This window comes from Salvia hispanica, chromosome 5 (genome assembly GCF_029641045.1).
Source record: "Salvia hispanica isolate PSC_SH4W2 chromosome 5, Shi_PSC_v1, whole genome shotgun sequence".
In the NCBI taxonomy this organism is placed as follows: Eukaryota; Viridiplantae; Streptophyta; class Magnoliopsida; order Lamiales; family Lamiaceae; genus Salvia; species Salvia hispanica.
The window spans coordinates 24776503-24920265 of NC_142696.1; the positions used below are offsets into that span (position 1 = coordinate 24776503).

Genomic DNA, 143763 nt, shown 5'->3' on the forward strand with positions numbered 1-143763 from the left:
AAGTTAGGCTAAACCTACATTATATATTGCCGAAATGTATATTCTTGGTCTGTCAACTGATGGCAAACTAACTAAATATTGCAAGTATCTTGGTTCTGGTTATCAACATTAAGTTTGATGATGTTTTGGTGTATAACTTGTGTAAATTAGCCGGATCGCAAACTAACTAAATATTGCAAGTATCTTGGTTCTGCTTATCAACATTAAGTTTGATGATGTTTTGGTGTATAATTTGTGTAAATTAGCCAGATCGTGCACCCATTTCATCTCACACAGGCAGATAGATGCTTTTCTGCATCTAAATGATGTGATGTTCTTGCAACAGCAGAACGCCTCATCCGGATGAAGACGAATAACACAGTCAGGAGGAGACAAGGCAACACGTTGCATTCGTTGAACACCTTAGTTTCTCGACCATCTCGATTGAGGAAGACAAAGAAGACGACCAGGAGGAGACGAGGCAACTGAAGCAATGGTTTCAAGAAATACCAAATTGCTTTAAGCTCATTATCATGTCTCCTACTATATCAGAAATTTGTAATTCAATGTAATGGTGCCATTAGCCAAACTATGCTTTTCACTTATTTTAGGATATTCTCTTCTTTGTATCTCATAATTCCCTCTCTAGTTTAAAAGCAACACTGTCCAATTAATTTGGCAAATATAAGTTTTGAAGACATTCCCATCTTATATGTTCTTGAAATATACTCTATTATAAAGTTGTTAAAGCTATGAACTTTATCAACAAAAACATAGCCAAACAAATGCCTCATTAGTACTAACATTCAATATCTAAATGAAATGCTCGTGATTTAAAGATCAAAACTGTCACATAAACTAAAACCATCAAATTTGAAAGATTTGAGCTTACTATATATAACCTCATCACATGAATATACAGATTATACAGTGAAGCAGAAGCTCCAGTTCCAATAAAATAGTTTAAAATACCAATGCAACTCCTTAGAGAAACAACAAATGCAATTCCAGAATTCAAGTACAATCAAACAAGACTGATCAAAATAAGTTTCTTATAACCTTAGTTTAATGTATGTTAACAAGAAAAGAAAATTTTGATCAAGCTGCCATCACCAAGCAATGTTCTCTAAGCTAAAAAAACCATACACTTAAAACACAACCAAACAAAGATTGATCATACACTAAAAACACAACCAAACACTAAAAACCATACCCTAAACACAACCAAAAGTAGCCCAAATGCAATTTAATAATTCAAGTAGCAATCAAACAAAGATTGATCAAAAGAAGTTCCTTATAACCTTAGTTTAATGTCTGAAACAAGAATAGAAACATTTGATTAAGCTGTCATCACCAAGCAATGATTTTTTGAGCAAAAAACTAACAATACACTAAAAAAACACACCAAAAAGTAGCCCAAAACACCTTCATATCCATATACAACAATTGATTAAAGCAATTTCATCACCAGAGGCATCATAACAACAATCCAAGAATCCACAAAAATCAAATTTGATCAAGTAATCTTATAACCTTAGCTTAATGGCAAAAAAACAAGAATAGAAACATTTGATCAAGCTGTCATCACCAAGCAATGTTCTCTTGAGCTAAAAAACTAACATCAATACACTAAAAACACAACCAAAATTAGCCCAAAACACCTCCACATCCATATACCACAACTGATCAAATCAAGTTCCATCACCAAAACCAAATCTTCATACACCCCTCTCCTCACCAAAACCTCACCTTCACTCGAGGATGGTCTGAATGACGCCGGCTCCCACAGTCTTCCCGCCTTCCCTGATCGCGAATCTCATCCCCTGCTCACAGGCAATGGGGGTGATCAGCTCCACCTCCATCTTCACCCGGTCACCCGGCATCACCATCTTCGACTCCTCATCCTTGTCGTTCATGATCGTGTTCACCTTCCCGGTCACATCCGTGGTCCTCATGTAGAACTGAGGCCGGTATCCTGCAAAGAACGGCGAATGCCTCCCACCCTCCTCCTTCTTCAGCACGTACACAACCGCAAGGAACTTCTTGTGAGGAGTAATCGTCCCCGGCTTCGCCAACACCATCCCCCTCTGGATGTCGATCTTCTGAATTCCTCTGAGGAGAAGCCCCACATTGTCTCCGGCCATGGCATCGTCGAGGGTCTTCTGGAACATTTCGACACCGGTGACGGTTGTGGACCGGGTTTCTCGCAATCCAACGAGGTCGACGGTGTCTCCGGTTTTAACCGTGCCTCTCTCGACTCTTCCCGTGGCGACGGTGCCTCGTCCGGTGATGGAGAAGACGTCTTCGACCGCCATTAGGAAGGGGAGATCGACCTGGCGCTGGGGGATTGGGATGTAATTGTCGACTTCTTCCATCAATTGGTAGATTTTGTCGACCCATTCGTTATCCCCCTTTTTGAGGCCGGGGGTGGAGGTTAGGGCTTCGAGGGCGAGGAGGGCGGAGCCGGAGACGATGGGGATGTCGTCTCCGGGGAATTCGTGGGAGGAGAGGAGGTCACGGACCTCCAATTCGACGAGCTGGAGGAGCTCCTCGTCGTCGACTTGGTCTTGTTTGTTGAGGAAAACGACGACGGAGGGGACGCCGACTTGTTTAGCTAAAAGGATGTGTTCCTTGGTCTGAGGCATGGGGCCGTCGGCGCCGGAGACGACGAGGATGGCGCCGTCCATCTGGGCGGCGCCGGTGATCATGTTCTTGACGTAGTCGGCGTGGCCGGGGCAGTCGACGTGGGCGTAGTGGCGGTTTTCGGTCTCGTATTCAACGGTGGCGGTGTTGATGGTGATGCCGCGGGCGCGCTCCTCGGGGGCGGCGTCGATTTCGTCGTATTTTTTGGGGGCGGAGCCGCCGACGGAGGCGAGAGCCATGGTGAGGGCGGCGGTGAGGGTGGTCTTGCCGTGGTCGACGTGGCCGATGGTGCCGATGTTGACGTGGGGCTTTTTGCGCTCGAATTTGCCGCGGGCGGCGCGGATGGAGGGGAGGCGGCGGCGGAGGGGGAGGGGGGAGGGGGAGGGGGAGGGGTGGAGGAAGAGGGTGGCGGAGGAGGGGGTGAAGGAGGAGGAGAGGGGGATTTTGTTGGTAGGGTTTGGGGAGGTGTGGGAGGGGAGGTAGGAGAGCTTGGAGGCGGCGGTGGAGGCGGTGGAGGCGGTGAGGGAGGCCATTTTTGGTGGTGGAGGGAGGGATTTGGGGAATTGGGGGAGAGGATAGGGATTTAGATTTGAGAGGGAGGAGGGGATATGGTGAGGGAGTGAGGGAGTGGCGAAGAAAAGAGGGCCGTTCGTCTAACTCTATCCGTCTCTACTGATAACATGACTATAAAATCGAGCTGCGTATGGGGTTTCTGTGCTACTGCCCTCACATCGTGACACGTGTACGGCTGCGATGCTGAGTTATCTTATTCATTCTAATTACTGATACGGGGTATAATCTATTATGTGTGAGATTAATTGTCTCAATTCCAGTTATGGAATATGGTGTAGGTGAGATTATGCTAACATTTTTAATTTTGTGAATTAAAGCGTTAACATGTTTTAACATGGTTATCAAACGTTGCATAACTGTAGAGTGGAGGGGATTTATTTAGGTAATTAGTGTATAGAACTATCGAAGAATAAGCGTGGATTTGAAAGAAATTATTGTGGTTTGCGTTAAGGAAAGGGATTGGATTGAAAGGAAACTGATTCAGAGTGAGGCCAAGAAAATTGAGTTTGTATTTGGGCCACGTTAACAAATTCGGTCCACTCTTTTCTTCAAAATAATTTATCGAATAAAAATTGAATTATAAATGATTCAAATTGGGAGTAATTTATTTTAAAAAGAATCGACGCCAAAAATGTGACTAAAATGAGTAAATGACAGTAAAATGAGTTGCGATTAGGATCAATTATCATTCACATGATCACATCTTAATGAAAGAAAACCATTATTAATGGCCAACATCATAGAATTCTACATTTGAAATGTTCAAATCATCATAAAAAGAATACCCACGAGTCTTTTTGCAGGCTATAATTGAAATTTTTCTAAGAACTATACGAGGTTGAAATTATACCTATGCAAAAAAATATCAAACCTAAGCCTATAAACTGACTTTTTAAAAAAAAAATTAAGGTTGTACAATTAATCAATCAAGGAAGGATGAGACTAAACTGAAAATGCCGAAAATTCAGGCTATAAGCTATGATCAACCAAGTACTTAATGGCAAAATTCTGCTTATGAGCTACTCAAAGTGAGTCAGAGACATAATTTTCTCAGAGAAACAGTCAATTAAGTACTAGTAATTATAATTAGATATGAAACACCCAGAAACAAAGCTGAGATGTTAAAAACACGTAATAATCACATACTTATTCTGTGTACAAATGATTTCATGTCTAAAATCCATCAGCAATCAAACATATTAAGGTGTACAATATACCACACTAACAGCCTCCATGCACTATGAAGCATAAACATAAACATAAACATAGCTCACAAAACCAAAAAAACACAGGCTTTCTAATATCGAAAGCCCTCGTGTTGGATATAAAAAACCATGAATCTGTACAGGTATACCTTATAGGAAAACTAGAAGGGCCTATTGACTGAAGAAAACGGGTGAAAGAGTTTCAAACATTTTACCAGATTAGACAGCTTGATCACTAGGCATTATGACATCCTCACTTTCAACGAGCTCCCTGCTGCAAGTCGAACAAGCATACATACAGTTATGATACTGTTAAATCATATATCAGAATCAATATGATGTATGATCAGATATCTTTCACTGTTGAAGTAGCATCTGGAAAAGGGAACGTGAAAATGCCCTTCAACAAGCAACTGACCTTTTGTTTCAACGCTGGTGTTAGAAGAGTAAGACTTGAAGTTGTCATCAAGGAAGATCAATCCAACAATTCAGTCTTCAAGTGGAGTCCCTCTGTAATGAAAGTTATGTTCTGATCTGTTCTGGTTGCATATTCTGAGAATTCTCATACGGATCTCCTCGGGAAGTTCATTTAGAATCTCTGTAATTGCTACTTCATGCTTCTTCTTAAGTTCTTCTAGCTCCTTCTGCTGATCATCCAGCATATGCTCAAGCTTCTCGATAATGTCCTTTATGTCATCCGACTCATTTCCAGTTGAAATTGTATTATCTCCCAAAGATGGTGACTCGTCATCTGATACATCATCATGATGACCATGGTTAACATCAACAGATCGTAAATTAGTCACATGCCTGAGAGGGGAACCTTCATATGAACTAATGTTATCCCTATGACCAACAGGAGATTGATTATTTTCATCAGACCAACTGTCTCTAGAGAGATTTGATTCTGGCAGCAACAAGTTAGAAGGGCCAGGATGTGGAGAGTTTTCAGCACTATCTTTTGGTGAGTCATGCCAATACTTGCGTCCGGATGGAAGTCTTTCCATAACAATTGCATTGGACGAATCAGTGGTTGCTGGAGAAGCAGGCCTAGAAGCACTTTCTTCTAAAGTTGCTTTATTTCTGCCAGATAATTCTCTTGGTGCCCAATCAGGAATATGGGACTGAATTTCAGAATCAATCATTGCAGCAACAACTGAGACATCATGGTCGGTCAAAGCCAGCTCTTCAACCATTTCACTAGCGACGTCAGTCGAGGTATCCACCTCAATATCAAATGGGAAGTGAATGTTCCGAATATGACCTGAGCTAATAAAGAAAATAAGATTGATTATATCCATGCCAGAACACTTTCTTGCTCTAAACAAGTATTGGACAAAGAAATGTAAGAAACAAGAACCTGATGAATCCACTATGCGAAGTTTCAAGAATATTGTGTTTTGGTCTTTTCTTTGCCCCTGCACCACGAAATCGAGACTGCCCTCAAACAGGGTGTCTTCGTGGTGATTTTCAGCATCAAAATGGTTGGCATTATCACCTGTACATATAGTCAGTATTGAAGGAAGGTGATTTAATGCAAACAATGAACAAAGAAATGCAAACTTTACTTGAAGATTGGTGTAGAGAGCGAGATATCCCAGAATCCTCATCCGATAGTAGAAATGGGTCCATCAATAGTTGTTTGGCTGACATTCGATCAGAAACTTTCGCAATGCATTTCTCTATGAACATCCGGACATCAGGATCCTTTACTTTAACAAGTGACGCTGGCTTGATTCCCTTTAACAAGCAGAAAATTGATAAAAGATCAGTTATACGAGGCTAAAACATACTATTAATCAACTAACCTCTATATACATCAGAAACTGCGATATTCAATTATAAATCTAGAAAGAGTTAATCAGCTCCTTCAATTGTCATAGTTTATGCAATAATATTATTTAAAAAAATATGTACCAGATAAAAAAAAATGATCAACTGTAAAGGATACTACTTCTAAGAGTAATCAGAATGAGATGGACAAATTATGTACATAAGTACATATTGTACACATGGGTAGATCTCACAGCCAAACAAACTCAAAGAAATCCTACCAATAATGCATCATTCCAGAGATTACAAGTACACTGGATAATTTGATACAAATGTAGGACAATATGTTATTAATTGAAGTGCATAATAATCCATCTGTTTCATCACCGTCAGCTTTACATGATTCTCATCTCTTTCTTTGTCATGGTGAGTTATCCAAAGTTGCCAGTAACTTTTTTGGGAGATAACTATGTCATTCCCAATTTCTCATTCAAAACAGTTCCTAGAGAAAGCGGATATAGAAAAGAAAGAATTAATGAATAACTTACAGAAGTCACTTTCTTATATATCTGTGCAGCATTGGTACATTCAACATATGGATACTCAAGGGTCACTAGCTCCAGCAAGCACATACCAAAGGCATATATATCAACAAGCTCGTTATAATTCTCCTCATAAAGCTCTGGTGCCATGAATTCAGGTGTACCTAGAATAATATCAAACTCCAATAAGAAAAGTGATTAACGAAAAGAGAAATAACAATATCGATACTTACCAATTACACTGTGAGCAGCACGAGCTTGCTCAAGAATAGCAGCCAACCCCAGATCGCCAATTTTCACCTCTCCTTGATTTCCATTCACAAAAATGTTATCACACTTCAGGTCACGATGAATTACAGGAGGATCATGACTATGAAGATACAGAAGCCCCTCTAGGATTTGTCTGGACCATTTCTTCAACGCCCTTACATCAACATGCTTATGTTTCTTCCTATACCTACACAAACAGCCAGGCGCATAAGCATATTCCTTTGAAAATCTCTAAATCCATAACCACAAAACAAATAAACAAACAAAACCAGTAAAGATATTGACATACTGTCGTAGATTCCCAGATGTGAAAATTTCAGTAATGAAGTTGATATGCTCGTTCACGGTATCAATCCATGAGTTGTAGAATTTGATAATGTTTTTATGCTTAAGTGTCTTAAGCAAGTGCACTTCAGAATACAGCCGCTCCAAATCCACCGAGTTTCGCAAGAGATCAGAGACCTTGACCTGATTCCATGCCACCTCAATTCCTTCCAATTCATCAAATGCTCTATAGCTATATTGCATGCATCAAATTAAGGATCAACACAGACCACTATCTGTACTCAAATACTGTAAATGCATAAAATTGTAGCCAAAACTGAAAATTTAGAACTATATTAATCAGATTAGGATACACTTTTTTGAAAGCTCCTTTACCAAGCACTTCCTTATACTGCAAAAATATGTACCACAAATGATAACCAAGGATTAGTAATCCAAACACTTGCGAAATCAAGCACATATCACAAAAACAAAACTCATTTCTGACAATAACTCAAAAAAATCAACAACAAAAAAAAAATCAGATAAAACTGTAGAATTATACGAACCCGACCGTAGCGACCGGATGGATCAACCTCAACGAATTCCGGTTCGGTGTCACATTCGTCAGGATCAGCCTCCGACGGCGAATCTACCATTCTCTCACTCAATCAAATAACACGATTCAAATAAATTCAGAAACAAAACCTACTCAGATTTCAGATCTGCAGATAAAAATAAGCGAGGTTGCGGCGAGATTCAACTAATCCTAATCGAATAAAAACAACACAGGAAGCCTTAATTGCGGCTGTGGATTATTTTTTTCCCAAAAAGAGAAACTACAGCAATAATATCGTGTATGAATTTCAATTTGACGAAAATTCAATCGAATTCATAAAAATGGCTCCACAGATTACGCAAACGTCGTCGTTGCTTTCGTCGCAAGGTTATACGATGATTTGGGAATCGGTCGGAGAGAGGTAAGCTTAATTACTGGTTCGAGCTGCAGACTGTTTCTTCTCCTTTATATATTTTTTTTATTTATTGTTCAAAGTTAACTTCTTTTTAATTTGACTAGCGAATATATTCCAAAATTAAAATTTGTAATGCCGACTCTTGGCATGCATATATCCAAGCATCAAATTAGGAGTATATCATTATTATTAAATAAATATTGGGAATGTGGAGAAAAGATTTGTTCATAAATCTTGTGATTGTATTGTTTTATCATAAAAATGAAAAGTTTGTTTATATGTGTAAGAAATGGCTAAGCAAAAAAGAAAAGTTCAATTTTTTCTCACTCATCATTTTGAAGTTTTCTTTTTTATTATTAGTATTTTGGAATTAAAATGCAAATGTCAATATCTGGATGTATGTAGAAAGTCAATGATGTTGCTTTAGGAGAGGACACTATAGAGTTTGGCATGTTGTGAATATTTAAGCCTATTTTTTTGGAGGAATCATATACAAGTTGAAAACATCCATATTTGGTGGGGTTTTAAGAGCATTGAGAAGACAGCATCGTGTTCATGATAAATGTTGGGTAACTAGCAATGCAGATAACTGTTTAAGTTAAATACTACTACTAGTACTCTTAATGTATTCAACTTGTTATGTTTTTTATAGAAAACAAATTTGAGGGAAAAAATTATGTTCAACTATATCGACAACTTGAAGGTTAATATCCTTTACTATTCTATTATCATCTGAAGCTACATAATTTAACTAATATAGTTAATTCCAATTGAACTACTAAACGGATCCTAAATAGGGGACAACGATACTGGGATAAAAAGATGGTTTTCTTGTGTGTTTTGCTAAAAAGGCAAATGGGGTGATGATATATGGCTATAAATGCATTGGCATAAATCTCTAGGTACATGGTATATAACTTTAGACAAGGCAGTCAAAAATCAACTTAACAACATCAAGAAATGCGTGTTCAAACATATCTTCAAACTCGTGAACAATCTCTTTTGTTTTTCAAGAATTCATGAAGCCATCACCAAATTCACATATTAAAGACAAATCTCCCAAAAACAAGGTTTCGGTAATTTTCATATCATCAAAGGAACAAAATCATAAACCGACAAATCTCAAAAATCATCAACAGTGTAGAACAGATTCGATTCTACTTCTAGCACTCATCAACAACGATATGGGAACATTTCCATAAATAGAACAAAAAGAAGAAAACATGACAGCTCAAGCATGATTGAAGCATATTTGATGAATGACAACTACACAAGTGTGGCACTTATGTTGTAGATGATTCCATAAGCTTCATCTTTCTGAGTCTAGAATCAGGACTGTTGAAAACATTTTGCTAGCTAAGCTTCCACTTCCTTTTTCCTCTCTCTCACTCTCTCCATAAACATTGGTTCCCCATTGTTGACTACCAGCAACCAAATGTATACATAACTTTTTATTAGTTTTAAAATCATTCTGATCAAAAGTGTGGCCACCACCAGCACATAGTCATCACTTTTCCCCTATCCACTAGCCAAAGCAGGAATTTAATGCTTCCTAAGTGGATTCATTTTATCTCTAAGATAATAAAGCTTGGCCCTCCTCACTCTCTTCTTGTCCAACACTGTTATCTCCTTTATGTTTGGAGAGTACCTGTCATTTTACAGCCCAATTAGTAACAAACTTTTTCAAGTCACAAGAAAAATTGGATTCAGTAACAATCACATATGCTTGAGGCAAAAGTCTGTTATATGCATTTGAGATGTTTCTGAGGCATTGATGCCCCACAATGAATTTCAAAGAAAGCTGCAAACTCATACAAGGGAAATGAGCAGGAAACAATGTGAAGGTGGTGCAAACAGAGAGCAGAGGTGGTTAGCTTATTTGAGTACCTAGTCCTACATATATTACAAAAGTCAAATGGCATTTGAGCCAATATGACTTCAATAATTCGAATAAATAGAGTGGCGTTCATATCATCTAGACAATGTCCTTCAAAAAAAAGGGAAACAGTCCATGACCATGTACAATTCAAGGTTTAGTGAAAATACAGTTCACTTTGGCTATAATTTATGGTCTAGTATTAGGAATGATGGGCCCATCGGGAAACACAATGACTGACAATTCAATATACCGATACTAAATTTGAGCTAAAATGCAGCACAACATGCCAAGACACACATAAAAGAGGTATGGCTTTCATAATACAGTATAGATTGCACTCATTGAAGTACTCAAGCTGGAAGGAATAGTATACTCACAGAGGGAAGAGATTTTCAATGCCAACACCTCCTACGAGCCTTCTAATCCTGAAAGTAGTATTTAAACCAGCATTGCGCATAGCTATAACGATGCCTTTTATAACTGAAACGCGCCGCTTATTCTCAGGTACTACCTGTCAAAACAAGACCATGTGAGTTCAAATAAGTAAGAATTTTGGAAATTAAGATGCAACAAAGTTGGCAACAAATAGCAACAGAAATAAAACAACCAATTTATTTTGACTTTTCCAGGAAAAGAATCAGTACCACTTTCAGCTGGATGATGTAACCAGGCTTGATCTCTGGTATCTCTCTGTTTGATTTTACTTCCTCAACTGCTTCTTTATCAATTATCTGTAGTTGGCTTGAAGTAAGTAACAAACTCAGAATTCAATGATAATACCCAACTATATGATGAAGAAAGTAGATGAAATGTGAACGGAAAAAACGTGCCTGCATTATATGCCTTGCAGTTTTGTCAAGCCTCTTAAATTTTATGCGTGGAGGCAGTTCAGATGCAGCGGGAACATTCTCAGGAGTAGATCCTGAAGTTGAAAATTTCCTAGTTGGCAAATTGAATACCGCAGAAGCTGACTGGTTTCCGAAGATGAGGCCTTTGTTAGATGGAAACATTGAAGCTATACTACAACTTTCAGAGGATGCCGGTGAGACAACTTTAGTGCCAAATTCATTATTCTGAACCAGAAAAATAGTGCCTTAGCAAGGACTAAAAAAGAAAAACCCATCCACAATGATATGAGAAGAAAATGAAACTAGTAAACTGTGTTAAGAAGAGAAAATTCTAGTAATTCTTAACTTAAACAATGAAACAAGCTAAAAGATGCAAGCAAAAAACCAATCTACACTACTAGAATTAGATAAATCATAGTGATTCGGCTGAACTTCAAATCTAACTTCATAACTGAAGGTTTCAGCTAATAAAAATTCAATAAAGATAATACCCTACAAAAAACAGTGTATGCTGCTTGAATTGCTACGAACACACATTTCAGCAAATTAACGACACTTCCAATCCAGTGAATCAGCAAACATCAGAAAAAAAAAAGAGAAACAAAATTGCTATACCAAAAGAAATGCTGCGCTTGAAGAAGCACGCTCAGAACTGAACCCCGAGCACCGATTAATCGAGCATCCCAAATATCTCGATTCAGTAGATGCGACTTTGCTCAGCTCAACATTTTTCAGCGAATTAATGGTTTGCTTCGTAACCAGCCGAAATTTGCCATACAGCGATTGCATTTCGAACCCTCCGATCAAAAAACCTGGAGTTAATGAGGAAAAGGGGGTAAATCAGAGTCCATTTCGCAATCTGTAACAACGATTGATACACAAATTGGGGGGGAATTATCGCTAAATTAGTGACCTGTGGAGTGAGAGTGAGGATGGAATCAGACGTGATTGCAAAACCCTAGTTAGGCAGCAAGGAGGTTTTGATATCAGAATAGAGATTTAGCATAATGGTCCTTGAGGTTTTCTGAACTTTCTAAACTGTCCATGCGGTCAATCGAGCCAACTCATTCCAGTTCGAGTCAACTCACTTGAGTTGTCTATTTGGATTAGTACAACTTTTTGAGGGTTCTAAATCTTCAATCATAACCCAAAAATTTTGGATTTATAAATATACTCGTTAGGCTAAAAAAGAGTAAAAGTTCTTCGTTTTAAGGAAAATGACTATTTTTTTAATGATATGAGATTTTATATAATTTTATTTTGAATGACACGAGATTTTATATAACTTTATTTTGTAGATTAAATAAAAAATAAAGTAGGTAAAATAGAACACAGCAGAGATAAATGAATGTAAAAAACAATTTTCTATCTAGTTAACTCACGTATCAAATGAATTTGGATTGGATCCTGATTTATAAAAAAGTTTTGCTTCGGTCCTTCATCAGCGTTTAATTGATGAGGCTCCAAGCTGTACTTGTGTTGGGCTGGGCTGACCCACTTGATTAGTAATATTGGAAATTGCGAGTTTGATCGGAAGTTGAACAAGCTTCAGTGATATTTGCGTCAATTCTCACTTTAAATAATAAGCTCGGTCTACAAAAATTATTCTCATTTTTTTCATTTGGTGCCAATAAAACTAGTCTCTATCCAATGTGGTGATCTAATTTACATTAAAATTCTTTAATAATTTTCTTCTATCTCTCTTATTCTCTTTAGTTTTGCTTTAAATTTTGTACAGTCTACAGTCTACTATAAGATTATTTTTTATGGATGGGTGTGTAATATAATTAGCATAGCTTGAATTTTATTTTTTGAATTTGTTGCTAACTGTCATGACCGGCCATTTTTCGGCCGAGTTGTAGTATTTAATTACCAAATTTGACCTATTAAAATCAAACTATTCTTTATATCATGAAAAAAAAATCTGTAGCTTAGTATGTGTATAATGTATTTGATGAAAATAAATAAAAAAATATGTGTCACACACAATTTTCGAACTATAAGTAGACCGTGTTAAGAAAAAAATAGAAGAAGATGTGTATAGGGTGATGCTAATCTGACAACGCAATTTAACATGACAATATACCATCAATAACATCCGTTAGATATTATGATCGAATGGCTCCATTGCCTGCCATGTGGATGGCGAATTTATTTATAAAAAATTATGTTTCCAGCGTGAAAGGGCAGATTAGGAACTACAATCTCAGCGGCTATTTTGTGTCCTCAATTCATGTTATTTTCCTATTTTTCTCACTCCTCAATTCACATAAGATCTTTACAAAATCATCATCTTCTTCGTCTCTCTTAAATCATGCATAACAATCTCCTAGTTAAAAAAACTATTATCGTCTATCCATGGCGAATTGTAGTCCGACAGTCATGGAGATGAGTACTTTTGTGGAAGGTGAGTAATTTTATTATTTTCAGCCAATTAATTGCAAGAGAAAGATTAATCATATTATACTTGTTGAAGATAGATAGTGATTTCGTTGATATGAGTAATTTAGTGGAAGGTGAGTAATTATTTAATAGTACTTTCATTCAACCAATTATAAGAGAATATTAATCAGATTATATTTTGTTGAAGATGATGAATTTCGTGGAGATGTATAATTTTGTCGAAGCAATTCGTTAATTTTCAATGTCTTCGTTCAATGAATTGTGGAAATCGTCATTCCAGCGTGAATAGGTTTCTGATTTCTAGTTTTTCGCCATTGAAGCCACTCTGTTATGCTCGTTCTACGGTTCAGTTTTAATTTAATTTTTTTTCTAGGTTTTGTTGTCTTACAAATTATAATCACAGATTGCTTGGTCGTGTAATGTATATCGCATTATATAGACGGAGTATTTGCATTGTTGTACATGAGTGATTTAATTTCATTTTACACAAAAGATGTGTTAATCATTGTAGCAATTTTATGTTGTCACCAATAAGATAGTGGAAGATTATGATGTAGTTGCAGTTCAAACAACGAAAAGTGGTGAAGATGGACAACAATGCAGTTCAAACAACAAAAGTGGTGAAGACGGACAATAGTTCTGCCTAGCCTTTAATGTCAATTAAAGAGAAGGCTATGAAGCTGCTAAGCAAACTTTTGCGTAGGTGTGCGAAATGTCGGGAACCGTGTCCTATTACTCTAGGAATTGCGACTAACAAAAAGAAAATAGAGGCACTAGTTATTCATCATAATTTATATGTTTGCTTTGTTTTAGTTGTTGTTCGTTTCGGATTGTCCAGTCACACTCACTTGACTGCAATGCTATTTATTGGATATTGCATTTTACTTCTATATGGTTTGCATATTATAGATTTCATTATATTGTCTCGTTCCAAATCAAATTGTGTTTTTTGTTTGTGGACATATATGACTCTCAGATTGCAGATTAATCCCTTGGATATTGCTTGCTACTAAATTAAGATTTGCATACTACATGACTACCACACTTCACTCAATTGTATTGTTGTAGATAATATGATTATCAGATTGCTGCAAATTAATCCCTTGGATATTGCTTGCTACTAAATTAAGATTTGCTTACTACATGACTACCACACTTCACACAATTGTATTGTCGTAGATAATGTGATTACCAGATTGCACTGCATTGCGTTTAGTATTGCTTTATCATGAGAGAATGTTTGCATGTTAATCCCTTGGATATTGCTTGCTACTAAATCAAATTGTGTTTTTTGTTTGCGGACACATATGACTCCTAGATTGCAGATTAATCCCTTGGATATTGCTTGCTACTAAATTAAGATTTGCATACTACATGACCACCACACTTTACTCAATTGTATTGTCGTAGATAATGTGATTACCAAATTGCACTGCATTGCGTTTAGTATTGCTTTATCATGAGAGAATGTTTGCATGTTAATCCCTTGGATATTGCTTGCTACTAATCAAATTGTGTTTTTTGTTTGCGGACACATATGACTCCCATATTGCAGATTAATCCCTTGGATATTGCTTGCTACTAAATTAAGATTTGCATAACTACCACACTTCACTCAATTGTATTGCATACTACATGACTACATGACTACCACACTTCACTCAATTTAATTGCATCACATTTGCATGTTAATTTATAATTTAGTGCTTAGTAGTACCAAGGATTTAAACTAATTAGTGCTTGAAGTTGTTTATACTCAAATCAGAATTCGTATCGCAATTTGCTTGCGTATGTCAGAATTTGTTACAAGAGTTTTTTTTGCTTGTCAATGTGTCAGAATTTGCTTACCATTATAAATCATTCCTTATGCGTGTTTAACATTCAATGTCTATACCAAAACAAAAAATAGTGATCCAAAAACCACTCAATGTATACACCAAAAGAAACCAACACTCATCAACCATCAAGAGTTAGTTTACTCAAAAGTTTTTTAACAAAAAATATTGACGTCCATTCTCCTAACACTATATTATTCACCATTCAAGGTCTGGGGTACTATGCAACCAAATTTTCAACATCAACAGATCCCTTCTTTGCGCTCTTCAAAGTGGCGTGTTGACGTACTCATTGCGTCATCCACAAACTTATTTTGACCATCTACAGATTTCCTTCGAGAGCCCTCCTCTTCTACGGTGATCATTTTGAGCTTCTACAAATTTCCTTCGAGAGTCCTGTCTTGCACAACGAAAACCATTACACTTATCACGTAACAAGCACATACCCAACCATTAGTAAGAAAATTATACACATGCTCGTTGACACACATTTTCAATGCTTCATTAAAGCGAAAATTAAAGGAGCAATTAATAAGCTTGAACAAGCAATTCTAACAAACTAAACAAGCAATTCTAACACTCCGATCAAGCAACTCGTTTATCAAGCAATTCTAACACTCCGAATAAGCAATTCTACCATGCTGAACAAGCAATACGTTTATCAAGCAATTCCACCGGCAGACAATTCGAAATAGCTAAATAATAATGTATTAACAAGCACATTTTAAGTCTTGGTAAACAACTTAAACACATGCCTTTTGACCCACATTTTCAATGCTTATCAAGCAGTTCTAACTCACTAAACGAGCAATACTTGATGGGGTTTGGAGCCCCTTGCACAGCGGAAGACATGTACAAAACAAATAAATCAGATAAGGATCTATTTGACCGATTATGCGATTAATCAATTCACATGTTAAACAGATAATTGCATGCTAGAACGCAAATAATTCATGCTTAATGAATATAAATCCTAAACATGAATACTACGGTTTAGGGTTACCGATTTGATTCTCCAAAGAATCGTCGATTGCTCGCGCCTTCTCCACGTGATGATCTTCAATACTAGACCACGGATCTTCTGACTGGTTCCCGAACTGTATCTCGATATCAGGGTGGGCTGATCTTATCAAAATACTAGGACTCGAATAAAGAAGACAGAAGAAATCCTTTTGGGAAAAAGAGTAGAATTCGAAAATTCCTACAGCTGGGAAGCTGAAATTTTCGAAAATTACAAAAATGAAATTGTGATAATTCTGTCTCCTTTATTCTCCTATTTATATTAAGTTCCTTTTGGGCCCAGACAGGGATCTATGGAAGGTTTTGGATATGGGCTCGCCCAATTAGCTTTTTACTAATTAAATTGAACCCACAATTTAATACAAGCTTATATTGGAATATTACGAGCAGCCACTACAGAAGTAATATTGAACTCTCCCCATCCAAATCCGAAATTATAAGTAATCCGGGTTTCCACTTTTATTATTTATTTCCCGCGCTTAAGATATAAATGTCCATTAATTAATCAATGTCTGCTATGGACTTAATTAATTAATATCTTATTAATTCCAAGAGTGGACTTAGCAAGAATCATTTATTTATTATTCATAGAGTAATAAAACTCCAACTGGCCAGTTTTCCGAATAATAAAACCTTGTTCGAGCTCCTCTTGAGGACATTATCAAACGAGACTCACCTCGTGCACGTTTCAACATAATAGCAATCCTAGCACCGCTAGATATTAATCACCACTACCCAATATATCAGGATTATTGGGTTACGAAAAACCCGCACCATTTGATAAGTCAAAGTAGTACATAATCAATACCGTATGCTCAATGCTAACATATGTAGATTAAGAAATAATATTTTATCAAGACCTAGTCTTTCAGTAGATAGCATAAAGACACGTCTTGCTGTTAGATCCGTTCAGTGCTATACCACACCAATGTCAAATTATTTCAGTAAGGCTTAGAAATATGCGGACTGACATTGCAACCTTTCACGATAGGTAGCCAAAGCCTATCTAGGTTGTGAAATTCTTCTTTTTCTTTTGCAAAGCATTGCATAGATCTGACCGTGTTACCTTAAAGTGGACGACGCCCACAACCGGTCTACTAAGCAAAAGACTTAGACTTTGTTTACTTCTTATGCATTTAAATGTTTGTAAAACATCTTATAAATGCACAAGCAAACACAATGTAATAATAATAGTGATTCTATTCGTGCGAGACTGCTCGAATAATACTGAATCAGGTTAAAAGTGGATTATAGAGTTTTACGTATACAAGCAAGATTCTATTCGAGCGAAACTTGCTCGAAACATGCTTTTCAGTATACCAAACCTAACAATCTCCCACTTATACTCAAAACATGCTTTCGAGTATACCCACTGCCAAAAACTCTCCCACTTATACACAAAGCAGGTATTGATTTTAGATATATCGAACTACCATTCATTTCACCAAGTGAAAGAAAAATCTGCTTGGTTGTTCTCTGATAATATCTTTTTCACCATAATGTCTTTGCTGCGTACTTGATCTTTAATTAATTTCATCCCCATATGTGATTGTTTAGCTTAATAAACTCGTGTGTCCCTTGAGTTAGCCTTCACTAGAGTAATCAAAAAATAATACTCATAGGCATACTCAAACTTACGATTAAAGCTATTAGGAAGATATTCCTAAGGTAAACACATATTCAGAGGATGACTTACTCGATCACTGATTAGTCATAAAACTAAGACAGTGTAACCTCAAGGACATTACATGAATGACTGGTAAACTAGAATATAGTTACTAGTCTTTCTCAAGCACTAGGGTATATTCATTACCTCAATCAAAATCCTTTGCCATGGTTATTATGATATATACTTGCTATGCAAAAGCACAACTAATATCAAACTTAGTACACACTATAGCATACATGAGACAACTATCTCCGAAACTAGTCTCATAATTCTTGATCTCACTAAGTGTCAAACGACACTTGACTAGAAACAAGACAATTCCATCTTGAGAGGTATAAACCTTTTCATGGAATTTCTAATGCTTAAATGTTCCAAGCAATGTGTAGATATAGGATTCCTAAGAGAATCTCAACATTCTTTCTAGCGATCTTAAAAGGACTTAGATGCTAAGAATGTAATTAGTTTCTCTTAAATCATTTATCTTAAACTGGGTAGACAACCAGTTTCCTACGCCAGATGCCAGTCTTAGTTGTTTGCAACTTTTGTAGATTTCATCATCGTAGAGTACCAATAATACCATACATAATGCACTTTCAACTTCCTTGTGCTTACAACACTGTTAAGGACATAAGTCAAATTCCAAATATTTGATAATTTTGATAAAACACATATACTCTGATTTAGATGCTTGCCTAAGACCACGAAGGTCTATATGAGCTTCCAATCATGCGTTTCTTGCCCTTAATTACATATCTATTAGAATGTTCTAGTAGATGATTTCCTCAAGACTTCTATTTATAGAAGGCTGTCTAGACAATCATAATACATATATTCTAATTTATGTAAGTTCTAATAGACAATAGGATCGAATAAATCCTGGCACAACGATAGCGAGAAGATAATTCTCTTTGGGCATAACCCATTGTCATTGTCTAGCCATTTAAGATCCATATTTACACTTGCAAATATACTAGCTCCCACTGACTGACACAGCCTATAGGTAGTTTTGCAAGTCTTGTAAAACATGTTGTCTATCTTAGATTGTAGTTTGAAATCTATCACCTTTTCAAAGATGAATATCCAAATGAACCAATACTACATTGTAGTTAAAGGGATTATGTTCAAGTTGATCTAAGACTGAGTCTTACGACACTCTTAGACCCATGAACTTGTTGTGTTCCAGTGGAACGCTCCCACTACGATATGGTTCTTACAATCTTAGGTACTGAAGTTGATTTTATTAGTGCAAAAGTTTCTAATGGTATGACTTCTTGGTAATGTGGAAAATCCGATATCTCTCTCTTTATTTTGAGAGTTATCACGCTGTTAGGCTTGTAGTTCATCTCTTGATCTTCATACAAGAATTATATCTTTGAAGATTACAGAACTTATAACCTTACATCATTTGGGACAAACCTTAAAACATGCCTCAGTACTCAACTCCAATTTCTTGGACACTTTTCCAACACGTGTTGGAACAACATTCCACCTTGAGATGTGCTAGACTAGAGACGCTCTAGTCCACAACTCGTGTTTTGTAGAAGGTACTGATGTTGGTAGTTTCTTTAATGTTTATCCCATCAATGATAAGATTTTAATGAGTACAACTCATCACTTAATCAAACTTGTCTTAGAAAGACTTTGATTCCTTCTTACATAACTATCCCATTCATTAGATGAATGCTTGGATTCGTTAATGGAGATTAGACTCCCACTACTGATCATAACCCTTTGCTCGTCTCCTTATGGTGTAAACCATTAAGACTTGCTAGTCTTTCTATGTTGCACTTCTATAAGTATTCTGAATCTCTTGAAAAATCAAATGATTCTAACTCAAAGTGCATTAAACAGACTTTCTCAACTGTCAAGCTATTTAACGAAATGTTAAAATCTTGATAGTCTAGATCAGTTCGAACAATTTCTAAGTATTTTCTTGGCCTTAAGACTAAGAGCAATAAATACTTTATCATTCAATGATTAAGAAGTTGATGTGTTGTTGAATACTCAACCTTGTCGCAATTATATTATTTTAATACTATGATGCCTTAAGCATCAACCATAAAACAATAGTTGAGCATTAATAGCTCCCACTGCAACAAAAACCTAACTGGATCAAGATCTCTTATTTAGAAGTTGCATTGTCATGTAAGTCATTGTCCTTCTATAAAATAGGTCAATCCAACTCACAAAGCATCTTTTCTCGCTTTAAACAAACATTGATGACAATCCAGGCTCTCCCATTTCCATATCTAGTCTTTTGTTCAAATGAACTAGGACTTAAGAAAAATGCAGCCTTTATGAATTCGTCATCTATCATGTTACTTTCCTCTAATAGTAACACAAAGACTATTATTCTGAAGATTTTCTACTTTTCAGTTAAACCTTCTTATAGTCATTTCTTGTTACTTTAGGCGATGACTTGTGTCAGAAACTATTTAAGTGATCAAAAGATCCTCAAAACATTCTGTCACTTTAGGATATTCCAATCGAATCATCTTGACAGATTCTATTGATATCCATCTTTCATTGTCATTAACCAAGACTTGTCGAGCTACTTAAAGGAAAATAGCTTGACCTTATTCCTCAAAGAGTTTGTCAAGTACATGCATAATGCATTCTTGAACATTCTTCGTGGAATTATGTCGAGGAAATGGAGGACATGAATCATTTGAGTATAAACTTCAAGCTTTCAGCTATGAGAATCTTATCCACTTTCGTTTTCGGTCTACATAATTTAGGCATTCGAGTTTACTTTCTTTAAGGATCGCAGACAAATATTAAATGATATAATGAAGATTTGGCAAATAAACTTATTATCACATACTCATGCTCAATACATAATCACAAATAACCACAAAACAATTATGTATCTTACAACTGCAAAATTAATAAATTGTATCCTCCTCTGGAGGTTAATACGCATTAAAATTTTGACAATTTTACTGGTCACAACACCAACGCATCAATAGCTTCCTCCTCTGGAGGTTGACACGCCTAATGCTGCCTAAGCGCGACCATCAGATTTAGCATTACAGAATTTTATTTCTACAACACACTCCCATAACAATGTTCATGTGTTGATAACAAAATCAAGCTATCTCATAAATTCTGATTGAACCCTGAAACTCGCAGTTCCTTAGGATTATTGTCCCCACTCTGCAGGTGGCAATAATATTGGGAACCACTTTCTAGTTCATTCTATTTATTATGTGAGAAGTCTGCCCTTATGAACTTACTGTTTTCGTAGGATTATTGTCCCTACTCTGTAGGTGGCGATAATATTAGAAAATCAGCTTCACAAAATTTTACAGTCCAACCGATGGAGACCATATACAACGCACTTGTTGTAATCATCACTTAGATATTTTTATATGGTTTTTGCATAATTATCACATAAGCAGATAAAACAGATAATCCACTTAAAATAGATAAACACCAAATAAACAGATAAATCCATTTAATGCATGGCATTTAAACACAGGATAATTATCGACAATTATTTAATCTAGTCAAGGGAAAATCAATTAAATAATTAAGTTTTATATTGGATCATAATTATCCAATTACTGATAGGATTTATCAAGATAGAGTTAACTATCTAAATCCATTTAGGATTATTCAAGATTTTATTTCGATAAAATCAAATCCTACAATTCAAGATAACGTTGATCTAAGATTATCATTATTTAAATCGTACTAGGGTATTACTAGATAGAATCAGTTCCATCATTATCCATAAGATAAAAATAAATTCCTATCAACCAAGATTTGTACAAATCTTAATTCTATTTAGAATAGACATCCAGAATATATCAAACATTACTTAGGATTTCTTAGATAAATAAATTTATCTAAATCCAATTAATTAAGGATCTCTTATATATCATCTTTATCCTAATCTATCTAGGATATACATCCAAATGATAAGGATAACTTGGATTAATTCTTATTTTAATCCATCTAAGATTTGTCTTAATAGAATTAAATCTATTCAAATCTATAGGAATAAATAAATTAATATAAATGTTTATCCTAATTCATCTAGGATTTATCTTGGAATAAATCCATACAAATCCATAGAATAAGATAATATTATATTATAATCATTCAAATCTATCCAAGATTTATCAAGGAACAAATCCATATAAATCTATAAGATAAGAATAAAATATTATATTATCATTATTCAAATCCATCTAGAATTTATCTATGAAAAAATTCATATAAACTCATAGGATAAGAATAAAATAATATTATATTTATCTAAATCCAACTAGGATTTGTCTAGGATATATCCACATTAATCCATAGGATATAAATAAAAATTAAATTGTCATTATCCAAATTTAACTAGGATTCATCTAGGAATTAAATCCCTACAAATCCATAAAATAAGGATAAAATCTATAATTAATCCATGATTTAATACAAAATCAAATCTTATATAATATATAAAGTCCACAAGATATATTCAAATCTTATTTCCAAATTAATCCGGAATACTTTCCAAAATTAATGCAAGGGTTAGGAAACCCTAATCAAATTTGGAAAGCGAAGTCACGGAACGAGGTAATGCGACGTCAAACTCGAGGCCGGGAAACTGCCCGCGAAGAGCTCCCACTCGAATCACAGCCGCTGTTATGCTTCACGCAAACTGTCAAGCTCGAGAGCTTGAGCTGCCGATGCAGCTTGGCCAGCCTGACTTCTCCGACGCCGGCTGCTCACGAAGGTCGCTGTCTTTCGAGCCCGGGAACTGCCCACGAAGGGCTCCCACTCAGACCGCCATCGCCGCCTGCATCAAGCTAGCCTTCCCTCTCCGTCTCACGCATCCACCGAGCCTGACGTCTCCGACGCTGCTGCGTCGACGTCGCTCCGCTGGAGCTGCTGTCGCGTCTCCGGCGTCAGCGGTGCTGCTGCCTCGTGAAACCACCATTGCTGCTGCTGCGACATCTCCGACGTCGCTGCCGCCGTGTCGCAGCTGCTCCGGTGTTGCTGTTCACTGTTGCGACGCCTCTGGCGCTGCTGCTGCGTCGTCGCTTGTGCGACGTCGTCTCTGCAGCCGCCGGCGCTGCTGCCCGGTGATCTCCGACGCTGCTGCGTCGACACCTCTCCGCAGCAATTCTCCGCAGCTGTCGCGAATTCCCGACAATCTATTACCGAAGGCGGTGAACACGCAGCAGTTCTTGAATTTGCCGACTTGGAAATTTAGTTCACGTAAGGCAAATAATAAACAAAACTCATCTAATCCAAGTAATCATTGCAATATTGCAATGATTGCTTTATAAATGAATTAGATTCCACCGAATTAGTTTCTTCGATGCTTCGTGTTTTACGTTTTGTCAATTAAAACTAAACAACAAACAAACAAACACGCGGCGAAGAAATCATGCATTCAAGCAATTCACATAACATGAAATTAATTCACATAATCAGAGCCAAAAATTGGCTCTGATACCAATTGATGGGGTTTGGAGCCCCTTGCACAGCGGAAGACATGTACAAAACAAATAAATCAGATAAGGATCTATTTGACCGATTATGCGATTAATCAATTCACATGTTAAACAGATAATTGCATGCTAGAACGCAAATAATTCATGCTTAATGAATATAAATCCTAAACATGAATACTACGGTTTAGGGTTACCGATTTGATTCTCCAAAGAATCGTCGATTGCTCGCGCCTTCTCCACGTGATGATCTTCAATACTAGACCACGGATCTTCTGACTGGTTCCCGAACTGTATCTCGATATCAGGGTGGGCTGATCTTATCAAAATACTAGGACTCGAATAAAGAAGACAGAAGAAATCCTTTTGGGAAAAAGAGTAGAATTCGAAAATTCCTACAGCTGGGAAGCTGAAATTTTCGAAAATTACAAAAATGAAATTGTGATAATTCTGTCTCCTTTATTCTCCTATTTATATTAAGTTCCTTTTGGGCCCAGACAGGGATCTATGGAAGGTTTTGGATATGGGCTCGCCCAATTAGCTTTTTACTAATTAAATTGAACCCACAATTTAATACAAGCTTATATTGGAATATTACGAGCAGCCACTACAGAAGTAATATTGAACTCTCCCCATCCAAATCCGAAATTATAAGTAATCCGGGTTTCCACTTTTATTATTTATTTCCCGCGCTTAAGATATAAATGTCCATTAATTAATCAATGTCTGCTATGGACTTAATTAATTAATATCTTATTAATTCCAAGAGTGGACTTAGCAAGAATCATTTATTTATTATTCATAGAGTAATAAAACTCCAACTGGCCAGTTTTCCGAATAATAAAACCTTGTTCGAGCTCCTCTTGAGGACATTATCAAACGAGACTCACCTCGTGCACGTTTCAACATAATAGCAATCCTAGCACCGCTAGATATTAATCACCACTACCCAATATATCAGGATTATTGGGTTACGAAAAACCCGCACCATTTGATAAGTCAAAGTAGTACATAATCAATACCGTATGCTCAATGCTAACATATGTAGATTAAGAAATAATATTTTATCAAGACCTAGTCTTTCAGTAGATAGCATAAAGACACGTCTTGCTGTTAGATCCGTTCAGTGCTATACCACACCAATGTCAAATTATTTCAGTAAGGCTTAGAAATATGCGGACTGACATTGCAACCTTTCACGATAGGTAGCCAAAGCCTATCTAGGTTGTGAAATTCTTCTTTTTCTTTTGCAAAGCATTGCATAGATCTGACCGTGTTACCTTAAAGTGGACGACGCCCACAACCGGTCTACTAAGCAAAAGACTTAGACTTTGTTTACTTCTTATGCATTTAAATGTTTGTAAAACATCTTATAAATGCACAAGCAAACACAATGTAATAATAATAGTGATTCTATTCGTGCGAGACTGCTCGAATAATACTGAATCAGGTTAAAAGTGGATTATAGAGTTTTACGTATACAAGCAAGATTCTATTCGAGCGAAACTTGCTCGAAACATGCTTTTCAGTATACCAAACCTAACAATACTAACGCACTAAACAAGCAATTCCGACACATTTAACAAGCAATTATCGACCTAATTAATTGAACTGAACTGTAAGCAATACTGGAACAATCACAAGCAATTGGAAATCAGTATTCAACGAACATAATCACGTTCTGCTCTGTTCAGCGATGGCAAGATGGCAACAACTTCTGTCAGCGACGACCAACGATGCCAAGAAATGACTTCTGGCGAAGGAATCCTACTCACGACCAAATTTAGGCGACGGAGGCCAATTACATCGACGGTTATACCAATTGTTGGGACTACTGCAGCGGAAGACACGAAAAACAAACCGGTCCTTAACAGATCTATTTAGGTGATTATGCATTCGATTCCAATTTCATGCAATAAACATAGATCTATAGATCACACATCAAATATTCACATAAACATGCATATTCGACGTGAATTAAATGTTACCTCATAATCCAACATCGGATTGACGTTGCTTGCTGCACCTCCGGGCGATCCATGGTTTACCGACCATGTATCTTTCGATCTATTCCCTTGTCCTTGATAATTCATCCGTGTGGGCGGATCTTGAATAATCAACAATAGCTTTGGTGAGATTTAGGAAGAACACCACACAAAACAATCTATCTCGATTCAATTCTATGGATTAGAATGAACAAGACAAGGCTAAACCAAAACCCTAGATCTCCTTGTTCTATGGCTTGAAAATCGAGGCAAGAAGGAGAGAGAGAGGGGCTGAGTGATCGGCGGCTAGGGTTAGGGTTTTTGGTTGTTAATTGTGTCAAATTGTATATAATGGTTTCCACATCTCACCACTATTTATAAAAGACTTATTGGGCTAGAATGGGGATCCATGGAGTGAAATAGATGTTGGGCTCACTCATTAGATAAATATCTAATTAAATTAAATGACTCATGATTTAATATATTATCAATGGAATATTATTTTGTCCCACTAAAGAATAATATTGCACTCCCATCTAAATCACCAAATTACAAATAACTTGGGTCCATTTTATTTTATAATATTTCCCGCGTTTAAGATTATCTTGATCCGTCAATTTAATTCTTTTATCTGCCATGTGACTAGAATTAAATTAATTCTCCAAAGAGTTTTTCTAGTTTGAAACTTTATTTATTATTCGTGGAATAAATTCCAACTGCGCAGTTTTCTGAATAATAAATTCCTTTTTCAAACACCTCTTGGGGATCACCCCTTAGGGATTTAATCTTACAACACTGGGCACGCGAATTCTATGAAATAATATTCCAATACCTTCGTGTTATTCAATTAATACCACCCAAGATATCATGAACTTGAGTTAAATACAAACTCTCACATATTGATAAGTCAAAGTGGCGTATGACTGAATAAACAATATTGATATTAATTTCATAGACTAGAAAATACTAAAATTTCTGAAATATATTCTTACAGTAGATAACAATAAAGAATACATTTCATATTAGATCCTTTCAGTGCTTTACCACACCGGTGTTACTAATCTCGTCTTAGGTAAGAGAGAATTATCACAAACACCGCAACCGTACCAATAGGTAGCCAAAGCCTATCTAGGTTGTGAATACGTTTTTCTTCTTACTAGATCTGGCCAAGTCCCCTACTGGAAAACTCATGAGGGGATTCATCGAATTTCCCTACTTGACCTTCTTAGTAAAAAGCCTTAGACTTGTTTATCATATTTCAATAATAAACCATTATATTATATTATTTATTCTCATAATTAAGTAAACAAGTGGACGTGGCGTTTCTCGTATACATGCACAAGCTGACTGTACAAAGGCATGTACGCTCGAAGCATCTTTTAGTATACAAACCCCAACATGAAAGACAATCGATGAATTGCAGAAATCATTTGATTAAGGATATCAACGCTGCTGCATTAGGTTAAAGTTTTTCCAAAATTGGTGCTCTTAATTGCAGAATGGGGGAATGAGAAATGATTATTCATTTCCAATGTAGTGGGAAAGAGTTATAGCAGCTTGGGAGAAACTATAAACATATGAAAAATTAAGAACAAGCATATGAAAATTTTTGAACAAGCAAATAGTCAGCCATTAATAAGCAAACAACAACATAGAACCAAACACATTTAACCACAATTACACAATGTTCTGAATCTGTAGCACAATAAGCAATTGGTAGGAACCATGGTATACATAGTCCTGTATTTCAAAAGTAATAACAAACAAACAATCAAGCATGTGGTCAGTCAGTAATAAGCAAAAAAGGCGCTGAATGACAACTGAGTAAAGATTAAAACAGAACCACATCTCACCAATCAAAGATTAAAACAGAATCAAGCAAAGATTAAAACAGAACCAAGCACATCTCACCAAGCAAACAACACAATTAAAACAAACAACCAATACAATTAAAACAAGCAATTACTAAATCTCACCAAACCGTAAGCAATTAGAATGGAATGAAGCAATCCAGAAACAAGAATTCTTTCTAAGTGCTAGTGCAGAATATAAGCAAGGATTCATACAAATGCAATCCAGAAACTGATAGGGTATGAATCAATTTTAACAACCCTGCAAAAACGCAAAACACTGTCTTTCTTCCTTTCTCCCTAAAAGGCTATAACTCAGGAATTTAGTATACACAAACCAGCATCAGTCAGATATGGAATGGAACAAGCTAGGGAACAATAGAAACAAGACTCAATCAACACACACACTAAGCATACTGAATTTTGTAGGGATGCTGGTGATAATAAGTTCGGAAAAAAGCAATAGCACGATAATCACTACGCAATACAACCTAAATAATCACTAAGCAGTTAGACTAAGCAACAAAGAAACAGAAATCTAACCACGTTTGGCAGAGAGTAACGAAGGGTGGAGCAGAAATCGTTGATCTTGGAGAAGTCACTGATGGAGCGGAAATCCCTGTGAGTAGCAGAAATCGATGATGAGTCGCGGAAAATCGCCGATGAGTCGCGAGCAGTAAAGATGAGCAGCAGAAAATCGCTGATGATGAAGAGATTTGGAGAGAGATAGGTCGACTGGGGAGAGAGAATGGATTCAATTTTGAAGTAGTGGGAGAGAGTAATTGTTGAGTGGAAGAGAATATGAATCAACGCCCAAATATACTGGGATTTTCCATTCCCGTATCAATTTTAATTTCAAGAAAAAGACATAATTACCCTTATGATTCACTTGGATTTTACATGACTTTAGAGGGTAGTTTTACTTGGTTTTGATCATATATTGTGTACTTTGAGACATGGTTATAGCTACTTCTCTATTATGTTGGTATTTTGACCATTTTGTGAAGAATGTGTAGAAAAATGTCCAAAATATGTGGATGTGCAACTGCTCAATGTTCGAGACAGCTTATCTGGAGTTTTTGAAGTCCGATTCGCATGTAATGCATACCATTCTCTTCGTCTTCAAAAGATCTTCGCGTGGATATCTTAAACATCTCAATCGGAGTTCGATAGAAGAAGTTATGGCCGTTTTACCAAGACTGCACAGAGAGCAGTGACATAGCTGGCGACCCGCCAGGTTCGCATGCAAACGAACCTGGCGACCCGCCAGCAATCCACGAAAAAAACGCCGTAAGCAGCTGGCGACTCGCCAGCTTCGACGCACACCCAACCTGGCGACCCGCCAGCTTCGTCGGACAGCTTATTTCGGGCTCAAAGTCAACCCTAGGTATATATATGCCTAGGAAACGCCTCCAAACACAACTTACACGCCTCCTACCCCAAAAATACTACTTTTTCACCTAGGAAGAAGAGAAGAACGAGTAGAGGACGAGTATTCATCGCAAGATTGAAGACGAGGCCTCCAATCTGCCCAATCCAATTCTAGGAGTTTCTACTTTTAGTTTTATTCTTGTTCAAACAATGTTTTTGAATATTTCTTTGAATATTTCTTTGACTTTTGTGTTGAACATGAGTAGCTAGATCCTTCGTAGAGTTCTACGGGGGAGATACAATGATTCTTATGTTTAATTGATTTCCTTTTTCTATGCCTTGGCTCATGTGGTTATTTTGATTTCTTCTGTGCTTATACGTTTATTTGGCTGATCACCTTATAAATGCATGTGGATTTTACTACAAGAATTGAGAAGTGAGTAGTTTAATTTGAAAGAGAAGAAATTGACGTCTTTGCCAATATAATCGAGAGATTTGAGCCTTTGAATGAAGCTAAGTATCTTAGGAGCTATTAGGAGTTGTTGCCTTAGTTCTAGGAAGGAGACTTCAGTTCTAGGTAGCAATCTACAAATTATATGCTTTGAGAAAAGATATAGTTTTACCTTAGTGATAGCTTAATAACCCTTGAGACCCTTTGTTGGCATAGTTAGGAAGTTAGTTGAGCATAGGATAGTTGTTATCGATCCCGTAGGATTCTACCTTCTCATCCTTGATCTACATTCGTTTTCTTATTTGCTTTTAGTTCTTTAGTTGTTTTTAATTGTTTTTACCTTGCTTTTAAATAGATTTAGAAAAACCAAAATTCCGATTCATCTAGATAGTAGTTGAGGTTGGTTCGTGGTAATTAGGTTGACACTCATTGTCTATGTGGATACGATACTCTTTGCTTACTATTTGCTACATTAGCCCCGTACACTTGCAGGTATACTTGTGTTAAAAATAAGTTGAGTCATCTTATAAGCAACAAATTTTGAACAACCAAGCAATCCGCACTCTATTCCTACAATTCAATCTCAACCATCTATATAGGAGATCGGATGGCTATAAATGGTGTTATATTGTCACTTTAAATAAGATGGCACCATAATACGCCCTGATGTGTATATACTAGTATCAAGTAAAAGGAACCGGAGCATAATTAATCTTTGTAATATGATGGAGCTAATTAATAGTTATTGATCATTATTAATATTAGGGATAGTTGTAATTTAAATCATACGAGTAGTAATTTTTAGTGGACTTCTGCTCAATTTCATAAAATTTTAAATTTGTCATTTGTCTAAAATGATGATTAAGATTAAAATTAAAATGATAAAATTAAATATGATCTGAAAACAAACCATGTATTTTAAGCCGTAATGCTCACAATATAATAACGTCGTTTCATAAAAACTAACATCATTTTGTTATCTTATTATATTTATATTTAAGTTTCTATCGTATTGGTTTTAACTTTGACTGTTGTATGATATTAAAAGTTAATAATTTTATGTTCTAGTTTAAAAAATTCTAGATTTGGGCATGCAGAAACTAATACAAAAATACGAGACAATGATACATAAACATGGCTGGCTAATTAATGTAGTATCTCATAAATCAATATTGTTGATTTTAACTGTTCATTAACTAAACCTAATTGATGGCATTTAATGTTCAATTCCTTGAATTCTCGTTAGAGAATAAAACCTAAATTATTCTATGTCGCGAACTAAAATGTCCAAGATTCTTATTTATTACTCCCTCCGTCCCAGATAATTCATTCTAGTTTTCCATTTCGGTCCGTCCCACATAATTTGTCCCATTTCACTTTTATCATTTTTGGTAGTGGACCCCATATTCCACTAATTCATCCTACTCACATTTTATTATAAAACTAATATATAAAGGTAGGGACCCACATTCCACTAACTTTTTCAACCCACTTTTCATTACAATTCTTAAAACCCATGCCCGGTCAAAGTGACCCGAATTATCCGGGAGGGAGTGAAACATTATTACCAAATATAATAGTACACATGTTATATTGTGATATACAATGCACCTAAGATTATAAATCTAACATAAAATCCAGATTATTTTTGGACAAGATTGACATTCTCTATAGACCAGATCTATATATGACAGCTCTTAGTCAAAGAATTATGCATCAAATTAGATTGCCATCCTCCATCTCCATATTCTTGAAGAGAATTTAAAGATTTTGCACAGCCAATCAACAATCTTTTGCTATTTTCAATTTCAACACTGGAATAGGTAGAAAGAAAACATACTAATAAGGAAAGAGGAACTTAACTTTCATCCTTAAAATAAAGCTATCATTTTATCCAATCAAGAAAGCTGAGACTCTTTAGATAAACTAATATGGATATAATGGTTGTAAGACTGATTATTTGCACTAAACAATAAGTAGTGACCCTACAATTGATCTTATCTTATATCAATACAATCAAGTGGTAAGAAAAAAAAAAAGGGTAAAACCCCACATATTGAAAAGCCAACTCTCAGATAAAAGAATTGACTGTCCTTTTTCTTCTCTCTCATTCATGTGGTGTGATTTTTTTCTAGGAGTCAAATCAGTAAAATTGATGAAAACAATGCCTCAAATCTGGTGAGGAAGATGAGATTTTCACTTCTTTTTAACTATCAACAGAATCAAGCCACCTTGGATTCAGTAAAGTTGGTCAGGTTCAAAATCACCATAAAATTTTGCCATGAAACCAGAGCAACATTAATAACAGTAGCATGGCTTATCCCACTGCAAAAATGGAGTATTCTATTTTTTAGACTATCAATAATTTCGTTTATTAGGTTTTTTTTCCATTTTATCCTTTCTATGCCAAAAAGAAAACACCCAGCTTACTATGCCACGTAGATAGATATTAAAAAAAACAAAAACAAGAAACAAAAAAGATTATAAATATGAGTAAATGCCAGGTAACAAAAGCATACCAATTATTGCATTATATTATAAGGATTGATTGAATCTTGATTCTTGACTCTATGCTCTGCCACTTCAAAACTCAATACCATTATTTCTCAAGTTTTTCATCAATGCTGCCAAGAAAAACTTCTGGCAACTCCTTTCCCATTCAATTTCTCTCCCTCCCCTCCCTCTATCTCTCATCATCTCATGTATCCATTCCACTCTAATTCACACTCCCACCAACAAACTGATTCTCACGCAAGAAACCACTAAAAATCCAATCTTTTTCTGTGTGTGTAAACACTTCACATTTCATCCCAAAAGACCACTAAAAATCCAATCTTTTTTTCCTGGGTGTGTGAGATTTGGACACACACTTCACATTTCATCCCCAAAAACCAATAAAAATCCAATCTTTTTTTTTTCTGGGTCTTTGACAAACAATGCATGATCAAATCGGAATCCCAGCTTGCTTCTCATCAATGGAGAAAACCAGCAACCTCTCTCCATCCATCACGAGATCAGGCCAGAACGTCTTCATGTCGGTTTACCGCACCAAATTGGCCGACCAATGCCGCCTGATCACCGTCACATGGTGCAAGAATCTCCTCCTCCACGGCCTCTCCATCTCCGTCGAAGGCGGCGGCGGAGACGGCGACGCAGACGCCTGCAAAATCGAGCTCAAGCCATGGTATTTCTGGCGAAAGCACGGCTCCAAACGCTTCGCCGTCGACGGCAAACCCGTCGACGTCTTCTGGGACCTCAAGGCCGCCCGGTTCAACGGCGAAACAGAGCCTATCTCCGACTACTACGTCGCCGTCGTCTGCGGCGGCGAAGTCGCTCTCCTGGTCGGGGATTTGAGGAATGACGCTTTCCGGAAGACCGGCTGCAGGCCCTCCCTGATCGACCCGGTTTTGGTTTCGAGGAAAGAACACATTTTTGGGAAGAGGAAGTTCGCAACAAGGCTCAAATTTCATGAAAAGGGGAGTCTTCACGAGGTTTCAATCGAGTGCAAAAACAGAGCATCTTGCAGCGGCGGAGGAGTGGCGCCGGAGCCGGAGATGGAGATTGGGATTGATGGGCATTTGGTGATGCAAGTGAAGCATCTTCAGTGGAAGTTTCGAGGGAATGAATCCATTCATTTCAATAAAGGAAGGATTGAGGTTTATTGGGATGTTCATGATTGGTTGTTTTGTCCTGGCTTAAGGCATGCTCTGTTTATATTCAAGCCCACTTTCTTGTCTCCTTCTTCGTCCTCGTCGTCATCGCCGTTGTCGTCTGATCCGGCGAGTGGGTCGCCGGATTTTTGCCTGTTTCTTTATGCATGGAAAGTGGAGTGAGAAAAGGAGATGTCAAAAGGAAAAAAGGGTCAAGATTTGTGTGACAATGATGTTGATGTGCCATATTGTTTGGAGCAAGATTGGGTGAAGTGAGCACATGGGGGAGAAGGGGGGCCTCTTCCACCTATTGAGATTGGAGTTTGGAAGATAGTTTTACAGCTGGTTTCTTGAAAATTTGTGGCATGATTGAAGTAGACAGATTGGATAACAGACATACCCCATAAACTCCCATCTAGAGGCATCCCATGTTTGATTTTTTTTTTTCATAAATATTTTTGAAGACTGTGTCTTGATCTGGTCTTGATAAGTGAGCAAAAAAGTATACATTCAATTTAAAGAAATGGATATATATTAAGGAATTTCCAAGTAATTGTATATTTTCTTCTTGTATGTTTGAAATTGATACTTTGGAATATATAGTCTCTACCAAAACAAATTATGCTTGTGCAACAGTTGACCGGCATATGGCCTGTTTATAGAAATGATTATTTAGTTGGATTGAGCTAATAATTAGACTATTGTGATGTAATTAAACATACTAACTTGATGTTATCTAAAGATTTGCAATGAACTTATAACAGTACATTTGGAACACTCATTTCTTAGGTTATTGTCTGATTCCAAAACAAAAAAAATATTCAAGAAAAAACTTAGAACACTAAAAGTAAGTATGGAGGGTCCAATTATAGAGCCTCAATGCACTAGAAAAAATCCAAATTCTTGGACTACTTTGAACCGAAGCCGAATAATCTAGCAAAAAAGTTTCTGTTCTTGCCACGATTGGCCTCGTTTGCTTTTGCTTGTTCGATGATCGGATTCTGGACCGTAGGCGACACTGTCGGTTTGCCTGTAATGAAAGAAGTAAAATCAGCCAACTTTTTGATACCACAAATTATCTAAGTAACAAAGTTTGTTACAAACTATGACTTGATTCACCTGAAACAGGTGAGACTTTCTTCAATGTTGTGTCTTTTGTTGCATCCCTTTCCTTATGATCATCACTTTGCCCAATCACTTTGTTCGGGGAGATCTTCTCCGAGGCTGTTTTACGCACCCTTGGTGATTCATTTTTCCAATCAACTGCAAAAAAAGAAAACAAGACAACATTAGAGGTTGTTTGTGCTAAAAGTTTTATTCATTTATCAAGAAAATACTAGTAATATTGATAAGGAAATATGACTTACTTTCATTGGGTGGTTTACCATAAACCCTACACATAACTTCATAGAAATCTGCTTCTCTGTGATCCTTATTCACTGCAAGAAGAAGTGGTCAACATTGGTTATTATTACACATCAAGAATTACTAAAACTGAAAATGATGAAAAAGGAAATGAAAAGAATTACAATGATCAAAAAGGGTGTTTCTATAGTTGGGTGCAGAGGAAACTGATAGAAGCTGAACTGCCTCAGCATCTCTAGTCATTGATAGTTTGGGAGAAGGGCTCAAGTTTTGTGTGTCCAACAGAATACCTGCCATCTGATAGCATAATTTCCATCATTTTCTTGGAAAATAATCCTATCAAAAGAGGCTAATCTTGGTCAAACTGCAAGAACTTTCTCACCAAAAGCTTCTTCAACATTGGTGTCTGAAGGAGATCATATGCATCCTCACAGTAGTTATCAGTAAGAACAGTACACGCCGAGCCAACCTAGAGACATAAAAATACGCAGTAAAACCTTAACGACATGCTTTGTATGATGGAATTGAGGTGCTAATAGAATGATCATTCCTACACCAGTTCCATTCTTTTGCTTGATACTTTATTTTTACTCTTGTATTATTGTCAATTGTGCAAAAACCCACATCTTCAAAACAAATCATAGGAATTCTTTGTCTTCTATATATTTTTCATTGACAAAATTACTCTTTTATACTCTATGATTTCAAATCTATTACTACTCCAAGTCTCTATTGCTCTATGAATTTTTGCTTTCATTACTTTCCTTTGGTATTCATTGTGCCTATTAATCAAAGGAATCATCCAAGGTTTGTCATTCATTTCCTACCTTCAGCTCTCTACTATCATTTCCTAAACATCTGCTAATTGTGTCAAAGAAGCTCGAATTCTCATACATAAAACTAACCTCGCCATTTGTCTTGAGGATGTCTTCTCCGATTACTAGAATGCTGAGCTGCATCTCCATCATCAGTGTCTCCAAGTCGACCTGGTTGACACAGATGTATGTGAACTAAACGAGGCATCGATACAAAAACAAAAACTCGAATTTTGATCTACCTCATTGGAAAAGAGTAGAGAAGAAGCATCTAGTCCAGCATGGTTGAAAAGCCAAGCTGCTTGGCGCTGCTTCCACATTTTCCCTCTCCTCATGTTCATAACAGGCACAACAAACTCGACAAAATTGTCGTTTCGCGCTGCCTCCTTCCTGCTAGCGATGTTTTTATTCTCTAGTAGCCATGCGTAGCATGTGGCTGCAACCATTGAACTTGTACCTAAAGATCAATGAAAAATAAAATTGAACTAATACTTTTAGCAACAAATTGAAGAAAAAAAGCAATAAATATTTCAAAAATAGATCAAAACCACATTGTCTGATTAAAATAAAACAAGAAAAAAGATATTGGAAAAAAAACTTACTATATTTAAATGAAACAATGTAGTTATTCTATACACATATTGGATATATAGTTGAAAAAAAATCATGATTTAATATTCAATTTTAAAAGATAATTGAACTAACCAGAATTTGACCAAATTTAATGATTTAAACGCTTATTATAAACACTCAACTATTTGAGGGGCCAGAAAGCACAATCTTGGCCTTGCCATTGATCTCTCCATTCATAAGCATCTCAATTTTGAGTCTTTGCTCTTTCAAGAAGCTATTGAAATCATGATCTTTCGAGGCGGTGTTCGTTTCTTGATCCATTGAAACTTTTGTTTTCGCTAGCCCATTGTCTAGATTGTCCTCTTGAAAGATCTTGTCGTTTCTGCAGGTGGATGAGGAAATGGATCTCCGGTGGGCCGACTCCACCAAGTTCCGAGGCGGGGAGAGGAGGCCAGAGCCTGGCACGGAGCACGTGCTCGACGACAGCGACCTCCGGTGGGCCGACTCGACGAGGTTCTTTGGCGGGGAGAGCAGTTGTTGATTGGCCTTTGGAGATGTGTTTTTGAAAGTTCGTTTGGAAAGGGAATTGGCGGGAGGGTTGGTTGGTGGGGATGTGATTGGGTGTGACAGCGGTGATTTTGGTTCGGTTTGGAACCGGGTTCTGCGGTGGAATGATTGGCGGGGAGGGAGGGGTGGGGCCCCTAAGTTGTTGTTGGGGCTGGTTGGTGTAATGGGGTCGGCTGCAGGGGACGATGGCTCCGAATCGGGTTGCGGAGGATCCAAATTGGATTCGGATCTGTTTCGGTTATGATTTGCCGCTGTTCTTGAAAGGATTTCACCACTTATTCCTTGGCCTGCTCTGTGCCTATTAATTTTGTGTCACAAAATGTAAAAAAAGATTAATTAAATAGGTTCGATCAATTGTACTACTCCCTCCGTCCCGGCTAAGATGACACATTCCTTAACCAGCATGTGATTTTAGGAGTTATTGGTTAAAGTGTTTAATTTGAGAGAGAAAAAATGGATATAAGTATTAAAATAGAGAGAGCAAGAAAGATGAATATTTGAATAGGAGTGAGAAAAAGTGGTTGGGTGTATCAATTGGAGAGAGAAAGTTTCCAAATAAGGAAATGTGTCATCTTAGTTCGGACAAACTAAAAAGGAAAACGTGTCATCTTAAGCGGGACGGAGAGTAGTAATTTTTATATTGGGAGAGTTTAACGTGAGATTATAAAATGATGTAAGATTAAGATTCATAATATGGTAAGTTGTAAACAAAGTTACAAATGCCATTCGCAAAAGTGATAATACTATGTGTGACACAATTTTAAAGCATTGATTCGGTCGTAATTTAAATGCCGGAATAGTAAAAACGAGATATTATTCAAAATAAAAATACAATCAATATTAACAATATTAGAAATGTCATGTGGGATATATTTTGACTTATTGGTCAAAATACCATGCGAGCAATGATATAACCTAGAAAATGAAAATTGAACAATCTTCCAGCATTTCAATTTATTCAATTAAAATTTTTGAATTGAAGTTTATTTGTTTACCTTCTAGCGGATCTGGAGAAAGGATCTCTTCTATCAATAGATGACGTGGAAAGCCGGCCTTGCGACGAGGCAAATCTCGGTGAGGAGACTAGTCGCGAGGGAGAATCGCCTCCTCTGGAGGGGGAGGAGGCCACCATCCTCTTGGCTTCCTCCAACCACTCCTGAGTTTGCCTGCTGCTCACGCTCCTTGTGCTCGAATCAAAATCATCGCCGCGGCGGTCGCGGACCGCTAGTCCTACTTTCTTCTCATCGTCGCCGTTCGTTGTACCAAAAAACATGTTGTTCATTAAATCGGTTAAATCGGGTATTTGATTCGTAGCATGCTTCGTTTCTGTTGATTTTTTCTGAAGGCCGATTAGTGGCCGGCCTTCGTGCAGAGGGCGGCAGTTGAACCTCCGATCTGTGGCTTCCATTTTGATCATATGGCGAGGGGCTGAGATTTCAAGGAAAATTTGGCATAATTTGAGTTTTTGTAGAAAGTTGATGAACATGACTATGTATTGTTACAAAATGCCGGCCGTGAGGATTGTCTTTTACTGTGTGTATGTGTGTATACTAAGTCTTGTGTAGTTAGGCATTTTAAGTAGCATTGTTTATCAAATAAGGAGTTTTTAAATTAAACTACTTGGTTCATTTCTTTGAGTTACTCGTTTTAGGTAAATAGTATGGGCGTCCAACTAAATTATTTATCAAGAAATATTTCATGGACTCGTTCGATCAAATTTAACTTGTACATACTCCTGTGTTTTCTTCAGTGTTAAAGTAGGAAATATTCGAAAAGAATAGTCACTATAGTTTCTATTTTTTTTATAAAGAGAAACTATGAAAGTATAGCTTCATTTTCATGGTTGCATTTAGAAACAATATAGCATACCTTGAAATTTTTTTTACAACTAATAAAGGTCAACTTATGATGCTAATTATTTGGTTGTTGGGCTATTTAGGAGCAAAGGTAAACAAAATTGCTGGGCTCATATTGATAGTAAAGAATTGGGCTTATATTAGGATCCAAGAAGCCCACATTGCCCAAATTCCAAAAAAATCTTGGATAAGAAAATGCCTTATCGCTTTGTAGATGAATGGCATGTGGCAATATAGACATTACCACTTAATGATGTGCCCTTGTATAAGGATACACTTAATTCTTGTTTCTCATGTGAAGAATTAGCCAATTAATAGATTATAGATGTCGATCGTCTCTCGTGTCAACTTTTCTATCAATTGACACTGGCTGGAACAAGAAAAAAAGGAAGTAAAACTTTTACTAAGAAATTTTACCTTGTTTCTTTGAAAAAAAGAAATTATTATCATAATTAACTCATCAACAAGTACTCCTTAATAATAATCGTCCATTATTTCCTAAAATGATAGAAAATCATTACAGCATTCATGCCAAGATATTAAGATGTCACAAAAGAAGACTAGTCCGAGTCTCATCAAAACGAGTAGCTTTCAGGAACAAAAATTAGAGATACAAACGGGGAATACATGTTCTTTTGGAGTCGGTTTTATTCCACACGATCAAGATAGACTTCCTCAAGCAAGATCTATGCAAACATCTTGAATTTCTTGACAGCAAACTGCAATCATATGGAGTATTAGTACATTTATAATCAATATTATATGATTGTGGATTGAAAGCAAACAATGATCAACAACAACATATCTAGGTTGAAACAAAAAAAATGATTGGCCAATAGTGTATAATGTATTCGAGTTAAAAAATTCAAATCCATCTAAACTTCACCTTAGAAAATGAAACAAAAACAAACTAGAACCCCGTTCTGCATTACCAAGTTTCACATCAGTATAAACAAATTACCGAAACCACTTTACCAAGTTTCACATTAGTATAAATAAATTACCGAAACCACTATAATATATATTCTAATCACCAATTAATTTTAAGTTGAAACACTAACAGTAAGACTTGTATCATTACCTGTCAAGGAAGATCATCAGTAGCTGGAAAAATAGAGAGGTTAAAAACTCCCATGTTCTCTTTCTTTTTCTCTTTGATCAGCTTGGCAGAAGCAGCAGCACTTCGACAAATATGCAACTCCAGTTTTTGGAAGCTCGGAATCTCAGCCAACTCAGATGGGATCTCAAGAAGATGCTCACAGTTGCGCAGCACAAGGCCTTTAAGACGCGGGAAATGGTGCGAAGAAGCTTGCCAAACATGTAAATCCGTGTGATCAATGTGCAAGAACTCGAGACGATGGAAACGCTCCCCAACCCCCTCCCAAGTCCTCCCCACAAACGCCTTATCTTTCAGCTTAAGCGCCTCGAGATTCTCCAGCAACCCGAGGGTAGACATGTAACTCCAACTAAAATGAGTCGAACACAGTGTGAGGCTCCTGAGAGTAGCAGGGAACTGGTAATGCTGAGGCTGGACGAGCAGTTGATCTTCTGAAGCCGGGTTAGGATACACGTCGTTTATCAGCTCCAGCTTCTCCAGCTTCCTCATCTTCACCAAGCTCTTAAAAGAGCCAATCTTTTCTTCAAAGAGCGAGCCCAGTCGCCCACGGATGCCTAGCTTCAACAGATTAGGCGCTCGGTGCAGAAGCTCTGCAGTGCAACTCTCTGCTGAGATTGTGCCTAGTGTTTGAAGCTCTGCACCGTGTTCGCTATCCTTGCTTGGTTTGAGCAAGATGGCGGATGCGTTGGTCTTGAAATGTCTCAGCTGTTTCATCTTCCATATATCCGCTTTAACTTCAAGCGTGCGGGATGTTGTGTGGACTATAAGAGTTTGTATGTTCCATAGCTTGTTGAACTTCGGCGGAAGCATTTTCAGCTTGAAAGACAAGACAATGAACCTGAGATGAATAAGCTGGTACATATCAGAGGGGATTTTGGTGAATATGATGGGCTTAACATCTAAGACTCTGAGCAATTTGAAAGCTGCGGGGATGGCTGAAGTGTTGGCTTCTGGCAAGACGAATTCATCGTTGTTAATGCAAACAAACGAGCGGACGCCAGGGCCACAAGGCTTCGAACAGAGGAAGTTCAAGCACTTGGAATGGATGGCAAGGCGCCGGTAGTTTTTTATGTCTGAGACGGGAGGTTCAAACACACCACCATTGCACTTGATTTCTTCGAGAAAATTCTCTTTTTCTCTCCCGGCTTTGTTTCTACAGAAATCACGCAATGCATCATGAATCCGGCATGTCTTGATCTTGCCATTAGGCTTCATTTTTTCAATCCTGATCAAGTTTCGGTTGATAAGATCCTCCAAATAGCTCTCAGCTGTTTCCTCCAAACTGTATTGCTTCACGTGTTGTATGAATCCCTCTCCAATCCACATACGGATGAGTTTGGAGACCGGGATCTCATAATCTTCAGGAAAAATTCCCAAGTAGAGAAAGCACGCTTGCAAATGGTAAGGCAACTTGTCATAACTCAAAGATATAAACGTGTTCATCCGATCCTTTGGATCCTCTTTGAGATGGGCGCCCACGCGCGTGGACACCTTCTCCCATGCCCTTCTGGTGGTGCCTATGTCTGACGCTGAATATTTGTTGGCAAGAATTCCTCCTATCACCACGATTGCAAGTGGCAATCCTTTACAGTCATTTGCGATTATTTTCCCAACAATATGCAGATCAGAAGGGCAGTTGAGATGGCCGAGCGCCTCCAGCCGGAGCAGCTCCCAGCTCTCGCTCTGGTTGAAGAAACGCAGCGTAGTGGGATCCCTCGGGCGACTAGCATACTTCCCTAGACTTTCTTCGCGGCTCGTGATCAAGACTTTACCCATCTTGTTGTTGGCAGGCAGAGCAGCTCTGATCCTGTCCCAGTCATTAGTGGACCAGACATCATCCATCACGATGAGAAACTTCCCGTTGTCTAGATGAGCAGCCACCATTTGGGAGAGGTGCTGCTCGTCTTTGGCACGGAGGTCGTCGCTTATGGTGACGAACTTTTCGAGGATGGCGAGGAAGATGTCCTTCTCTGAGAACTGCTGAGAAATGGAGAGCCAAATGCGGATGGGGAACTCGTAGAGGATTTGTGCATCGTTGAAAATCTTCCACGCCAACGTCGTCTTGCCAAGGCCGAACATTCCGATGAGAGAAATGACATCAAAATAGTCAGTTTCTGTAGTCAGCCTTTGGATCAGCTCTGTGCTCACATCTTCGAAACCAACCACATCTTTCACCCTTGGAGGCCGAACCTGTTTGAAAACATTTCAAGCATATTAGCAAAATTATGTAGTAGTACTACTAATTACTCCCTCACTCCCTTAAAATTTGTCATATTTTTCCATTTCTATCCGTCTCATAAAGTTGGTCACATATCACTTTTTACTATTTTTTTGGTGGTGGCCTCATATTCCCTTAACTCATTCTTGTTCTAGCTCACATTTTATTAAGTATAAAACTAGTAGGAGTAATATATAAAAGTATGATCCACTCTTCAATAACTTTTTCAACTCACTTTCCATTACATTTCTTAAAACCCATATCCGATCAAAATGGGACAAAATTTAAGGGTGTAAGAGAGTAATAGGCTACTTTTAGCGATTCTCACAATTTAATTGCTGTTGAATTCTAATGTTATCATTTCATACATAGTTTTTGAGATTATTGTTTCTGAAAAAGGAAAAAGTTAAGCATAATGAACATAAACTCTAAAACAAGATAGATCATATTTTCAAAAATAGACAAGCATGAATTTGCTACAATGGAATTGAAAGTGTGGATTTGGAATTAAAGCTATTAATTCCAAATTCAATGTTCCAAATTTTAGTTTCATTGTACTAAGCACACAATAAACAAGCATAATCATGTAAAAGAAATTTTTTTTAAAAAAAGAAAAAAGATGAGAGTTGACCTCAGGTTTCTCATATCGGTCTTCGTCGGAGACGATGAGGAGGGCGAATTCGGATCTGCCCTTCTCGACCCGCTGGCGCACGCTCTCGACCTGTTTGCCGATTCCGTGGAGGCTGACGGTGGACTTGAAAGCGCCGAGGAAGTAGTTGCGAGACTTGTCATAGGTGGCCTGGGTGACGAAGGCGTCGATGATGTCTTCGACCTCATAAACGACGTCCCGGATGCTGCGGACGAGCGACTGGATGCCCTCGCTCTTCCGCCGCTTCTTGACGGAGTCCTTGAGAAAGGCGCGGAAGATGCGGAGGTCCTTCTCCAGCTCCACCACTTGGCCCTTCGTCTCGGTTATCAGGTGGGCGTGGTACACCAGCAGGTCGTTCAGGTTGCTCAGTAGGAACTCCACTGCTGCGTCCGCCATTGATTTGGATTTTCTCAATCAAGAATGGAGCTTTTTGCCTCTGTTGACTCAGTCACATGGTTGTCCTTTCATTTTTTGATTCGTGCTACACCATTCAATAATGGAGGTCCTTTTCCATACTCAAATGTGCAATCACTGTCTTGGTTAGGTGTTTTTTTGCTTTTTTTAATTCCATTTGGAAACATATTAATCATTTCTTACTTTATGAAGTTACTGGCACTTTCAACTTTATTTCTTAGCTATCATTCTTTTCATTTATGTCTCACACGCACACTGTATACATGCTCGCGCACACATACATACACATCATTTTTGCTGAATGAATAATTTGGAATTGAATTATAATTCAATCTTATAGAATTCTAATTCTAATTTTGTGTATCGAATGAATCCTTATTTTTATTTCAATGAATTATACATCGGATACAATTTTACATAGGAGATTTCAGCAACTTACACATGGGCTAATGGATTAACAACAAGAAGTAGGAACCAGAAGTAGAGGAGATTTCTTATGGACAATAATGCCAGGGGCTTCAGTCATGTCCAAATCCTCCACTCTACCTCCATTCGCAATCCAAAGTCGAATTCGTTAACCAATCTCGATAGTGCAAGCTCGTATACCGACATTGCAAACGCGATGCCGGGACAACCTCTTCTTCCAGATCCAAAGGGGATCATCTCAAAGTCTAAACCTTTATAGTCTATGCTCGTATCAAAGAACCTTTCAAGGCAAAATTCATTTGGATTCTCCCACAACGATGGGTCCCTTGAGATGCCCCAACAATTAACCAACACGAGTGTGCCATGTGGGATGTCGTAGCCCAGTAAATTAGTTTCTTGAGTTAATTCACGAGGGAGGGCTAATGGAAATGGTGGATGAATCCTTAGACTCTCTTTGGATACTGTTTTCAGATATGACATTTTGTCTAAGTCATCCTCATTAATATCAATCCCATTCTTCTTTCTAGCTACATTTCTCACTTCATTTTGAAGTAGCTTCATGGATCTTGGATTTCTTATAAGCTCGGCCATGGTCCACTCTAACGTTGTGAATGTCGTGTCAGTTCCGGCCGCAAACATGTCCTGCAACCAAACATTCGTTCATCATATTGAGTATTAAATTTTGAGATAATAAATGTTCTTGATTTAATAGTTGGTACTTATACATTGCTATGAAAAAAACAATTTGACGAAAATTTAGAAATCTACATGCATGTGACCAAAATACTAGCCAGATATAATAAAGACGAGGTACTTACTAAGATTAGGGCCTTGATTTGATCATCATCAACTGGATCACTATCCTTACTCTCCCTTTGAAACTGAAGCAATGCATCTACAAAATTCACGACAGCATCATCACTCAATTTCTTCGTCCTATATTCTCGAAGCACACCCTCCAAAAATTCGTCTAACATTTTAAAAACATTTTCAACTTGTTCTTCAACACCATTCACACGGTTAATCCAACCTAACCATGGCACGAAGTCTCCCACATCAAATTTCCCCAACATCTCAATAAACTTCCCCCATATCTTATTAAAATCCCTCTCTCCATCCTCGCCGCCGTACGTCCTCCCTAGCACCGCCCTGCATACCACGTCGTTCGTCAGATCCATGAACACCTTGCTCAAGTTCACAACCCCCGGCGAAGATCGCTTGATCTTCTCAATCATCAGCGACGTCTCTTCTTCTCGAATGCGTCGGAAGGAATGAACCCTCTTGTTGCTGAGGAGCTGTAGCACGCACATGCTCCGCGCCTAGTAAATCAAATAAAATGGAGTATGAATTAGAGAAGAGACGGAGAAATAATTAGGATTGTAGTCATTTAAAAGTTATAGTTTTTATTTATTAATTCTTATCAAATATTTATAAGGGTAAATTATCTGAAAAACTATAAAGTTGGATCAAATTTGGTTCATCAAAAATTTGAAAATCGTGACATTTGGATTTATACTCAGATATCTCATAATTAAATTTTCTTTGATGGAATTGTATCCAATATGACGGTCAAGAAATCATTTGTAGACATAGCACTACAACAAATGCATTATATAAGGACATAAAATTTAGGACGCATTTACTTGCGTTGGGACCCCTTAAAGAGAGATTTTGGAATAAGGGTTTAAATTCGCTAACCTTTCAAAATTTATGATTCAATTCGCTAACTTTTCGATATATGGGACCGAGACATGCGAATTTTTCAAAACAAGGGATTTTTGAATTTTTCTATTTTTTCTCTTCTTTTTAATTATTATTTCCATCTCAACATTTATGAATTGTCCAAACTACCCAATAATTTTTCACAGATAGTTCTCTCGTGTCTGTTTCTTGAAATCGTCGACAATCGTCTTTGCTCTTCACTTCTTTTCTCTTTCTCGGCCTCATTCATACACAAGAAGAAGTGAAGATGTGAACAAATTTGTTCATATTCATCCGCAAACAATCAATTGAAGAAAACCAAAGCCACTACCCACCTTCAATAGCAAACTCCCTCCCTTGGAGAAATCATGGATCTCCCTGAAGAAATCATCCAAGATATCCTTTTAAGGCTTCCCGTTAAATCCCTCTTGAAATCCAGGTGCGTTACAAAATCGTGGAATTCCTTGATTTCCAGTTCCCGATTAGTCAAATCTCATATGAAACACTCCGCGGAAAACGCGAATTTCGCCAATCACAAAATCATATTTACTCTTTTAAACCCTCAAGCAATGCTCAGTTAATTCGTTGATGTGCGAGCCTCTGGTCTTCGCGCCCAACGTTGACTTCCCTAACCAAACCCCGTATAGCACCGTTTGGGTTGTGGGCTCTTGCAATGGTATAATTTGCCTCGCCATTGATGAAGACGATGTCTTTCTGTGGAACCCAGCTACGAGGAAATCGAAGCAGCTCCCTCCTGCAGTCGTTGAAATGAAGCCTGTCTTTTACTTGGGGGTTTGGTTATTGCGAATCGGAGGGTGATTACAAGGTTGTGGGATTGTTCTATGATTATGATGATGGAGGTCTGCGGGAGTCGGTTGTGAAGATTTATAGTCTGAGGGCTGATTCTTGGAAGAGAATTGGGGATTTCAGCTTTGGTGTTCCTTATAATAGGAGAAAAACAGTGAAGGGCGAAGAAGATTGTCGACGATTTCAAGAAACAGACATGAGAGAAAACTATCTGTGACACATAGGGTAGTTTGGACAATTCAAAAATGTTGAGATGGAAATAATAATAAAAAAAAGAGAAAAAATAGAAAATTTCGAAAATCCCTTGTTTCGAAAAATTCGCATGCCTCGATCCCATATTTCGAAAGGTCAGCGAATTGAATCCTAAATTTCGCAAGGTCAGCGAATTTAAACCCTTATTCCGAAATATCTCATGAAGGAGGTCAAAATTGAGGACGCTAAAAGTAAGCGGCTTAAATTAATTTCTAAGTTAGGGACGGATTAGTAAATACGTCTCCAAGTAATTCAATTATATAAATTTTAGTATTTTTTTTAACTAATACGTATCTTTATTGAAACATTTTTAACTAATAGGGAGTAATATATCTTTATTGAAACAAAAAAAGGTAAAATTAAAATCTCCGCCTCTCTCTCTTCTACATTCTGCTCGCCGCTCCGATTTCCTGCTGCGGAGATCGTCGGCTCCCTTGTCGCCGGTCTCATCGGAATATCTCCAGTCGAAGAAATCCAATCGATTCACTGCGGTTCAATTTCTTCACTCATTGTTTCACCTGTCTCATCGGAGAATCTCCAGGCGAAAAAATCCAATCAATTCACTGAGGTTCGATTTCTTCACTCATTGTTTCTCCATGTTTATTGAGTTTAGAGGTCTAGGGATTCAAAATTTAGGATATTTATATTACAATCGGAGCTAGAAATTGCAAACCGTATGAATTGTGCATTGCTTGTTCGCTATTTGGTTTTCTTCCTTTTTATTTTCAATCAAGTGCATGTCTGCTAGTTGAAGAGCTGTGCATTTCTAAAATCATGTGATTCTCAATTTTACATCTGTAATCATGAGAAAACCAAGCCGAAATACTTGAATTGTCTTCTCTATAGGCCTGGATTGGTAAACATAGATTAAGAAGCTTATCTGGAATTCAAGCTCGATCTGTAATCTATTCATCTGTTGCTTATGCTTAGTTTTATCAATGTTTAAGATTGACTCCTAAATTATCCAGAATTTTGAGTATTTTTTTTATTATACGAGTTTTCTCTCTGTTTGTTAGGTTTCATTTTGGACTCAATAAACTGAAATATTTTGTTAACATGTTAAACTAATTTCATCATTCACCCTCAATTTAGGCAGTCTGAGGTATTGTTGGTTGAAGGAATTTTAGTCATTTGTATATTTTTGTGATTATAGATGAATTGCTTGAAAAATTTTCATGTTTTCTTATATATATATATGAAGATGTATACTACACATGCCCTGCTGCCACTTTGATAATGTCTCAACCATCATCACTTATTAATCTTAAATGGCAAAGCATCAACATGTAATTTATCATCATTTCTTTTGCATCTGGAAGAGATATATATTAGGCTGCTCATTATGGTTTTATCCTCACTCCTATGAATCCATATTTGGGGTATAATCTTAGTTATGATACAGTTACATGTATGTGAATGAATGTTGTTTTTAGAGCACACATAATACATTTTTCTGAATGGTTTTGCTGTTGCATCAACTATGATCGTTGGTACATATTATTTACTATTTGACAGATTTAATATCTACTTATGTAAATAAGTTATGTGTCTCTTTGAAAAATAACGTGCTTCCCATTTGTCTCCACATGTATGTTCAAGATCCAAGAAACAAAAAACTGTTCCAACTAATGATTATGGGGAAAGTTGAAGTATGGATTATATTCTTTGTGATCATTCAAAGTTTATGTACAAGAAAGTTGCATGAACGATACTTCTTGTATCAAAAATATTCATTTCTTGTTAATAATTGGATGTATCAAGTGTCTGTTTCAGCCTAAGGTGTAGAGGAGAAGATCAAAGATTACAATCTCTATCAGCGGAGCGGTAAGATTCTCTATAGGTTTTAACTGCATTGTGTTTTCATTTAGTTCCTATATAATTGGTATTCTGAGCACATTTCTGACTAAATTATTTTTCAAGAATGTCCCCTCTTACTTACTTGAAGTAATTATCTAATGATATAATCCTTGTGAAGCTAGTCATTTAGTTGTTTTGTTACCATGGTTGCTTTCTGAATAAAGCTAATAGTTATTGGCTGATAATAATTGGTTTAGCATGAGTAGTTGAGTATAAATCTCATAATGAGTGCCCTAACAAGCTAGCATGAACATAATGAATGGAGGTGTTTTTGCAGCCTTTGTTTGTATGGACAAGTGACAATGCTGTAAATATTTTCGTGCAATTCTGATGGAAACTTGTTGCTAGCTCTTTTACTTCAGAAACCATGGAGGATGAGCATGATGTCTCACAGCACAATTATGAAGATGAAATGCAGTTTAATAGTAAAGATGACAATGACGATGATCTCATAATTCAAAGTAAGTGTATTTAGAAATTTGCCATTTGTGTGACTTTTTTTTGTCCATTGGTGATATGTACATAATCGAAGGGACTAACGGAAGCACAAGGGTAAAGAGAGGACTGTTTCGTTCCAAAGATGTGTGGAACTTGAGAAATGGTGGTCGGATTGTTGTCGAATGTAATGAGCATAATCAGCCAGATAATAGAGGTGGTAGGGTTCTAGGTGGTTAGCTGGGTAAAGTTGCTCGAAGACCAAACTTGTGTCTTCTTAACTACCATACATGGATAAAGATGCCTTTAACTTTCAAGAAGGGTGTGACTGATTTAGCCAAAGTAAAGAATTTCTTTATTATTTATTAAATACTAAATGTATTACTCTTTTCATATATTAGTTATACTAATAATAATTTCTGTCACATGATAAATTTCTTCTTCCTTCTAACAATGGTATTGAGAAATGGATTTTGAAATCAACGTCGAAGTAATGGAGAAGTTATAAATCTTATTTGAAAGGTAAATATGTGATTGATGGAATGACGGAGCAGGAGATTGCAAGACAACCGCTAGAAGAAATTCCGTTGCAGCAATGGATTCATTTAGTTCATTACTGGTTCTCTAATAAAGGGAAAGTAACGATATATGTATTTGACATTATCAAATTAGGTTCTTTGAAAATTATGCTTAAATTGTTCATTTATAGTTTTAGATTGGTTCGGAAATAGGAAAGAGAGCACGTGCGCAGCAAGTGGCGCCTCACACATCGGGATCCGAAAGTTTTGCAAGGAAGATGCGTAAATTTGTAAGAAATCTCGCGTTTACATATTATATTGATCCTTGTTAGCTGTTCATATACATATGGATTCAATGCTTAATGATAATATTGTTCACTGCAGAAAAAGAAATATAAAAGGAATCCAGCTCCACTCGAGTGGTACTCGATAATCCACAAACATAAGGATGGGGCTTTTGTTAACCAAGCTTCCGAACAACTTGTGGTACGTTCAGTTAATGTTTCTTTCTTGGAATAAAGATGAAGAATAAGCGATAATAGATCTGTGGAAAAATTCATCACATAATGTCCTTAGCCGTTCTTTTTGTTCTAATTAAATGTATCTCGTCCAGCATGAGAAATTCAGCGTGCTCAACACAATCATCAAAAATAGTCTGGAACAAAAGAATAATAGTACTAATCTTGAATAAAAGTTTGATTTTTACTCTATGCAAGTTACAACAACATTTTTTTTGTAAGTTCAGGTTCTAGAGTTTGAAGTGTTGTTTCGGTTAATTTTTTACTGATTTTTGTTTCGTGACTATCTTGAACTATGTTGTTGTATAAGTTCAAGTTTTGGTGAAAGGACGAGCTCGGGGTAAGAAAGTTCAACTTATTTCTTATGTTATAAGGCATACTTATATGTTAGTACCAAATATATTTATGAAAATTGTTCTTTTTTAACATGGGCCTTTATAAAGAAGAAGTATCAATGACTAAGAATGACAGGAGCAGTTTAGATGTCTATTTGTAATCTTCATTTGCAAATTGTAACCAAGTTAATTAGCTTGTATAGTTGTCTTTGTCAATTCCCACAAATATGAAGTCAGATTCGTTTTTCTTCAATGACTCATTACAGTCATTACAGATTTCTATTGAATTACTTTTGAGATACCAACAATTGTCTACTTCCACTTGTCTTTGTTTGGATTCAAATTATAATATGTATTTATAGGGGCATGTTAGGGTGCCACCACCCCTTAAAATAACACCATACCACCATTCCTAGCCAATCATTTGTACACGTGGACGAATAATAAGCTGCCACGTGGTAAAAAAAAAAAAAACCCCAAAAAAGACGGGCAGCAATCTGCTGGCCTTTAAACAACAATTTTTCTTGAACAACAATATCCAACACGTTAGACAGCAATCTATAGATTGCTGTTTAGTGTTTGTAATATTGCTGTATAGCGTTTATAATATTGTTGTATAAGCATTGTCACGTTGTCATTTTAAGAGGGGTTGTCATTTTAACACAGACCTGTATTTATATGTGTATATATAGATATATATAATGGCAATATATTTGGTTGTATAATTGGAGATACTTTTTAATACACTTTGGGACGCTTTTTAATAGCGTCATAGTGTTAGGAAGTATAATTGGAGACACTTTTAAATGCACTTCGGGACGCTTTTTAATAGCGTCTTGGTGTTAGGATGGATGTGAAATCTGAGACGCTATTATGAATTGCGTTGGAAAATATGTTGGAGACGCAATTTAAAAGCGTCCCAAAGTAATTCACCGACGCTAGCTATTTGCGTCCTTATTTTTAATTGGCACACCACCGGTAAGGACACTTTTTGAAGCGTCAGTGAAATATTTAGAAACAAAAAAAAGCATCCCGAATCAACTTAAAAAGCGTCCTTAGCCGTGTTTTTTTTTGTAGTGTAGTCTTGATGAATTAAACAATGTTGTCTATTCATATAGAAAACGACATTGTTTGGTTGAAAAATATGAGCAATATATAACACTTAGGCGATTAAAATTTTTCTCTGATTTGTAAAGATGCAAGATAATTATAATTGATCAAATTTCATGATGTTTATTGGTTATTTGCCCTATGATAAAATACATGCGTATACAAAGAGATATGTTATGCTAAATGAATAATAACGATAAAGATTAAACAATATATTATAGATTTATGGAGATGAAATAGATATCCTCATCACCTGCCGCCAATGGTCGCCGTAGGCAGAGAAAGCGACGTCTCTGCCGCCGTACAACAACCTGTCGGCGATGCTAAACTTCGGCCTGCTTGCGAAGATTAGGTCTTGGTTTTTCATTATCTCCCGGGCCGCCTTGGCCGAGGAGGCGACAACGACGGGCTTGCTGCCGAATTAGAGTAGCATCTGATAAGAATGGCCAAAAAACAGAATTTGCAGCAAGATATAAAAGAAGACATTGCAACTTGAGGAAGAAAAGAGTTTTTGCATTAAGCTTTCATTGAACATCGATGCGGCTGTTACAACTTTGTCTCTATGTATACTATGCTAGAGAACAACCTAGAACATTAGTCAAACCCTAAATCCCTAACAAAGCAAGCTATAAAATCTGAACTACAAGACAATGTTCATTAAGAGAAATAAGGTGTGGTCCTTCCTTTTTCAGGTGCTGAGATAAAGCCTGTACCTGGACCAATCAGCCGATTCCACCAAGCAGCACTTTGTTCCATGTAGGAGCAGCTAGCATCGGCTCCAACGTTGCACAACTAGATATTATCTTTGACATTGGATATGTAGCATCACAAATTCTCTTAGCTGGCTTCTCTTTAGGAACTTCAGTTTGGATCACCATGTTAACACTTCCCCTCAATTCGATCCCAGACATAGAACAAATGCCAAGCTTGTTTCGAAGTCGGGAGAAGAATTGGTAGCCTAAGGGCTTGGTCAAAAGGTCAGCAATCTGATCAGTAGAAGGGACATATCTTAACTCAATTTTCTTTTCTTTCACCTTGTCTCGTATGAAGTGTGCATCAATCTCTATATGTTTGGTCCGTGCGTGCAGCACATGATTGCTTGCTAAGGTAATCGTGCTCATGTTATCAACCCAAACAACTGGAGTCTTTCCACAATACATTCAACTCATTAAGCAAAGATGTTACCCAACCAACTTCACAAACAGCTTGAGCAAGACTCCTATATTCAGCCTCTGTGCTTGATCTCGAAACAATGGCTTGCTTTTTAGAAGACCAAGATATTAAATTCTTCCCAAAGTATACACAGTAGCCGGTAACTGACCTTCTATCATCAAGATCTGCTGCCTAGTCGGAGTCTGAAAACGCAGTTAGAGTGAAATCTGACTTTTGTATGTGTAGGCCATAATCCACAGAACCTGCTAAATATCTCAAAATCCTTTTTACTGCTTTCCAATGTGAATCAAGAGGTGCAGCCAAAAACTGACTCACCTTATTAACACAAAAACTGATTTCTGGTCTGGTAATTGTAGCATATTGAAGTGCTCCAACAATGCTTCTGTAAAGCTTGCCATCCATAAAAGGATCTCCATCATCTTTGGACAACTTGAGAGTGCTCAACATAGGAGTAGGATAGGGCTTGCAGTCTTGCATTTGTACCTTGTTCAAGAGCTCTTTTATGTAGGCTGCTTGGCAAAGATGTATGCCTTGTGCTGTGTGAGTGACTTCAACTCCAAGGAAATGCCTCACTTCCCCTAGATCCTTTAAAGAGAAATGATGGCTGAGCTTTGAAATGACATCTTTGACAGCAATATGGGAAGAACCAGTGATGAGCATGTCATCAACATAGATAAGCAGATAGACCGTCTCCTTGCCAGAATTCCTGAAAAATAGGGAAGTATCTGCTTTGGATTGGGAGAAACCAAGAGATAAAAGTACAGACTGAATAGTTAGGAACCAAGATCTGGAAGCCTGTTTTAAGCCATACAATGCCTTGTTGAGTTTGCAGACAAGAGAGGGGTCACCTTGCTCAAAACCTATAGGTTGTCTCATGTAAATGTCCTCTTCCAAACTACCATGTAGAAAAGCATTATTCACATCAAGATGTGAAATGCTCCAGCCAAGAGAGATAGCAATAGAAAGAATTAACCTGATAGTAGTAGGCTTGACCACAGGACTAAACGTTTCACCAAAGTCAAAACCAGGTTCTTGTGAGAAGCCTTGTGCCACTAATCTTGCTTTATGTCTAGCAATATTGCCATCAGCATGTTTCTTCAATCTAAAAACCCAAGTGTTACCAATTAAATTCTTGCCTCGAGGTAGTTTGGTTAGAATCCAAGTATTGTTTCTCAACAGAGCCAAAAATTCCTCTAACATGGCTGCTTTCCAAATAGGAATCAGCAAGGCCTCAAGAGCAGATCTAGGTATACAATCAAGAGACACAGTGAACACTTTAGGCTTAAAAATTCCAGCTTTACTCCGAGTGATCATTTGGTGAGATGTTTTGGCAGAAACATCAACAGTTGGTAAATGAGAAGAGGAATGAGTAGGAGTATTGATTGGTTGGGTGGAAGAAGAGGAGTTATGTGAGTGATGATGACCAGATGATGCGGATAATGATGGAGGATAATTATGAGGAGAAGATGAGTTACCATCAGCTGGAGCTGGAGGAGAATTATGAGGAGATGCACCATCAATAAATTCAGCTGGTGGAGGTGACTGCGAAGTTGGAGAATTGACATGAGTATGTCGTAAGCATGGAGAAGCAGGCTGAGAGGGATGTGACGGGAAAACTTGAGGTGGGACTGGGGAAAGAGGAGGGGAGAATGCAGGAGATGAAGTTGCTTGAGCAGTAGTATTCACTGACTTAGGAAGATGTAGAAATGATAGTTCATCAAAAACAATATCTCGAGTTATGATGAGTTTTCCAGATGGCAACAAAGGCTTTGTATCCTTTATGAGTGTTACTGTATCCAAGAAAGGTGGATGGAAAGGATCTAGGTTCAAGCTTATGTTTATTATAAGGCCTCAAAAGTGGGTAACATAGGCAGCCAAAAGGGTTGAACTCTAGATAATTTGGTTTGGTTTTCAACAGCTTTTCAAAAGGAGAGATATTCTGCAGAATTGGGGTAGGAATTCTATTGATGATGTAGGATGCAGTGACAACGACATCATCCCAAAATTTGTAGTCCAAACCAGATTGAGAAAGCATAGCTAAAGCCATTTCTATAATGTGTCTATGCTTCCTCTCGGCCAATCCATTTTATTGAGGAGTATGGGGACACGAGACTCTGTGTGCAATACCAAATTCTTGCAAGAAAGTGGAGAGACCTTGAAACTCACCTCCCCAATCACTTTGCAAGGTTTTGATTTTAACATTGAGCTGATTTTCAGCAAGAGATTTGAATTGCTTGAAGGCAGAGTAGACATCACTTTTGGATTTTAGGAGAAAAAGCCAAGTAAAACGGCTATATTGATCAATGAAGGTAACATAGTACTTGAAACCATTTCTTGAAAGTACAGGTGATGGACCCCATAAATCACTATGCACTAGTTCTAATGGATTATGGTAAACTGTAACAGAAGCTTCATAAGGTAATCTGTGAGCCTTAGCAACACAACAAGATATGCAGAGAAAATTTGATTTTATTGAATCATAGGAAATGTTACAGTGAAGTAAAGCCTTCTTGATTGTGTCAAATGCACAATGGCCTAGGCGCTTGTGCCACAAATCTAGGCTAACTACTACTGAATTAGAGGAAGGTAAAGTAGAAGCTGAACAAACAGGAACATCTAAAGACTTTGAGCTGGTAGCAGGGACACTACACTTGCTCTTATGGAAGGAAAAAGGATCATTTGGTCTTGATGTCTTGGCGGTGGAAGTAGGTTTGTGCAGGAAGAAATGGTAAAGTCCATGGTCAAGGGTTCCCTTGAGAATGATTTCCTTGGTGCCCTGCTCCCTCACAAAACAAAATGTAGGATGAAATTCAAAAAGTACTCCATTGTCTTTAGCAAATTGGGAGACACTAAGAAGATTTCTAGATATTTGGGGAACATGAAGCAGATTATTAATAAAAAGAGATTTGGATAAAGGGTTAGAGTTTGGACTGAAAATAGAATTACCAACATGTTTAATCTTAATGCCTTTACCATCACCAAGATGAAGAAGTTTACCTCCATTGTACTCAGAGGCTGAGTTGAGATTTCCAAAATCATTAGAGATATGATTAGTTGCCCCAGAATCCGGGTACCAAGATGTGGATGAGGAGGCATCAACATTATATTCTGATGGAGCATACTGAGGTGGAGCATATTGAGGTGGAGCAGTGTGTTGAACAACATTCTGGTTCCTGGCTTGGACAACATTAGCAGTAGGATTCATCTGATTGAACCCTCCTTGGCCTTGCAAACTTGGATTTCTCATTTGAGGAGGAGTTGGCACAAAGTTTTGCTCAAAACGATGCCAACATTTATCAGCACCATGGCCTGGCTTTTGGCATAGTTGGCAGATGATTTTGCCACCAGATCTTCCTCCTCTACCAGATCTGCCACCTCTTCCCCTGAAGTTGAAGGATCTGCCTCCATCTCCTCTATAGTTGTTGTTTGAGTTGAACCTCTGATTTTCAGCTTGTGCAAGATTAGCAGTTGGGATGGAGCGTTCTGTGTTGATTGAGCTAGTCTTCACAGCTGAATCTAGCCTTGTCTCAAAGCTCGTCAAAAGTGCAGAAACTTCTCGCACAGTTAGTTCTTCTGACTTTGAAGTGATTGTGACTACAGCTGGGTTGTAGTCAGCTCCCAATCTAGTAAGAATGTGCAAGATTTGATCTCCTTCGGAAACTTTGCAGCCTGCTGCTCCCAACAAATCACAACTTTTTACTTTGTTCAAGTATGCTCTCATTGAGAGTGATTCCTTTCTTATGGATTGAAGCTGCAGCCGATACTGCATCACTTTGGCCTTTGATTGATGGGCAAAACTCGTTTCTATGGCCTCCCATATCTCCTGGCTAGTGCTTAGTCCCACAACCAAAATCATGATACTTTCTGAAAGTGTAGATTGGATCCAGTAAGCTAACCTCTGGTCCTGCATATTCCAGTTTAAATAATCTGGATTCACTCTTTCTTGAGTGGAGTTTGTTGAGGTAATGACTCGTGGTGGGGGGATCTGCTCTCCTGTCAGGAACCCTTCAAGGCCATACCCTCTCACAGCTGACAAAACATGTTGTTTCCATATGAGATAGTTATCCTCAGTGAGCTTGATAGAGACTGATGTATTTTGTGGGAAAGTTTGATTTGCAAATAGGCTATAGTTTGGTGAAGCAGAGTATTCATTATCATGCTCACTTGAGCTTTGGGATTCTGCCATTGATATGAAGAAACAAAAGCAAAGATAAGAAAAAGGGGGCCTAGGATCAGAGCCTAGGCTCTGATACCATGATAAGAATGGCCAAAAAACAGAATTTGCAGCAAGATATAAAAGAAGACATTGCAACTTGAGGAAGAAAAGAGTTTTTGCATTAAGCTTTCATTGAACATCGATGCGGCTGTTACAACTTTGTCTCTATGTATACTATGCTAGAGAACAACCTAGAACATTAGTCAAACCCTAAATCCCTAACAAAGCAAGCTATAAAATCTGAACTACAAGACAATGTTCATTAAGAGAAATAAGGTGTGGTCCTTCCTTTTTCAGGTGCTGAGCCCTGTACCTGGACCAATCAGCCGATTCCACCAAGCAGCACTTTGTTCCATGTAGGAGCAGCTAGCATCGGCTCCAACGTTGCACAACTAGATATTATCTTTGACATTGGATATGTAGCATCACAAATTCTCTTAGCTGGCTTCTCTTTAGGAACTTCAGTTTGGATCACCATGTTAACAGCATCACCTCGCCGTAGCGGTTGGACAGAGACTGGAAGGAACGATGGGGTAGGGTTCCGGCGAGGTAGAAATTTCCGATTATCGGAAGCTTTAGTGGTGACGGTGGAGGCTTCTTTTTCGAATGAGTGGAGCTTTTTTTGAGGAAGAAGAAGGCTAGGATGAAGAAAGTGAAAAGAAGTAGTAGAGCTGCCATTTTCTCTCTTTTTGGTGAAGCATTGATTCAGACAAGGTCACCTCTTTATAGAGAGAAAAAAACTTATTTTAGGAACACCAATTTAGATACCAGGTTTAGATAAATTAATCAATTCTATGAAATGATTGAGTCAATTGTGTAACCTTAACAACATTTCATAGCTTTGTCGACAAATTTTTCTTGCAATTAGTTAAAATCACAATCTATATTTTGCAAATATCGACTTTTTAATTTTTAAAAAGACATAACTGTAAATATACTATATAGTGTAGCTAAATTTTATTTTTAAGCAATTTATTTTTGATAAAAAAATGCATGAAATTTGGTATCAGTCCAATTTATTGACCATTTTAGTTATTAAAAATTTGAAATAAGAACAAATGTTATGCGAGCCACGGTGTATGTTCGCAAGCACCATTTTAGCGAGCATCATAGTGCTCACTAAGGGAGGGTTTGGTTTGACATTTAGGAACAATTAGTGGTTGTTATCTGACGTTATCATACATTTGGTTTGCCTTTTTCAATTTGTGGAAGGCCCGAGTTATGGGCTGTGGCCCGCCTAATAAGTGCAGTTAGTGATGGTTAGCATTTCTGCCCAAAATGCTACGATACATAACTGGGTCTCTACTTAAAAAAAGATAAGTTGTATGCATTTACTAAAAACCCCCTCCCTTTTGCCCTTGTATCAAAATTTTGCACATTACGCGAAATTACTTCATTCATTTCTCCTTCCTCTTCGATTCTGCACAAATGTCGAAGCTCTAAGCCGTTTTCTGAAGAAAGGTCGTCGAACCGCCCTAGCCAGACACACTACCTCGAGGTTAGTTTTCTGGCAATCAATTTTTTTCTCAATTCATTGGAAAATCCCTAATGTTATACCTCCAATTTATTTTGGTAATCTGTGTTTTACGAATTCCCAAGAAAATTGCATGGTTGAACACTCCACGACGCTGGAGGGCGTGATATTTGGTGTGTTTATTTTTGTGGTTTTCCAATTTGTATTTTTTTTTGTAATATTTTACCGTGTATCGGTAATACTCTACAATTCTATATTTTGGAGCAGTTTATTATTTGACTGGACATGTATTTATCTTATATGAATCAGAAAATGAGAGTTTTGGAGAATTTCAATGGAGCTCAGTTTTATAAACTACATCTACAGTAGGTCAGCCATGCTTATCGATTCACTGTGTAGAAGTTTCCACCATAAATTGATTTTTCTGGTCTTTTTGTTTTTTTTTGTTCTAGATATTGTTTTATAAGCCATGGTGATGATACTTTTCATCAAATATTTGTTTATATATGGCTCAAACTGCCAAGGACATAACATTGTGCATATGTTGGAGGTTTGTTCTTGATAATATATTTAGTTTTTTTTTTATTAATTGATCTGAAAACCGGAGAAATTCCTCCAAGTTATGGAGAAGAAGGCGTTCCTCCTCCGGAGAGAACAATACAACTTGTTGCTGAAGCGTGGCGAGCTGTCGAATTCTTGAGCGAGGCAAAAAGGATTACCAATGCATCAAATGGTAGCACCAAAGCTTAAGATCCCTCTTCATGAGCATATTGGTTCTCATTTGAGTAATCTGTGAGAAACACATAAGCCATCGAACCAGAACAGTAGCTGTTGCTAGGAGAAGTCACATGATGCTTAAATCATCAAGAAATTCTTGTATGTGCATATACTGATTGGTTGGTATGTGAGATGCAGGTATAGTTCCAACTTCCAAGGGTTGGATGCAAATTGTAGGTACACGAGTTCATATAAACTAGTATTCTGAAATGCCACAATTTGTTACATAGTCATATTCAAGATATGCTTCTTATGTTGTAAAAATTGCATTTGTGAAGTTCACTTCATTTTGTTGGTAGTTTGTATTTATCTTGTAGTTCTTTCAACAGCAAAATCTACAAATAGCAGTTTCAATACTTGAATTTAACTACTACATTTTTGGACTTTTGACGAAAAATTACAGGAATGATGTGTTTATTCTCAAGTGCAGCTCCTGAGTCGTTTTCTTTGCTTCTTGGTATAATGACATATATAGGTGTATGGTTAACAGAGTATTATGAATGGCAGAATTAAAATCAATTGTAATCATAACTCTAATGACATGTATACATTGCTGGGGCAAGTATGGGGATAAATTAGGAATTAAATAAATTCATTGAGGGTACATGTGGAAGTATACATTATTCTCAAGGAGTAATAATACCAAACCTAACTCCTGACATTTAATAGCATGAATTAAAACTATCAATCCAAATAACCGTCGCAAATATGGTGGACCATGAAAAAGGAATTGCAAACCAAAGCTATCCCTTTTCTTGCGAAATGATAGATGTGCAAATGTGATCGCTAATGTCATTTAACAAACAATTGTTGCTTTTTTTTTTAGTGTAGTTCTAAGGATTGATTGTTACAATTAATTTTTTATTTAGTCCTATGTATGGATATTATTTATAACATAAAATATAATTATGAAAAGAAAGTGTTATAGTATAGTGATATTATATAATACTACTAATTTGTTTCCCATCAATAATTCAGCCACCTGTAAAACATGAGTTTTGGTCAACAGATCCCATGATATTAATATAGTCATTGGTCCACATGGGCTGTCTCGACATTGCGTTCGAAAGATACATATTGTTTATGATTATTAATACAATTTTTTGATATAGACACCATGATAACCAGATATATAATCATCAACCATTCTTCATAATTATAAAATCTAGTTAAGTTAAAAAATACGTGAGCATCTGATTCACTTGGATTTTACATGATTTTAGAGGGTAGTTTTACTTGGTTTTGATCATATATTGTGTACTTTGAGACATGGTTATAGCCACTTCTCTATTATGTTGGTATTTTGACAATTTTGTGAAGAATGTGTAGAAAAATGTACAAAATATGTGGATGTGCAGCTGCTCAATGTTCGAGATAAATTTTCTGGAGATTTTGAAGTCCGATTCGCATGTAATGCATACCATTCTCTTCGTCTTCGAAAGAGCTTCACGTGGATATCTTAAACGTCTCAATCGAAGTTCGGTAGAAGAAGTTATGGCCGTTTTACCAAGACTGCGCACAACAGTGACCTAGCTGGCGACCCGCCAGGTTCGCATGCAAACGAACCTGGCGACCCGCTAGCAAAAGACGAGAAAAATGCCGTAAGCAGCTGGCGACTCGCTAGCTTCGACGCACACCCAACCTGGCGACCCGCCAGCTTCGTCCGACAGTTTATTTCGGGCCCAAAGTTAACCCTAGGTGTATATATGCCTAGGAAACGCCTCCAAACACAATTTACACGCCTCATACCCTAAAAATACCACTTTTTTCATCTAGAAAGAATAGAAGAATGAACAGAGGACGAGTATTCATCGCAAGATTGAAGACGAAGCCTCCAATCCGCCCAATCCAATTCTAGGAGTTTCTACTTTTAGTTTTATTCTTATTCAAACAATGTTTTTGAATATTTCTTTGACTTTTGTGTTGAACATGAGTAGCTAAACCCTTCGTAGAGTTCTACGGAGGAGATACAATGATTCTTATGTTTAATTGATTTTCTTTTCCTATGCCTTGGCTCATGTGGTTATTTTGACTCCTCTTGTGCTTATACATTTATTTGACTGATCACCTTATAAATGCACGTGGATTTTACTATAATACCTGGGAAGTGAGTAGTTTAATTTGAAAAAAGAGAAGTTGACATCTTTGCCAATATAATCGACAGATTTGAGCCATTGAATGAAGCTAAGTATCTTAGGAGCTTTTAGGAGTTGTTACCTTAGTTCTAGGAAGGACACTTCGGTTCTAGGTAGCAATCTACAAATTATATGCTTTGAGAAAAGATATAGTTTTACCTTAGTGATAGCTTAATAACCCTTGAGACCCTTTGTTGGCATAGTTAGGAAATTAGTTGAGCATAGGATAATTGTTATCGATCCCGTAGGATTCTACCTTCCTCGTCCTTGATCTACATCCGTTTTCTCTTATTTGCTTTAGTTCTCTATTTGTTTTTAATTGTTTTTACCTTGCTTTTAAATAGATTTAGAAAAACCAAAATTCCGATTCATCTAGATAGTAGTTGAGGTTGGTTCGTGGTAATTAGGTTGACACTCATTGTCTCTGTGGATACGATACTCTTTGCTTACTATTTGCTACATTAGCCCCGTACACTTGCGGGTATACTTGTGTTAAAAATAAGTCGAGTCAAGTTTTTGGCGCCGTTGCCGGGGACAATTTTGTGTTACTATAGCCTAATATCGTGATAAAAATTAAGAACTAATCTAGATTTTAATTGCTTTACTTTTCTCTTTTTTTTTTTTTTTCCTTTTTTTTTCTTTTTGAGTTATTCTCACTTTTGTGTTTTTCTTTTTAGGTTGTATGCTCACTCGCTCTAAGGGGCAACCATTAGAGTTATTTGATCTTGAGATCGAAGCATCCAACTGAAGGAGAAACGCTCAGAGAAGGCTCAACCAAAGGCGATCACTTTCGCCTCTTAAGAGAGAACCGCCTACTCCTGTTGCAATAACAATGGCGGACAACAGAGAGAACAATGCACCACATCCAGATCCGATAGTCCATCAACTCCAACTACAACTTGCAGATTTGGTGAAACAGGTTAAAGAAAAAAATGAACAACAAGCCATGGCGCCAGTGCAAAACATGTACGCTTACAGAGAGGTAGAGGACCCACCAATTGGCAACGATGGGATCGATGCCAATCATTTTGAGCTCAAGCCAGGATTGCTAAATATGGCTGAGGCTAATGCTTTTGCGGGGAAGGCCAATGAAGATCCCAACAAGCATCTTACTAAGTTTATTCAGATCACTAACACGGTGAAGCTTAATAGGGTGAGAGATGAACAAATCAGACTAAGGCTATCCCATTTTCCTTGAGAGATGATGCTAGAGACTGGTATGACAGCATTAGCCCCATACACTTGCAGGTATACTTGTGTTAAAAATAAGTTGAGTCAGCATCTAACAACTATATTCAACCTATATAATTATGGTGTCCCTTAGCATTGATAGAGTATGGTGTTTGGTACTCATAAATAAAAGATTCAAATCATTTTATATTTTAGATGTGTGTACGTGTAAATCTACGCTCCAAGGTAAAAAATGATTCTCACGTTCAATTCACACTATAAGAAGTGTTCTCATTTGAATTTCACGTTCAATTCACACTATAAGAAGTGTTCTCATTTGAATTTAACCTTTTTATATATACAGATAATATTTTATTGGTAGCTTGGGTTTTGGCTGTTGATAAAAAATTCGTAGCAAAGCACAACGGACCCTTTTGCACCTTAAAGCACTTGTCAAAATAAATACTCCGTACTAAATTTTAATTAAAAAAAATATATAAATATGAAATATTATTATTATTATTTATGTATCTCAATACATATTTATCTGGAGTAGTTATTACTCGAGTATATTTCTTGTAATTAGTAATTAAACCTCATTCAATGAATCGAGTTAACATAAAATATTGCAAGTATTTGAACGGCCACCAACCAAGCAAGAGCTTTATTAATTTATTGAATCTCGTGAACATATACAATAATGACATGATTAGTTGTAATTACGTGGACTCAAACGTGGATTATAGTAAAATTTAATCAAAACAAATAAGATCAAAACTTATGCACGCAACCCCCGCTATAAAGATTTTAATTTACATTTAAGTTTTGCTTTCAATAATTTCCACAATATTTTATATTCATTCTTTTAATCATGGAAGCGCCCTTCACAGTCCTCTCATGCTATAACGCTCCCACCTAATATGGACTAAACGTTTTCACCCCCTTTCTTTTTCTTAAATAAGAAGATAGTTTCAAATTTCATTTGAATACTAAATGGATTACCAAAGGTAACATTAAGTTTCTTCGTATATTCCTTTTTTTATCGGAAACAAATAAAAAATTTTAAAGGCCGCATCACAATATACTTGAATTCGAGACATTTTTCCTTAGGTACTTACATTTCTATCACTAGATCTTCTGCAGTTAATTTATGCTCAGCTTGCATGATTATTTGAGCCCACAAACAAATACGTACTACATACAATTAGCTAGACTGGCAGACCAAATTTTCACCTAACAACACATTCCTCATATATAAAACAAATCAATAGATTAGAGTTAGAAAGATAAAACTAGATCAATCAAGACACTCCACTAATTCTAACATCCTACATTCCAGAACAAAGAAATAGAAAAAAGATACTCCATATATATAGAAAGTTATGCAGCTGAAATTGAGCTTCCTTAACAAAATGAAGCAATATACATAAGAGTCGTAGTCTGTGGACGACAAATCCATAAAAAATTGGGGTGTATGGTTTCTCTATCTGAAACTGTCCCTCGACGACTTTAAAGACTATCTAGTGGGCCATTTGTTACAGATTAGAAGAACTCATTCCAAAAGACTAATCTGTTAGCATAGAGAGCTCATTTAGTCTATACACCACACACCGACCGATTACTCTTACGACCATTGTGGGATGTTGAGTCCGCAATGGTGTACCATCATTCCTATATCACTAATGTTGGGATGAAAGCCATGTTTAATTGCTTGCCACTTCACGTACTCTCCATACATCCATATAATAAACGTGTATATTTTTTTAACCATATATGTGAAGATATTTTGAGCTATACTCTCTATTTAAATTGGATGTTATTCCTTCTTTCTCTGCAAATTACTACACCTACAATGCAAATGCTTTCTCTCTCACATTTCTTGATTCTGATCCTCTCCACTCCTTTCCTCCTCTTCTTCCTCCACAAATGGCGCCGCAGCCACGCTCCATCCTCCCGAAAAAGACCACCGCCGTCTCCTCCAAAGCTCCCGGGGTTGGGGAACCTCCACCAGGTGGGCCCACTCCCCCACAGATCCCTCCAGTCCCTCTCCCGCCGCCACGGATCCCTCATGCTCCTCCACTTCGGCAAGGTCCCCGTCCTCGTCGCCTCCTCAGCCGAGGCGGCGCGTGAGATCATGAAAAGCCAGGACCTGATCTTCGCAAGCCGGCCCAAAATGAGCATCCCCGCGAGGCTCCTCTACAACTGCAGAGACGTGGCGTTCGCGCCCTACGGAGAGTACTGGCGCCGGATCCGCAGCGTATGCGTGCTTCATCTCCTGTGCGGCAAGAGGGTCCAATCCTACCGCCGCGTGATGGAGGAAGAGACGTCCCTCATGGTCGACAAGATCAGGTCTTCATCGACGGGCGTGATCAACCTGAGGGACGCGGTGGCGTCGATGACGAACGATGTGATCAGCATGGTGGCGCTGGGGAAGAAGTCCGGCGCCGGAGAGAGGAATTTTCACAGAATTATAGCGGAGTTCGAGGAGCTGTTGGGGGTTGTACCTTTGTGGGAGTACATTCCATGGCTGAGTTGGATGAGGAGGTTTGATGGTGTGGATGGGAGAATTGAGAGAGTGGCTAAAGCATTGGATCAGTTTTTGGAGAGTGTGCTTCAAGAGCACAGGGATAGAGAAAGGAGAGAGTGTGATGGTGATGAGTTGGATTTTGTTGACATATTGCTTGATTTTCAGAGGGAGAATGGGAGTGGCTCTTCTGTTGACGATAATGCTATCAAATCTATCATCCTGGTATCCCTCTTTTTCTCTTATCTTTCATTTTAATATAGGAGTAATATACAAATTGAAATAATATTGCAAAGTTGGTTATATTGTGATTAATTTTGTTACTTTAAAAATAGTTAATTATTTCATAATTTTGACATTATATTCCATATTTTCTGGTTTAAATCTATGATTGTTATAAGTGACATAAATATTTATATAAAAAGCATCCCTCAAAATATAAATAAATGGAAAAATTTAAGAAAAATGATAAAATTATAATATGATTGATTATTTTTTAAAGTTGTGGAATTGCAAGAAATTTTGTAAATTTTCAAGCCGTTTGCTCAATTTGATTGATTTGACCGTGGTGGAACACTGAATCATTTTGAACCAAAAAACTCGTGATGTAGTACCATGAATGGGCCCATGGTTGAATACCATAGTATTGCAAACTTTTAATTAATTCTTGAATTAATTTAAATTGTTTCTTTTGTTTTTACTCTTTTTTTACTTCACTTTTTTTCTCCATGCTCCTTTTTCTCTTATTTGTAAACCCTCATCAAAGTTGCAAGCAAATCATCTTTCGAGGTATCATGATTTGAGTTTTTGACATTCAATTTGTTGTTATATATACTTTAAAATTTTAACGCTTTTTTGTATAGTAAATATGTACTAGAGTATTCATTCATGATCAATTCGATTAGTTGATTTTTAGGCTAATGAATCAATTATTTTGAATGTGTCATAAATAATGGAGCATGTATAATGACTCTTTACAAAAGGATATGTATGCTGGTGGAACTGATACAACATCCACAACTCTTGAATGGGCGATGACAGAGCTTATAAGGAATCCAACAACCATGAAAACACTTCAAAATGAAGTGAGAAAAGTAGTGGGAAACAAGGTCGAAATAGATGAGAAAGACTTAGAGAAAATGCTCTATTTAAAAGCAGTGACAAAGGAAAGTTTGAGGCTGCACCCACCGATCCCATTACTAGTTCCTCGTGAATTAACTCAAGACACAAAAGTACTAGGCTACGACATCGTATCCGGCACACGCGCCTTGATCAATGCATGGGCAATTGCTAGGGATTCGTTGTTATGGGAAAAACCTGAACAATTTTATCCGGAGAGGTTCCTTGAGACGGACATAGACTACAAAGGTTTGCATTTCGAGCTGACCCCGTTTGGATCAGGTAGAAGGGGTTGTCCAGGTGTTACATTCGCAATGACAGTCTATGAGCTTGCTTTAGCAAAGTTAGTGCTTAACTTCGATTTCGAATTGCCTAATGGAGCAAAGATGGAACAGTTGGATGTGAGTGAATCTAGTGGACTCACAATGCATAAAAAGTTTCCTTTACTTGTAGTAGTTTCTCCTCATACTTGTTAAGTACTATTTCTCGATAATGTTCATAAGAATAATCTTTTTTTTTACTTTGCTTGTAATAAATATATCTCCATTTTAACATTACTTGCCGTCTTCTTTTCCCTTTTTTTAGAACTACAGAAAAAGTTTATTTCAAGAGTTAATTGATTATACATATATAAAGTATATAGGAGTATATAATATACTCAACTTTGGTTATTAACCGGTTAAATTTTTGACGAAAAAATATAGTACTATAAATTTTTAATTTGTTGTATTTTGACAATAGTCTAGATTTTATTGAACCTTAACTTAACTTTTTTTATTTAGATGGTGAACTATGTAATCAAATTACAGATAATCTCGAATACTTACAATTAATTAATTTGTTAAACATGATGGATTAATAAATAAGCGCGATTGTGAGCGTCTAAAACAGGTCAACCCAAAACTTTTACTGGGTTTACAAAACAAGGCTCATCTAGATAAAAAATGGGCCAGCCCAATGTTGACAAACGAATTGATCCCAATGACCTAAATGCAACATCTGCAGCAAGGTTTATATCTTCACATAAAAATAATGGAGCTTTTTAGTCTTCAATGGAGCTGTACTTTCCACCATCACAACCTAGCGACACGTTCCTTGTGTCACAACAATTCTAAGAGCGTAGAGTTACAAAATACAACAAGAACAATAAAACTCTAATTTAATTATCAGTTGGAATGGACGATAAAATAATTTTGTTATATTTAACTAAAAATCAAATGACATTTTAGGTGGGACATCCCATAAAAGAATAAAAATCGTTTATAGTGGAACGAAGGAAGTATAAATTTTTCAACAATTAGAACATTAAATCTATAACACTTGTCAGTGTAAGCTAGAAGCCTAGAATTTGAGATGCGATCTTAAGAGCATCCTCAGTGGGGCGGATGATAGTTCACCCAATGCATCAGACGTGCTACCATCCACCACTGTAGCCACGTGGACGATTTCCGATGCATCGTCCGCGGACGATGCACCACTCGACACGCATCGTCCGCCCCATTGCGGGTCACGCGGACGATAAAACGCGTTTTTTTTTTAAAATCTTTTTAATTTCTTTTATCTATATATCTCACTTTTCACTTCATTTTCCCACACTTTTCTCTCCCATCTCTCATCAACTATCTTCTCCCCACACACTACTCTTTCTCTCACTAAAAAAATGAGACATGACGACGATTTGAGTACTTCGGAGGGCATTACTCGGGCCTTGTTCGATTGTGTTTAAAAGGCTGCGGCGGAATGCTTAGCCGAAATGGAGCGGGAGCGTGAAGCGGCGGAGCAGGTCCAACTCCAAGCGGAGCAGATCCAGAGGCTGATTCGCCGTCGGGCGTTTGTCCGCTGCGAGCACAACCTAGCTCACCAACGTCTGTTCGCAGACTATTTTGCGGAGGAATCACAGTGGGGCCCGATGGTTTTTCACCGCAGATTTAGGATGACACGAGAACTTTTTCTCAGCATTGTCCATTGATAAGGCTAATTTCATGCATCGGTTATGTGGTGAAAAATCATTTTTTTACTGGGTCTAACACAATCATTAAGCCAGGTGTGTGAAGGAAATCACTAAGTTCAAGAAGAGCTGAAGGCAGTGGACCAACGAAGGAAAAAGGCGAAAAAGTGAGCGAGTTCGAGGAGAAAATGGCTGGACGAAGGGAGTCAAAAGCTGAGGGCGAAGAAGACTATTCACACAAGAGAGCCCCTGCTGGACCCACTTCCACGCCTATATATAGTGGAGCATGCAACACACGATATATACATGATTTTGCTCTCAGCTCACACACTCACACACACTTGGGAAAAATGGGGATTATGGGGTAGTTAGAGGTTTATCTTCGAGAAAGTTAGTGGTAACACCGTCCTCACGAAGGGCGAAGATACAATCATTTACATTCAGTTTTTGCACTTTTATTCCATCGAACTTCAACGTTTCCAAAGTCGATTGGTTGTTTGCTACTTACCGTTTATCTATGCATTTAGTTTACGTCACGATGGTGTTTATTTTGTGTTGATTTACGTTGATTCTGTGTTTTGTGGTTTTATTTCAGAAGTTGAATGTTATTCTCTGTTTTGAATGTTATGTGCTTGATCTGGGAAATAGGTTGTGGATCTGTGCTGTTGTTGTTGATATGTGGTTAATCGGCGAATCTGTAGCTATGGGTATAATTTTGGACGGAGTTTGTTTCGGATGCTTGGATCCGGAGTGGATTTAGCATCCGAAGTGTGGATCTGAACAGGGGAAACCGAGTTTTGCATGGATTTTGAACTTTCTGCTTTCTTTTTACTTTATTTCGTCTAGTAGCCGTAAATCTGCCTTAGTTTTAATTGTTCTTCGATTTTGTCGCTTTAATTTCTGTTGCTTCGTTTTGAATTACGTTCTCACTCTGTTTTTACTGGATGTTTCATGCCAATTGTTGGAGAAGATGCTGTCGCTGTTAGTTAGTACTTTAGTTAGTTATTTTACAGCTTTTCATCCGTATTTTACCTTTTCAATAAATGGTCCCCACCGTCAGTTGTTTTCCCAGGTCTAGGTAAATTTAGGAAGTAGTTCTTAGATCTAGTTGTTAGCATAGCAAATTTTCAACACCAAGTCTAGTTTAATTTCCTCAACCCAAATTGCGTGGCAGCAGCCAACCCAAAAATAGTTCCCGAGTCTTTGAACATGTTTATGTTAGGTTTGGTATACTGAAAAGCATGTTTCGAGCAAGTTTCACTCGAATAGAATCTTGCTTGTATACGTAAAACTCTACAATCCACTTTTAACCCAATTCAGTATTATTCGAGCAGTCTCGCACGAATAGAATCACTATTATTATTACATTGTGTTTGCTTGTGCATTTATAAGATGTTTTACAAACATTTAAATGTATAAGAAGCAAACAAAGTCTAAGACTTTTGCTTAGTAGACTGGTTGTGGGCGTCGTCCACTTTAAGGTAACACAGTCGGTTTTATGCAATGCTTTGCAAAAGAAAAAGAAGAATTTCACAACCCAGATAGACTTAGACTACCTATCGTGAAAGGTTGCAATGTCAGTCCGATTATTTCTAAGCCTTTCTGAAATAAGATGACGTTGGTGTGGTATAGCACTGAATGGATCTAACAGCAAGACGTGTCTTTATGTTATCTACTCAAAGACTAGGTCTTGATAAAATACTATTTCTTAATCTACATACGTTAGCATTGAGCATACGATATTGATTATGCACTACTTTGACTTATCAAATGGTGCGAGTTTTTCGCAACCCAATAATCCTGATATATTGGGTAGTGGTGATTAATATCTAGCGGTGCTAGGATTGCTATTATGTTGAAACGTGCGCGAGGTGAGTCCCGTTTGATAATGTCCTCAAGAGGAGCTCGAACAAGGTTTTGTTATTCGGAAAACTGGCCAGTTGGAGTTTTATTACTCTATGAATAAGAAATAAATGATTCTTGCTAAGTTCACTCTTGGAATTAATAAGATATTAATTAATTAAGTCCATAGCAGACATTGATTAATTAATGGATATTTATATCTTAAGCGCGGGAAATAAATAATAAACAAAGTGGAAACCCGGAATACTTGTAATTTCGGATTTGGATGGGGAGAGTTCAATATTACTTCTGTAGTGGCTGCTCGTAATATTCCAATATAAGCTTGTATTAAATTGTGGGTTCAATTTAATTAGTAAAAAGCTCATTGGGGGAGCCCATATCCAAAACCTTCCATAGATCCCTGTCTGGGCCCAAAAAGAACTTAATATAAATAGGAGAATAAAGGAGACAGAATAATCACAATTTCATTATTTGTAATTTTCGAAAATTTCAGCTTCCCCAGCTGTATGAATTTTCGAATTCCACTCCTTTTCCCAAAAGGATTTCTTCTGTCTTCTTTATTCGAGTCCTTTATTCGAGTCCTAGTGTTTTGATAAGATCAGCCCACCTTGATATCGAGATACAGTTCGGGAACCAGAGAGAAGATCCATGGTCTAGTATTGAAGATCATCGTGGAGAAGGCGCAAGCAATCGTCGATTCTTTGGAGAATCAAAATCGGTAACCTTAAACAGTAGAATTCATGTTTTAGGATTTACTTTCTATGAGCATGAATTATTTGCGTTCTAACATGCAATTATCTGTTTAACATGTGAATTGATTAATCGCATAATCGGTCAAATAGATCCGTGTCTGCTTTATTTGTATTGTACAAGTCTTCCGCTGTGCAAGGGGCTCCTAACCCCAGAAATTGGTATCAGAGCCAATTTTTGTCTCTGATTATGTGGATTAATTTCTTGTTATGTGAATTGCTTGAATGCATGTTTTTCTTCGTTGCGTTGCGTGGTTGTTAATTTTCGAATTAATGGATATAACGTATGAACGAAGAATTGAAAAGCCGTGACATGTGGAATTTAATTAGCCAAGACATGTAGTCAAAATAACATCATCATTACGTGTAATGATTGCTCCAATCACTTTGTCCTTAAATCAATTGAGAGTTGATAACGTGAATTCATCTTTGCGGAATTGTTCAATTGAATTGGTCACGGCTGTTCGGGCTTGACGGGTCGGAACGGAGCGTGTTCGCTGCGATGCAGCGATGATACAGCAGGGGCGCCAGGTCAGCCGCGGAGAATCAGCGGCGGAGCAGTGGCTGCGACGCAGAAACAGCACGAACAGCAGCGACAGTCCGTTTGTGACAGCGGCGGCGACCGGAGTTCAGGCTGCCCAAGCTGTCAGGCTGGGCTGTCTCGACGGGTCGCTGGCAGCAACGGTGATGACGCAGCAGCAGTTTCGTGTTGGGGCAGCAGCAGCTGCGTAGACGACGTCGCACAAGTGACGACGCAGCAGCAGTGCCGGAGACGTCACAGCACCGATGATGATGAAGCAGCGCGACGCAGAACAGCAGCGGGTCGCGATTCGAGTGGGAGCCCTTTGTGGGAAGTTCCCGGACTCGAGAGGCGAATGCGATCTGGCCAGAAACGTGACAGCGGCCATGGATTCAGTGAGAGTCCAGCCGAGCCATGCAAGGTTCGTTCAAAGTTCGCTTTCCAAATTTGATTAGGATTTCAAATCCTTGGATTCAATTTTGGAAATAATTCAAGATTAATTTAGAATTAAGATTTGAATATATCTTGTGGATTTTATATATTATATAAGATTTGATTTTGTATTAAATCATGAATTAATTATAGATTTTATCCTTATTTTATAGATTTGTAGGGATTTAATTCCTAGATGAATCCTAGTTAAATTTGGATAATGACAATCTAATTTTATTTATATCCTATGGATTAATGTGGATTCATCCCTAGATAAATCCTAGTTGGATTTAAATAATGACTAATATTATTTTATTCTTATCCTATGAGTTTATATGAATTTATTCATAGATAAATTCAAGATGGATTTGGATAGTGATAATATAATATTTTATTCTTATCTTATAGATTTATATGGATTTGTTCCTAGATAAATCTTGGATAGATTTGAATAATTATAATATAATATTATTTAATTCTATGGATTTATATGGATTTACTCCAAGATTAAATCCTAGATGGATTAGAAATAATATTAATATTAATTTATTTTTATCCTATGGATTTGAATAGATTTAATTCTATTAAGACAAATCCTAGATGGATTAAAAATAAATATTAATCCAAGTTATCCTTATCTTTTGGATTTATATCCTAGATAGATTAGGATATTGATAATATATAAGAAAATCCTTATTTAATTGGATTTAGATAAATTTATTTATCTAAGAAATCCTAAGTAATGTTTGATATATTCTGGATTGTCTATTCTAAATAGAATTAAGATTTTTATAAATCTTGGTTGATAGGATTTTATTTTTATCTTATGGATTATGATGGAAATGTTTCTATCTAGTAATATCCTAGTACGATTTAAATAATGATAATCCTAGATCAACGTTATCTTGAATTGTAGGATTTGATTTTATCGAAATAAAATCTAGAATAATCCTAAACGGATTTAGATAGTTAACTCTATCTTGAAAAATCCTAAATAAATTTGGATAATTATTATCCAATATAAAATTTAATTATTTAATTGATTCTCCCTTGACTAGATTAAATAATTGTCGTTAGTTATCATGTGTGTTTAAATGTCATGCATTAAATGGATTTATCTGTTTATTTGGTGTTTATCTATTTTAAGTGGATTATCTGTTTTATCTGCTTATGTGATAATTATGCAAAAACCATACTAAATATCTAAGTGATGATTACAACAAGTGCGTTGTATATGGTCTCCATCGGTTGGACTGCCAAATTTTGTGAAGCTGATTTTCTAATATTATCGCCACCTACAAAGTAGGGACAATAATCCTACGAAAACAGTAAGTTCATAAGGGCGGACTTCTCACATAATAAATAGAATGAACTAGAAAGTGGTTCCCAATATTATTGCCACCTGCAAAGTGGGGACAATAATCCTAAGGAACTGCGAGTTTCAGGGTTCAATCAGAATTTATGAGATAGCTTGGTTTTGTTATCAGCACATGAACATTGTTATGGGAGTGTGTTGTAGAAATAAAATTCTGTAATGCTAAATCTGATGGTCGTGCTTATGCAGCATTAGGCGTGTTGACCTCCAAAGGAGGAAGATATTGATGCGTCGGTGTTGTGACCAGTAAAATTGTCAAAATATTAATGCGTATTAACCTCCAAAGGAGGATACAATTTATTAATTTTGCTGTTGTAAGATACATAATTGTTTTGTGGTTATTTGTGATTATGTATTGAGCATGAGTATGTGATAATAAGTTTCTTTGCCAAATCTTCATTATGTCATTTAATATTTGTCTGCGATCCTTAAAGAAAGTAAACTCGAATGCCTAAATTATGTAGACCGGAAACGAAAATGGATAAGTTTCTCATCGCTGAAAACCTTGAGTTTATACTCAATGATTCATGTCCTCCATTTCCTCGACATAATTCCACGAAGAATGTTCGAGAATGCATTATGCATGTACTTGACAAGCTCTTTGAGGAATAAGGTCAAGCTATTTTCCTTTAAGTAGCTCGACAAGTCTTGGTAAATGACGATGAAAGATGGATATCAATAGAATCTGTCAAGATGATTCGATTGGAATATCCTAAAGTGACAGAATGTTTTGAGGATCTTTTGATCACTTAAATAGTTTCTGACACAAGTCATCGCCTAAAGTAACAAGAAATGACTATTAGAAGGTCTAACTGAAAAGTAGAAAATCTTCAGAATAATAGTCGTTGTGTTACTATTAGAGGAAAGTAACATGATAGATGACGAATTCATAAAGGCTGCATTTTTCTTAAGTCCTAGTTCATTTGAACAAAAGACTAGATATGGAAATGAGAGAGCCTGGATTGTCATCGAAGTTTGTTTAAAGCGAGAAAAGATGCTTTGTGAGTTGGATTGACCTATTTTATAGAAGGGCAATGACTTACATGACAATGCAACTTCTAAGTAAGAGAACTTTATCTAGTTAGGTTTTTGTTGCAGTGGGAGCTATTAATGCTCAACTATTGTTTTATGGTTGATGCTTAAGGCATCATAGTATTAAAATAATATAAGTGCGACAAGGTTGAGTATTCAACAACACATCAACTTCTTAATGATTGAATGATAAAGTATTTATGGCTCTTAGCCTTAAGGCCAAGAAAATACTTAGAAATTGTTCGAACTGATCTAGACTATCAAGATTTTAATATTTCGTTAAATAGCTTGAGAGTTGAGAAAGTCTATTTGATGCACTACGAGTTAGAATCATTTGATTTTTCAAGAGATTCAGAATACTTATAGAAGTGCAACATAGAAAGACTAGCAAGTCTTAATGGTTTACACCATAAGGAGACAAGCAAAGGGTTATGATCAGTAGCGGGAGTCTAATCTCCATTGACGAATCCAAGCATTCATCTAATGAATGGGATAGTTATGTAAGAAGGAATCGAAGTCTTTCTAAGACAAGTTCGATTATGTGACGAGTTGTACTCATTAAAATCTTATCATTGATGGGATAAACATTAAAGAAACTACCAACATCAGTACCTTCTACAAAACACGAGTTGTGGACTAGAGCGTCTCTAGTCTAGCATATCTCAAGGTGTAATGTTGTTCCAACACGTGTTGGAAAAGTGTCCAAGAAATTGGAGTTGAGTACTGAGGCATGTTTTAAGGTTTTTCCCAAATGATGTAAGGTTATAAGTTCTATAATCTTCAAAGATATAATTCTTGTATGAAGATCTAGAGATGAACTACAAGCCTAACAGCGTGATAACTCTCAAAATAAAGAGAGAGATATCGGATTTTCCACATTACCAAGAAGTCATACCATTAGAAACTTTTGCACTAATAAAATCAACTTCAGTACCTAAGATTGTAAGAATCATATAGTAGTGGGAGCGTTCCACTGGAACACAATAAGTTTATGGGTCTAAGAGTGTCGTAGGACTCAGTCTTAGATCAACTTGAACATAATCCCTTTAACTACAATGTAGTATTGGTTCATTTGGATATTCATCTTTGAAAAGGTGATAGATTTCAAACTACAATCTTAGATAGACAACATGTTTTACAAAACTTGCAAAACTACCTATAGGCTGTGTCAGTCAGTGGGAGCTAGTATATTTGCAAGTGTAAATATGGATCTCAAAAGGCTAGACAATGACAATGGGTTATGCCCAAAGAGAATTATCTTCTCGCTATCGTTGTGCCAGGATTTATTTGATCCTATTGTCTATTAGAACTTACATAAATTAGAATGTATGTATTATGATTGTCAAGACAGTCTTCTATAAATAGAAGTCTTGAGGAAATGATCTACTAGAACATTCTAATGGATATGTAATTAAGGGCAAGAAACGCATGATTGGAAGTTTATAAAGACCTTCGTGGTCTTAGGCAAGCATCTAAATCAGAGTATATGTGTTTTATCAAAATTGTCAAATGTCTGAAATTTGACTTTTGCCCATTGCAGTGCTGTAAGCACCAGGAAGTTGAAAGTGCATTAAATGTGGTATTATTGGTACTCTACGATGATGAAATCTACAAAAGTTGCAAACAACTAAGATTGACATCTGGCGTAGGAAACTGGTAGTCTACCCGGTTTAAGATAAATGATTTAAGAGAAACTAATTACATTCTTAGCATCTAAGTCCTTTTAAGATCGCTAGAAAGAATGTTGAGATTCTCTTAGGAATCCTATATCTACACATTGCTTGGAATATTTAAGCATTAGAAATTCCATGAAAAGGTTTATACCTCTCAAGATGGAATTTTCTTGTCTCTAGTCAAGTGTCGTTTGACGCTTAGTGAAATCAAGAATTATGAGACTAGTTTCGGAGATAGTTGTCTCATATATGCTATAATGTGTACTAAGTTTGATATTAGTTGTGCTTAAGCATAGCAAGTATATATCATGTTAACCATGGCAAAGGATTTTGATTGAGGTAATGAATATACCCTAGTGCTTGAGAAAGACTAGTAACTATATTCTAGTTTACCAGTCATTCATGTAATGTCCTTGGGGTTACACTGTCTTAGTTTTATGACTAATCAGTGATCGAGTAAGTCATCCTCTGAATATGTGTTTACCTTAGGAATATCTTCCTAATAGCTTTAATCGTAAGTTTGAGTACGCCTACGAGTATTATTTTTTTTATTACTCTAGTAAAGGCTAACTCAAGGGACACACGAGTTTATTAAGCTAAGCAATCACATATGGGGATAAAATTAATTAAAGATCAAGTACGCAGCAAAGACATTATGGTGAAAAAGATATAATCAGAGAACAACCAAGCAGATTTTTCTTTCACCTTGTGAAATGAATGGTAGTTCGATATATCTAGTATCAATACCTGCTTTGTGTATAAGTGGGAGAGTTTTTGGCAGTGGGTATACTCGAAAGCATGTTTTGAGTATAAGTGGGAGATTGTTAGGTTTGGTATACTGAAAAGCATGTTTCGAGCAAGTTTCACTCGAATAGAATCTTGCTTGTATACGTAAAACTCTACAATCCACTTTTAACCCGATTCAGTATTATTCGAGCAGTCTCGCACGAATAGAATCACTATTATTATTACATTGTGTTTTCTTGTGCATTTATAAGATGTTTTACAAACATTTAAATGCATAAGAAGCAAACAAAGTCTAAGTCTTTTGCTTAGTAGACTGGTTGTGGGCGTCGTCCACTTTAAGGTAACACAGTCGGTTCTATGCAATGCTTTGCAAAAGAAAAAGAAGAATTTCACAACCCAGATAGGCTTAGACTACCTATCGTGAAAGGTTGCAATGTCAGTCCGATTGTTTCTAAGCCTTTCTGAAATAAGATGACGTTGGTGTGGTATAGCACTGAATGGATCTAACAGCAAGACGTGTCTTTATGCTATCTACTCAAAGACTAGGTCTTGATAAAATACTATTTCTTAATCTACATACGTTAGCATTGAGCATACGGTATTGATTATGCACTACTTTGACTTATCAAATGGTGCGAGTTTTTCGCAACCCAATAATCCTGATATATTGGGTAGTGGTGATTAATATCTAGCGGTGCTAGGATTGCTATTATGTTGAAACGTGCGCGAGGTGAGTCCCGTTTGATAATGTCCTCAAGAGGAGCTCGAACAAGGTTTTGTTATTCGGAAAACTGGCCAGTTGGAGTTTTATTACTCTATGAATAATAAATAAATGATTCTTGCTAAGTCCACTCTTGGAATTAATAAGATATTAATTAATTAAGTCCATAGCAGACATTGATTAATTAATGGATATTCATATCTTAAGCGCGGGAAATAAATAATAAACAAAGTGGAAACCCGGATTACTTGTAATTTCGGATTTGGATGGGGAGAGTTCAATATTACTTCTGTAGTGGCTGCTCGTAATATTCCAATATTAGCTTGTATTAAATTGTGGGTTCAATTTAATTAGTAAAAAGCTAATTAGGGGAGCCCATATCCAAAACCTTCCATAGATCCCTGTCTGGGCCCAAAAAGAACTTAATATAAATAGGAGAATAAAGGAGATAGAATAATCACAATTTCATTATTTGTAATTTTCGAAAATTTCAGCTTCCCCAGCTGTATGAATTTTCGAATTCCACTCCTTTTCCCAAAAGGATTTCTTCTGTCTTCTTTATTCGAGTCCTAGTGTTTTGATAAGATCAGCCCACCCTGATATCGAGATACAGTTCGGGAACCAGAGAGAAGATCCATGGTCTAGTATTGAAGATCATCGTGGAGAAGGCGCAAGCAATCGTCGATTCTTTGGAGAATCAAAATCGGTAACCCTAAACAGTAGAATTCATGTTTTAGGATTTACTTTCTATGAGCATGAATTATTTGCGTTCTAGCATGCAATTATCTGTTTAACATGTGAATTGATTAATCGCATAATCGGTCAAATAGATCCGTGTCTGCTTTATTTGTATTGTACAAGTCTTCCGCTGTGCAAGGGGCTCCTAACCCCAGAAGTTTATTTGCGCATTCATCTCTGTGGGATCGATCCCTACTTCCCTGTGCTGATTTTAGTATACGTGGTTGAGGGTTTTGAAGAGGTATTCTGTGTGTCCGATGAGCGAGATCTTCCAACGTTCCGTGAGTTCCTAGACCCCGTGATCTAGTGAATTCGCTGGACCCAGGAAGCTTGATATTCCTTACTGTGCACACAGCAAACCAGTACTACTTCATCCATACGTTGGAGGCATGTGATCCTTACTTCCAGTATCGGGAAGATGACATCGTGATGCACTATTTTTTAGCACTATTAATACCTGCAAGTATACAGAGTTGCAATAGTATAGCTAAAGGCTAGTACCAGATATCGAACACGGGAAAAACAAACATAGACAGTCTATCTTCTACTAAAACTCAATTACTATTTGGAAAACCGAAAGATTTTTGAAAGCTTTGGAAATTGAAAATAATTTGAAAGCAAGTAACATTGATTGCAGATAAATCACAAAGATAAAACATAGAGATAAGGGAATCCCAGGGATGTCCATTCATAGTTATGATTATACAAATTCCAAACTACAATACCCTAGCACAGTTATTACTTTGATAGGACGAAGTCACCTAGCCTATGCTCATGCGATGCAAACGTTGATTACTAACATTAGGGTTGTCAACCATAACACGTAACTCCGAAAATCTCCTAAGACCCTTAAAAAGTCCTCACTCTCAATTAATAATGTCGATTAGTGTCTACTAATTGGACCTGACTCGCTAGAAATCTCTCACAGTTATGAAACAAGTTATGTTGGATCAACATAGAATGTGTCACTCAAATGTGAAGCGTCAAGCATAACTTAGGGAAGAAACAAAGTAAAAAGAAAACGGATATTAAATAGGAAATAGGAATTTTATAACCAAACTCGTTACTAACACATCCCTAGAATCCTATGAATTTAGTTACACATGATGTAATAATCTAAACACATATTGAAGGGAAAACAATTGAAACATAAAACTAAAGCAAATAAAACGCGTACGTTGAATCCTTTTCGTTCTTGATGTTCTTGAATCCTTCTTTAACTCCTTGCACAATGAAGTACTCTAACTTTTAATCTTGGAAATTATGTTGCAAAAAGAGGGATCTTGATTAATGAAGCTTGAGGGCCTATTTATAGGGAAAAGTCACTCATCATTCTACAAGGAAAAGATCTGCAAAATATGGTAAATCTTGGAGCCCAATCTAGGCTAAATTAGATTCACCTCTTTTCACGGTGGGCCGCCACATAATCTCCGGCGATCGCCACAAGTCAATCCAGAGTCTCTGCCTCCTCGGTGGCGGGCCGCCACACATCTTCCGGCGGTCGCCGGGCGAGACTCCTTTTCTTGCACTGTTTTCTGAGGCGGGCCGCTACAAGCTACTGGCTGCCGGGGGCCGTTTGAATTCCAGATTTTCAGACTTTGCATTTTGACTCCATTTTTTGGCTAAAACATGCACATTTCTCACAAAACATGTTAAAATACCAAAATAGATAAAATATGCAAATAATGGACATGTAATGCGAGTTTGATACCAAAAAAAGACAAATAATGACCTTAAAAATTATCAAAATTTTGAGATTTTAAGTGATTATTTTGTGCAAAAAATTCCGCCATTACAAAAAAAACTATGCAAATTATTTTCTCAAATTTTAAATTTAAAATATATAATTTCTATAAAATAATTTTAATCATCCGTATGCTTTGCATTTGTGAATTCCAATAATAAATAGAGAGCTTTATTTTATGAGGGAACATATTTTTTGGTCCACGAACTTTGTCTAAGTATCATTTTAGATCTGTGAACTTTGAAAATATCATTTGAGGTCCGGTCCATCAACTATGGATTGATATCATTTGAAGTACTTTTTTACTATTTCCAAGTTTTTTTGGACGAAAATACCATCAATACCTTAAAGAGTATATATTTTTAATAAACTTATCATATACTCATTTTTTTATAAATATCTTTATAATATATTTTTGACGAATTTTCTAAATATATTTTGACCTTCAATATTTATCACTTAATTTTGTGACATGCAAGTCAAATTGCTTCTTCAATTTTTCATATTATAGAATTTTAAAATTGAATAAAGAACTTTTCTTTAATAATAAAAAAATGAATAAGGATCTTTTTTTTCATGTCACAAAATTAATAGATAATATTGAAGGTCGAATTATATTTAAAAAATTCATCAAAAATATAGTAAAAATATTTATAAAAAATATGAGTATATGATAAGTTAATTAAAAATATATACCCTTAAAAATAATGAGGGTAATTTTGTCTAGAAAGACTTGGAAATAGTACAAAAGTACTTCAATTAATCTTAACTCATAGTTAGCAGACCTCAAATGATATTTTCAAAATTTACGAACCTAAAATGATACTTTGTCAAAGTTTATGGACCAAAAATGATGTTCCATCTTATTTTATAAATAGGATGTAAAGAAAATTGTGGTAAGTTTTTTTGGACGGATTGACATTAGTTCTTATAGGCTTATAGCTAGGTATAGTGATCCATTTAATTTTGGTGGCCAAATTTATTAATTTTGACATGTTTTTCTGATTTTTTGTTTTAATTTAAATTTTGTGTACTTACACTAGTTGAATTTTTTACGTTTGCACCGAATTATGATATTGTATTATTTTTCACATTTTGTTATAACTTTTATTTGATAAAATTCATTATTAAAGTTGATTAAATTTTAAAATCTTGAATACTTATGATTAGAGGTGCCCATGGTTCAAGAACCGACGGTTCCGGTTCGGAACCGTTAGAAATTGTTGAACCGGAACCGAACCGCGAGGGTGTTTCGCGGTTACGGTTTTGGTTCCAAAACCGCCGGTTTCGGTTTCGGTTCCGAACCGGTGGTTTTCCGGTGATTTTTCACGGTTCCAAACAGCCGATTTTTTGCGGTTCCGGCTTGATTTCACGGTTTTCCGGCAGTTTTTCGCGGTTCCGGTTTGTAACCGCGCGGAACCGACGGTTCCGGTACGGTTTTGGTTCGAAATTTTTTGAACCTGAACCGAACTACGATTTAAAAATCGACGATTTTGGTTCGGAATCATAACCAACGGTTACGGTTTCGGTTTTAACCGTTGGTTCGATAAACCTTGGGCAGGTCTACTGATGATATAATTTTTTTTTACAATAAACGTTATTAAATGTATTAATTTGGATTGAGATATGGTACATGAAACATGTATACATAATTATGGGACACCCAGTCTCATCCTCACATTCAGTCTACTAACTCAATTCCCAAGACTGTCATTGTTTTCATAGTTTCATAACTACGATGTTGTGATAGGTCATTTTCGTAAAATTATATACGATGTTGTGATAGGTCATTTTCGTAAAATTATGGAGATATGTTTAAACTTATTGACTTGGTGTAATCTCTAGCAATTCAAATTGTTATTATGTTACTTCCTCCGTCCCACGAATGTTCCCTTTTTGGTTTATCACAACCAAGATGACTCATTATTAAAAATAAAAACATTTTTATCTCTATTTTATTTTTTATCTCTTACTTTATTCTCTTCACTTAATATACAAAATAAAACTTTATAAAATCTCGTGCAGCCCAAAGAAGAGATCATCTTTCTTAGGGCCTAGGAGTACTTTACTACTCTCTCCATCAACAAAAAGTAGTCTCAATTTATTTTTTTGGGATATCCACAAAAAATAGTATCATTTCTATAAATAGAAAGTTTCTCTCTTACACTTTAGCCATTGAAACACTTTAGCCATTTTTTCAGCTCTCTCCCATACTTCTTCTTCTTCTTCTTCTTCTCTCTCTCTCTTACTTTACCTACTTTTTCTACCATTTCTCTTATTTTGTTGATTTCTCATTAAAATTCATACAGTTCCCAAATGAGACTAGTACTCCCTCCGTCCCATAAAAGTTGAGTCGTATTCCTTTTTAGTCCGTTCCAACAAAGTTGAATCATTTCCTTTTTTAACTAAAGACAAAATATCTAATCACTCTTATTTTATTCCATCATTTACTTTACTCTCTCTTATATTTCCTACTTTTTTCATCTCTCCTATTTATTTAATATAAATTCTTAATCTCCGTGCCCAAAAGTTTTGTCTCAACTTTTATGGGACGGAAGGAGTATATTTTTGTGAAATCATAAAAGAACACTAGCCAAGTTATCTGTCCGCAAAAAAAAAAAAAAATGGTTTCTCTCTCACATTTGTTGGCCGTGCTACTCTACACTTCCATCTTCCTCTTCTTCCTCCACAAATGGCGCCGCAGTCATTCTCCGGGGTCCGAGAAATGCCTAACTCCGTCTCCACCAACGTTCCCACTAATCGGAAACCTCCACCAGCTGGGCTCACTCCCCCACAGATCCCTCCAGTCACTCTCCCGCGGCTATGGCCCTCTCATGCTGCTCCACTTCGGCAAGGTCCCCGTCCTCATCGCCTCCTCGGTCGAGGCAGCGCTTGAGATCATGAAAACCCAGGACCTAATCTTCTCAAACAGACCCCAACTCAGCATCCGGGGAGGCTGTTCTACAACAACCGGAACGTGGCGTACGCACCGTATGGAGAGTTCTGGCCAGTGGCGGATACAGAAATGTTTTTCAGAGGGGGCGGAATTGTGTTTTCTTATGTACGTTGCTTGAAATCTTCTCGTATATGCAAACGACAACTTCAGTCATAATTATCATCATACTAGTATTCTTACTACTATATTTGATATATACGATAGACTAAAATCTACAACTAATCATGTACATTTTGCTTAAAGAAACTTTTTGGGCAGATAAATCAAGCGTGTTAACTTTTGGTCCAAATATTTATAACTCTGACAAAATTCACGGTGATGAATACAGTAGCTAAAGTTTTCTTTTGAAAACTCTACTTGATTATGAAACTAGTTTATAAAATGGTTACAAAAGAATAGCTTAAAATTTAAATTTATATAAATTTATTAAAAATAAAAATCAATAAAATATAATCAACTCATATATACTTAATACATGCCTCATAGTAATGTTTATTTATTTTGTAAATTTCATTCATATCTAGCAATATGTCTAATAATTATTTTTGTGAAATAACTCTATTAAAAAATGGAGTAACAAATCTGTTAAATCTATTCTATTAAATCAAAATTCATAATAGGCCGACTTAATATTGATGCAGCCCTCTAGTTTTTTATATTTATCCATTAATTTATTAGGCCCAAAGTATGCAGCCCACTATAAGTCATCTTCTTCCTCCTGTGCGCAAACCCTCAAATCTCTATTTCCGATGAGAACTCCATTGTCGTCATATTCAGATAACCTTCTCACCTCAAGTCACCTTCTGATCTTGGAGCATTCTTCACTGCTCGCTCAGTTTACGAGTCTTCTTCTCTCTTAATTTTTTTTTACGGAGGGGGCGACCACGGCTTTTTCCGTCCAACCATTAAGACAAATTCGACTCTATTGGCTGCCGGGGAGGGGCGACCGCCCCCTCCTGCGCCCTGGATCCGCCACTGGTTCTGGCGGCAGATTCGCAGCATCTGCGTGCTTCATCTGCTGAGCAACAAAAGGGTTCAATCTTATCGCGGCGTGAGGGAGGAAGAGACTTCCCTCATGGTCGACAAGATTGCATACACCAGTCCCATTGCTAGTCCCTCGTGAACTAACTCAAGATGCAAAAGTATTGAGCTACGATGACACATCTGGTACGCGTGTCATGATCAATGTTTGGGCGATTTCTCGGGACCCATCATTGTGGGAAAAACCCGAGGAATTTCGTCCGGAGAGGTTCCTTGGGTCGAGTATAGACTTTAGAGATATGCTTTTTGAGTAGATCCCGTTTAGGGCAGACCGAAGGGGATGCCCCGGTGTTACGTTGGTGATGGCAGTGGTTGAGCTCGCACTAGCCAAGCTGGTCCACAAGTTTGATTTGGGATTGCCAATTGGAGCGAAAATGGAGGAGTTAGATGTGAATGAATCTAATGGAATCACAATCCATAGAAAGGCTCATTTGCTTGTTGTAGCTACTCCACATGCTTGTTAGGTCATTCTGTTTATTGGGAACATGATCTCATATACATATATTTGCGGTTCGATTTCCAAGATTATATTTCATAATTAAATATGCATTGTGTTTGGTTTATGAAATTGAATTTCACGACTCAATGACTTGGATTTCACTTTAACTCAACCCCCCCTTCTCTCTCTAGATTTTCTCAATCTAGAATGGAGCTTTTTCCCTCTGTTGACTCAATCACATGGGTGTCCTTTCATTTTTTGTATCGTGCTACATCATTCTATAATGGAGGTCCTTTTCTATATCAAAAGTGCAATCACTGTCTTAATTAGGTGTTTTTTCTGCTTTTCTCAATTCCATTCTGGAAACAGATTAATCTTTTCTTACTTTATGAACTTACTGGCACTTTCAACTTTATTTCTTAGCTTTCATCCTTTCCATTTCTACGTCTCACATGCACACTCTACGCATGCGCGCGAACAGATACATACACTGAATAATTTCTTCGTATTCAATTTCATAAGGAGTACTATCAATCAGTACATTTTTTTGCTGAATGGATAATTTGGAATTGAATTATAATTCAATTTTATAGAATTCTAATTCTAATTCTGTAAATCCTTAATTTTATTTTAATAAATTGCACACGGATGCAATTTTACATAGGAGATTCGACAACCTAGAAATGAGCTAACAAATTAACAACAAGAAGTAGGAACCAGAAGTAGAGGAGATTTCTTATGGACAATAATGCCAGGGGCTTCAGTCATGTCCAAATCCTCCACTCTACCTCCATTCGCAATCCAAAGTCGAATTCGTTAACCAATCTCGATAGTGCAAGCTCGTATACCGACATTGCAAACGCGATGCCGGGACAACCTCTTCTTCAAGATCCAAAGGGGATCATCTCAAAGTCTAAACCTTTATAGTCTATGCTCGTATCAAAGAACCTTTCAGGGCAAAATTCATTTGGATTCTCCCACAACGATGGGTCCCTTGAGATGCCCCAACAATTAACCAACACGAGTGTGCCATGTGGGATGTCGTAGCCCAGTAAATTAGTGTCTTGAGTTAATTCACGAGGGAGGGCTAATGGAAATGGTGGATGAATCCTTAGACTCTCTTTGGATACTGCTTTCAGATATGACATTTTGTCCAAGTCATCCTCATTAATATCAATCCCATTCTTCTTTCTAGCTACATTTCTCACTTCGTTTTGAAGTAGCTTCATGTATCTTGGATTTCTTAGGGCCTTGATTTGATCATCGTCAACGGGATCACTATCCTTAATCTCCCTTTGAAACTCAAGCAATGCATCTACAAAATTCACGACTGCATCATCACTCAATGTCTTCATCCTATATTCTCGAAGCACACCCTCCAAAAATTCATCTTGCATTTTAAAAACATTTTCAACTTGTGCTTAACACCATTCACACGGTTAATCCAACCTAACCATGGCACGAAGTCTCCCACATCAAATTTCCTCAACATCTCAATAAACTTCCCCAATATCTGATTAAAATCCCTCTCTCCATCCTTGCCGCCGTAAGTCCTCCCTAGCACTGCCCTGCATACCACATCGTTTGTCAGATCAATGAACACCTTGCTCAAGTTTACAACCCCTGGTGAAGATCGCTTGATCTTCTCAATCATCAGCGACGTCTCTTCTTCTCGAATGCGTCGGAAGGATTGAACCCTCTTGTTGCTGAGGAGCTGTAGCACGCACTGCTCCGCGCCTAATAAATCAAATAAAATTTGAAATAGAGAAGAGACGGAGATTTGATCAGATTTATAAATTATAAGGGTAAATTGTAAGAAAACTATAAAGTTTGATCAAATTTTGATTCATCCAAAATTTGAAAATAGGGAAATTTGGATTTATTCTCAAAATTTGGATTTATCCAATTACTATGACGGTCAAGAAATCATATGCAAACATAGGCGTTGATGAATTAAATAATGTTGTCGATTATTAAAGAAAATGATATTGTTTGATTGAAATTTGAAAAATATGATTAATATATATTACACTTAGGCGATTAGAAATTTTCATTATGATAACAAATTCAAATTTCAGATTTCTCACTAGTTTTTAAAGATGCAAGATGAACCATAATTTGATCGAATTTCATGTTGTTTTTTGGTTATTTCCCCTGTACATAAAATGCATGTAATAATGATAACGATTAAACAATACGTAGTATATTATAGATTTATGGAGATGAAATAGATATCCTCATCACCTGCCGCCAGTGGTCGCTGTAGGCGGCGAAAGCGACGTCTCTGCCGCCGTACAATAGCCTGTCGGCGATGCTAAACTTCGGCCTGCTTGCGAAGATTAGGTCTTGGTTTTTCATTATCTCCCGGGCCGCCTTGGCCGAGGAGGCGACAACGACGGGCTTGCTGCCGAATTGGAGTAGCATCACCTCGCCGCAGCGGTTGGACAGAGACTGGAAGGAACGTGGGGTAGGGTTCCGGCGAGGTAGAAATTTCCGATTATTGGAAGCATTAGTGGTGACGGTGGCAGCTTCTTTTTCGAATGGTTGGAGCTTTTTTTGAGGAAGAAGAAGACTAGGATGAAGAAAGAGAAAAGAAGTAGTAGAGCTTCCATTTTCTCTCTTTTTGATGGACTATTGATTCAGACAAGGTCACCTATTTATAGAGAGAAAAAAAACTTACTCGAACACCAATTTATACCTGGAATATTGTTTGTGATAGTCATAGCTTGAGGAGAGTGATGAGACATGATTTAGATAAATTAACCAATTCTATGAAAGCTTGTGTAACCTTCACAACATTTCATAGCTTTGTCGAAAATTTTTTCTTGCAATTAGTTAAAATCACAATTTATATTTTACAAATATCCATTTAATTTTTTTTTTTTTTTTACATATAACTATAGATATGATATAAAGTGTAACTGAATTTTGTTTTCAAGCAATTTATTTTTGATAAAAAATACGTGAAATTTGGTATCAGTCCAAATTATTGACGATATTAGTTACTAAAAATTCGAAATAAAGAACATATGTTATGTGAGCCACGGTGATCGCAAATGTTCGCAAGCACCATTTTAGCGAGCATAGTTGTGCTCCCAAATGTGATCACTAATGTCATTTAACAAACAATTGTTGCTTTTTTTTCAATGTAGTTCTAAGGATTGATTGTTACTATTAATTTTTGGTTTTGTCCTATGTATGGATATTATTTTTAACATAAAATATAATTATGAAAAGAAAGTGTTATATTATTTTGATATTATATAATAATTCGGATCCCATCAATAATTCAGCCACCTGTAAAACATGAGTTATTGTTGGCCAACAGATCCGATGATATTAATATATTCATTGGTCCACATGGGCTGTCTCTGATTGTTTTTTTTCGAACATGTGCAAATTGTAATAGTTTGTGAATTAATTGGACACGACATGACGAAAGATACATATTGTTTATGATTATTTTTTGATACAGAAACCAGGATAACCAGATATATAATCATCAACCATACTTCATAATTATAAAATGTACTCCCTCCGATCCGTCCCATTAAATATGCAACATTTGCTTTTTTAGTACGAGATTTTATATAGCGCTGTTTTGTGAGTTAATGAAGATGGAGTAAAGTAAGAGAGAAGAAAAAGCAGAGAGAGTATTGTTTCCATTTTTAGAAACATTTTATTTTTAATAAGATAAACCAAAAATGAAAACGTTTCATTTCTAATGGGACAGAGAGAATAGTTAAGTTAAAAATTACGTGAGCATCTAAGCACTATATTCTACCTATATAATTATGATGTCCCTTAGCATTGGTATTGTATGGTGTTTGGTACTTATAAATAAATGATTCAAATCATTTTATATTTTAAATGTCTGTACGTGTAAATCTACGCTCAAAGGTAAAAAATGATTCTCACGTTCAATTCACACTATAAAAAGTGTTCTCATTTGAATTTAACCTTTTATACATATAATATTTTATTGGTAGCTTGGGTCTTGGCTGTTGATAAAAATATCTTAGCAAAGCACAAACGAACCCTTTTGCAACTAAAGCACTTGTCAAAATAAATACTGTGCTAAATTTTAATAAAAATTAAAAAATTTAAATATGAAATATTATATCAAATCTCAATACATATTTATCTAGTTATTACTGGAGTGCTATATTTTCTGTATTATTAAACCTCATTTCATGCACGCAACCCGCAATAAAGATTTTAATTTACATTTAAGTTTTGCTTTCAATAATTTCCACAATATTTGAATATTCATTCTTTAATCATGGATGCACCCTTCACGGTCCTCTCATGTAGGGGTGGGTCGATACGATATATCGTATCGAAAATGTTGTATCGTGTTTCGTATCAAAAATATTGATATGAGAGAATTTCATATCGTTATCGTATCGAAATTTTCGATATATCGAACTTTCGATATGGATAATATCAATATCGTTATTGTATCGATATTTCGATATATCGTAAGATCGATACGATATATCGAAATATCGTTATTGTATCGAATAAATGTATATCGAAAAATATAATTTCAAACTGCAAAATAACACAAAAATTAATAAAACTTCAACACAATAAAATAAATAGTGTTCTTATTAGGCTTTCATGTATATATTTTCTAAATATATGAATGAATTAAATGGATTTGAATATATTTATAATTTTAAACTTCAATATGTATTGAATTTCAATATGTTTCAATATATATGATATATATCGTATATTCGATATAAAACGATATATCGAAAATATCGATATATATCATAAATTCGATATAAAACGATATATCGCGATATAAGGAAATGCATATCGTTATCGTATCGAAAACTTACGATACGATACCGTATTGTATCGAAAATTACGATATACCGAAAATTCGATAATTTTTCGATATTTTTCAATACGATACGAGCGATATATCATTTTTTCGGTATTTTTCCCCAGCCCTACTCTCATGCACTAACGTTCCCAACGAATGTGGACAAAACGTGTTCGCCCCCTTTTTCTTTTCTTAAATAAGAAGATAGTTTCAAATTTCAGTGGAATAGTAAATGGATTACCAAAGGTAACATGAAGTTTCTTCGTCGATTCCTTTTTCATAGGTAACAAATCAAAAATTAAAATTTTAAAGGCTGCACCACGGTAGAGTTAGAAAGACATTTTGCCTTAGGTATTAACCGTTCTATCACTAGACCGTAGGCAGTTAATTCATACTTAGCTTGCATGATTATTTGAACCCACAAACAAATACTACTACATGCAATTAGTTAGATTGGCCAGACAAAATTTTCACTTAACAACACATTTCTCAAATATAAAACAAATCTATAGATTAGAATTACAAAGATAAAACTAGATCAATCAAGACACTCCACTAATTCTAACATCCTAAATTCCAGAACAAGAAACAAAAAAATATAAGTATGATATACAACTATATAGAAAGTTATACAGCTGAAATTGAGCTTCCTTACCACTGAAGCAGTACATGCATTAGAGGCGAAGTCTGTAGACGTAGAATCCATAAAAAATTGAGGTGTATGGTTTCACTGTATCTGAATTCTGAAACTGTCCCTCCACGACTTCAAAGACTATCTAGTGGGCCATTTGTTACAGATTAGGAGAACTCATTCCAAAAGACTAGTCTGTTAGCAGAGAAAACTCATTTAGTCTATACACCTGTTACGAGCCTTAATTGCCTTTCTTTAGTTTAGATATTGTAGGGATTTGATATCTTTTCTATATATTGTTTTTCTTGTTAGATAAGTTAGCGTAGTAGTATTTATTATAAATAGGATAGATTGTTATCGTGTTATTCATTCAACCAATTAATGAAATCAGTATTTCGTCCAACTTGGCTTGAATCACAAATCAATTGCTGCCGACGGGAATACTCCCACGCTCAGCCCCGTTCGGCCGCCGACCCTCACGGGCGCCGGATTTATCCGTATTTATCTCTCCGCCGACCCTAACGGGCGCCGGATTCTCTTTATATTGTTATTTTCCTTTATCGGTTTGTTAGGAATTTAGGTTCCTAACAACTGGTGCTTTCATCCAGAGCTCATCCTCCATCCATGAATTCCGACGATGAAATCATTCTATCCCACATGTTCGATCGGATTATGGAACGCTTCAACAAATTGGAGTCGCGTATGGACGCGAACGACCGGAGACTTGTGAAGCGTCGGTTCCGCTCGCCGCAAGAACTTGACCATGAAGATCAGACGCAGACGAGGAACAAATCGTGCTGGGGTCCACCGCCAGGCCGCAACCATCGGGGATACTCATATCAGCACCCAACTCGTCTCCGCTCCTGCCACAAACAACCTCTCGACTGGCCGCCACCAGCCCTTCATCCTAGTTCAAGTTGGTATCTGCAGGGGCTTCATCTGACACAGTCGTTGCAGCCGGCAACCAGCCCGAGTTCCTGTTGGGTCCCACCAAGAGTGCAGCTTGAACAGCCTACGCACCATCCACTGCGCCCATTTACATGTTGGGACTATCGTGTGCAACAAGAATCTCAAGCATATGATCATCAACACCCCACAACAGGTTCATTAGAATATCAAGCATCTGATTTTGCAGCTATCGATGGTGGAGATAGTGAATCTGTGTATTATACTATTGATCATTGGGACTCGGTCTTTTTTTTTTTTAAATAAACACCTTCACGGTGGAGGGTTAAGTAGGACCCTCATCCCATTTATATCATGAAAAAACGTGTGAAATTACAATCAGCCAATCCCGAAAGCAGATGGCCTAAAACAAGGCGGATGCATAACAGAAAACTGCCATCCCCTTAAACAAAACCAATCCTCAACAAATCAAAACAAAAGTCTATCAACCAAACCTAAAATTAGGCATACCAAGTTGATCCAATCGTGCAAGAGCTCTCACCCGGCTAGGGACCGAATCTGCTCGAAACTTCATCAAGGAGACGCTCTCTTTACCAAGGGCAGCTAAGTGATCAACTGCTTTGTTACCCTCTCTTCTAATGTGTGTAATTTCCCATGAAACCTCTCTGAGTGCAACTCTCACCTTGACCATTTCATGTCTTAGTTTTGCCGGCCCCAGAAGTCCCCTACTCAGCATGGAGCACACCACCTCTGCATCAGATTCAATCCATATATGCGTGCTATGCTCCTTAGCCAACAGAATTCCTTCCAAAAGCGCTTTCATCTCAGCTTCCAGCCCCGACTCTGCTGCAAAAGGGACACAGAAGGCTTCCACAATTTCCCCCCGGTGGTCTGAATTAGGCCGCCTCCACCCGCCCTGTTTGTGCCCCCCACAAAGGCCCCGTCCACATTTAATTTGATCCAAGGGCAGTCCGGGGGCCTCCATTGAACCTTTTCCACCTTTCTGATCTTACTCCTCCATGTTGTTGTTCCCATGAAATCCACCTTCGCTCACACCCCTTCCAGTGCTCCGGTCCAAGATGTCTAGCCAAAACCAAATTTCTTAAATGTAGCACCACCCTCTTGCATACTCTTTCGACCTTGAACTCTTCCTCACGGTGCACACATCCATTCCTTTCTGTCCAAATGTACCACAGAATTAGGCAAGGAATGGGGCGCAAATATGGTGATTATATGTGATTCCCAACTGTCGTTGCCACCATCTTACTCTCCCTTCCAAATTGTGCCATGGCCTGCCAAAGTTCGGAATCTGTGGGAACCAGCTCGCAAAATGGTCCCAAATATCTGAAGCTGCATCACCATTGACGAACAAATGTAATCGGGATTCAATGTTTGACTTCACGCAGCACCTACACTTAGAAGCAAGATAAACACCTCTCCATTGAAGTTTAGCATCCACTGGGATTCTATTAGCGAGAAGTCGCCAGAGGAACACTGAGATTGTGGGCATAATCCCTTTATTCCAAATGATGTTATACACCTCAAAAGGCTCCCCTCTATGTCGTAGTAGGTTCCAGGCCGAGGCTAACGTGAAATTTCCATGCGGCGTCAAGTTCCACCTGAACTCATCTTTTACAGCCTTGTCGATAGGAGTGAGTATGATCTCCTCTACCACCTCTCTTGGTAATTTCCATTCATCTATCAAGCCAAAAAGGGCCTCCTTGTTCCAGCCTGTATCCGTCCAAAAATCCTCAACTCGTACAAAATCAGGGACACCTCCTCCTAGACATAGGGAGGAGATCGGCAGGTCCCTTACCCAATTGTCTTCCCAGAAACTCACCTTTCCGTCTCCCAACATCCAGCTAATAAATCTCTGACATTTGACTCCTCCCATAAACATTCTTCGCCAAGATGGGCTGAACCGAGAAGAGCGGAAGATAACCATGTTGGACAAAAACGACCAATACTTTTTGTGCATATACTCTGCCCAAAGAGATTTCCTCTCCCTAAATCTCCACCAAAGTTTAAAACTGAAGGCTTCCACTGTATCAGCCATACGCCTTAGACCGAGTCCCCCCTCTAAAGTAGGACGACAGACATCCTCCCATTTAATCCAATGTGTCTTTGTCGCGGTATTGCAAGAACCCCAAAAATATCTAGCTAGCACCTGCTCCATCTGTTTAAGGGCTCCTTTCGTTGGTTCTAACACTTGGAATATGTGGATAGGGATAGACTCAAGGATGCTTTTGATTAAGGTAAGTCTCCCTCCAAAAGAGAGATGCCTATGAAACCAACTGTGAAGCTTTGCTAACATTTTATCTCGTATGAACATGAACAAACTTGTTTTCTTGCGCCCCCGAAAAATAGGGACACCAAGATATGTGAACGGAAAGCTTCCCTGCTGAAAACCTCCAACCCTATTCACATCATCCGCCCACCCATCATACTTTTTGTCCATATAGAAGCAGCTTTTACCTTCATTAATATTCTGCCCCGAAACCTCCATATAATGCTTGAGGCATCCCTTAAGTTTCCGGAGGGTGGCTCGTCTAGCTTGTGTAAAGACAATAATGTCATCTGCATAAGCGAGGTGAGACACTCCCATTGTATAACGGGCTGTGCAGAATCTCATCTCCTTCCTCCCCAGAATAAGGTGATCCAAAGCTCGGGAGAGATAGTCCGCAGCTAGGATAAATAAAGAAGGTGAGAGGGGATCTCCCCGTCGCAGCCCACGAGAGGATTTAAAAAAACCAGCCAGTGATCCATTGATGAGTATCGAGAACCAGCAAGGATTAACACATCTCTCAATCAATCCCAACCATCTTTCAGAGAATCCCATTTTCTTCATAACTTTCAACAAAAAAGGCCATTGAACTCGGTCGTATGCCTTGGCCATATCCAATTTAAGAGCCAAGTTTGGGGACGGGTTGCATTTCCATAACTCATGAAATAACTCTTTTGCAAGAAGAACATTATCACTCAGCAGGCGCCCTCTGATGAAACCGCTCTGGTTTGGGGCCGTTACCAAAGGAAGCAAAGGAGCCATTCTTGTTGCAATAAGCTTAGAGATGATCTTGTTTGCAACGTTACATAAGCTAATAGGTCTGTATTCTGACCACTTAGTTGGACTCTTCTTCTTGGGAATTAGAATGATCATAGTAGCTGCAATTCCTCTCGGCATATTGGCCCCAAGAAAGAATTCCCTAACAGCCTCAAGGACGTCGACGCAGACAATATCCCAGCATTTCTGAAAAAAAAGCAAGGAGAAGCCATCTGGCGCCGAAGCACTTTCTGCTTTTATGCCAAAAACAATGTTCCTTACCTCTTGCTCCGTCGGCTCTTTCTCCAGTTCCAGCCAATTAAAATCTGTAGGTAATGTAGCCAGCAAATTCAGGTTTGGTTCACTGAGATGGTCAATACCAGAGTTTAACAAGTCTTGGAAAAAAGAAACTGCCGAATTCCTGATTTCTCCATCCTCAGTGATTATTCGGTCCCCTTCTTCAATTGAGTGAATCCTTGCTCTTTCTCTTTTTTGTTTGACCCACCCCTGAAAAAACTTGGTATTCCTCTCACCATCGACCGACCATTTGATCGCTGCCTTTTGTTTCCAAAAATCTTCTTCCATTTTCAAACACAAAGTCAGTGCCGCTGCCCGATTCATCTCAGACCTATTGACCGGGGATTGGCATTGCTCAAACCTCTCAAGCGTTTCCTGCGCTTTCTCCTCTGCCATCTTTAGCTTATCAAAAATATTGCCAAATACCACTTTGTTCCAAGCTTTCAAACTCCTTTTCAACCGCCCCAATTTGAGTTGCAGATTTACCATGCCTTTCTCTCCTGTGCCCCCCTCCCAACACATTTTCACCTCATACAAGAAAGTGGGATGCCTCACCCACATGTTTTGGAATCTGAAAGGAGGCCGAATCGGCGGCCCAGGAAGTTGACATCGGATGAGCAGCGGGCTGTGATCTGACATAACCCTTGGCAAGTTGGTAACTCGAGTTGCAGCAAATAAATCCGGCCAACCATCCCCAATTAAAGCTCTATCCAGCCTTTCAAAGACGTCCCCACTCGCCCATGAAAACTGAGATCCATCTGCCCCAAGATCAAGTAGTTGGCAGTCATGTATAGCATCAGCAAACTCCACCATTTCTCTTGTCTTGTTTACCTTGCCTCCCTGCCGTTCATCTTCTAATAAAAAAATATTAAAGTCACCCCCTACTAGCCACGAGATGCCCTCCATACGAACAGCCAAGTCTCTAAGTTTGTCCCAGAGAGGATGCCTTCCTGCCCTAGAACACTTCCCATATACCACTGAAATATGTAACGGCACAGGAAGTACATGAGTGGAGAACCGAGCATGAAGGACCTGTTCCGAAATATCCCACTGATCAACTTCAATGCCCTGGTCCGCAAAAATCCAAATTTGGCCATTATCGTTCACCCCCTTGAATTGAAGACCAAATTTCCTACTAAAGAAATCTGGTCTAGGCTGAGTTAACGGCTCAATGATAGCCAAAATCGAAATTCTATGAATTTTAATCATATATTTGATGAAACTCTGAGTGTTTGCATTGGCTACACCCCGAGCATTCCAAATCATAATGTTGTAAGACATATTATCACTAAGAAGGGACTCCCGAGGATTCAAACCTCCCTTTCTTCTGTTTACCATCTTCGAGCATATTCTGAGAACCCCCTGCTATGGCTTCCCTCTTCTCCGGAGGCTTCCCTGGATCAGTTTCTTCATCCTCCATATCTGCCTCCCAATCATTTTCATCCTCATATTGTTCCGTATCAAAATCACCATTCGGTAACATTTTAAAGTACTTTGGGTTGTGGATAGAACTTTGTGACGGACCCTCCACCTCATTGCTCTGATCCCACCGAGGGAAAGCCAAACTATCGAAGTTCCTTGTTATAGCCCTAGACGAAGAACCCCCCAAATGCAGCCTCCCTCCTCCCCTACCATGATCAAAAGAAAAGGACCTCCTAACACCCTTCCCTCCACCTCTACCCTGCTTCCCTCTCCTGCTCCAGTGAGTCTGAAAACCGTCCATCTCCACCTCTGCACCCACGGCATACGGTTCTATCTCCTGAGGAACCACTGTACCCGCCAACCCTGGTTCAACCATTGTCTTCTCCTCTGGTACCATCTCTTTTCCCATCTGAGGAGGCCTAACAAGCTCGTTCCCCAACTTACTGTTCAAGCTATTATCTTCCTTTTCCTTAGCATCTGGTTGTTGCCATCTCGGCTTAGCGTTACTGTAGTCTCTCTTTGTCGGTTTTTCACCTTTACCATTTGCATAACACGCCTCGGTGGAGTGACCCACATGCCTACATTCCTGACAGTATTGTGGAATCCTATCCCATTTCACTCTCTGCCGTAGTTGTCTTCCTTGAATGTCAATCACAATCTCCTCCGGTGGAGTCCTTGAGATATCTATTTCAATACATAGCCTTGCAAACAATGCTGATTTCTCAAACAAATGAATAGGTAATCCTACGAGATTACACCATATTGCTGCTATCGGGGACTCAAAAAATGGATCAAATTCCGGGGTCCATTTAAACACTCTCATCGGATGACGATCTACAAACCAAACAGGCATCCCATTTGGACCACTGGGCAATTTTGCATAATCTGCAATCAGCTTGAATTGAACTAAGATATGCTTTGCATTGATATAGCTCCATGTATACTCACCAATAAACCTCAGCCCCTGAAGAGTCTTCTGAATGTGTTGTGAGGAAGGGATCGAATGAGAAAACTTCCCTACAATTGCAAAGCCAAGCTTCTCCGCGAGAAAGGCAGTGTCTGACCCCGAGAAGTATATCGATGGCAATCCTGAACTCTCACCAGGAATACCAATTTTTTTGATATTTTCTGGCTCAAAAGAGACCGGTTCATAATCACTCGCCTTAAGTATCTCTGCTAAAGAACGTTTCTGTTCCACCTTGCCATTCCCTTTTACACTCGCTGGCATAGACTCATGATGTATCTTTGAGGGACCAGCACCCTTCTGTAAGTTCATCGAATGTTTTCCTGAAATACCAACCCCAATTTTTGGGTGTTGATCGAGCTTCCCCTCTTTCCCCTGTCGCAAAGCCACCTGTGCAGCCTTGTTCTTTCCACCTCTGAAGTTCTCCTTGCAGAGAGGAGGGAAATCCTCATCTCGCCCCTTCTCCTCAGCCTCTTTATCATGAGGATCTACCTCTCCCTGTTCCGCCCATCTTACACCAACACCGCCACTCCCCCTAGGTTTTAAGAACTCCATGTTCTGCAGCGGTTGCGCTTCGATAAGGTCGAAAGCATTATCCATATCAGCAATGACCAGAGAAGACTCCACAGATCCTCCAACCTCTGGGGGTTTATTTTGAGTTAGACCCAAATCGTCTTCCTCCCCTATGCTGGCCAACTGTACCTCCACAGCCATGTCTTCAGGACTATCAATTCTCAGAGGTAAAATCTCAAACACCTTCTCAGCAGACACAACAGTCCCCCCCTCCTCAACCTCCATCCTTCCCCTGGCGACTGTAGCGACCTTCCCCTCTGGGTGGTCTCCAGAAAAACCCTGCTCCTCCCCTTCTGACCCCTGCCTTTCCTTCTCCCCCACTACCACCAAGACCTTGTCCATAGAGTAATCATCCATCTTTCTACCCTCCTCCTTAGGATCCTGCTCAAAACAGAAACAATTACCCTGAGCATCAATCTTAGGAGAAGGATTAAGATTCGATTTGTTCCGATTAGACATCCTCCTAGCAATCTGAGAAACTGACGCGCCATTGCTCTCCGGCGACAAGCCCTTGCGCCCACGCCGTCCTGCCCTCTTCATATCCACCAACCTTAATCGAGGCGACATCGATTTAGGTCGATTTACCCTCGAGGATCTTCGCCGGCCCCCAATTTTTTTTGCAATTGCATTCTGACTCAGGGATGCCACTCCCACCTGTACTAAACCCTCCGATTGCGCCTCCGGAGGACCACCATCCAACAGATCTTCCATTAAAACCAGCTCAGCAACCCCACCAGCACAAAACCCAACTCCCAACACCACCGAAACACGATCACTCACAAGCGAACAACAGAAGCAAACGAAAACCTTCAATGAAACAGTAACCAAGAAGCAACTATGTGTGTCAAAAGGTGAAAAGGTGTGTGCGAAAAACCATCAAACTTGCTATCCAAAACCTTGTCTTGATCATTGGGACTCGGTTGATTATGAGGAGGACGTTGATGCTAGCTTCATGAGACAACCAGTGGAGGATAAGACTTGGTTTCTGGCCAATGAAATTGCCAACCCAAGTGACAATGTGAAGGGGAAAGGACAGGTGAGTAATCTGGCAACTACATCCAGATTTCATCCATGGCAGCTGGGTAATTGCACGACGCCCCGTGCTGCTGATTCTCAACGCCTCTCGCGTTCCCATCTCCATCACGATCTATCTAGAAGCTCTCTACCTGCTGCCCTTGCTGTTCCGCCGCCACCACTGCAGCGCTCTCCCTCCTGTTGGTCCCCACCAGCTCCGCCGTGCAGCCCCGAAATCAGTGGAGAGGAGGGCGGTTTGTTAGACAGTGACCCGCCCTCACCAACCGTGATCTCTCAGCCGGACAGTCCCGATACCAATCCAACATTGGTCCCTCATGTTGTACTTGCTGCTGTCCCCAGCTCAAGGAAAATGGAGATTTCAGAGGGTGTGAAACGCGTCAGCTCTAGTTCTTCTTCCCGCAAGAGAATAGCTATCAAGGAAGTCATGGAAATCTTGTTCCGAGAAGGATTTATCAGGTTTAGACGGATATCTAGTAGGGGGTATATACAAATGAGTGGCCAAACTGGTCGTGAAGGAATTGATAAAGTGAGATGTTCAACAATCCAGTGTGCGTTTGACCCAGGAGGATACTCCTTGCCAAAGCATTTGCTTACAACTGTTGTCGTTGCTTCGTGGTTCCCACCTTGAGGACAAGGTGGATTTCAACCGTGGGGGAGCTGTTACGATCCTTAATTGCCTTTCTTTAGTTTAGATATTGTAGGGATTTGATATCTTTTCTATATATTGTTTTTCTTGTTAGATAAGTTAGGGTAGTAGTATTTATTATAAATAGGATAGATTGCTATCTTTGTTATTCATTCAACCGATTAATGAAATCAGTATTTCGTCCAACTTGGCTTGAATCACAAATCAATTGCTGCCGACAGGAATACTCCCGCGCTCAGCCCCGTTCTGCCGCCGACCCTCACGGGTGCCGGATTTATCCGTATTTATCTCTCCGCCGACCCTAACGGGCACCAGATTCTCTTTATATTGTTATTTTCCGTTTTATTGGTACGTTAGGAATTTAGGTTCCTAACAGCTATGTCCATATTCATTAATCAATTTTGAAAACTGTGTATGCGAATATTCATATGTAAAAAACTGTGCTCATTTAATTTATAGTATTAATAATTCATGTGTGATTGCATTAACTAAAGTAATTGAATTTAATTAATCTTGATTAACTAAATCATGTTTCCTTCTTAATTTTGGTCGAAATCAAATCAATATTACTTCATAAATTTTTGAGAATTTTGTGTGAATTTGTTAAAATGTTAATCCTACCATTTTTTAGATGTGAATTTTAAAGTTTTAGCTTAATTAGTTATTAGATTCAAAATTAGAATAATTTTATCACATGGAACCGTGTAACCGCCGGTTAACCGGCGGTTCGGTCGTGGTTTCATTTCGAAAAATTTGGAACCTGAACCGAACCGCGGTTCTAAAATTTACGGTTTCGCTTCGAGATATTTCTCACGGTTTCGGTTCGATAAACCTTGGGCAGGTCTAGTTGAAACTGCCTCTGCCCAGAACTTCTTTGGAACACCAGATGTGATCATCATACACCTAACCCTTTCTAACAAGGTTCTTTTCATTCGTTCAGTTGTCCCATTTTGCTGCGGATTTCCAGGTGCGGTCCGGTGCCTTTTAATCCCATATTTCCTGCAATAGTTATCAAACTCACTTGATAAAAATTTCAAGTCGTTGTCCGTTCTAAGGCACCTCAGACCATGCCCCTTTTCCACCTTCACAGCTTCATGCCAATCCCTAAACTTTTCAAATGCCTCTGATTTTTCCTTGAGAATGTATACCGAAACTTTCCTACTGAAATCATCTATAATGCTCAAGAAATACCTCCCCCCTCCTATCGAGCTGGTTGAACATGGCCCCCAAAGATCACTATGGCAATAATCAAGAGGTTCACTTGAGGTGTGCTTACCTGCTTGATATGGGAGCTTCTTTCCCTTCCCAAGCTGGCACGATTCACATATCTGCATTTATTCAGGATCCATTCCCTGGATCAGCCCCTTGCGAGCTAACTCCTTCATCCCCCTCTGTCCTACATGACCAAGCCGGTTATGCCAAGTTTCATAATCATTGCTCTCCGCCACGAGTGTGCTTCCTTGAATGGTCTTCGCATCCAAATAGTACATGCTATTTCTCCTCATAGCCCTCATGACAATGTTCTTTCCGTTCAGAACTTTCATACAACCATGTGATGACATAAAGGAATACCCCTTTAACTCCAATATCCCTAAAGAGATCAGGTTTTTCTTTATTTCAGGTATTTATCTAACTCCAGTCAAAAGCTTAACAGAGTTATCATGAATGCCGAATCTAATATTGCAAATGCCACATACCTTGCATACCTGATTATTCCCCAATAGCACTGTACCAGAAGCCTCCTCAAGATTCTCAAACCATGCCTTATGATAGCAAATGTGAAATGAGCACCCTGAGTCCATTATCCAAGACTCTGTGATTTCTTTGTCAACCACATTCAAGGCTTGAGCCGGCTCTATTTCCTCCGCACAATCAGCGGTGCTAGGATTCCCATTCTCCTCAGCTTGCATTCTTTTGAATGCGTAGCAATTCTTCTTGAGATGACCGGGTTTGCCACACCAATGACATTTCCTCGTTTCTTTGTCATTCTCATGAGACTTTTGCCCCTGACTCTTGGGTTTGTCGGCTCCATCCTTCCCCTTGGATTGCTTCTTGCCCTTGTACTTCTTAACATTTAGAGCCTCAGCTGCGGTGTCACGGCTTGTGCTCGCTACTGAGCTCGAGGCTTTCTGCAGCTACTTAGCCTTCAAGGCGCACTGCACTTCCTCGAGAGTAATTGTTTTCTCCCTCCCATATAGCATAGCGTCTTTGAGGTGGTCGAACGATCTTGGGAGAGCATTGAGAAGCAAGATGGCCTTGTCTTCATCATCAAGACTTACATCGATGTTCTCAAGATCATCGATCGCTTTACTGAATTCATCTAGCTGCTCCTCTATGGCTTTCCCCTCTTGGAATTTATAGGAATACAATCTCTGTTTCATGTAGAGGCGGTTGGCAAGCGATTTCGCCATGTAGAGATTTTTCGAGTTTTGTCCAAATGCCTGCGGTTGTAGTCTCCTTCGACACTTGTCTGAGTACTTTGTTGCCCAAGCACAGAACAATAGCACTATGCGCTTTCTCAAACATTTCCACTTTCTTGAGAGTCTGCTTCTAATCCTCTCCCTCAACGACCTCTAGCACCTTGGATTTGATTGCCTCGTCCAGCCCTTGCTGAATCAAAAAGGCCTTCATCTTTATCCGCCAAAGTCCGAAATCATTTCGGCCGGTGAACTTCTCCGCTTCAATGCTCGGCGTCGTCATCTTCAGTTCCCACGGACGGTGCCAATTTGTTGTGCAAATCGAAAGAACAAATGATTGTAGACGACGCGAGGAGATTACGTGGTTCGATCCCTTTCGAGATCTACATCCACAGACGAAAATGGAGCTGTTCTTATTCAATCACAAACAAAGAATAACAGATACAATTACAACTGAACTCTCAAACTAATCTCTCTCAATCGAAACTATCTTGCTCGAGTGAATCATTTCTTGGATCAGCAATGTGCGTTGTGTGTGTATCTCTCTCTCTACCACACAAAAATATACAGAGTTTCTAGATCTTGGCGTTGGGCCAAAACCGTCTAACTAACCCGGTCTTCATCTTGAGCTGGGCTGAGCTGGCGAGAGAGATTAATCTGATGTGGGCCTGAGCTTCATCTTGAGCCTTACTGTAATGCAGCTACACCACTTCAGTAGGGTGGTGTTGGGGAAGAAGTGTTGGGAGGAATGGCCTAATTCTGAGGCGCAGCGTATAAACAAACCTCCCCAATTGCAAGAATATGATATGAGCACAATATAATAGCACCTAATGTGGACGAATCAATAATATGATAATGAGAAATGATAATGAAAATATGAACACCAAGATTTTAAGTGGAAAACTGTTAGGAACCTAAATTCCTAACGAACCGATAAAACGGAAAATAACAATATAAAGAGAATCCGACGCCCGTGAGGGTCGGTTGGGATAAGGATCTGGGCGGCTGTGCGCGGTTCCAATCCGTCGGGCAGCGGCTACAGATCAGATATACGTTTTCGGCTGTGCGGAGAGGGATTCCGTCGGGCAGCCGGTGGCGTATGGAATTTAGGATTCAACGTATCACATATGGATCTTGGCCAAATTAATGTACCGATTGATTGAATGAATAAAATGATAACAACCTATCCCTATTTATAATAATAGAATACTACCCTAACTTATTGAATAAGATAACAATATATGGAAATATTTGGTGAATCAAAAGATAACTAAATAATTGGGGTTCCTAAGATATGTGGATCGTAACAACTCCCCCACGGTTGAAATCTACCTTGTCCTCAACGTGGGAACCACACTGAGAACAACACTGAGAACAGAAGCATCCCCTCCTGGATCAAACGTGAACCGTCGCTGTGGATAGTGGATCAAACCTTGTAATTGTCACCATGATTCAATTATTTCTCTTGAACTGTTGGAGTTAATATTTGTTGCTCCAATATTTCTCCTTGATAGGCTTGTAGCTAGATTAGTCATATCCTTATAGCCGACAACATTCTCCTTAAGTAAAGTCTCTGCATCATCTTTCTTCTTCAATTCCGGATGTGTTGGAACAATAAGATAACCAATCTTCTCATCATCTACGCCAACGAGCACTTGCAGCGGCATATTGTCGGTTTTGGCAATCTCTTCCATGGGCTCGTCGTTTGGAACATCCAGATGAGTGCCCGCATTGTGAGCGGCTTTGTTAGTAACATCCTCAGGTAGATTTCCGTCATCAATATTCTCCTCAAACCACGCATTCAACCGGGCGAGAAGGGCGGCTTGCTCCAATCTATAAATACGCAATTTCTCATTGTAATCACTTACGACAGCTAGTTGGGCTGGGCAAGGCGAACGAACCTTGAGACTGGGACTATTGGGAAGACCATGCTGCTTCCCCGAATCAATAAACTTGCTGGACTGTTGAGGCCGGTGCATGGAGCCAGATCGTTGCGGCGCTGTGCGGTGACCCAACGATCGGTCGCACTGCAGTGGCTTGTAGGTAGGCTGCGTGTGAAGCACTTCCGGTGGGTTGTATATCGGCTTCCATTGCTGATATCCTGCGTGGGAGGTCAGCTGGCGGCGATAGCTGGGTGGATCCCAACACGAGGGCTGATGGAGCTGCTCGGCGCGACTGTTTTGAGGCTGGTGGTGTCGCCACGGATACTCTTCAGAACTCTGGCTTTGATGTCTGTTTCCGCGACCGTGCCACCCCCCTTGATCCCTATTGTTATCAATGGTTCGAGGTTGGGGTTGATCATGAAAGCGCCCCCGATACCCCCTGGTAGGAATTGGTGGAGGATTTGGTCCATCCGAGAATCGGGTCGGCGGTGGTTCTCGCCATGGCTGTCTTGCGCGGCGGTGTTGTTCTCCATTGTTGCTCTCGACATCATGTTGCGGGTCCCCTACGCGGTGGATCTTCCCGTGGCTGTACCTTTCCGGCGGATAGGGTGAACTAAGGTTGCCAATGCGTCGATTGGTTGATTCCAACCGGGTCTCCAGTTTGTCAATCGCAACATGTATGCGATCAAACAATTTTGTTGTATAATAGTCTTCCAAATTTGGCATCTCAAAGTCTTCTACGGATGCTAGAGGTGGGATTTTTTTTTAAAATTTTTTTGGTGAGGTTTGGGCGGAGGAAGAGCACGAGATGAAAGCACCAGTTGTTAGGAACCTAAATTCCTAACGAATCGATAAAACGGAAAATAACAATATAAAGAGAATCCGGCGCCCGTTAGGGTCGGCGGGGATAAGGATCTGGGCAGCTGTGCACGAGTTCCAACCCGTCGGGTAGCGGCTACAGATTAGATATACGTTTCCGGCTGTGCGCAGAGAGATTCCGTCGGGTAGCCGGTGGCGTATGGAATTTTGGATTCAACGTATCATACATGGAACTTGGCCAAAATAATGTATCGATTGATTGAATGAATAAAATCATAACAACCTATCCCTATTTATAATAATAGAATACTACCCTAACTTATTGAATAAGATAACAATATGTGGAAAGATTTGGTGAATCAAAAGATAACTAAATAATTGGGGTTCCTAAGATATGGGGATCGTAACAAAAATCTCTTCAATGTGAAGAGATAAAAACCACGAGACCCACCGGTCTACCAAATCCACTATCACCAAGGAGAGAATACAACCAACAAATTTACAATGACATCTAATCCTTAATAACACAAAGAAGGCAGTAGATAATCAATATAACTTCAAAATAGATGAAATAAACATCTCAAGAAACTGCAGTCACGTTCAAAAAATTCATAACTAAAGATCTAACCGTTAATATTCAAATTCCTTTGGTCAGAATGAATAAACACGAGTCTTCTATCTCCAGTTAAAATTTCAAGTCGATCGGACAAAGTTTGGACCTCCGATCAAGACAAAAACCCGAGACTGCATAGTGCATAAACTTGGAGAACACTCTTTTCCCCCTTCTTTCCTTCTACACGTTTTTGTCTCTCTCTTCTCTCAATTGTTGCGGCTCCTACACACTTGTAGGTATTTATAAGTTCTCCATTGACCTATTTAAGTAAATAAATGGGCCAATAATATTTGGGTCTTTTTTCCACAAGTTGGGAGCCCTAACCCAACAAATCTCCCCCCTCACAACTGTGCGGAGGATCTTGCCATTCCGGCAAGAGAAAAACAAGCTTCAAACTTACGTCTTGGCAAAATCTTGGCCATCAATTGACCAAACCCACAATGGTCACAACTGGTCTTCGTGTAGCTTTGTTGCCTCATCACACACTCACATTTCTTGTACCATTGTTTCGAAGCTTGGCTTCAAACCGTACAAGCTCTTTTTCAAATTGCACACATAATCCTCTTTAACTTTCACCCTAAACCCTTCCGGTTGCTCCATGTCAATTTCTTCAGTCAAATCATCTTGAAGAAATGTAGTCTTCCCATCCATTTGCTCAATCTCCAAATCAAGGCTTGCAGCTAGCCGGCTAGCCCCAACACATCTCGGATTGAAGACATCTTTACCACGGGTGAAAAAATGTAATCAAAATCAACTCCTTTCATCTGACTTAAACCCTTAACAACCAGTCTTGCCTTGTATCTTGGTTTCGAAGAGTTCTCTTCTTGTTTCAGTCTGCAGATCCACCTATTCTTCAATGCTCTCTTACCTTTCGGTAACATCATCAAATCAAAAGTATCACTATCATGAAAAAACTTCATCTCATCTTCCATTGCAAAAACCAGTTTTTCCTGTCTACCCATTCCATAGCTTCTTCAAAGTTCTCGGGCTCTCCCCCGCCAGTCAAGAGGACATACTCGCTTGAAGAATATCTAGTAGACTGTTGTCTATCTCTAGTAGACCTTCTGGGTTCAACATCTTGTGGATCATCATCATCTATATCTGGAGGATTTTCCAAATTTTCATTTTGCTGGTAATCAATAAAATCATCAAGCTGCATCTCAGCTTCAACTGCATTACCACCAACTGTAGTAGGCAAGTGTGGTATAGAACTTGCATCAATATCAACGAGGTCATCATGAGAGTGAGAATCTGAACTCTCTGTCTTAGCAATGTCATCAATAGTCTGGTCTTCACAAAACACCACATCACGGCTTCGTATTACCTTTTTCTCAACAGGATCATACAATCTGTAACCAAACTCATCTTGACCATATCCAATAAAGATGCACTGCCTTGCTTTAGCATCTAATTTTGACCTCTCATCTCTAGGAATATGAACATAAGCTTTGCAACCAAACACCCTCAAATGATCATAAGAGGTGTTCTTCCCTGTCCAAACATTTTCTGGAACATCACCCTGTAAAGCAATCGTAGGAGTCAGATTAATAACATAAGAAGCAACACATAAAGCTTCTTCCCAAAATGACTGTGGAAGTTTCGACTCCAGCAGCATGCATCTGACCCTATCCATCAATGTTTTGTTCATCCTTTCAGCCAACCCATTCAACTGAGGCGTCTTTGGTGGCGTCTTCTGGTGTCTGATCCCTTGTTGCCTACAATACTCCTCAAACGGTCCACGGTACTCACCACCATTCTCTATCCCGATGCACTTCAATTTCTATCCAGTGTGTCTTTCTGCTAAGGCTTGAAACTCCTTGAACTTGTCAAACACTTGATCTTTAGTCTTCAAGGCATACAGCCATAGCTTCCTGGAATGATCATCAATAAATGTCTAAAATAAGATGCACCACCATTAGTCTTTACCTTCAAAGGACTGCAAACATCTTAGTGAACCAAATCCAATAAATTTGATTGTCGGTTAGGAGGATTAGTTTTGAAAGATACTCGATTCTGCTTCCCTTCAAGGCAATGAGAGCACTTTTCAAAACTAGAACATTCTTCTTCACCAAAGTTTCAAGTCCCTTGGCACTAATATGACTCAACCTCTTATGCCACAATTCTGGTGAACACTGTTTTCCAACAACATTCACTGAGTCATCTGAAACTGAAGCTTCCATCATATCCAGATTTTCCTTCAACTTCGAACCTTTAGGAAATATCAGGGACCCTTTGTTGATCTTCCATTTTCCATCAACAAAGTTATTTCCATAGCCATCACTATCAAGTCTCCCAATGGAAATCAAGTTCAGTCGAACATCTGGAGCATGTCTGACATCTCAAAGTAGCACTGTATAACCATTCTTCATTTTCAAATGAATATTTCCAATGCCAATAACTTTAGTAAGACCACTGTCGCTCATCCTCAAAGGACTAAAATCACCTGTGGTGTACGTGCTGAAAAACTATGAGCTGGGAGTAACATGCATTGCGGCACCGGAGTCACCAACCCAACATATATCAGAAGAGACCGAATTGATATCATGGTCATCAGAAACAATGATAAGATTATCACTTGTAGCAGCAGCAACACGGTCAGTCCTATTTTCTTCAGATCTCTCAGTATTCTTATTATTCCCATTCTCCTTGTTCTTCAAGTGTTAGAGTTTGTATACTAGAAATCACGTTTCGAGTGATTGAATACTGTAAAACTCTTATTTTATTTTCCAATGAATAAAACAGATTATTTTTGTCATAATGTTGTTATGTTTTACATTTAATGGATGTTAATGCATGTTTAAATGTATAAGTTAACTTAACAAAGTCTAAGTCTTTGTTTTAGTAGACCGGTTGTGGGCGTCGTCCACTTTAAGGTAATACGGTCAGTTCTAAACAAAGAAAAATATGAATTTCACAACCTAGATGGAATTAGACTACCCATCGAGAAAGGTTGCAATGTCAGTCCGCATATTTCTAAGCCTTACTGAAATAAGATGACATTGGTGTGGTATAGCACTGAACGGATCTAACAGCAAGACTTGCCTTAGGCTATCTACTGAAAGGCGAGGTCTTGATAAATATTTATTTCTTAATCAATGTAGGTTAGCATTGAGCATACGGTATTGATTATGCATTGCTTTGACTTATCAAATGGTGCGGGTTTTTCGTAGCCCAATTATCCTGATATATTGGGCAGTGGTGATCGATATCTAGCGGTGCTAGGATTGCTATTATATTGAATCGTGCACGAGGTGAGTCTCGTTTGATAATGTCCTCAAGAGGAGCGCGAAACTAAGTTTTATTATTCGGAACCTAGCTAGTTGGAGTATGATTACTCTATGAATAATAAATAAGTGTTTCATGCTAAGTCCACTCTTGGAATTAATAAGAAGTTAATTAATTAAGTCAATAGCAGACATTAATTAATTAATGGACATTTTAATCTTAAGCGCGGGAAATGAAAGATAAACGGAAACCCGGATTACTTGTAATTTCGGATTTGGATGGGGAGAGTTCAATATTACTTCTGTAGTGGCTGCTCGTAATATTCCAATTATAACTTATATTAAATTGTGGGTTCAATTTAATTAGTAAAAGTAAATTGGATGAGCCCATATCCAAAGCCTTCCATAGATCCCTGTCTGGGCCCAAAAGGAACTTAATATAAATAGGAGAATAAAGGAGACAGAAATAACACAATTTTATTTGCTAAAATTTTCGAAAATTTCAGCTCTCACAAGCTGTAGGAATTTTCGAATTCCTGTCCTATTCCAAAAAGGATTTCTTCTGTCTTCTTTATTTAAGTCCTAGTATTCTAGTAAGATCAGCCCACACTGATATTAGAGTACAGTTCGGGAACCAGAGAGAAGATTTGTGGTCTAGTACTCAAAGCATCACGTGGAGAAGTCGCTAGCCATCTTCAATTCTTTGGAGAATTAAACAAGGTATTTTTCCTGCTCCGTAGAAAAGCATGTTTTAGGTTTCTATATTCTAAAACATGATTGATTCAAGTTATGAGCATGATACATGTGAAATTTGCGCGAATAGCTTTTGTCTAAATAATCTGCTAAATAGATCTGATTATTATGTGATTGTTTTTTATGCACCCGCTTCCGCTGCCGGTTCCAACAATTGGTATCAGAGCCAGTCTTTGGCTCTGATTATTTGGATTTAAATTTCGCGAAATTCATGTATGCATGTCTTATTTGATTACAAAGCGTGTTCTTGTTTTATTATTTATGTTTATGCATGTTGAACTCAAGAACATTCGAATCATAGAACTTGAATTATTCGAACGGGCGAGATGTGCGATTCGTCGGCGCTTGCGCCGGGACGAATCGCACTACGTGCGATCGGAGTAGGGTAGTCGATAGAGTGGGAGCCGAGGGTCGACGACTATGGGGCGACGCGCCGGCGAGCAAGGGCTCGCGCGCGACGCCGGCCAAAATCCGTCGAAACCCTAGACGGCCCCGATCAATTTCGACGATGACCGACTACGAGTGGGAGCCGAGGGAAGTGATCACGCGGCGACGCGCTGACGAGCAAGGGTTCGTGCGCGCCGCCGATCGAGACCACACACCCCAGCCGGAACCTGCTGCATCGGCGGTGGAAGGAGGCGGAACGCGCTGCTCGTCCGAGAGTAGCGCCGGCCTTCTTCGCCGGAAACCCTAACCCTTACCCTAGAACCCTAGTCGCCTAGCCCTGACGTCGCTGGACCAAGAGCAGCCATGCCTCTCGAGGCAGCTGCTGGTTCTCGCGAGGACCGCCGGAGCAGTGGGAGCTCGACGGAGCTGGGCAGCCTTGGCTGCGCGGCTGCTTGACGTCGACGGAGGGAGATGCGGCGATGCCGCGGAAGGGAGAAGGAAGCAGCGCGCCATCGGCGCGAACTGCCGGCGGCTGTCGGGCGGCGAACACGCGGCTCCGGCGATAGTCTCCGGAGGATACGTTCAAATCTTCGTCGTGTAGATTCGTGCCAACCTCGAAACGCAAGATAGTGACGAAAGATTATTTTAATGATTATTTAATTCCTAAATTAATAGAAATCATTAAAAATAATATTATTTAATGAAATAAAATATTTAGGGAAGATTTCCCTAGGTTTTAGGAATATTTGGATTATTTTCTATATCTATGAATATTTTATATCCTAGATGATATAGATAAGAATAATTTAATAGTTTCCTAAATATAATATATCTAGAATCTATAATAAGATAAGATATATATAAGATTACATTAAATAATATATTTTAATTTTCTTCCTAAATCTTGAACTTGGAAATTATATGAATTTGATTTTTCATGTCTAATTAAGATTATAAATAATATACTTTATTTTAGATATATCTTATAGTAAGACATGAATAAGAATTGAATTCTAGATCAATAATTTCTATACTAAGATATTAAAGATTATAAAAGATTTAATTATCCTGTAAATTAAATACCAACAGAATTTAATTAGTCTTAATCTGCCTTAAGGCTAAAGGATAATTAATTAAAACCATAACCCAAATATCTAAGCGATAATTATGAACTAATAGTTTATATATGGTCTCCATCGGTTGGACTGCCAAAATTTGTGAAGCTGATTTTCTAATATTATCGCCACCTACAGAGTAGGGACAATAATCCTACGAAAACAGTAAGTTCATAAGGGCGGACTTCTCAAATAATAAATAGAATGAACTAGAAAGTGATTCCTAATATTATCGCCATCTACAGAGTAGGGACAATAATCCTAAGGAATTGCGAGTTTCAGGGTTCAATCAGAATTTATGAGATAGCTTGATTTTGTTATCAACACATGAACATTGTTATGGGAGTGTGTTGTAGAAATAAAATACTGTAATGCTAAACCAGATGGTCGTGCTTAGGCAGCATTAGATGTGTCGACCTCCAGAGGAGGAAGCTATTGATATGTCGGTGTTGTGACCAGTAAATTGTCGAAATTATAATGCGTATTAACCTCCAGAGGAGGATACAATTTATTAATTTTGCTGTTGTAAGATTTTGAAAAGTTTTATGGTTAATCTACTCAATTTCCTTACATAAGTTTATGACAAATAGTAAAATCTTCTGTTTGCAGTGCAATAAAATTCGTCAAGATGTCTTTTAATCCTCTTTCTGCCATTCTCAAAGAAAACAAACTCGAAGGCCAAAATTACATCGAATGGAAACAAAACTTGGATATCGTTCTCACAGCAGAAGAGTACAAGTTCGTACTCACTACTCCACGCCCAGCTGTCCCGGCTGCTAGTGCCAGCCAAGCATTGCGAGATGCGCATAGACGGTGGCATAAGGCGAATGAGATGGCTAAGTGCTACATGTTGGCTTCTATGTCATCAGTACTCAAGCATCAGCATTCTGCCATGGAAACTGCCGCCGAGATCATGACAAATCTCGCAAATCTTTTTGGTACTCAGAATCGAACGGCTAAGTCTCAAGCCTTTCGGAGTATCATGACGAAGTCTATGAAGGAAGGCTCGTCTGTGAGGCAACACGTCCTCGAGATGATGAGTCACCTCAACCAGATTGAGGTATTGGGAGGGACGATCGATCCCGAGTCCCAGGTTACTATAATCCTTCAGAGTCTTCCCCCTAGCTTCCAGCAGTTCAAGCTCAACTTTGAGATGAACAAACGGAATTATACTTTAGCAGAGTTGCTGACTGAACTTCAGTCGGCGGAGGACCTTATGGTTCAAGCTAAAGTAGCTATGATGAGTATCGCGCCTAATTCCTCTGGCTCTAAGGCTAGAAGAGGAAAGAAAAAGGCACCGAACCAAGTAGCAGTCAACAATGCTAAGGGAAAGAAGAAACAGCGGGGTGATAAGAAGCAAACTGGAAAATGCTTCAAGTGTGGAGAGAAAGGTCATTGGAAGCCAGATTGTCCTAAAAAGGGCAAGGCTACAGGTATGCACCATGCTCTAGTAGTCGAGTCATGTTTGGCTTTGACATCTACTCATACTTGGGTTATTGATACTGGAGCAACTGATCATATATGTTTTGATCCTGACTTGATGCAGGTGACAAGACGGCTACATGATCGTGAGATAGAGGTCCAGCTGGGCGACGCTACGAAAGTGGCGGCCGTTGCAGTGGGAGACGTTTATTTACGTTTTTCTAGTGATAGATTTTTGATTTTGAAGAATGTTTTGTTGATACCCTCTTTTAGAAGAAATTTAATTTCAGTTTCTAAATTGTCTTATGATGGATATTCGATTTCTTTTAATGACAATTGCGTTATTAAGAAAGATGGTTCTTATATCTGTCGCGGTATCATGGAAAACAATCTGTACACGATCACTTCTACACAATTTAATCAACGTAAATCAGAACTCAATGCTACATCGAAAATTTCTAAGAAAAGAAAAGAACCTTCAACTTCAATGAATGAAACGTACTTATGGCACCTTAGACTTGGTCATGCCAACGAAAGAAGGATTCATGCGATGGTTGATCAAGATCTTATTAAAGGTCTTGAGAAGGAACCGTTTTCGAAGTGTGAGTCCTGTCTCGAAGGCAAGATGACTAAGAGATCTTTTAGATCAAAGGGGAATAGGGCCAAAGAAGTACTTGAGCTCATTCATACTGATGTGTGTGGACCAATGTCAACCGAGGCAAAGGGCGGTTTTCGATATTTCGTCACCTTTACAGATGACTACTCGAAAATCGGATACATCTATTTGATGCGCTACAAGTCTGAAACTTTTGACAAGTTCAAGGAGTTTAAGGCTAAAGTAGAGACGCAACATGGTAAGAGTATCAAATGCCTGCGATCTGATCGCGGAGGCGAATACCTAAGTGCCGAGTTTTTGGACTATTTATCGGTAGCTGGGATTGAATCCCAAACGACTGCGCCGGGCACACCCCAGCAGAATGGCGTGGCTGAAAGAAGGAATAGGACCTTATTAAATATGGTCAGATCGATGATGAGTTATGCACGGTTACCTGTTTCGTTTTGGGGTCATGCTTTGCTTTCTGCAAACTATCTCTTAGACGTCTTACCTTCTAAATCTGTTCCTACTACCCCATATGAGTTGTGGAATGGGCGTAAGCCCAATCTAGAACATCTCAGAGTATGGGGGTGTCCGGCTCATGTATTGGAAAAGGATCCAACTAAGCTGGAATCTAGGACTGAGGTTTGCGTGTTTATAGGATACCCTAGAGGAACGAAAGCTTATGAATTCTATAGTCTCAGAGATCAGAAAGTGATTGTGAGCACTCATGCCACATTCTTAGAGGAAGACTATGTAATGAATCATAAGTCCAGCAGTGAGATTGCTCTAGAAGAGCTAACTCAAGTTTCAACTTCCATTAACCAAGAACAATTACCAAGTGTAACAACAATTCCAGAAACTTCAACTAATACTCCAGATATTGTAGTGCCGCGCCGCAGTGGGAGGGTCTCTCATGAGCCCGATAGATACATTGGTTTGGGTGAGTGTATGGATCACTCCTCGGACAGCAATGTACTGGATCCCTGGAATTTTGCAGAGGCGCAGGCTGATGTCGATCATTGCGAATGGGTGAAAGCAATGGATTCGGAACTACAATCTATGTTAGACAAAGACGTCTACGATTTGTCTGTCCTACCCGAAGGCTGTACTGCCATTGGGAGCAAGTGGATATACAAACGTAAACGTGGACCCGATGGACGAGTTAAAGTCTTCAAGGCAAGACTAGTGGCTAAGGGGTATACCCAAAAGGAAGGTATCGATTACGATGAGACCTTCTCCCCAGTGGCCATGCTCAAATCGATCCGTATACTTTTGTCTATAGCAGCTTACATGGATTGGGAAGTATGGCAGATGGACGTTAAGACTGCGTTTCTAAACGGGAGTCTTGAGGAGACCATCTACATGGAACAACCCGAAGGCTATGTAGTGAAGGGCAAGGAACACATGGTTTGGAAGCTTAAGAAGGCCATTTATGGTCTCAAGCAAGCATCTAGATCATGGAACCAGTGTTTCGATCAAACTGTTCAAAAGTTTGGATTCGAAAAATGCCCTAATGAAAGCTGCGTGTATAAGAAGGTTGAAAAAGGAAATGTTGTGTTCTTAGTTTTGTATGTAGATGACATTCTTCTAATTGGAAACAATAAAAAGATGTTGTCATCAGTGCGAACTTGGTTGTCCAGCCAGTTCGAGATGAAAGATATGGGTGATGCGGGACACATTCTCGGTATCAAGGTTCTTAGGAACCGAGGTAAGAAAATGTTGTGCTTATCCCAAGAATCTTACATCGAAACGGTACTTAGACGCTTTAGCATGCAAGATGCCAAGAAAGGTTTCCTACCTTTTAGACATGGCATCCAGTTGTCTCAAGAGATGTGTCCTAAGACAGCATCTGAGATAGCAGAGATGAGAAGAATACCATATGCCTCGGCAGTTGGTAGTCTCATGTATGCTATGCTTTGTACTAGACCCGATATCTGCTTTGCTGTTGGCATGGTAGCAAGATATCAATCAAATCCCGGCCAAGGACATTGGACTGCCGTAAAGAACATACTCAAGTACCTTAATCGGACTAAGGACTATGTTCTAGTTTACAATGCAGCCGAGCTCTGTCCTTTAGGATATACAGATTCAGACTTTCAGGCTGATCTAGATTCGAGAAAATCAACTTCCGGATATGTGTTTACCTTAGGAGGTGGAGCCGTAATTTGGAAGAGTGTAAAGCAGAAATGCATTGCAGACTCTACCATGGAAGCCGAATATGTGGCCGCTTCGGAGGCTGCAAAAGAGGCTGTTTGGCTTAAGAATTTCCTTCTGGACTTAGGTGTGGTTTTGAATATGCCCAAGAGCATCACCGTTTATTGTGACAATTCCGGTGCTGTGGCAAATTCGAGAGAACCACGGGCTCATAAAGCGAGCAAGCACATAGATAGGAAGTATCATATCATTCGAGATATAGTGCAGAGAGGAGACATACAAGTGGTCAAGATTGAGTCAGAGAACAACCTGGCAGATCCTTTCACAAAGGCATTAGCGGTAAAGCCGTATGAAAGCCATGTTGAAGGAATGGGAGTTCGACTAATTCAAGACCTCAATCCGCTTTCAGTATAAGTGGGAGATTTAGACGTTAGCACATTTTGTATACTCGAAAGTGTTTTGAGTATAAGTGGGAGATTGTTAGAGTTTGTATACTAGAAATCACGTTTCGAGTGATTGAATACTGTAAAACTCTTATTTTATTTTCCAATGAATAAAACAGATTATTTTTGTCATAATGTTGTTATGTTTTACATTTAATGGATGTTAATGCATGTTTAAATGTATAAGTTAACTTAACAAAGTCTAAGTCTTTGTTTTAGTAGACCGGTTGTGGGCGTCGTCCACTTTAAGGTAATACGGTCAGTTCTAAACAAAGAAAAATATGAATTTCACAACCTAGATGGAATTAGACTACCCATCGAGAAAGGTTGCAATGTCAGTCCGCATATTTCTAAGCCTTACTGAAATAAGATGACATTGGTGTGGTATAGCACTGAACGGATCTAACAGCAAGACTTGCCTTAGGCTATCTACTGAAAGGCGAGGTCTTGATAAATATTTATTTCTTAATCAATGTAGGTTAGCATTGAGCATACGGTATTGATTATGCATTGCTTTGACTTATCAAATGGTGCGGGTTTTTCGTAGCCCAATTATCCTGATATATTGGGCAGTGGTGATCGATATCTAGCGGTGCTAGGATTGCTATTATATTGAATCGTGCACGAGGTGAGTCTCGTTTGATAATGTCCTCAAGAGGAGCGCGAAACTAAGTTTTATTATTCGGAACCTAGCTAGTTGGAGTATGATTACTCTATGAATAATAAATAAGTGTTTCATGCTAAGTCCACTCTTGGAATTAATAAGAAGTTAATTAATTAAGTCAATAGCAGACATTAATTAATTAATGGACATTTTAATCTTAAGCGCGGGAAATGAAAGATAAACGGAAACCCGGATTACTTGTAATTTCGGATTTGGATGGGGAGAGTTCAATATTACTTCTGTAGTGGCTGCTCGTAATATTCCAATTATAACTTATATTAAATTGTGGGTTCAATTTAATTAGTAAAAGTAAATTGGATGAGCCCATATCCAAAGCCTTCCATAGATCCCTGTCTGGGCCCAAAAGGAACTTAATATAAATAGGAGAATAAAGGAGACAGAAATAACACAATTTTATTTGCTAAAATTTTCGAAAATTTCAGCTCTCACAAGCTGTAGGAATTTTCGAATTCCTGTCCTATTCCAAAAAGGATTTCTTCTGTCTTCTTTATTTAAGTCCTAGTATTCTAGTAAGATCAGCCCACACTGATATTAGAGTACAGTTCGGGAACCAGAGAGAAGATTTGTGGTCTAGTACTCAAAGCATCACGTGGAGAAGTCGCTAGCCATCTTCAATTCTTTGGAGAATTAAACAAGGTATTTTTCCTGCTCCGTAGAAAAGCATGTTTTAGGTTTCTATATTCTAAAACATGATTGATTCAAGTTATGAGCATGATACATGTGAAATTTGCGCGAATAGCTTTTGTCTAAATAATCTGCTAAATAGATCTGATTATTATGTGATTGTTTTTTATGCACCCGCTTCCGCTGCCGGTTCCAACATCAAGGACCAACAATTTTTCTTGATATGATCTGGCTTGTGGCAATAATAACACTCAACATCCTTGTTGGACGATCTAGACTTGTTTCTACTCCTTCCACTATTACATTGACCTCTATTTGGATTTCTCCCCCTTGCTCTATAAACAAGACTTCATTCTGCGACGATGTGCCCTGAGTCTTCCTTCTTCATTGAGAATTCCATTCTTGGCATAATCAAATGACATTTTTTCTTCAGGAGCAGCAGAATTAGTGTGCGAGACTCGAAATGTCTCCCAAGAGTCAGACAAAGTATTGAGTAACCATTAGCCAAGTATCTCGTCCTCAAAAGTAGCACCAACACTATACAACTGATTTAACACGCCTTGAAACTCGTTCACATGATTCGATATAGACGAGTCTTTAGAATATCTCAAATTAATCAACTGTTTCAGTAGATAAAGTTTGTTGTTACCTGTCTTGGAGGCGTACAGCTTCTTAAGAGTATTCCAGAGTGTCTTCGCATTTTTTTCATTTTCAACAAGATTGCGAACATTTTCGTCCACCCACATTCGGATATAACCACACACCTGTTCATGCTCAAAAGCCCTATCTTCATCATTCTTTGACTGCGGCTTCACAGAGGCGAACAGGTTGATGCAAACTTCTCACAAACAAAAGATCTTTCATCTTGCCCTTCCAAATGTGATAATTCATTCCATTCAAGTAAACCATTTTGCTAGTATTAATTGCCTCCATAATTCAAGCAAATCAAACAACCACAACCGTGGCTCTTGATACCACTCTGTTGGGAGGAATGACCTAATTCTGAGGCGCAGCGGATAAACAAACCTCCCAAATTGCAATAATATGATAGGAGCACAATATAATAGCACCTAATGTGGACGAATCAATAATATGATAATGAGAAACGATAATGAAAATATCAGCACCAAGATTTTACGTGGAAAACTCTCTTCAATGTGATAAGATAAAAACCACGAGACCCACCGGTCTACCAAATCCACTATCACCAAGGAGAGAATACAACCAATAAGTTTACATTGATATCTAATCCTTAACAACACACCGAAGGCACTAGATAATCAATACAACTTCAAAATAGATGAAATAAACATCTCAAGAAACTGCCGTCACGTTCGAAAATTCATAACTGAAGATCTAACTGTTCAAATTCAAATTCCTTCGGTCAGAATAAATAAACACGAGTCTTCTATCTCCAGTTAAAATTTCAAGTCGATCGGACAAAGTTTGGACCTCCGATCAAGACAAAAACCCGAGACTGCATAGTGCATAAACTTGGAGAACACTCTTTTCCCCCTTCTTTCCTTCTACACGTTTTTGTCTCTCTCTTCTCTCAATTGTTGCGGCTCCTACACACTTGTAGGTATTTATAAGTTCTCCATTGACCTATTTAAGTAAATAAATAGGCCAATAATATTTGGGTCTTTTTTCCACAAGTTGGGAGCCCTAACCCAACAAATCTCCTCCCTCACAACTGTGTGGAGGATCTTGCCATTCCGGCAAGAGAAAAACAAGCTTCAAACTTACGTCTTGGAAAAATCTTGGCCATCAATTGACCAAACCCACAATGGTCACAACTGGTCTTCGTGTAGCTTTGTTGCCTCATCACAGACTCACATTTCTTGTACCATTGTTTCGAAGCTTGGCTTCAAACCGTACAAGCTCTTTTTCAAATTGCACACATAATCCTCTTTAACTTTCACCCTAAACCCTTTCGGTTGCTCCATGTCAATTTCTTCAGTCAAATCATCTTGAAGAAATGTAGTCTTCCCATCCATTTGCTCAATCTCCAAATCAAGGCTTGCAGCTAGCCGGCTAGCCCCAACACATCTCGGATTGAAGACATCTTTACCACGGGTGAAATAATCTAATCAAAATAAACTCCATCTTGGTTTCGAAGAGTTCTCTTTTTGTTTCAGTCTGCAGATCCACCTATTCTTCAATGCTCTCTTACCCTTCGGTAACATCATCAAATTAAAAGTATCACTATCATGAAAAAACTTCATCTCATCTTCCATTGCAAGAAACCAGTTTTTCTGTCTACCCATTCCATAGCTTCTTCAAAGTACTCGGGCTCTCCCCCGCCAGTCAAGAGGACATACTCGCTTGAAGAATATCTAGAAGACTGTTGTCTATCTCTAGTAGACCTTCTGGGTTCAACATCTTGTGGATCATCATCATCAATATCTGGAGGATTTTCCAAATTTTCATTTTGCTGGTAATCAATAAAATCATCAAGCTGCATTCCATGGCTGAGATGGACGAGAATGTTTGATGGTGTTGATGATTAACATCGCCTCTCTCGATTACCATCTCTAAGATGGTATCAGAGCAGGTTAATCCAGGCTTGAGACTCAGAAAAATATCATCATAGTCTCTATATATCTTTCCCAACCTTTTGAAACATGCAAAACAGCCAAAAAATCAAGATGTAAGAATCTGGCTCTAAATCCGAAAAAAAACCCCCAAACTTAAACACCCCTGTAACTCTTTCTGCCGACCAATTTGCAAAACTCTTGAGACTAAGTATGTCTCACAGGCCTGAAAAACCTCCAAAACAACAGCCACCAGATGAACCCCAACCAGAATCGTTGGGAGACATCAAACTCCTCACAAAGCTCGACGGGGACAATTATCCTCTATGGGCGAGAATGATGGCAAGAGCCATCGGAGGGAAGTGTCTGACATCTCACATCACTGGAGTTTCAGACCCTCCCTCCCCAACTGATCCGATCTACCCTAAGTGGTAGCAACTCGACCATTGTTGTTTCAATTGGATCATCAACAACATCGAGCCTTCTCTCGTAAACCAAGTTTCTCAATACGAGACGGCCAAAGACCTATGGGAAGGTCTGGCCATCACGTATGGCAGCGAAGCAGATCCATTTCAAGTATCAGATCTGCACAGACAAGCGTATGGAATGAAGCAAAGAGGAATGACATTGTAGGCACTGTGGAATAAATTCCAAGACCTATGGTTATCCATCGACAGCCGCAACTCCAATCCAATGGATACACCCTCAAGCATCAAAAAATACAATTCAATTTTGCAAAGGCACAGAGTCTACCAGTTTTTGTGGGCTCTCGATCGTAAGGCGAGAAGTTGTCAACGCCGGAATTAGATCATCCAAGACTAAAACTAAGGACTCCGAAATTGGAATCGGACTCAGTGCAGTAGACAGAAACAGAGGCTTCAATCAACCCAAATTCCAGCCCAATCGGAAGGAAGCAGACAAGAGTAAACTCACATGTACACATTGTGGGGGAAAGAAGCATACCAAGGATACCTGCTTCGTAATTCATGGATATCCTGAATGGTGGGAGGACATGAAGAAGGCGAGAGCAAATCGGAGTTCGAATCGAGGAGTGGGAGGAGGCCGGGCAGCCGTGGTTGTTGGGGAGCGAGCTACCTACACCGAGAATCCATTGACAGGCAGCGTCGCTTCTTTGACGACTGCCAACGGAGAGGACAGAAGCAGAGGCGGCGATGAGAAGAAGGCGGTGGCATCAGTGTCGGTGGCTAGAGCATGGTCTGAAGGTAATAGACCAGAAATTAGCATCGCCGGCGGCCAAATGACGGCGGTTGAGGTGCCCACCGGAGGACTGGACGGCGCTAGGGTTTCGGCAGCATTGGGGGTGACGGCTAGGGTTTGTAAGGAAATGGGGAATCATTGTTTAATAAACACCCCAACTTCTGCCACACTCAAAATTGCCCCCCAAACTCTCAAATATCCGAAAATATACCCCAGCTCCAAAATAATTTCCAATCCCAACCCCATACTCCACAAATAACTCAAAAGCCACCCCAAACCTCTCCAGACTACCAAACTGACCCCAATACTGCCACGACTTCACATATTACACCCCAGTTGTCCAAAAAATTTGAAATTCAGCCCTCCATCCCGTGTAAAAATTCCTTTGAATCCCTTGCATGTTTCTCGACCACCCAGTCAAATACAAAAGACACCCAGTGGATATTTGATTGCGGGGCAACTGACACAATGTCGTTTGATGCCTCAGATTTCCTAGCCATTTCAGAATCCTCCAAATCCTATGTCCAAACAGCCAGTGGAGACCTAGCGCAAGTCCAGGGGGCGGGAACTATTAATATTTCTCAAACTCTACGCCTATCTAACTGTCTTTTTGTTCCGTCATTATCCCATAAACTACTGTCCATTAGTCATGTGACTAAAGATCTCAATTGCAAGTTACTGATGCAACCACAATTTGTTTATTACAGGATATCAAGACGGGGACGACAGTTGGGCGTGACACTGAGCGACGCGGACTGTACTACGTGGATGAGATAGCCCAACAGAGCACTACAATGCTGACTCACGGACTGACTGACAGACAGGCTTGGCTTTGGCATCGTCGGTTAGGACACCCGTCTATAGGATATCTTTGTCTACTTTATCCTAAGTTAGTTTCTTCTCTGCATTCCTTTCATTGTGAAACTTGTTTGTTGGCCAAAAGCCATAGACACTCTTTTAAGTTAAACAATACTAGAATGAAAAATCCTTTTGCTTTGATACATTCTGATGTGTGGGGTCCTGCGCCAATTACTGGGGGTCAGGGATTTCGTTATTTTCTGTTATTTGTGGATGATTATTCTCGCATGACTTGGATATATTTCCTTAAAAATAAATCTGACGTTTTTGAGAAGTTTACCGAATTCTATGCTCTTATCCAAACCCAATATAATCAGAAAATTCAAATCCTTAGATCAGATAATGGGAGGGAATTTGTAAATGGAAAAATGCAAGACTTCTTACGGGAAAATGGTTTAGTTCATCAGACTTCTTGTGCCTATACTCCAGAACAAAATGGGGTCGCCGCGAGAAAAAATCGATACATCCTTGAAATTACAAGAGCCCTCTTAATTGAGTCCAAAATACCCAGATTTTTTTGGCCCGAAGCTATAGCCACTACAGTCTACCTTATGAATCGTCTGCCCACCGGTATCCTAAACTTCAAAACTCCCTTAGACATTTTTTCCAACCATTTTGAACTACCCTCATCTCTATCCCTTGAACCTAGAGTATTCGGTTGTTCAGTATTCGTTCATATTCCTAAACATGAGCGTACTAAATTGTCTCCTTGTGCCCTCAAATGTGTCTTCATAGGCTATGGTAAAAATCAGAAAGGCTATCGGTGCTATGATCCAACCACTGGTCACGTGCATACTACCATGAATTGTGACTTTGTCGAGGGGGAATATTCCTATAGCCAATCTAGTAGTCAGGGGGAGATTCAGCCGGATAACAATCCTAACAAGTGTCCTACTAAATTGGCTACCTATACCTATGCCTAGTCAAGGGAGAAACCAGTCAGGGGGGAGTCAGAGTCAATCCCTGCCACAGAAGTCGGTCCAACAGAGGAAAGTAGTGGTACCGCCGGGCCGTCAAATCCCATTGAACAGAACGTAGAGTTAAGTGACATTGCTCAATCGTCAACCCCTTCTTCGAATCCTGAGGTAAACAGTTCAAATATGGATAATGTACCTTTAGAGAACACTAATGTGGATGGGAACAATGGAGGTGACTGTCAAACTAGTGGTGGAGATGGAGACACTGGCCAACCATATGAGCTGCCACATAGAACTACAAGGGGAGTTCCTCCTCGGAGGTATTCACCAGACTGGAAAGGGAGAAAAACCAGATATGCAGTCACGAACATTGCACAAGGACACCTTACTGAAATGGCTCGTGCATTTGAAGCTGCCCTATATGAAGAAGAGGAGATCCCACAGTCATTCGAGGAAGCAACAAGACATAAACATTGGAGAGAGGCCATGAAGAAAGAAATAGACGCTCTCATTAAAAATTAGACATGGGAGAAGTGTACATTGCCGAAAGGAAAGAAGCCCGTTGGGTGTCGATGGATATTCACCATCAAAAGGCATGCAGATGAGTCAATCGAGAGATACAAGATGAGACTTGTGGCCAAAGGATATACACAGGTGTATGGAGTAGATTATGAGGAGACCTTCTCTTCGGTTGCTAAATTGGATACTGTTCGAACATTGCTCTCTGTGGCAGCATGCAAGGATTGGCCTCTACATTAGTTCGATGTCACAAATGCATTTCTCCATGGTGAACTAGAGAAGAATAAAGAAGTGTATATGGAAGTTCCCCCTGGATGTTTTGGGGAGTTCAGAACAAGGCAAGTGTATCGACTCAAGAAAACACTGTATGGTTTGAAGCAGTCTCCAAGAATCTGGTTTGGAAGGTCCTGTCAAGCAATGTTCAAACACGGGTTTATACAAAGTCATTCAGACCATACACTTTTTACAAAAAGGAGAGATGGAAAAGTTTCATGTCTGATCATTTATGTTGATCACATGATCATTACTGGAGACGATACAGAGGAAATTCAAAGCCTGAGGGAAAACTTATTCAAAGAATTCGAGATGAAAGATTTAGGAGCACTTACTTCCTTGGAATCGAGGTATTAAGATCTAGGCACGGAATATTCCTAAGGCAGAAAAAGTATGTTCTAGACCTACTTGCAGAAACTGGATTGTTAGACTGCAAGCCTGCAGAAACTGGATTGTTAGACTGCAAGCCTGCAGAAACTCCAATGATTACCAGCCATGGACAGAAGATTGAAGAAGGAGCTGAGCTGACAGAACGGGAAGGATATCAACGATTAGTAGGGAAGCTTATCTACCTCTCACACACTAGACCTGACATCACGTATGCAGTCGGAGTGGTCAGCCAGTTTGCACCAACCTCAAATCCATCATATGGAAGCAGCTTTGAGAATTGTGAGATATCTAAAGGAAACTGTTGGCTATGGAGTATTCCTAGAAAAAGGAGATGATCTGGAGATCGACGGATATACCGATGCAAGCAATCCTGTTGACAGAATGTCCACTGGAGGATACTTCACCTTCATTGGAGGAAACTTAGTTACTTGGAGAAGTAAGAAGCAAAAGGTCATAGCTCTATCCAGTGCGGAGGCAGAGTTTCGAGGAATCAAAAGTGGACTGATGGAAATAATGTGTCTAAGGAGGTTGTTGACAGAGATTGGCTTTCCACCTACAAGGAAAAGTCAACTATTTTGTGACAATAAGGCAGCAATCAGTATTTCAGAGAACCCGGTGCAACATTATCGAACCAAACATGTCGAAGTTGATCGTCACTTCATAAAGGAGAAACTCGAAGGAGGAATCATAGAGTTCCCATTTGTTTGATCTGAAGAACAACTCGCAGACATACTGACCAAAGCAGTCCATCCAAAAGTCTTCAAGGAAATACTGGACAAGTTGAGTATCGGAGATACCGTTGCTCAACTTGTGGGGGAGTGTCAAAAGATATCAACCGAGATATTAACAAAAGAAGAGAAGATTGTGGAAATAATTTGATTGACTGAGATTATACTGTAATTGATACTATTTCCTAGAATAAGGTGATACATTTTCCATAGATAGGAATTAGTCTTCCCTATATAATTAGGGGCTGTAAATATTGAAAGATACATCTCAGAATATACAAACGATCTTCTACTCCCAATTCTCTCTGTGTTCTTATGCCTAGCAAGATGATTAACATCGCCTCTCTCGATTACCATCTCTAAGAGCATCTTTTGTTTGAGTAGGCTAGATCTGGGTTTGTTAACTGGAATTTCAAGTTCATGTTTCAGTTTAAGTTTTCGTGCATGAGTTTCTCATTCTGCGTTGCCGTTGTCACCTTGCATGTTAGCCAGTAGCAGTAATCTGGAGTTATTAGCCGTTAATCTTCAAGTTTAAGCTTTTCAATTTATGGATCTTATGTTTGAAGTTGTGAATCTGAGTTCATCCATGGATTTTGTGTTCATATATATTTTGTGCATACTTGTTGAAGAAGAAAACATCACAATCCACTTTTTCTAGACCACTTTTGCTTTTTAGTTACCCTTTGCTTTTGTCCTTTACTTTAAGTTTGTACCCTCCATACTTGTCAGAGTTGCCACCCAGACACCACATATCCCCTGTTATTCCATATTACCTTATTTAGTAACTGTTTACTTTCCACATGTCTCTAAGACACCTTGTCCCCTATTTTTACGTACACAACCACATGTCGGTCACTTTCACGCCACCCAGTCAGTAGAGTATCACTTTTAATTTCTGTCTAGGTAAAGTATCAACCCAAAAGCGTGGTAGCTAACCAAAACCATCTAGACTATCACCACGATTATCTTAACATGTCCATCTCTGTGGGATTCGACCCTTACCTCCACTATACTAGCCAGTAGAAGTGGGTTGAGGAATTTATTTGATACCAGGTTCCGGTCTTCGTGCCAATGAATCAGCTAGGTTGGGATTTTCATCCTGATTAGTTGGATGCACCTTTAATTTAACACAACACCGAAAAACCTGCTCTTTCAGAGCTCAAACGACTCGGAGTGGTGGCCGGGCAACGAACTCGCCGTGACCAACGAGTATGTTTGGGGCTGACTCGGAGTGGTGGTCGTGCAAAGAATCCGCCGTGACCAACGTAGTTGTGACCAACAAGAATTCGGAGTGGTGGCCCACGGAGTGGTGGCCTAGCATAGAACCAGACGTGACCGACGTGGCCGTGACCAATGAGGACGTTGGCCCTTAAAGGAGGGTCGAATGTTACGGACTCAATTCCAACATCGGTTGCGAGAACAACTGGTGTGGGGTATATAGGCTAAATGGGCTCTTTCTCCTAACAAGCTAGTCTTTTGGGATGAGTTCTCCTGTTTGGTCTGTATCAATTGGTGCTTTGTCACATGGCAGGAGTTTCTGGAGGATGTTCTTCACCGTTTTGACCGTCAGAGCTTTAAAGGTTATTATGGTTTGATCGCCAAGTTGACGCAGACGGGAACGGTCTTGGAATACCATGATACTTTCGAAAAGTACCTCAACCGCATGCGAGGCGTGTCCGAGACCGATCTATTCACTCTGTTTGTTGCGGGCCTTAGGGCGGATATCCAGGAGCGTTTACGGTTACATAGACCACAATCCTTCGCAGAAGCAATGCTGCTGGCGGTGGAATTTGGGGATGAACAGGGAGACCGAGTCCCCGCGGCACAACCTGTCTCGGCGAGAGACGACAGTGGCAGAACCAGGACGGGAGGGTGAGCTCGGGATCCACAACAGCCCAGCCATCAACTCAACCCGTCATAGCGGCGGGTACATCTCAGGGGCAGTCGGGTCGTGCCCCCATCAACCCAAAGTTTCCACTAATTCGGGTTTCCCAGGCAGAGAAGACCGAGCGGTCGCACTTCGGTCTTTGCTATCACTGCCCAGAGAAGTGGGCGATCGTCCACGTATGCAAACAAAGGTTACTGTGTTAGCGGACAAGGATGGGGAGATGGAGACGGGACCTCTCGATGAGTATGATGACGAGACTACAAGGGCTGATTCGGTCCACATTAACTCGATGCAGTGGGACCGTCGATCACAACCTTTGGGGATCGTGGGCTCAATCCAGAACCGGGATGTGAGTATTTTAATCGACACGGGTAGTGATAGAGATTTTATGCACCCAGCGGTGGCGGAGCAGCAGCTGCACATTCCACTATCCCATATCCGACCCTTTAAGGTGTTTGTCGGGAATGGCACCGCACTGCTTTGCACACACATGGCGAGACAGACTAAATTAGAAGTACCGGGAACAGTGCTCTTGGTGGACCTTCACATCTTACCCGTCCACGGCCCCGACATTGTTTTAGGGATGGATTGGTTGGAGTCTTTGGGAAAGGTGATGACAGATTTTGTAGGGAAGACTTTGGATTTTACTCGAGGGGATAAGCCTATCACGTTACGGGGTATTTTGCCCCCACCACGCCGTGTATCCCTCCACTCCCTTGTTTCTTGGCTGCCCTCACACGGGGACGTTGAGTGTTATGAGATCTTGATGCTCAAGCAAGAGGAACTGAGTCCGGCGACAGAAGTGCAACAAGATTTTCCGTCGGATCTTCCCCTGGGGTGGCGGCGGTACTAAGACAGTTTGGGGATGTTTTTGGCCTGCCCGAAGGCATGCCTCCGCAGCGGCCTTTTGATCACCATATCCATCTCTTGCCGGGTTCCCGCCCAGTGAATGTCAGACCTTACATATATCCATACTTTCAGAAGAACGAGAACTCGGAGTGGTGGCCCACGGAGTAGTGGCCTGGCAAAGAACCAGCCGTGACCAACGTGGCCGTGACCAACGAGGATGTTGGCCCTTAAAGAAGGGTCGAATGTTACGGACTCAATTCCCACATTGGTTGTGAGAGCAACTGGTGTGAGGTATATAGGCGGACTCTCTCTCCTAACAGGCTAGTCTTTTGGGATGAGTTCTCCTGTTTGGTTGTATCAGCATCTAACAACTATTTTACCACCTAAACTAAACTCTGAAGTCCCTTTAGCATTGATATATCATATATGGAGTTTGGTAACGAGGATTTAGATATTAGATGTGTATGTGTAAATCTATGCTCAAAGGTTAAGAATATTCTCACGTTCAATTCACACTATGAAGTGTTCACATTTGAATTTATCCTTTTTATATCTAAATATCTAACTATAGGTTTGTGTTAAAATGACCACACAAGTAACATCATACCACCATTCTTAGCCAATCAGTTGTACACTTGGACGAATAATCAGCTGCCATGTGGCAATCATAAAAAAGGGTCAAGGTTAAATTTTCTCGGGCTGTCAGTGTATTGGGTATTGCAGTGTAGCGTGGTGTCACAGTGTAACTTTAAGAGGTGTTGTCATTTTGCACCCCTCTAACTATATGTACAAATAATATTTTATTGGTAGAATTGGGTTTTAGAGTGATGGAGTATTATTTTTTTGAGTTAAATGGATAGATAATAAAGTAAGAAAGGGAAAAAGTAGAGAGATTAATGTTTTCATTCAAATAAATATTTTAATTAGAGTGGAGTATCCAAAAAAGGAAAATGTGTCACTTATAGTGGGATGAAGAGGAATATAATAGTACTTTTTTGCGTTATTAAACTACATTTCGTGAATCGCGTGTATAAAATAATGCAAAGAAAATTCAATATAAACTATTCGAACGCCCACCTAGAGCTTTATTTTATTGAATAAGATACTATCAAAACTTATGCATGCTGCATGTAGACCTGCCCAAGGTTTATACTTGAATTTAAATTCTTTAAAAATTAAATCAAAACAAATAAGACTATCAAAACTTATGCATGCAACCTGCAATAAAGATTTTAGTTTACATTAAGTTTCGCTTTCAATAATTTTCATAATACTTGAATTTAAATTCTTTTAATGAATAAATTAAATCAAAACAAATAAGATATCTAAACTTATGCACGTAATCCGCAATAAAGATTTTAGTTTACATTAAGTTTTGCTTTCAATAATTTCCACCACATTTGAACTTTCATTCTTTAATTATTTATGGAGAAAGATCCTCTCAATACTCTAACGTCCCCATCGAATATGGACCAAATTAAACTGCCTTACGATGTTCCAAACTCACACCCTTTCTTTTTCTTAAATAGGAAGATGTTGATTTCGTTTGGATATTAAATGGGTAACCAAATTTAATACTCCGTAGTATAAAATTTCTTTGTTGATTATTTTTATCGGTAATCAAGCGAATAGAAAATTTGAAGGGCGTATCACAATAAAATGGGTTAATTTGCAGCTGTACATTCATTCCACCATCATTGCCGAACAACATACACATTGCTTCTATCAAAACAAATTAGAGTTACAATTTACAAAGACTATCTAGTGGGTTCACTAATGTTGGGATGAAAGCCATGTTTAATTACTTGCCACTCACCTACTGTCTGTTGGGTTACAAACTCATCTAACATCAGTGAGGGAAGTCGAAAGGTGTATATAATTCTTGTACAACCCCAATTAGTGTGAGCCTTTTTGTGAATGACCCAAAAATAAATCTGTCCAGGGTTGATCCAAAGCGGACAATATCAAACTAACGTTGCAGTTGACGATCCTAACACTGTCAAATCTAAGACTTAAGCTCCATCCATCCATCCATATAATAAACGTGTATATATTTTAACAACATATATGAAGATATTTTAAGCTAAACTCTCTATTTACATTGGATGTTTTCTCTACAAATTACTATTAGTACAATGCAAATGGTTTCTCTTTCACATTTCTTGATTCTGCTCCTCTCCACTCTTCTCCTCCTCTTCTTCCTCCAAAAATGTGGCGAAGTCTGTAGACGAAGTACATAAGAAGAATCCATCAAAATTGGGGTGTATGGTTTCATTATCTGAAACTGTCCCTCAAAGACTTTAAAGACTAACTAGTGGGTCATTTGTTACGTACAAGAAAAACTCGTTCCAAAAGACTAGTCTGTTAGCAGAGAGAACTCATTTAGTCTATTACTCATTTAGACTTTAAACGGTTTTAATCCAATTTTGATGGTTTTGACAGTCTCATTCGGGTTAAAACCGTTTAAAAATTGATGGAATTGTTAGTGTAGGACCAGTTGTGATCCGAGTTGAAATGTTTAGGATGCAAAAATTCAAAAAATCAAGTATAGAACCAAAATCATAAAATGAGCATATGTTCAGAACCATTTTTGACCTGTACTCTTTATATATATAATATTGTATTGGCAGCTTGGGTCTTGGCTAAAAAATATCTTAGTAAAGCACAAACAGACCCTTTTGCAACTAAAGCACTTATGTAAAATAAATACTCGGTACTATATTTTAATAAAAAGTTTAAAAGTTTAAATATGAAATATTATTATGCATATCAAATCTCAATGCAATTTATCTAGTTATCACTTGAGTACTACTTATTAAATCTCATTTCATGAATCGCGTTAACAAAAAATATTGCAAGTATTTGAACGGCCACCAACCAAGCCAAAGCTTTGAATCGCGTGAACATATAAAATAATGACATTATTAGTTGTAATTACGGGGACTCGCGTAGATTATAGTAAAATATAATCAAATCAAATAAGATCAAAACTTATGCACGCAACCCGCATTAATGAATTTAATTTATAATTCAGCTTTGCTTTCAATAATTTCCACAATAATATAATATTCATTCTTTTAATCATGGATGCGCCTTCACGGTCCTCTCATACTCTAATGTTCCCACTGAATATGGACTAAACGTTTTCACCCCCTTTCTTTTCCTTAAATAAGAAGATAGTTTCAAATTTCATTCGAATACTAAATGGATTACCAAAAGTTTCTTCGTTCAATTCCTTTTTTATTTGTAACAAATCAAAATTTTTAAAGGAGGTAACATAGTAGATTTGAATTTGAGACCTTTTATCTTAGGTATTAACCGTTCTATCAAGACCTTCCGCAGTTAATTTATGCTTAGCTTTGCATTATTATTTGAGTCCACAAACAAATACTCCCTCCGTCCCCGATTAAGAGTCACAATTTTCTATTTCGGTCCATCCCCAATTAAGAGTCACACTTCATTCTATCATAAATAGTGTAAGTGGGTCTCATATTCCACTAACTCAATTCACTCACATTTTATTATAAAAGCAATATAAAAAAATGGGTCTCACATTCCACTATCTTTTTCAACCAACTTTTCTTTACATTTCTTAAAACTCGTGTCCGGTCAAAATGTGACTCTTAATCGGGGACGGAGGGAGTACATACAATTAGCTAGACTGGGCCAGACAAAATTTTTACCTAACAACACATTCCTCATATATAAAACAATTCTATAGTTTAGAGTTACAAAGATAAAACTAGATTAATCAAGAGTCCAAGACACTCCACTAATTCTAACATCCTAAATTCCAGAATAGAAAACAGAAAAAGATACCCCGTATATATAGAAAGTTATGCAGCTGAAACTGAGCTTCCTTAACACTGAAGCAGTACATAAGAGGCGAAGTCTGTAGACGAAAAATCCATCAAAAATTGGGGTGTATGGTTTCACTATCAGAAACTGTCCCTCAAAGACTTTAAAGACTATCTAGTGGGTCATTCGTTACATACTAGAAAAACTCATTCCAAAAGACTAATCTGTTAGTAGAGAGAACTCATTTAGTCTGTACACCACACATCGACCGATTACTCTTACGACCAATGTGGGACATTGAGTCCATAATGGTGTACCATCTTTCTCTGCAAATTACTACACCTACAATGCAAATGCTTTCTCTCTCTCATTTCTTGATTCTGCTCCTCTCCATTCCTCTCCTCCTCTTCTTCCTCCACAAATGGCGTCGCAGTCACGCTCCATCCTCTCGAAAAAGACCACCGCCGTCTCCTCCAAAGCTCCCGTAGTTGGGGAACCTCCACCAGGTGGGCCCACTCCCCCACAGATCCCTCCAGTCCCCCTCCCGCCGCCACGGCCCCCTCATGCTCCTCCACTTCGGCAAGGAAGTGGCACTCCTGTTGATGATGTAACTATCAAAGCTATTATCCTGGTATTACCCTCTTTCTCTTTCTTTCATTTTACAATATATATATATGCTCGTTTCGTTGATATAAAAACATGTCATTCTTTCATTTTATTCAATCGATAAAGATAATCTACTTTGAATTTTTAGTCAATTTTTTTTTTCTTTCTGATAAGGTGGAAAAATAATTTCGACTAACAATTCTTTACTCACTTTTTTTTTTTATATATATTTTACTAATTGTATATTAAAATATATGTCATCATAAAATTGCAAATTCTAAAGTTTGGTTAATTTGTGATTAATTTTGTTACTTTAAAGATAGTTAATTATTTCATAATTTTTTACATTATATTAATTCCATATTTTTCAGGTTTAAAATCTATGGTTTTAATAAGTGATATAAATTTATATAAGAATATCCCTCAAAATCTAAATAAATGGAAAAATGAAGAAAAACAATATACTTATAATATGATTGATTATTTTTAAAAGTTGTGGAATTGATAATAAATTAATTAAATTTTGTAATTTTTCAAGCCGTTTGCTCAATTTGATTGATTTGACCGTGAACTAACATGTCGCATATGCAGTTCGGAAATTAAATTGGTGGAAATATTGAATCAATATGATCCAAAAAATCGTGCTGTACGTGAATGGGCCCACGGTTGAATTATTTGAACTTGTAACATTCAATTTATTGTTTTGGTATATTCAACAAAAACCTTTAATTTGTTTTAATCTTGAATTAATTTAAATTATATCTTCTTTTTTTTTACTATTTTCTCACTTTTTTTTCCATGCATTTTTCTCTTATTTGTAAACCCTCATCAAAGTTGCAAGCAAATCATCTTTTGTGATATCATAATTTGAGTTTTTGACATCAATTTGTTGTTATACTTTAAAATTTTGATGCTTTTTTGTATAGTAGATATATACTAGAGTATTCATGCATGATCAATGGTCAGATTTCGATTAGTTGATTTTTAGGCTAATGAATCAATTGTTTTGAATGTTTCATAAATAATGGAGTGTAAATGTGTATGAATCTTTTCAAAAGGACATGTATGCTGGTGGAATCGATACTACATCCAGAACTCTTGAATGGACGATGAAAGAGATTATAAGAAATCCAACAACCATGAAAACACTCCAAAATGAAGTGAGAGAAGTAGTGGGAAGCAAGGTCGAAATAGATGAGAAAGACTTAGAGAAAATGCTTTATTTAAAAGCAGTGACAAATGAGAGTTTGAGGCTGCACCCAACGATCCCATTACTAGTTCCTCGTGAATTAACTCAAGACACAAAAGTACTAGGCTACGACATCATATCCGGCACACGTGTCTTGATCAATGCTTGGGCAATTGCTAGGGATTCATTGTTATGGGAAAAACCTGAACAATTTTATCCGGAGAGGTTCCTTGAGACGAACATAGACTACAAAGGTTTGTATTTCGAGCTGATCCCGTTTGGGGCAGGTAGGAGGGGTTGTCCAGGTGTTACATTCGCTACGACAGTCTATGAGCTTGCTTTAGCAAAGTTAGTGCATAACTTCGATTTCGAATTGCCTAATGGAATAAAGATGGAGGAGTTGGATGTTAGTGAATCTAGTGGACTCACAATGCATAAAAAGTTTCCTATACTTGTAGTAGTTTCTCCTCATACTTGTTAAGTACTACTCCGTCCGTCCCCCATAATTCGTCACTATTTGACTCGGCACGGGTTTTAAGAAATATAATAGAAAGTGAGTTGAAAAAGTTAGTGGCATATGGGTCCTACTTTTATATATTAGTTTTATAATAAAATGTGAGTGAGAATGAGTTAGTGGAATGTAAGGTCTACTACCAAAAATAGTAAAAGTGAAAGGTGACAAATTTTTAGGGACGGATAGAAATGAAAAAAAATGACAAATTTTTAGGGACGAAGGGAGTATTTCTCATGGCATCATGTTCATATGAATAAAAAAAATTTGACTTTGATTGTAACAAACATCTCCTTTTTAACAATACTTGTCGTCTTCTTTTCCTTTTTTTTAGAACTATAGAAAAAGTTTATTTCAAGAATTAATTGATTGTACATATATAAAGTATATATACTCAAAACTTTGGTTTTTAACCGATTCAATTTTTGACGAAAATATATAGGACTATAAGTTTTAATTTGTTGTATTTTGACAGTAGTCTAGATTCTTATTGAACATTAACTTAACTTTTTATATTTAGATGGTGAACTATGCAATCAAATTACAGCTACTCTCAAATACTTACAATTAATTATTTACTTTTATTAATTAATAGGTTATACATGATGGATTAAAAAATAAGCGCGACTGTATGCGCCAGGCCCATCATTATTGAATGGATTAAAAAGTAAGCACGATTGTGAGCGTCTAAATGGGTCAATCCAGAAATTTTACTGGGTTTACAAAACAAGGCTCATTTGGATCAAAAAATGGGGCCAGTCCAATGTTGACAAATTTGGTCATGAAGAACGAATTTGATCCCAATGACCTAAAAGAATTTTGTTATATTTATCTAAAAATGAAATGACAGTTTAAGTGGCACATCCTATAAAAGAATACTACAAATCATTTATTGTGGAAAGCACTATATAAATATTTTAATAGCTAGAATATTAAATTTAAAACACTTGTCTGTGTAAGCTAGAAGTTTGGGGAGCCTCGGCGGCCACGGCACGGCTCCCTATTGTGGAGGACAGGTGAGCCTGGGCGGGGAGGGGCAAATACGCCATCGCTGACTACTTGGCGTGGACGGGGCGGGGGGCAGGAGCCGCGGCTCCCTATTGTGGGCCACCGGAGGCCAGAAAAAGAGTTTTTTTTTTTTTTTTTGATTTTCTGGTGATAGATATTGTAAATTGTAATAAAATAATGTGATTTGTGCCAATAATTGAAAAAATAATGTGATTTGTGCTGTGGCTCTATTGGGATGGACAAATTTTTGTGGCTGTGTACAAAAAAAAGTGGCTTGTCTATAATAGTGTCTATCTTATCGTGGATACCCTAAAACATTAGCTTGAGTAATGGTTCACCAACATGCGCTATATGGTACAATTTCCGATGTTTCGTTTAGTATTCTTTGATTTTGATTTTTTTTGATGTAATTTTAAGGGTAAACTGCCTCTAAAATCGTCAACTTTCACAATAGTTTGGAATTTCCCGTGAACTTAAAAAGTTGCGTGAAAAATCATGAACTTTGTTGGGTTGTGCAAATTTCCTGAATGACCCGACCCTGAAATTTTCCGGCATAAACTTATCCTATATGGCAGCCGGAAGCGTGACTAGGCAGCTGGAATATAAAACGACGCCGTTTTGTGTTTGTTGAAAAAAAATATTCGCTGAGTATAGGGTTTAGGCTGGTGGTGCACCGGAGCAGGTGGTGCGTCGGGGCGGCGGCAGGCGGTGGCGCTGGATACAACATCACCTAAAACTCCTCCAGATCTGTTGGGTAGAACATCATCATCCGAACAGCCACAATTTCACATCCTCTTTTAACTTGGGGATCTTGCCTTTAAATATTTGGAGTGAGAGGTAGGGGAGGGGCGGTCGGCGGTGGTTTCTGGAGGAGAGGGAGGAGCGGTCGGCGGTGGATGGTGATCATGGGGGCGAAGCCAGCGAGAGGAAGGGACGGAGGGCGATGGAGCGCCGCCGATCCTACAGTGGTGGCAGCGGCGGCGAAGAGGTTGAGAGTGGGAGAGATAGAGGAGGGGAAAGAGGGAGAAAGGAGAGAAATAAAGAGAATAAGGGGAGGAGCAGGTGGTGCAAGGAGCAGCGGCAGGCGGTGGCGCTGGAGGTGGTGGCAGCGGCGCTGGAGTGAGGAAGGAGAAGATCTACTTCTTTTCTCTTTTATTTTTATTTTTATTTTTTTTATAATTAGGATTAGGGTAAATGAAGTGGAAGAAGAATGAGAATAAACACACTCAGCATCCAAATCATCTTCAATGTCAGCATAAATGCACACATCATCATTTTGCTTAGCCGGAATACTCAACTCGGGAAATCAGCACACGAAGGCAAAGTTCATGATTTTCCACGCAACTTTTAAAGGTCACGGAAAATTCCAAACTATTGTGAAAGTTGACGATTTTAGAGGCAATTTACCCTAATTTTAATTTGGTAAGTTGTTATTATGATGGATTAATACCTATAGTCCTATACTAATATAACTATTTATAATAAGTAGTTGGTGGGTGATGGTAGTTGGTGGGTATCTAACTACTTATAACTACTTTGTTGAATCCAAATGTAGTATTTCCTCCGTCTAAAAGGAAGATGACCCATTCTTTAGGCAGCACGAAATTTTATGTAACTTTATTTTGTATATTAAGTGGAGAGGATAAAGTAAGAGAGAGAGAGAATAAAGTAGAGATCAAAGGTGTTTAATTCTATTTTTTGGTAATGAGTCATCTTGATTGGAATAAACCAAAAAGAAAAGTGGGTCATCTTTAATGGGACGAAGGAAGTACTATTAATTAGTAGTACGGTGGAACCCTGAAAATTCTTCGTTTACTACTTTCTTTGTCTTTTAATACGTGTCTCATTTTAATTCGATAAAATTGTAAGAAATATAAAGGAAAATAAGTTGAAAAAGTTAGTGATATATGTCTGTCCTAATTTTATAATATATGTTGAGGGGAAATGAGCTAATGGAGAATGTGAGGTATAATGATAACAGTAGTAAAAACAAGAAGTATTAATACTTAAAGTTGATTAAAATTTTAAATTTTTAAATTAATACTTATGATGATATAATTTTTTTTATAATAAACATATTAAATGTTTTAATTTGGATTGAGACATGGTACATGAACATGAATTATACTCCGTACATAATTATGGGACACTCAATCTCATCCTCATAATCACTCTAACTCAATTCCTAAGACTAAGCCTCCTATCGTCGTGTGATATAAATGCGGTGAAAGGATAGTGTATTGACTTATGACGGGGACTATGTGTTATCTATGTGTTATGAGTAATGACATTGTTTTCAACGTGTCATGTTGTAATAGGTCATTATCCTAAATTTATGAAGATATGTTTAAACTTTGTGACTTGGTGCAATCACTAGCGAACCAAATTCTTATTTTATGTTATTTTCCTCGTCCAACTAAAAATGACTTATTATCCTTTTTAATTTATCTTAATCAAGATTACTCATCATGAACACCTATATTTCTACTTTATTTTATCTCTCTTATTTTATTCTCTTCAGTTAACATACAAAATAAAGCTATATAAAATCTCGTGTCGCACAAGGAAGGGATCATATATCTTCTTTGTGATGGAGAGAGTAGTAGAGGGAGTACTTTACTACTCCATCCATCCACAAATAATAATTCTATTTTGCTATTTTAGGATGTTCAAAATAATTAGTCGTATTTCTAAAATTTGAAAGTTTCTCTCTTATAATTTACCCATTTTTTTTTCCTCTCTACCATACTTTACCTACTTTTTCTTCATATCCCTCTTATTTTACCTACTTTTTTATCATTTATTGTTTTACCAAATTTTTATTAAAACACAGGCCATCCACGAATGAGACTAATTTTTTCCGGAATAATATAAAAGAACACCCTCGCCAAGATCTGTATCCACAAACAAGAAAATGGTTTCCCTCTCACATATGTTCGCCGTGCTATTCTCCACTTCCATCTTCCTCTTCTTCCTCCACAAATGGCTCCGCAGTCATTCTCCGGGGTCGGAGAAACGCCTGCCTCCGTCTCCACCAAAGCTCCCGCTAATCGGAAACCTCCACCAGCTGGGCTCACTCCCCCACAGATCCCTCCAGTCACTCTCCCGCCGCTACGGCCCTCTCATGCTGCTCCACTTCGGCAAGGTCCCCATCCTCATCGCCTCCTCGGCCGAGGCTGCACGTGAGATCATGAAAACCCATGACCTAATCTTCTCAAACAGGCCCCAATTGAGCATCCCGGGAAGGCTGTTCTACAACAACCGGAACGTGGCGTACGCACCGTATGGAGAGTACTGGCGGCAGATTCGCAGCATATGCGTGCTTCATCTTCTGAGCAACAAAAGGGTTCAGTCCTATCGCGGCGTGAGGGAGGAAGAGACTTCCCTCATGGTTGACAACATCAGGAAATTGGGTGCTTCTTCAAAGCCTGTGAACTTGAGCGACCTCATGACGTCTCTGACGAATGATGTGATTTGTAGGGTGGCGTTGGGGAAGAAGTATGGCGTTGGGAGTGATTTCAAGGAGTGGCTTACGGAGATAGCGGCGCTGGTCGGGGTTGTACCTTTGTGGGAGTACATTCCATGGTTGAGTTGGACTAGAAGGTTTAATGGTGTGGATGAGAGGGTTGTGAGAGTGGTTAAGAAGATTAATAAGTTTTTTGAGGTTGTGATTGAAGAACATAGGGTTAGGGAGAGGAGAGAGGGAGATGGTGGTGTGTTGAATTTTGTGGACATATTGCTTGATTTTCAGAGAGAGAATGCAAGTCGCTCACCTATTGAAGATGACACTATCAAAGCTATAATCATGGTATGACTTAGATCTCTCTTTCACACAGTATATGTTTACTTATATATATATATATATATATATATATATATATATCTATGACAGGATATGTTTGGTGCTGGAACTAGTACAACACTTAAAGCTATTGAGTGGACAATGGCAGAGCTGATAAGAAACCCGAAAACCATGAAAAGATTGCAAAATGAAGTGAGAGAAGTAGCCGGAAGCAAGGACGAAATCAGCGAGCAAGACTTGGAGAAAATGCCTTATCTGAAAGCAGTGATGAAAGAGAGTCTAAGGCTGCATACACCGGTCCCATTGCTAGTCCCTCGTGAATCAACTCAAGACACAAATGTATTAGGTTACGACATCGCATCTGGTACACGTGTGATCATCAATGCTTGGGCGATTTCTAGGGACCCGTCACTGTGGGAAAATCCAGAAGAATTTTGTCCGGATAGGTTTCTTGATACGAGCATAAACTTTAGAGGTGTGCATTTTGAGTTTACTCCGTTTGGGGCAAGCCGGAGGGGCTGCCCCGGTGTTACGTTTGCGGTAGCTGTGGACGAGCTAGCGTTAGCCAAGTTGGTGCACAAATTCGATTTTGGATTACCTAATGGAGTAAACATGAAGGAGTTAGATATGAGTGAATCTCGAGGAATGGCAACCCATAAAAAGTGTCCTTTGCTTGTTGTAGCTACTACACATGATTGTTAGGCCATTCTAGTGTTTAAAAAATAAGACAGGAGTTCAACTACGAATCAACATTCGATCCAATTTGAACATAAAATCCAGCCTAATGCATTTAAGTAGTATTTTTGAATTAATGTGTTGCTTTGTGTTCAATATTATTGTAATTATGTGTTTAAACATTTTGACTCACTTTTATTTTAACAATGAAGGCTAACTTCAACAGGTCTATTTAGTACTCCCTCCGTTTCAAGGAAGATGACCCCTTCCTTGAGTGATATGGATTTTATGTAGTTTTATTTTGTTGTTAAGGCGAGCATAAAATATGAGAGATAGAAAATAAAGTAGAGATAAGGATGTTTCTATTTTTAGTAATGGATCTTCTTAGTTGTGACAAATAAAAAAGGAAAGTGGGTTCGGTGGAATGGAGGGAGTAATTTTAAATATGTGATGTTTTTTTTCATTATGTAGTTTTTCATTTCAATTTAAAATTATTAATTTCAGATTGGTCCATGGTAAATTAAACATCAATTATGGAACAGTGAATCTCATCCATATAAAATAAAGCCTAACCCTATTTCTTAAAATGTCAAAATAGTTTCAGTGGACTTTGTAATCAAATTATTACTTCTATTGATGATTTTTTGAATTTAGTCTTATTGTAGGCCGCCATAGCTATACAATTATTTAATTAGCTCATTCTTGTATTAATATTTTCATGTCTAGTCAGAGACCACAAACCAAATACAGACAATTAAATTGGGCCTATTAAAAATTATATTGGTCTTCAAAATGAAGCCCATCAAGATACAAAAATGGCCAACCCAAAAATTTTATTGGGTTACAGAACTAGGCCCATCCAAATCGAAAAATATGGAAAAATTTAGTCATGAGGACGAATTTGCTTCCAATGAACAAAACTTCTCTAATTAGAGCAAAACTATGGAGCTTTTATTCTCCAATGGAGTTGATTTTTATTGGAGAATGGAAGTTAGTAAGCCCAAATAGAGTAAATACACTCTCTCACTGATGTAGATTATTTTACTACTCCTCCAGAAAACAACGAAAAAATAAAAAAAACTTAATCTCTCTATCACATTATACCACAGCAAAAAAAAAATCTTAATTTTTCTTTTATTATTTATACAAATTCTCAAGTTTTTTTTAAAATATAAGTGGTTATTTTGTGAAAAAATGTACGCCATAATATAAAAACATGCAAATTATTTTCTCAAAATTTCAAATTCAAAATTCAGAATATATAATTTCCACAAATAAATTTCAATATCCGTCTGTTTTGCTTTTACGAATTCCACTAGCGACAGTTTACTTTTTCTATTAATTTAAATTTTACTAATGGGACGGTGTAGCATATGTCCCCTACTTTAATCTCTCCTACCTTTATACACCATCCACTTAGCACACTATTCTTAATTTCTGTGTCGAAAAGAAATGTCTCAGTTAACAAGGATGGAGGGAGTAGATTTCCTCTGCAATTCCTCTATTTTCGTTATTTATTCTCAAAGTTTTCTTTCTCGGCAGGAATTATCCCAGTGTAATCACTTTAAATTCTCCTAGCGGAATATATCTTTTTTCATCTCATTGCTATGTTCGTTGAGAGATTTAACGTTTTTCCTTTTTGTTGTCCAAACAAGAGTAAATGCCAAAATTGGTCCTAAACATATGGCCATTTTACCTTTTTGGTCCTAAACTTTATCTTTCGGAATGTTAGGTCCTACACATATGGAAATTTGATCATTTTGGTCATCCGCCAATAGTTCCGTTAAAAACTAAAGGTCAACGGCGATTTTGACCAAATTAAACTCTTAATTCTGATTTTTTAGTTACTAATTATTCTCCTAATTAATCTCCAAATTATATGGAGTTGGATGCAATAATGACGACAGAAAATCCAATATGAATTAGTTCATCATAAATCCAATAAATCATGAATCGCAATTAGCTTTACAAATTAAGAAGAATTAGTTCGTCGTAGCCACAATCTATAATGCCACATCAGCTTCCCCCAATTTAAAAAAATTAAGATGTGTAAACCCTAGGAGGAGGAAGACGATTCAGGCTCGGCGAGATTCGACTGCAGATTTGGCCATAGTGGTGGCAAATTCGTGCAAGCTGAGGACGCCGTCACCGTTGGTGTCGGCCTCCTGCATCATGTCGCCGAGCTCGCGGTAGGTGAGGGCGTGCCCCATCTTAGCCATCTGTCCGGCGAGCTCAGCGGCGGTGATGTAAGGAGCGGAAGAGCTCGATGAGCTGTTCCCGGTTGAGAAGCACCTCCTCGTTGATGTCGGGGAGGATTGCGCCGACGAGCTCGTCGAATTCGATCGAGCCGTTGCGGCTGGCGTCCATGTTGGCGAGGAGGGAGTGGATCTGGTCGTCGGAGGGCTTGAGGCCGAGCGAGCGGAGGAGGGAGGCCATCTCCAGCTGCGTGAGGCTGCCGTCGTGGTCCATGTCGAACCGGGCGAAGATGTCCCCCAGCTGGTTTAGCTGATTGGATTCCATCTTAGCCATTGTCAAGCTGCGGATTGCTGTCATATACCATTGTTGATTTGGAAGAAGACCTAATTTCTGTGTGCGGCTCTGCTTTGGTTTAGAAGATTAATTAGTGATTTAAAAATCAGAAGTAAGAGTTTAATTTGGTCAAAATTTCCATTGACTGTTATTTTTAACGGAATTATTGACGGAGGACCAAAATGATCAAATTTCCATATGTGCAGGACCAAAAAATCCAAAAGATAAAGTTTAGGACCAAAAAGGTAAAATGATCATATGTTTAGGGCCAAAAAATTTTGGCCTTTAATCTCCAAATAATATATGTAGTAGCCATTCATTCTCTTTTATTGGAATAGAGGGGGTAGATTTCGCTTTCAATTCACGTGGAGTATTAGTTTGTGGTTGGCTGACTACCCGTCTCAAGCATGTTATCTTAGGGGGTGTTCGGTTGGTAAGACTAAATCTCATGATTAATTATGTATCGTGTTTGGTTCATAAGATTGACCCCCACAACTTAATCCTAGATGAATAGTCTCATTATTATTAGTCATAGCCTCCCCCTCCAACTAAAATAATCCCACAACTTAATCCTATATGGATAGTCTCATGATAATTAGTCATGGCAACCGAACGCCACCTTAAAAGATAATTTTGTATTAAATCCTCCAATTGAAATTCAGTGGTCCAATGAATATATTTACAAAGCTATTATCTCTAGGGCATCTAGAAACACACTTGTTATTCTCCATCAACCAAAAATGCTTTTCTTCTCACATTTCTTGGTTGTGCTACTCTCCACATCTCTCTTCCTCTTCTTCTTCCACAAATGACGCCGCAGCCATTCTCCGGAGTCCCAGAGAAGGCTGCCTCTGTCTCCACCAAAGCTCCCGTTAATCGGAAACCTCCACCAGCTGGGCTCAAGCACGCATAGATCCCTCCGGTCACTCTCCCGACGCTACGGCCCCCTCATGCTGCTCCATTTCGGCAAGCTCCCCGTCCTCATCGCCTCCTCGGCCCAGGCGGCGCTTGAGATCATGAAAACCCATGACCAAATCTTCTCAAACCGACCCCAACTCAGCATCCCGGTTCAACTATTTTACAACAACCGGGACGTGCCGTTCGTGCCGTATGGAGAGTACTGGCGGCACGGCAGATACGGCAGCGTATGCGTGCTTCATCTGGTGAGCAGCAAAAGGGTTCAATCCTATCGCGGCGTGAGGGAGGAAGAGACTTCCCTCATGGTTGATAAGATCAGGAAATTGGGTGCTTCTTCAAAGCCCGTGAACTTGACCGATGTGATATGATGGGTGGCGTTGGGGAAGAAGTATGGTTTGGGGAGTGATTTCAAAGAGATGTTAACCGAGATGATTACGTTGTTGGGGGTTATACCTATGTGGGAGTACATTCCATGGCTGAGTTGGATGAGAAGGTTTGATGGTGTGGATGGGAGAATTGAAAAAGTGGCTAAAGCATTTGATGAGTTTCTGGAGGCTGTGATTGAAGAGCATAGGGTTAGAGAGAGGAGAGAGGGTGATGGTGGTGAGTTGGATTTTGTTGATATTTTGCTCGATTTCCAGAAAGAGAATGCAAGTCACTCCCCTGTTGAAGATGACACTATCAAAGCTATTGTTCCGGTAACAATACTTTTCTTATAACTTGAAAAAGAGAAAAAAATATTTAACGTGATTTATGTAAATCAATTAGTAAGAGTTTAAAGTTAAAAGTAAATTTGAAAGTTACAATATGTTTGATGCGGGAACTGATACTATATTTACAGGATATGTTTGCTGTTGGAACTGATACTACATTTACTGCTCTTGAATGGGCGGTCATAGAGCTTATAAGAAATCTGTCAACCATAAAAACTTTGCAAAATGAAGTGAGAGAAGTATTCATAAGCAAGGATGAAATTGATGAGAAAAACTTGGAGAAAATTCCTTATCTAAAGGCTAGGTTGAAGGAGAGTCTAAGACTGCATACACCAATCCCATTGCTAGTCCCTCGTGAACTAATTCAAGACAGAAAAGTATTGGGCTACGATGTCGCATCTGGTACGCGTGTGATGATCAATGTTTGGGCGATTTCTCGGGACCCATTTGATAAGAGATGATTTCTCTTAACAAGATTCCGGCGTCGCGGAGGCGATTGTCGGAGGGATAAAAGGTAGACGAGGTAGTCGCGGGAGCTTTGCCCGTCGATCAAACCAAGATCAATACCGAATTGAAATAAGCGATAAAAATAAGATAACGGTAATTGTATTTCTTGATTGAATAATGAGAATAACAATAGCCCTATTTATAATAGGGTTACTAACTTAATGAGCAAGACAAAAGATTCTAAGAGATATATGGGAAAATATGAGAAAGATATGCTAAATAAATACTAAACTAAATAATAGAGATATGGGATATTTGTAGAGATATTCTCTTATCAACTCCCCCACGGTTAATTAAAATCCACCTTGTCCTCAAGGTGGGAACCACGAAGCAATGAAGAGAGTCGCTGATACCATAAGCTAGATGATATATATCTCCTTCGGGATCAAATGGGCAGGAGTGCCGTTTTGGAATAAATGCAGCACCATTTGTGACCAATTGGTTCAAATTCTTTACATTCAGATCTTTGTTAAGAGGTGTCATTCCTTATGTCTGTTGCTCCAATATTTCCTTCTCGTGAGTACGCTTAACACCTTCCTTTCTCTCACCAACAAGCTCTCCTACCACAAACTCCAAAAACTCATTAATATTTCTAGCAACTTTCCTTACTCCCCGACTTATCCCATTCACGAACTTGATCCAGCAAAGCCAAGGCACAAACTTTCCCTCATCAAGACTACCCAACAAAACTTCTGATTCTTTACCTAATTCTTCCGCAATCTTCGTGAACTCCTGACCACCATAATTCTTCCCCAAAGCCACTATGCAAGTCACATCATTAGCAAAAGTAGCAAACAACTCACTCAAATTAACCATTGATTTCGCCTCCCTAACTTCCTTATGTGGCGAAGCAACAATCACTTCAACAACTTTCTCACCACTCAATTATTGGGATCAAGCCACGACAAGAGACAATGATAATCGAAGCCATGAAGTTTCCCCTCCTGGATCAAATGCGATCATAGATAACAATTCGTGACGACTCCTAGTACGCTTTAAGAACTTCTTTGTAGATCTATGCTTCAAGAACTTCTTTGTAGGTCTTCTAGGTAGGTTTTTGTTTGCGATAGCGATTTCGAGATCATTCAAGGTAACTTGTCTATCGTCATCTCCATCTTGATCAACTAACAACATCTTTATCCCCTCAACGTCAGCGTATCCGAAGAAATTCTTCTTCGACATGAGCTCCTTCTCGTCTAGATGACCATACTTCGAAAACCCCCCCTGTAGGAGGTGAATGCGTAACTAACTCGTTCAATGTCACAATGTGAGCACTCAACAACTCAATCTGATCAACCTTCTCATTATAATTGCACTCCTCCCCTTTCACTCGAGAGGACCTCAAATGCACCAAAAATACTTTTTCCTCCTCATCGTCTAACATAGACGTTTCCTCCCCACAGAGAACAGGGCTGCACTGTAACATCCCGAATTTCCGAACCCTAATTTTAGAGCCCTAGAATTTATTATTGATGACGTGGGAGATGTGAATTATTTGATAAATGAATTTATTGCATGAGTTTCCTTGACCGGGAAGTTTGAAAAGTCAAACTTGTTAATTAGGTGATGTGACATGTAATTTATTAAATTATGAGGTGAATTATTTGTTTAAGGGTCAGCGAGAATATTAGGAAAAATTTCCATAAATACTAGCCACCTAAATATTGAGATTTTCGAACCCTTGGACTTTTGGAGAAGAAATTCTATTTTTCCGGATTTAATTTAATTCTTGGGATATTTATCCGAATTAAATCCAAAACTCAATTAGTCCTTATTTTTATTGAGAAAAATCGAGCCCCTTATTTTCCTAGGTGATTTTCGAAAATCACCTATGTTGGGAAGAAAATATTATTTTGCTTGTTTAATTGATTCCTTACTTGATTTTCTTCCATACCTAGAATTTAAATATTCTACCAAATCTTTCCATACCTCAAGAGATCTTGTCATATCTTATTTTAGTTGATATTAAAAATCCATGCCTTATTTAAAAGGCTACTACACGCCTATTTCCCTTCCTCCAATGGGAGAATTTTTATTTTATTTTGCTCCGCGATATTTTATTCTACTCCGTAAAATATACCAAAACAAAATATTGGCTAATTGGGAGCCATATATTTCGAAAATTACATGCCTTGATACCCTAGTCTATTTTTGTTAATTCTTCTTTCCTACTTCACAATATTTATTTATTTAATTGTGGAGAATTAAATCTTACCAAATATTCTATTTTATTTACCTAAAAATCTTATGGAGCACTATAAATAAGAGGAACCCCTAACCCTAGCCCCCATAATTTTTGCCCCCCCTCCCTTCTCCACTCTCTCTCAATTTTCTTCTACTTTACTTCAATAATCCTTCAACCTTTGAGAAGAATTAGAGTTTGAGCCTCAAGATTTTTGAAGAACCAAGTCTTTACTTCGTTTCTACCGTTCGTTTTTCTCAAAAAGGTATTCTCATATTAATCTTCTTCTTTCTACTCGATTCCTCTTCTTTCTAACCGATTAATCGGTATTCTTGAACCCTCATGCATCTTGTTGAGTGAATGTGGATAAAGGGGATATGGAAATATGTATGCATGAGTGTGGCGTGGCGTGTGTGTGAGTGGCGTGCGTGTATGCACGTGTGTGTTGTGTTTGTGTGGTGTGTGTATGATGGCAATATACTCTTGTATGACACATGTTGATATTAGATCTAGAGTTGAGATGTGAATGGAACTTATGCGATGAACACGACCTTGATTGATTAATGATGCTAAAATAGATCGGTGGGAAAAAAGGAAAAGCGTTGAGACATGCATGTGTTAGGAGTTTGTATTGAATCTGATTTGTGATATGTGCCTATGTGATTAAAAAGGTGAAACCTCAGTTGCAAAGCCGGATAGCAAGGGAAAGAACTTACTTGAAACCTAAGCAGTCGAGGTGGGCTTTACTCTTAAACTCTTTTTTGTGCAAATTTATGAATGTGGAGAAATAAGGGTGGTTTAACTGTTATGCTATGCCTATGTCTGTTTTGTTGTGATATTGTGCGCCTGATGCCCCGTTTGAAAGTTCGCTCCATTGGGCTATAGGGCTATGGATATGTATAAACGAATTCGGGTTTGAGTACGGGCCGC

General features: G+C 38.4%; 12 protein-coding genes and 4 pseudogenes across 13 annotated transcripts; 7 read left to right on the forward strand and 9 right to left on the reverse strand.

The window, feature by feature from the left end:
* Positions 1-1481: 1481 nt before the first annotated feature.
* Positions 1482-3265, reverse strand: LOC125187590 (elongation factor Tu, chloroplastic-like). The gene has a single exon (XM_048084216.2). The coding sequence runs from the start codon at positions 3153-3155 to the stop codon at positions 1731-1733; it is 1425 nt and encodes a 474-aa protein (XP_047940173.2). The 5' UTR covers positions 3156-3265; the 3' UTR covers positions 1482-1730.
* A 1016-nt stretch (positions 3266-4281) lies between these two features.
* On the reverse strand, positions 4282-8277 carry LOC125186838 (putative serine/threonine-protein kinase WNK3). Its single transcript, XM_048083301.2, has 9 exons — positions 7819-8277; positions 7624-7661; positions 7275-7502; positions 6949-7172; positions 6722-6879; positions 5969-6140; positions 5761-5898; positions 4819-5664; positions 4282-4674 (listed from the first exon to the last, which is right to left on the reverse strand). Exons 1-8 carry the CDS (start codon positions 7906-7908, stop codon positions 4889-4891), a joined length of 1824 nt encoding a protein of 607 aa, XP_047939258.1. The 5' UTR covers positions 7909-8277; the 3' UTR covers positions 4282-4674; positions 4819-4888.
* Positions 8278-9280: 1003 nt separating this feature from the next.
* Positions 9281-12003, reverse strand: LOC125186839 (large ribosomal subunit protein bL19cz-like). Of its 2 annotated transcripts, none has more exons than XM_048083305.2 (6): positions 11864-12003; positions 11566-11762; positions 10933-11073; positions 10747-10833; positions 10480-10613; positions 9281-9871 (listed from the first exon to the last, which is right to left on the reverse strand). In XM_048083305.2, the coding sequence occupies exons 2-6, from the start codon at positions 11737-11739 to the stop codon at positions 9766-9768; spliced, it is 642 nt and encodes a 213-aa protein (XP_047939262.1). In that variant the 5' UTR covers positions 11740-11762; positions 11864-12003; the 3' UTR covers positions 9281-9765. The 2 variants fall into 2 exon arrangements, with proteins under 2 accessions (XP_047939262.1, XP_047939260.1); XM_048083303.2 differs by having other exon boundaries at positions 10933-11175; positions 11864-12002.
* Positions 12004-31920: 19917 nt separating this feature from the next.
* Positions 31921-32817, forward strand: LOC125189637 (uncharacterized). The gene has a single exon (XM_048086895.1). It carries the CDS (start codon positions 31921-31923, stop codon positions 32815-32817), a length of 897 nt encoding a protein of 298 aa, XP_047942852.1.
* A 725-nt stretch (positions 32818-33542) lies between these two features.
* Positions 33543-37371, reverse strand: LOC148926499 (uncharacterized). The gene is made up of 9 exons (XM_089058192.1): positions 36950-37371; positions 35570-36252; positions 35057-35271; positions 34905-34985; positions 34382-34468; positions 34164-34296; positions 34002-34073; positions 33754-33897; positions 33543-33664 (listed from the first exon to the last, which is right to left on the reverse strand). Exons 1-9 carry the CDS (start codon positions 37369-37371, stop codon positions 33543-33545), a joined length of 1959 nt encoding a protein of 652 aa, XP_088914318.1.
* Positions 37372-38284: 913 nt separating this feature from the next.
* LOC125190638 (putative late blight resistance protein homolog R1B-16) lies at positions 38285-42297 on the reverse strand. The gene is made up of 3 exons (XM_048087989.2): positions 41777-42297; positions 38892-41117; positions 38285-38529 (listed from the first exon to the last, which is right to left on the reverse strand). Exons 1-2 carry the CDS (start codon positions 42188-42190, stop codon positions 38895-38897), a joined length of 2637 nt encoding a protein of 878 aa, XP_047943946.1. The 5' UTR covers positions 42191-42297; the 3' UTR covers positions 38285-38529; positions 38892-38894.
* A 281-nt stretch (positions 42298-42578) lies between these two features.
* LOC125190639 ((+)-menthofuran synthase-like) lies at positions 42579-43973 on the reverse strand. Its single transcript, XM_048087990.2, has 2 exons — positions 43453-43973; positions 42579-43276 (listed from the first exon to the last, which is right to left on the reverse strand). The coding sequence occupies exons 1-2, from the start codon at positions 43942-43944 to the stop codon at positions 42731-42733; spliced, it is 1038 nt and encodes a 345-aa protein (XP_047943947.2). The 5' UTR covers positions 43945-43973; the 3' UTR covers positions 42579-42730.
* A 724-nt stretch (positions 43974-44697) lies between these two features.
* On the forward strand, positions 44698-45557 carry LOC125189636 (F-box/kelch-repeat protein At3g23880-like; annotated as a pseudogene).
* Positions 45555-58133, forward strand: LOC125190640 (uncharacterized). The gene is made up of 7 exons (XM_089059153.1): positions 45555-45585; positions 45716-45962; positions 47168-47218; positions 47600-47712; positions 48418-48494; positions 48589-48690; positions 50860-58133. Exons 1-7 carry the CDS (start codon positions 45555-45557, stop codon positions 50869-50871), a joined length of 633 nt encoding a protein of 210 aa, XP_088915279.1. The 3' UTR covers positions 50872-58133.
* A 4795-nt stretch (positions 58134-62928) lies between these two features.
* On the forward strand, positions 62929-65312 carry LOC125190721 (cytochrome P450 71A6-like). Its single transcript, XM_048088094.2, has 2 exons — positions 62929-63861; positions 64620-65312. The coding sequence occupies exons 1-2, from the start codon at positions 62965-62967 to the stop codon at positions 65229-65231; spliced, it is 1509 nt and encodes a 502-aa protein (XP_047944051.1). The 5' UTR covers positions 62929-62964; the 3' UTR covers positions 65232-65312.
* A 17948-nt stretch (positions 65313-83260) lies between these two features.
* LOC125191337 ((+)-menthofuran synthase-like) lies at positions 83261-85449 on the reverse strand (annotated as a pseudogene).
* Positions 85450-89591: 4142 nt separating this feature from the next.
* On the reverse strand, positions 89592-90092 carry LOC148926500 (uncharacterized). The gene has a single exon (XM_089059154.1). It carries the CDS (start codon positions 90090-90092, stop codon positions 89592-89594), a length of 501 nt encoding a protein of 166 aa, XP_088915280.1.
* Positions 90093-128528: 38436 nt separating this feature from the next.
* LOC125191333 (cytochrome P450 71A6-like) lies at positions 128529-130852 on the forward strand. The gene is made up of 2 exons (XM_089059584.1): positions 128529-128824; positions 129858-130852. Exons 1-2 carry the CDS (start codon positions 128615-128617, stop codon positions 130467-130469), a joined length of 822 nt encoding a protein of 273 aa, XP_088915710.1. The 5' UTR covers positions 128529-128614; the 3' UTR covers positions 130470-130852.
* A 3525-nt stretch (positions 130853-134377) lies between these two features.
* Positions 134378-136215, forward strand: LOC148926501 (cytochrome P450 71A6-like). The gene is made up of 2 exons (XM_089059583.1): positions 134378-135315; positions 135400-136215. The coding sequence occupies exons 1-2, from the start codon at positions 134422-134424 to the stop codon at positions 136009-136011; spliced, it is 1506 nt and encodes a 501-aa protein (XP_088915709.1). The 5' UTR covers positions 134378-134421; the 3' UTR covers positions 136012-136215.
* A 1825-nt stretch (positions 136216-138040) lies between these two features.
* Positions 138041-138537, reverse strand: LOC148926502 (putative calcium-binding protein CML16 pseudogene; annotated as a pseudogene).
* Positions 138538-139847: 1310 nt separating this feature from the next.
* Positions 139848-140605, forward strand: LOC148926503 (cytochrome P450 71A6 pseudogene; annotated as a pseudogene).
* The last annotated feature ends 3158 nt before the right edge of the window (positions 140606-143763 follow it).

Coding starts and splice junctions, on each gene's coding strand:
- LOC125190721 (XM_048088094.2), top strand. CDS start 62,965: ATGCAAATGCTTTCTCTCTCACATTTCTTGATTCTGATCCTCTCCACT. Junction 63,862..64,619: donor CTATCAAATCTATCATCCTG/GTATCCCTCTTT, acceptor TCTTTACAAAAG/GATATGTATGCTGGTGGAAC.
- LOC125186838 (XM_048083301.2), bottom strand. CDS start 7,908: ATGGTAGATTCGCCGTCGGAGGCTGATCCTGACGAATGTGACACCGAA. Junction 6,141..6,721: donor TATATAAGAAAGTGACTTCT/GTAAGTTATTCA, acceptor TGCTTGTTAAAG/GGAATCAAGCCAGCGTCACT. Junction 5,665..5,760: donor TCGCATAGTGGATTCATCAG/GTTCTTGTTTCT, acceptor TTATTAGCTCAG/GTCATATTCGGAACATTCAC.
- LOC148926501 (XM_089059583.1), top strand. CDS start 134,422: ATGGTTTCCCTCTCACATATGTTCGCCGTGCTATTCTCCACTTCCATC. Junction 135,316..135,399: donor CTATCAAAGCTATAATCATG/GTATGACTTAGA, acceptor TATCTATGACAG/GATATGTTTGGTGCTGGAAC.
- LOC125191333 (XM_089059584.1), top strand. CDS start 128,615: ATGGCGTCGCAGTCACGCTCCATCCTCTCGAAAAAGACCACCGCCGTC. Junction 128,825..129,857: donor CTATCAAAGCTATTATCCTG/GTATTACCCTCT, acceptor TCTTTTCAAAAG/GACATGTATGCTGGTGGAAT.
- LOC125190638 (XM_048087989.2), bottom strand. CDS start 42,190: ATGGCGGACGCAGCAGTGGAGTTCCTACTGAGCAACCTGAACGACCTG. Junction 41,118..41,776: donor ACCGATATGAGAAACCTGAG/GTCAACTCTCAT, acceptor GTTTTCAAACAG/GTTCGGCCTCCAAGGGTGAA.
- LOC125189637 (XM_048086895.1), top strand. CDS start 31,921: ATGCATGATCAAATCGGAATCCCAGCTTGCTTCTCATCAATGGAGAAA.
- LOC125190640 (XM_089059153.1), top strand. CDS start 45,555: ATGAAGGAGGTCAAAATTGAGGACGCTAAAA. Junction 47,713..48,417: donor CGATGATCTCATAATTCAAA/GTAAGTGTATTT, acceptor GTTCGGAAATAG/GAAAGAGAGCACGTGCGCAG. Junction 48,495..48,588: donor CAAGGAAGATGCGTAAATTT/GTAAGAAATCTC, acceptor TGTTCACTGCAG/AAAAAGAAATATAAAAGGAA.
- LOC148926500 (XM_089059154.1), bottom strand. CDS start 90,092: ATGGAGGCCCCCGGACTGCCCTTGGATCAAATTAAATGTGGACGGGGC.
- LOC125186839 (XM_048083303.2), bottom strand. CDS start 11,739: ATGCAATCGCTGTATGGCAAATTTCGGCTGGTTACGAAGCAAACCATT. Junction 11,176..11,565: donor CAAGCGCAGCATTTCTTTTG/GTATAGCAATTT, acceptor TTTCTGGTTCAG/AATAATGAATTTGGCACTAA. Junction 10,834..10,932: donor CTGCAAGGCATATAATGCAG/GCACGTTTTTTC, acceptor AGCCAACTACAG/ATAATTGATAAAGAAGCAGT.
- LOC125187590 (XM_048084216.2), bottom strand. CDS start 3,155: ATGGCCTCCCTCACCGCCTCCACCGCCTCCACCGCCGCCTCCAAGCTC.
- LOC125190639 (XM_048087990.2), bottom strand. CDS start 43,944: ATGTGCGTGCTACAGCTCCTCAGCAACAAGAGGGTTCATTCCTTCCGA. Junction 43,277..43,452: donor AAATCAAGGCCCTAATCTTA/GTAAGTACCTCG, acceptor GTTTGGTTGCAG/GACATGTTTGCGGCCGGAAC.
- LOC148926499 (XM_089058192.1), bottom strand. CDS start 37,371: ATGATCAAAATGGAAGCCACAGATCGGAGGTTCAACTGCCGCCCTCTG. Junction 34,297..34,381: donor CAATGTTGAAGAAGCTTTTG/GTGAGAAAGTTC, acceptor TTATGCTATCAG/ATGGCAGGTATTCTGTTGGA. Junction 34,074..34,163: donor AAACACCCTTTTTGATCATT/GTAATTCTTTTC, acceptor TTCTTCTTGCAG/TGAATAAGGATCACAGAGAA.